The 144,179-nt window shown below is 34.4% G+C and overlaps 1 protein-coding gene across 2 annotated transcripts; it reads left to right on the top strand.

The window, feature by feature from the left end:
* Positions 1 to 36,987: 36,987 nt before the first annotated feature.
* Positions 36,988 to 113,946, top strand: CLIC6 (chloride intracellular channel 6). Of its 2 annotated transcripts, none has more exons than XM_051984904.1 (6): positions 36,988 to 38,649; positions 105,871 to 105,980; positions 106,607 to 106,732; positions 107,444 to 107,550; positions 109,255 to 109,436; positions 111,834 to 113,946. In XM_051984904.1, exons 1-6 carry the CDS (start codon positions 37,228 to 37,230, stop codon positions 111,993 to 111,995), a joined length of 2,109 nt encoding a protein of 702 aa, XP_051840864.1. In that variant the 5' UTR covers positions 36,988 to 37,227; the 3' UTR covers positions 111,996 to 113,946. The 2 variants fall into 2 exon arrangements, with proteins under 2 accessions (XP_051840864.1, XP_051840865.1); XM_051984905.1 differs by lacking the exon at positions 36,988 to 38,649 and adding an exon at positions 39,553 to 39,640.
* The last annotated feature ends 30,233 nt before the right edge of the window (positions 113,947 to 144,179 follow it).

Here is a 144,179-nt window from a genome sequence, read left to right as displayed (position 1 = left end):
GTTACTGTAAATCTGAGAGGTAGATGCTTGATATTTTTCCATTTTATTTTTATTTCCTCATTTTATTAATGAGGAAACTGAGATAGACAAAAGTTAAGTGATTTCCTAGAATCACACAGTAAGTGTCATGTTCTGAATTTTAACTCGGGTCTCCCTGAATCCAAGTCCGATAGTCTATCTGCTGTACCATCATCCCTCCTTCCCTGTTTTTCTAACTTATTTATAATGTGACCTTTTATATTTAAGTCATATATCCATTTAAAGTTTACTATGGCATATACTATGAAATGCTGATCTAAACTTAATTTTTATTTAATTACTTTCAAGTATTCCAAGCAGTTTTAGTCAAATAGTAGGTCATCATTTAAGTCTTTGACTTTATCAAAAATCTAATATTACTGTGTTTATTTTCTTCTGGTTTTGTGTGTGTGTGTATGTGTGCGTGTGTGCGTGTGTGTGTGCCTAATCAGTTTCACTGATCTATTGTTTGTGATGTAGTTTGAAATCTTACTAGGTCTCTTTCCTTCCCATTTTTTTCCTTTTTGATATTCCTGAACTTTTGTCTCTCCAGATAAAGTTTATTATTTTTTCTACCTGTATAATTTATTATTTTTTTAAAGTTAGATCAGTTGCCACTGCATAAATCAATTAAGTAGCATTGTCATTTTTTTGTGTGTTTTCATAACCAAGTGCTGAATCATTAACATTTCTCCAAATTTTCTTGTAGGTCTGAGGCAATTGGGGTTAAGTGACTTGCTCAGGGTCACACAGCTAAGAAGTGTTAAGTGTCTGAGGTCACATTTGAACTCAGGTCCTCCTGACTTCAGGGCTTGTGCTCTATCCACTGCACCATCTAGCTATCCCAGTCTATATTTCTAAAAGGGTAATTTATAGTTATATTTTTGTAGTACTTGTCTGCATGTTTTACTAAGTAGATGACAAAAATATTTTAATATATTTTGCATGGAATTTCTTTAGCTCTTCCTGTTGAGTTTTATTGCTAATATACAGAAAAACTAATGATTTACATGTGTTTATTTTATATCCTGCCATTTTATTGAAATTATTACTTTAATTAATTTTTAGATATAGAAAATTTTACAAAACAAAAGATAGCTATTTCTTCTATCTTCGTCCTAGTTTTTTTCCCTAGTTTTATTGCCATAACATTTTCAGTATTATATTGAATAGTAGTAAAGATAATTAATATCTTTTTTTAAATTAAAGCTTTTTATTTTTCAAAACATATTCATGGATAATTCTTCGACATTAATCCTTGCAAAATCTTGTGTTCCAATTTTCCCCCTTCCCCAACCCTCTCCCTAGATGATAAATAGTCCAATATTTGTTAAACATGATAGAAGTATATGCTAAATCCAATATATGCATACATATTTATCTTGCTGCACAAGAAAAATCAAATCAAACCAGAAAAAAATGAGAAAGAAAATAAGATGCAAGCAAACAACACCACAATGAGTGAAAATGCTGTGTTGTGAACTATACCCAGCTCCAACAATCCTCTCTCTAGGTGTAGATGACTCTCTTTATCACAAGACCATTCTAACTGGCCTGATTCATCTCATTGTTGAAGAGAGCCACGTGCATCAGAATTAGTCATTGTATAATCTTGTTGTTGCTTTGTACAATGATCTCCTGGTTCTGCTCGTTTCACTTAGTATCAGTTTATGTAACTCTCCCCAGACCTCTCTGAAATCATCCTGCTGGTCGTTTCTTACAGAACAACAATATTCTATAACATTCATATATCATAACTGATTCAGCTGTTCTCCAACTGATGGTCATCCACTCAGTTTCCAGTTTCTGGCCACTACAAAAAAGGCTGCCACAAACATTTTTTGCATATGGGGTCCCTTTTCCTCTTTTAAGATCTCTTTGTGAAAACCTTTTTTTTTTTTTTTTTTACTTCTGTATTTCTAGTTTTAGATTATATATATTACTTATCATATTAAGGAAAGATCTATTGATTGGTACACTTTTCAATGTTCCTAATGAAAATGGATATTGAACTTTTTCAGAAACCTTTTTGACATATATTGACATAATTATGTGATTAATATTGGGTTTTAAATAATATGATCTTTTATGTTTCTATTATTCTATTATTTAACTAATACTGAATTAAATTCAACCATAGGGTATATAGTCTTTTAAAAATGGTCCAATAAATCACTTTTATTATGATTATGCTAATATCTATTAGGTATGAGAAGAAACATATTGTAGTAAAAATGTGCCTCTTATACATAAAGTTGTGTGACTCTTGACAAATGACTCTTCTTTTTAGTGTTCTTGATAGTTCTCTAAGAATGCAAATTGCAGAGAAGGTGCCAACTTTCATTGGTAGAATTTCCTCCCTCAGGAGTTTCCTGTATTAATGAAGTCACAGATTTAGATCCTATTTCTAGCTATCAAAGATATCTATAGTTTTATTACAGTTATAGAGTTTGTGGTTTTATTTTTCTCTCTCTCATTGGATCAACTATTGAGATTACATCTGTGTCATAGAAAGATTGTAGTAGGATTTATTTTTCTTTGTAAATAGTTTATGTAATATTAGAATTGTGTTCTTTGACTATTTGATATATAATATGCAAGAATTTACTAGCAAGGGCAACTAGCTGGTACTGAGCACTGACTCCAAAGTCAGGAGGACCTGAATTCAAATTTGACTTCAGATACTCACTAGCTGTATGACCCTGGCCAAGTCATTTGGCTCCACTTGTCTTCCTCCCCCAAAAAAATGGATGGGGAAAGAATTTCCAATTCATCTGGTCCTGGTATTTTTCTTAGGGTTTAATTTCTTTTTAGGAAATTTGATTTTTTAAAATTTCTAGTTCTTATTTACTTGTGTCTTAAAGGTATTCATCTATATCAATCAATCAAGCTATCAATTTTAATTATCCTTTAGTAATCATTCGAGTTTTTCAGTTTTAGCTTTTCTGAAATTCTGTTCAAACCCTTAATTTTTTTCTTGTTTCTTCTCGTCCACCAGTTATTCTTAGATTGCTAATGATGGACTTATGGAAAATTAAACATTCAGAGATATCCTTTGACCACCTTTTATGCAAGCTATCATTTGCTTGACTCTTCCCCAATTAGATACTAATAGAAAAGCTGATGATAAGTCAAATAAGAGCAAGCAGCTTTTGACTGATGGGGTTTAAATAAAAAAAGAGTTAACTCCAGAAAAGAGTACAAAAAGGAATGTTCTTCTGCTCTGGCTTAATGGTTAGACCAAGGCGCTCACTTGCCCAAATGATGCATGAATTCAACTAGAACCTCTTATTTTGTTATATTTGCCAGAAGTTTATAAAATCTTTGTAGGAATGTTAGGTAGTGTCTTTGAAAATGTGAAATGGAAACAGGTAGTTTTCACAGTCTATTATTTCCTTCAGCAAATCACATTTTTAGTCTATATGTTAGTTTTCACTAAGAAAAGTGGACATAAATAGATAGGAGGTTTACATCTGAAAAATTCAAATAATTTATTCAAAATATATGACTAAAAAAGTAGTTGGATCCATCATATGGTGAGAGTGAGGGATAAAAGATGGTTAATGACATTGGTACCAATGAAACATTAAAAGACCTAAGGCAAGGTCTTTAGCAAGTTGGGTAGATTCTTTATGGAGAATTTTAAGAGTTCTTGGGAAAAAATTGTATTCTAACAGAAGGCATGGATCAGTCTCAAGGTTCACCATTGGTGAAAGGATGCACATTGATTTGAGTCCAGATATACTAAAGCATTGTTTTTTCCATTACAACTAATTTATTTTGTCTGGAAATCTTAAATTGGAGACCATGTCACACAAAGATTATGAAAGAAATATTTAGTTTGGAGAAAAAAATGATTTAGGCGTTATGATGGTTATCTTCAAGATTTTGAAGTGCTGCCACATAGAAAAGGGATTAGAAAATCCATCCACGAGGGCAGAATTAGGAGCAAATAGGGGCATTGGCAGATTAAAAACCAGGATATTTTACATAAAGTCACAAACATGTCTGGTACTTCAATCTCACAAGGAGAGAGGATGGAAGGAGGTAGTGAGACTAGTAAAGTTTGCTAGAATGAAATACAAGTCAGGGATTTTGTTACTTTCAGGGAGACATAATAAAGATAGGAATAAAGACCACTGCTCTGACAATTTCACCCAGCTTTTCCTTTCTGCTTTAGGAAGGTTCATGGGGTTGAAGAGAGGAAGTATTTTAGTCTAGACCCTACACAGTACCTGTGACTTTTGTTCCTTGGGATACCTGGATACCATTGTGGGTTGCAGACTGATAATAAGCAATTCAATAAAAGAGGTTAACAGTGCAACCTCTGCTCCCCAGTAGATGGTAGCAGAGAGCAGCTCAAGTGGAAGGGAAGACCCAGAAAGTAGCAGAAAACACTGTGATGATGTTACCAACGGTTATTAGCAGCTCTGTATAATAAGGGGTATGACACGCATGTGTCATGATCCTGTGTTTCCCTATGAATGTTCCTTAGCCACATATTTTCTCTATATGGATTTCTTCTTTGTATGTTCCCTAGTCACATATTTTCTGCATATATGCATTCCCCCACTGGTCATATAGGTAGACCCAGGGAAGGGTCTTCTCCCCATTGGCAAGGGAGAGATCTTTGATCTTTCCATATCATTTAATTTGGTATGTTGTCTTTTTCTAATTTTTTTAAAAAGCTTTTTATTTTAGCAAATACATGCAAAGATAGTTTTCAACATTCACCTTTGTAAAAGCTTGTGTTACAACTTTTTCTCCCTCCTCCCCCCCCCCATTCCAGAGACAGCAAAAAATCCAATATAGATTAAACATGTGCAGTTCTTCTAAACATAATTCCATATTCATCATGCTGTGCAAGAATGATAGGATCAAAAAGTGAAAGAAAAAATGAGAAAAAAGCATCCAAACAACAAAAAATAAAAGAGAAAATCCTATCCTTTGATCCATATTCAGTCTCCATTGCCCTCTCTCTGGCTGTAGATGGCTCTTGCCATCACAAGTCTATTGAAATTCCCTTGAATTACCTCATTGTTGAAAAGAGCCAAGTTCGTCACAGTTGATCACCACATAATCTTGCTGTTACTGTGTACAATGTTCTTTTGATGTTCACTTCACTTAGCATCAGTTTATGAGTTCACTCAGCATCAAGCATTTCCAGACTTTTCTGAAATCAGCTTGCTTCATCATTTCTTATAAGAGCAATAATGTTCCATTACATTCACATACCATAATTTATTCAGCCATTCCCCAACTGATGGACATCCCAAAGAGATCTTAAAAAATGGAAAAAGACCTACATGTGCAAAAATGTTTATAGCAGTCCCTTTAGGAGTGTCAAGGAACTGAAATTAAGTTCTTTTTCTATTTTACTTAGTAACAGTGTCTTACCTCGTTTATTATTTCCTATTTATCCTAAATATAAGTTGTTTTGTATATATTCGCATATTGTCTTCCCCTTTATGCTATAAGCTTCTTGAGATCAGGAACTAATTTTTTTGCTTCTTCTTTGTATTCCCACCTCGTAACCAGTGCCTGATACATAGTAAATACTTTGATTGAAGTAAGCCACGGTAATGAGTTTTGATTTTAAATGGGTGCTGACTTATACCCACAATTCTCTGTCCTTTTAAAAGAAAATTTAATGAGAACAAATTAAATTTATTTACTTATACAATAAACTTTACAATGCTTTACATTTTAAAGGAAATGTTCTTTTTCATGTATTTGATTTATTTAATATTTTTTCCTATTCTAAAAATTCTTTTTACATGTTTTTAAAAAATTTTCGAATTTTAGGTACTCTCTTTTATCACTATTCACAGTTAAGAAACCACATGTGAAGTTATGCAAAACATTTCCATAAAAGTTAAGTTGTAATTTAGTCTTGTAACAAGATATAGATCTCCCATCCTAATAAAAATAAAATTCCTCAAGAAAAATTAGAGCAACAGAGAGAGACAGAGAGAAAGAGAAAGAGAGAGAGAATACTTCAGTCTGTATTCAAACACAATCAGTTCCTTCTCTGGGTGTAGATTGGATTTTTCATAAGTCCTTCAGAGTAGCCATGGATAATTATACTTTTGAGAATAGCAAAGTCATTCACCATTGGTCATCCCAGAACATTGCTATTACTTTGTATACAGTACATTTCACTTTGTTTGAGTTCATGGAGGATTTTCCAGGTTTGTTTTGTTTTGTTTTATTTTTTCCTAAGAACATTTTGCTCATTTCCTATAGAATGATAATATTCTATCATAAACACACACTACAGTTTATTAAGACATTCTTTAATTGATGGGTATCCCCTCAATTTCTATTTTTTTTTGTTTGTTTGTTTTGTTTTGTTTTGTTTTTGTTTTGCCCTGAGAAGAGAGCAGCTATGAATATTTTTTACATAGGTCATTTTCCTTTTTTTTTTTAATCTCTTGATATTCATGCCAAGTAATGGTATTGTTAAGTAAATGGATATGCATGAATTTATAGCCTTTTGGGCACAGATCATATCTTTTGATAATTTATCAGTTGGGGCATGGCTCTTAAAGGAATTTTTAACATGCAACATTTACTCCTTTGCTGCACTCACCTTTTTTAATAGGACTTGACATTGAATTCACAAGATTTGATTATTCTTTAATGATTTGCCATGAAAACCCTACTTTATGATATAGAATTAAGTGTACCCTTGATGAACAGTTCTCCTTTTGAAGTCTAGCCTATAGGTTTTCAATAGGTCCTAGGTCAGGCCATTGAAACATGTTTATATCTCTTGGGTAAATTTCTAAATCTTTTTTGATGTGTAATATAGGACAGGACTATTTTAGTATTCCATTTCCTTTTAGGAATTTCTATAATCCTGAACAATGCAGCATATTAACATGCTGAAAATATATCTATCAAATTTCATTGTTCCTCCAAGAAAAGATGACTTCTAGGTCTGTTGGAAATGAAAAATGCAAAATATATTTTGGATAAATACTTTTCAGGGTGATGAAATTATTCAGTTCTTAAATGCTTATCTGGACTTCATCTGTCAATGGGATAGCCTTGAATGAAAAAAACAAGTTTCACCAGGAAAAATCACCTTTTCCCCTATATTTAATATTCCAGTCTTTATATTTTAATGCACATGACAAGTGATGTGCTTCATAACAATGGTTAAACTGTTTTTTTTTTTTTAAACTCATCTTAAGATTCTTCCATCTTTAAGAATCCTACATTCAATTGCTAAGGAATCAATAACACTTCTAGATTTTCCATTCTGTTGAGTAATAATTGCTTTGTATTTTGAGAATTGTTTAGGCTTTTAAAATAATTTGTTCTTTCTTGGCATTATTTTTCATTACCTTTAGTCTTTGATGTGACTGATCCTGTTTCATTATGCATTTTAAAAATAATTATTTTTAACATCCAAATTCTTTCTTTTACCTCTTCCCCACCTGATGAGAAGACAAAGAATATCTCAATTATACATGTGAAGTCATGCAAAACATATTTCCATATCAGTCATGTTGCAAAGAAAAAGGCAAGCAAAAATTATGTATGTAAAAGTAATTTTGATGATCAGTGATTCACTATAAAGAACCCTAAAATACTCAGATTAAGTAATAAAAAAATCGCAATACTAGAGAGAAATACCTTTTGTCTTCTTAGATATACTGGGTAGAAGAGTATTCTTTCTAAAAATTTAACACTTGGTATATGTTAGGCAAAAAAACCCCAAACATATGAAAATTAGAATTATAAAACGAATTGTTTTGCTTAGATTTTGGTATCCTCTTATTAAGTAATAAATATTACTATACTGTCTTGTGCCAGTGTCTCCCATGCCATACAATAAATTGTAAAGTTGTTAAGAGAACCTTTAAGAATGTCCTCGCTTTGCTTAACCCTGTGTGAGTTCTCCATACAATAGTCCTTTTGGCAAGTATACATTTGGCATTTGAACAATAAATCAGAGAAGGTGCTGTGCTCTATGAGCAAAGCAGAATTGAATTAGCTCAAGAAGAAATGCAAGATGCATAGTTAGAGAATCCAAGCCAAATGTTTATAAGTACTATTTGTGTCTGACCTGTGACAGAGCATTTCAAGCTCCTATTTTAGTAGGAGTTTGATCATAGTTGGATACAATAACTTGACTCTAATACAGGGATGTCATTTTGGTTCTTTTTTGAGAACGTAAGATGACATGCACCTGAATAGCTTGTGAGAGTCAGTTTGACGAAGTTAACTTCACAATTAAAATGTGAAAATAGTCAAAAATAAAATTCTTGTAAATACATGTTTGATCAATAATGAAAAAATCTACATAATCACACACACAAAAGAATGTTGAAATAATTGCATTATAATACTTCAAGACAGAAAAGACAAAGGAAAAATTGTATCCCTGCATGAATTTCACTTTATAGCTAGCTCCTATATGTTATTCTAGCATCCAGATATCTATGTCCTTATTCCTTATCTTCTATATGAGAAAGGGGCAGCATCAGAACGTTTTTCTCTGCCTTCTGAACTACCTGGGACAGAATTTTCTCCTCAAGTTCTTCCTTTCTATTGGTCAGGAGGTTTAGTTCAAGACTGAAGCCACTTCTGGTAATTTCATATTAACTCAGGCTTGTAATAGGAAAGGAAAGGACAAACAGACAAAAAAAAAATCTTTGATTTATTCTGTCTTTGGAAGTTAAACTATGAAACAAATATAGGATCAATAACTCACTGAACTATATTCCCATGGGGTCCTTCTTGACCACCACACCAGGATGTGAGATATTACTTCATATATTCTGTGAAGTAGAATGAGAGCTGAACTCACCCTTACTGTCTTAAGGGCAATTTCAGTGCTACTCAATAAAACTAACGAGAACAAACTGCCCAAAATGTAACCAAAAAACACCTAGTGAAAGATCCATGTAAAAGGAGTAGAAACTTCTAGGAAAATTTTCTATATTTAGGCAGATGTAATTGAAAGAGGAGAAGAGAGAAGACAACTTTAATTACCTGCTTTTACAGTGGAGGGGTAAAAATCCACTACTCTTCCTCTACTCTGGTTGCCAATATCCATTGTGCTATGATGGATTTTTGGCCCTCGGGAGAGACTCTTCTTTGTTCATCTTATGGCACCTTATTATGATTGAAATCCCCCACTAGTATAGTTTTGCTGTTTTATTTCTTCTTGTAACTCTCAACTTCTCCTCTAGGAATTTGGATGCTATACCACTTGGTGCATATATAATATTGATATTACTTCATTATCTATGGTACCCTTTAGCAAAATAAAGTTTCCTTCCTTATCTCTTTTTATTAGATCTATTTTTGCTTTTGCTTTATCTGAGATCATGATCACTACCCCTGCTTTTTTTTTTTTTTTTTACTTCAGCTGAAGAATAATTGATTCTGCAGAACTCAACTTCAAAAGTAATGAAAGGGGTTAGGGAAAAAATGACAGACAAACAAAAAAGAACCTGATCATAGAAGGTTATTATGATAACAGTGAAGATGAAAACACAAACTCAGAAGAGAACAACAATGTGAAAATTCATACATGCAAAGCCTCAAAGAAAAAATGTGAATTGGTCTCAGAGTGAAAAAGAGCTCCTGCAGGAGCCTAAAAGAGATTTTTAAAATCAAATAAGTAAGGTAGAAGAAAAATTAGGGAAAGAAATGAGAGTGATACAAGAAAATCATGGGGGAAAAAAGAGTCAACAGTTTGATAAAGGAAACACAAAAAATGGAAAAAGATATACACAAATTTACTGAAGAATTCAGATATTATTAGAGTTAAAAGATACCTTATATAATATATATATAATAACCTCTTTTTGTCTAAGAATGCAGTAATAAAATGGAAACTCAGGTCCCTTATTCTACTGTTTCACAAAGTACTAAAGGAACTACTTAGTACTGAAATATTACCCTATAGCATAAATGCCATTAGAAAATACCATTGCTTATTCCTCAATTTGGAAAAAAAAAAAAAAGACCTCGTTTCTGTAAGGCAAGTTGACCTGATCTACCGGTTTTCTTCCAAGCTCTCTATTCACATTTACATCTTGAAGAAGGCCTGTAATCCTTTTCTGCCTTATATTATCTTCAAATGTAATAAGACTTAAGACCCAGTCAAAAGAAGTACATATAAAGGGGTTAGATTCCTTCTGAGGACACTCAAAGAAATAGATCAGCAAATCCCACACATTCCATAAACTACAAAGACCAAGAGCTATTCCCATTTTTGAGAGCTAAAAGCCATTGAATCTACCTCTGTGATCAAAAGCTTAGGTTGTCCATTAAAAGATTAAGAACACAGGATTTAGATCTGGAAAGGACTTGAATGATTATCTGGCCCTACCCCTCATTTTAGAAATTAGGGAATCAAGGGCACAAGAGAGAGAAGTAAAGACTTGCCTGATAAGAGAGAAAGTAGCAGAACAGGATTGAATCCAGATACATTGACTACAAATCCAGTATTATTTCCAATGTTTTCATGCTGCTAAAATCTCTTATTGTTGATCATCTGCCAAAAAATCTTTTATAGTGTAATTATTTACAATGGAAGGGTTTACTCACCTCTGATATGTGATACAATTCTCTGTTATATGATAAAACCAAGGATAGTATTAAAGTAAAGTCTTAGTGTAAGAAAACAGGGCCCTTAATTTCTCAGGAACTTATCAATACTGTAAAGAATCAGGTGATTGATTTATTCAGCAACTTTCCTGTAGAATAAGTGACAAAGGAAGCCTACTAAAAACAAGATTATTGGCTTAAAGAAAGTTTAAAGGGAAGGTTAAGTTTTTTATTTTTCATAGAAAAGGGAGGAGGAGAGTCTATAGTACCTGTGTAGGTTTCACAGGGGAGAATTCCAATGAGTATGTTGTTTTGATAAAGACAGATTAATTGATAAGAAACAGTATGAGGAAAATTAGAGTGTATCAATGAATAGAATAGGGTACAAGATGGACTAGAATTTTAAAAGTTTGCAACTAAAATTTAAAAAGAATAGTAAATTAGCTCTGTTATTCTATATGATCTTTATGTGAAGTGGAGGTAAAGTAAAATACAAAGTCAAAACATATCCTAAAGGCCTTACATCTTTTCAGCCATAGACAATAACCTGTGCATATTCACAGGAATGGAAAAGTCTGTTTTATATGAACAAAATTAAGTGACCTCATTCCCAGTTGGAAAACTTCAAATCTGTATTGTTAGGATTATATTTAACTAGGTCTATTTTATCTAATTTCAGTTTTGCCATCAACTTAAAAGTTTGCTTTAGAGAAGAGTAAAAGGAAAAGTGGCTAGACATGTCTATTCTGCCTTCCTTTGAGCCCCACAACAACACCCTCATGCTATATGTAGAGTTTACAGCCTTTGCTGCACAAATGTTCATGATGTGTTATGACATTTTTATATATACTTGAACTTTTGTCTTGAAACTATATTTACAGGGGTAGCTAGATGATGCAATGGATAGAGCACTGACCCTCAACTCAAAAGGACCTGAGTTCAAATGTGACCTCAGACACTTAACACTTACTAGCTTGTGTAACCCTGGGCAAGTCACTTAACCCTATTTACCACTCAAAAAAGAAAAAGAAAGAAAAGAAAAGAAACTATACTTACATTGAAAAGAACCTTCCCTCCCCCATTTAAAGCTTATAGATATAGGGCTGGAAAAACCCCAGAAGTCATCTAGTTATATCCCCTCATCTTATGGCTGAGGATAGTAAGTCCCAGGAAGATTAAATAGCTTGCCAAAGATGACACCGGGAATCATGACAGTGGTGGGATTTGAATCCAAGCCTTCTAACTCCAGAGTCAATGTTTGTTTCACTGTTTAACGTGTTTCACAGATAATATTGCATTTAGAACCTTACCTAACAAATAATCAGCATTTCAACTTTTAATAAACGCTGAATTTCTCATTTTGCATTCTCTAATATTAACTCGAGTCTTCATGATAACTTCAGATATATAGTATAGTTTTAGATTTAACAAATTATCATAAATAATATCTATATTATACTGTAGATACACTGTTAGTATCTACTATTGATTACAAATAACCTGGCAAAAGTGAATAAGAACTTTGTATCTTTTCTTAGTTGCTCCTGTGTGTTTTCTCCTTGTCTCTGTCCTTCGCTTTATACAAACCAGATTTACATTCTCTGACCCTTATCCTCAACCCAGGTAAACATCAAAGGAAAAAGAGATGGAAGATGTAGGAGAAAGAGCTATCACAAAGAGCATTATTTCTTTTTACCACACAACTATAAAATGGGAATGAGAGAGAAGTCATGGAACAACTTTAGAACCCCAAACTTCATAGAATCACCCCATTAAATAAAGTGGGGCGCCTCCTAAGGATAGCTCATCCCTTGCAAATTTCTTCATTGGAAGTAGGTTTTTTCTTCTCCCATTCCTTCTGATTTGTAGAGCCAAGAAAAGGAGATTGCTCAGGAACAAGGTTTTTGGTTTCAGAGCAGTTCTTTGTTTCCATTCCTCAAAAACTATTTATACCAGCATCTTCTCATTCTTATTGATATCATCTGTTGTTTTGCAATTCATTCTCCCAATGCTCATAGTTACTCTAACATATTGTCAAATACTCTTCCTATGTTATTAATGTCATTCTAATACTAGCTTTCTGCTAAAACTGCTTCCTTCAACCATCTCTTAATTGCTGACTCTGATGGCCTTTTAATGTGTAATAGTCATTATGACAAGGCTGGACTGATTGCCTGTAAGGAGGTATAAACTGCTAAGGATACTGGAAATTGTTTTTCTTCCAAGACAGGAAGATATTGTAATGCTGGAGAAACTGAGGCAAGATAGAGATTAGAGAGTTTTTAATATTTTATTTGAAAGAGAGAGATTTACTGGGACCAAATGGATCCATGTTTTGGTCCCAGGGCTGAATGAGACTATCCTCTCCAAGAATCCAGCATTCAGCAGGGAATGTGAGTTTTCCATGACATATTTATACACAATAGTTAAAGAAAAGCAGGGGGTGGGGTGGGGATGGGAGGTGCAGTCCAAACTCTGGTGATCAGGAATCTCCAGGCAGGAACCATCAATATGGTTCTGACAGATTGGGGGGTGGGACCATAAATTCTTACTAATGGGGAGGTAAGAAAGTATCTGGCTAGAGACAGAAAGTCTGGACTCCTCTTTTTTTGAGTTTACATAATTTTATAACCTCTGAGTTATACCGTTTTAATGAACTGGGGGGTGGGGAGGAGTTTGCAATTGAGGGGATTAAGGCAAAACAAGGAAACTGAGGCAGAACAATTAGGGAAATTGAGGCAGAACAATGAAAGAGAACTATGGCACAACAATATGACTCTCAATTGAGGAATTGGATGGATGCTATGGAAGTTTGGAAAAGATCCCTGGGGGGGGGGGAGGAGGAGGAAGAAGAAAAGGAGGAGGAAGAGGAGGAGAAAGAAAAGGAAGGGGAGAAGGAAGAGGAGAGAGATAGAGAGACAGAAAGACAGAAACACAGAAAGACAGACAGAGAAATAGACAGAGGGGGGAGAGATTGAGAGAGAGAGAGGGAGGGAGGAAGAGGAAAAAAAAAGAGAAGGAGAGGAGGGAGAAAGAGAAAGAAAGGAGGACAAGGAAAGGCAGAGTTAGATGGATGATACTTTTCAAGAGCCTTAGAGGTCTCTTATTGGTTGGAGCCTTTTTTTTGCAGCTTAGTTTTGTAATGTCAGAGAAACTGAGCAAGATAGAGATTAGAGAGTATTTAATAGTGTATTAAATGGAGAGATATACCGGAATCAAATGTATCCATGTTTGGTCCCAGGGCTGAATGAGAAAGTCATCTCATTCCATCATTCATCTCATCTCCAAGAATCCAGCATCGAATGTGGGGTATAGAGATTCTTTATAGGGAGTCAGAAACAATAATATAATGGGGAGTGAATGGGGTGACATAATTAGGAGGCACCGGAAATGGGAAGATTATCTGATATTCTGATGGGGAAGGATATCTGATATTCTAATAGATTGGGAGGAGCAACATCTGGTATTCTAAAATAGAAAATCTTTTATCCTTATCAATTATTCTTGATGATCAAGAGGGAGTGTTGGTATGATAGGCAGAATGACTGAGGTAGGGCAGTTCAAGGAGACTGTGGCATTACTGTGGCATTACAGTTTATTTTAAAAAAATCAGCAGAGAAATATCGAATTCAGACTTTTTGGGAAAAAATTACTGGAACAATAGTGAACTTTTGTTTCATTGTTTATTGAGCAACTCCTTCATTAAGGGTTTCTTTGTTATTTTAACATTTTGCCTATTTACCCTCCACTAAAACTCTTAGCACTAATCTCATTTTCCCCCAACCACCCAGCAGATTGGTTAATTTCTGCCTGAGTCCTTTGGTATTTCCCCCCTCTAAACTTCTAGAGGGAGGAGGAAAGTGCAGAAACTTCAGGAGAAGATTGGTTCTGAGTTAGCCATAGTGACTTCTGCTGGGCAAAACTAAGAATTCTCTGCAGCCTTTGAAACCATTGACACCCTTTCTGTTAAGAGCTATTCTCCTTTCCCATACTTTCCTAACACTGCTCTTTTTAGTTTTTCCTCTTAATTTTCTACCAAGTCTGGATAATCCATGTGCCATCCTCAAGACTGTCCTTCTTTATACTCTTACATGGTGATCTTGCCAGCAATTATAGGTTTGATTTTTATTTCTATTTAGAAAACTTATAAATTTTATATTCGACTTTAATCTCTTTCCTAAAATCTAGTCCATCGTGCCTGTACTATTGCACTCCTCTGCTGGTTGGTCTCCCTGTCCCAAATTTCTTCTCATTCCATTCTATCCTCTATACAGCTGCCAAAATAATTTTCCTAAAGAGAAGCATTGATCATGTCACCCTCCTACACTATAAACTCCAACAGTCCCTATTATCTCCGAGATCAAAAATAAAATCTTTTGTTTGGTATTTAAAGGGAACATCTCAAACAACCCGCTCTCGTCTGCCCTTTCAGCCTTTTTACACTTTATTCCCCTCTACGTACTTTACGATCCGGCAAGAATGACTTGTTCCTTGCATACAACACTTCATCTCTTGATTCTTTGCCTGTGTCCTGGCTCTCTACCATGCCTGGAATGCTATTCCTCCTCACCCTTACCTTCTGGCTTCCCTGATTTCCCTCAGGTCTCAGGGCAAATCCCATAGTCTTCAAAAGTTCTTTCTCAGTTCACCTCCTATGTCCGACATATTCCCTTTGAGATCCCCTCCCATTCACAACTTATATATCTTGTATGTAGTTATTTTTATGATATCTTCTTCATTAGAATATGAACATTTTGAAAGCAGGGACTATTTTTGCTTTTATTTGTAAATCTAGCTTTTAGCACAGGGTCTGGCTCATAGTAAACACTTGGTGATTGTGTTTGTTGCCATTTGTGCTGGAAGAGGATCAAAATTATATCATTATATCGGAGTCAAAATACACTGGCTGATCAGACCAATACAATTTCAACCACAGGTTGGGCACAATTAGTCCATATAAACATTTTGATTTTCTTTTTGACAGCTGATAGGCTGTCCAGGTTTCATAAGCATGCAACAATGAGGTCAGACATTCAGTTTGGTAGGAAGCTAATACCTCTGTTCTCCCACACTTTCCTTTAGTGCCTCCCAAACACTAACTTAGCTCTGGTAATGTGGGTATAGACTTTATCATCCATGTGCATATTCCTGGAAAGTATACTGCCAAGGTAAGTGCACTTATCCACAGTATTCAATATTTCTCTATTTGCTGTAACAAGAGGGTTTCATATTTTGATGGTATTGCTGGCTGGTAGAGAATCTCTGGTTTTGAATATTAATTGTCAGGCCAAAATTAGCATAAGTGACAGAATTGATTCACTCTCAGCATTGAGTGCCCAATCACCTGCAAAGAACAATATCATGTTTGATTTGATAATAACTCTCCTTCCAGTTTAGTCTTGGCTTGTAGGCTTTTCAAGTTTAAATAATTTACCACCAATGTGGTAGTTGACCTTGACTCCATTTTTGTCCTCTTTAAAGGGGTCTGAAAATATTGTTGAAAACATCCTGTTAAAAATCAGGAGAGCAAATACACAGTATTATTTCACTCCATTGGTGACTGGGGAAAAGGGTGAGAGCATTGTCCATTATCCAGAACTTGTCTAAGCATGCTGTTGTGGACAGTACAGTATGCTAGTACTTAGGATTCTCTCTGGGCAACTAAACTTTGCCATTATCTTCTACAAATTGTGACTGACTGACATTATCAAAGATCCTGGTTGACAAATGCAGACCTCTTGTCTGCTCCTGGTATTTCTCCTGGAGTTGCTGGAGAGCAAACACTATATTGATTTATCATTGACCTTTTCTGAAGAGAGAGCTCTCACCTTCCTGGTGAAGGATCAGCCTATGAAGGAGAACTCCAGCAATAAACTGGCCAGCAATGACTACAGAGAAGACCCTCCCGCACTCATGATTGTTATAGAAAAAACTATTTCCGTTTGATAAGGCATCCTTGAACCCCACCTTGGGGGATAACCTCCTTTTGCCATGTAACTCAGAAGATTTCAGTCAGCTTTTGTATAAATTGTGAATCACCCTGATTTGTAAATCTCAGACATAATAGAATCAGCACCAGGTTCCTTGCCAAACAAGAGGAGTCTTCTATCATTTAAAATATCCTCTTTCATGGCAAGTTCTACTAGAGAGGGAGTGGCTTCAAACACTTAATAAAAGCTTATTGATTTACTCATAGTCTGGTATACCAATTTCTGGTTAGACATCTCTACTTGCATAGCCAGTGCACACTTCAGACTTACTATATCCCAAACACAACTTGTTATTTTCCTAAATAAATCCAAGGTTCCTTTCAACTTCCTAAAATTCTCTCACTTTTCATTATCCATCTGTGCCTCCCTCTTCCTCACTCCTTTATGATATCAGATTCTCCCAGATATCACATTTTTTCCTTGCCCTAATTTTTCCCCTTGATAGTTTTAACTCTACAATTAATGAATTCAACCCAGTTTATATTCTCTCCTTGAATATTTTCTTATTCATCTGTTTATACCTTGTCACTCTTCGATCCTGGAACATTCTCACCGCTAAATCCCTGGTTTATTCTCCCATTGCTTAGGATTGACTAGTGGGAGGCAGGAGACAATGGAGAGAAATGACAAATTGTAGTCATGTAGTACTGATGATAAAAGTTTCTATTATGTAATATTTTATGATATTACTGTATTTTCTCCAAGACTAATTAAATCTTTTTGCCTGGATTATAGCTGGCTATAAACAAGAAATATTTCCAGTGGTTTGGAAGCTATACCAGAAATGAAATTACCTGAGAATAAAAAGGAGATATGTTACATAGAAAGGAATCCATTACATATAGAAGTCTGTCACACTTTGGATAGGGTAAACCTCAGTCTAAAATGAAATACACTATTATGTCATATAGAGAGAGAGAAAGAGTGAGAAAGAGAGAGAAGTACAATTATGTGATCTCTAACTCAATTGCTTTTTGCTTGACACATAAAATATTTATCTTATTTCAGTAAATTCTGTGCATCCTTGTTATCTACTTGATTTGGGAAAATGCCTACCTTATGATGTTACTACTACTACTATTGACTTCTATTGCTTCTTTATGGTGTCTATGTGATTCTGAGTCATTGAAAACTAAGCTCTGTTCAAAAGGTCCTTATGAATAGAAAGTTTTTGAGCACTAGCCTTAAGATGGATTTTGTATTCTCTTAAGATTAGGATTTGAGAAGTTCTTTATCAAAAGGCAGGTCCACCAAGGGTGATTACTATTTTTTTGTCACAGCAACACATGAAACTCTCAACAAACATATGGGATGTGTGTATGTGGGGAGGTAAGTGGGGTAGGTTGTGATCCATATAGGTGTAGGGAATTTCCTCACTTATGAAAAAAAAAGTTTTTAAAGTATTGAAGTACTATGGCAAAATGGTTATGCCTTCACACTTCCTGAAAGGAATCCACAATATCCTGAAAACAAAGAAACAAGATGAGTGTAACTAGGCCTGAGAAAATGCACCCAGTCAAAAATATCCTGTAGCTTGAAGCATTCTGAGTTTCTACTGAAACCTGAGTCTATTTAATGCTGGGAAAGTTCAACTTCCTTGTTCAAAGCTAGGCTTATAGCATGGCTTACAGGACTAATGGATATCAAATACAGTCGTTCTTACCCAACAAGATTTTTTTAAATGAAATGAATATAATTGAATCAGTGACATATGTGTAACCCTTGAACTCCCAGATTATTATCCAGGCAATGTTGTCATAGAGATATCCGACTCTAGAAATAGTTGACAAAGCCTATCCCACAATTGATCAATTTGATGACATTTTTCAAATTTCAGATTCATGGGAGAAAGAAGCAGGAATAGATTCTATCTTGAAAATCATAAAAACAGGGACTGAATTGGGTATTAGGAGGCATACACTGGCAGAGGTCAAGGAGAAATGCCCTAGGCCACTCTTCAGAGTTCTATGGCCCATTAAATAGAAGCACCCCCTTTTTGGGAATTCTGTTGGGATTCATGTGTAGGAAACAGGAAAAAAGGTAAAATCTTAGAACCATGAAAGGCCTGTGAAAAACTGAGTAGTTATTTCTACCTCTCTTTGTTGCCATAAAGCAAGCTCCCTATCTCCTAACAATGTTAATCTTTGATCCTTTAAGTCTTCCTTGGGAAGGAGTTGTACAACATCACTGGGTGTTCCACTGACAGCAATGGAGAGAGGGTCAATCAGTTTTATATTATAATAAGCAATGAGTAACAATGGGATTTCTTTTTGCTACGGAACATAAAAATGCCCATTCTCCTGTCACCGGAGTGTCACTCCTGTGCTGGAGTAAGCCTGAACATCACTGCCTCTGGCTGGTCCACAACAAGTGATGAGGTCTGGAGCTGCCAGACAGAAAGAATCTCATATCTTCAAGGGACCTAGCTTCAATTCCTTTTCTCAGGCATCATCCTCTCCAATACACAAAAGCCTTCCTGATGCCAGTTGACTCTCACTGAAGGACCCAGAAACTCCTACCATCTCAAATTCCTAAAAATTCCATTAAGATTAGGAATGTCTAGCTAGAGATCCATTTATACCTAGGAAAGACGTCTACCTATAACCCCAGAGAACTTTTCAGAATTGATTATATAGACAATTCTTTTAAAAACATTCCAGTGAATTATTGGGAATAAAAAATTATTAAATTGTCTTTTGTTTTTTTCTTTGTATCAGCATTTAATACAATGTGCTGTAGTCAGTTTGTCAGTTTATTAAGTTTTATTAAGCACTTACTATGTGCTAGTTGTTACACTAAATTTTGGAGATATAAAGTTTAAAAAAACAAGAAAGTTTTCTGGGGAAATATCCATTCTACTAGTGGAAAAACATATAAATAGATGAATTTTTTTTTTGAATAAGGAGAGATCAGTTGCAGAAATATAGGAAAATCTTTCTGTAGGATATAGCAACTAAGCTAATCCTGGAAGAAAGCTAAGGACTCTAGGAGGTAAGGAGTGAATTCCAGCCATGGGGGACAACCTATGTAAAAACATGGAAGTAGGAAATGTAATATTGAGCTTGGGGAAATCAAAGAGGCTACTTTGGCTGGAAAATAATACATATAAAGATAGATAATATGAAATGTCTTGAAAAGGAAGTTAAAACTCAATTGTGAAGGCTTTAAATACCAAGCTGAGTTCATATTTTATCATAGATGCAAAAGGGACCTGTTGAATAGTCAACAACTATTTTTGAATATTTTCTCGTGGATGTCCCATCGCTATTTCAGAGATGTCCAAATAACTTATTGTCTACCTCCAAAAACTCACTCTTCATCTTAATTCCACCATTTCAATCACTTAAATTGACAATCTTGGAGTCATCCTTAATTCCTCTCCTCCTCTCCTGAACCCTTCCCCCATGCTTAATCAGTAGCCAAGTCTTGTTGATTCTACCTCCACAATATCTTTCTTTTCTATTCTTTCCTCTTCATTCAAAGGACTACCACCTTAGCTCAGACCCTCATCCCCTTTCAAGGGGATCTAATTGGTTTTTTGGCTTCCATTGTCTTTTCTCTGCATTTCATTCTTCACATAGCTGCCAAATTGGTTATTCTTAAAAGCAAAGCTCTGACCATGTCACCTCTTTGCTCAAAGAGATCTAGTGGCTATTTCTCTATTGGACCAAACATGAAATTTTCTGTTTGACATTTAAAGCAATTTACATTTTTGGTTCTAGCCTACCTTGACAAATTTGTTGTATCCCACTCCTTTTACCCCTCTATAGCAGGTCAAAGTGGCCGCTTTGCTACTCCTCATGTACAACATCCACTTCCCAAAGGAGTCTCTCCAAAGTTTGTCCCTCCTTGTCTAGAATGTACTTACCTTTGTTATCTCGTTATATCTCAATTCATGTTCTTCTGCATGAATCATTTTCTGATCTCTTGAGCTATTAGTTTCTCCCTCTCCTAGCACACAGACACACATACACATCCTACATATATATATATATATATATGGTTTTCTCCTGTAGAATATATGCATTGCACATAGGAGTTGCTTGATTAATATTGATTGATTAATTGGAGAGTGACATGGTCAAAATTTGTGTTTGAAGATTATTTTGTTACCTACATGTTAGGGGTGGGCCTAATTCAGGCCAGCACTCTGTGAGCTCCAAGTTAGAGGGGATGTGAGGTACTTGAAGGTCATGCAGCAGTTTTTAAAGGAGATATATTTTCTTTAAAAAGGTAATTCAGTTATTGTTCTGTAAGAAATGACCAACAGGGTGAATACAGAGAGGATTGGTGAGACATACATGAACTGATGCTATGTGAAATGAGCAGAACCAGGAGACCATTATATACCTCAACAATGATACTGTTTGAGGATGTATTCTGATGGAAGTGGATCTCTTCGATAAAGAGAGCTAATTCAGTTTCAATTGATCAAGGATGGACAGAAACAGCTACACCTAAAGAAATAACACTGGGAAATGAATATAAACCATTTGCATTTTTGTTTTTCTTCCCGGATTATTTATACCTTCTGAATCCAATTGTCTTTATGCAACAAGATAACTATTCGGTTCTGCACACATATATTGTATCTAGGATATACTGTAACCTATTTAACATGTAAAGGACTGCTTGCCATCTGGGGGAGGAGGTGGAGAAAGGGAGGGAAAAATCGGAACAGAAGTGAGTGCAAGGGATAATGCTGTAAAAAATTACCCTGGCATGGGTTCTGTCAATAAAAGTTAAAAAAAAAAAAAAAAAAAAAAAAGGAAAGTCAACAAACACACTCCAGCACTTGGCTTAGGCAGATATGTCCTCCATATGAAAATATATCTGGTCATCAGGGTGTAGTGATTCTTGAAATCTTGAGATATCTGCCAAATCTGGAGGACTGGACTTCGACTGGATTTGGGAGTTTTTTTTTTTTTTTTTAATATACTTAGAAGACTAGGAATTCACTTTAAAATGGCCAGAGGCTACCAGGAAGCAGTGTCAAGGAAAGAACATTTTGAGACTTAGGACACCTCCCCATCAGACCCTTTTTGCCAATCTATTCCTAAGGATTGCCTTGTTTACTTTTAGGGGAAAAAAAAAACAAAAACAAAAACAAAACCTAGCCTAATTATATTGTGGTGGTGGGGCTGGACAGGGGAAAGGAAATCTAGATATTGGTCCAATTACACTATATAAAAAAGTGGATTAGAGAGGGAGAAATTTAGATCCAGGAAAAAATTTCAATGTGAGAAGTGAGAAGGATCAGAACTAGTATGATGACAATATAAGTATAGAGAAGTGTATTTGTTCAATAAATGTTGTAAAGATAGAACCAACAAAAATTATTGGCAACTGATTGGAAGCATGAAAAAGAGTAAAGATAATTATATCTATTTCCATGGTTGCAAACTGGTAGACTGGCAAGATAGAGATGAAATAAGTAGCATTGAAATAAGTTTAGAAGAGTTTTGGGGGCAAATATAATAAATTTTGTTTTGAACATGTTCAATTTGCAGGGCCAGCAGGACAACAGGGTGGAGTTATCTGGTAGACAACTGATGATATGAAGCTGGAGTTTAGGAGAGAAATTAGAGATAAATGTACAACTGTCAATATTTGGGAGTTTTCTGAAAAGAGATTCTAACCAAACTCAAGGGTGATGATGAGATCTTTATGAGAAAAAATGTGGGGAAGAAAGTAGATGGTTCAGGATAGAACAAGGAAAGGCCACATTTAATGAGCTGGAGATGGCTGATGATATAACAAATGAGATTGAGGAGAAGTCAAATGGGAAAAAAAAACATCAAGATAGAGCAGTGTCACAAAAGCTAAGAGAGGAGAGAATAACTATGAATGAGGAGTCAGGAGGATAAATGTCTCAGAAAGGTCAAGTAGAAAGTAAACTTTTAAAAAGTCCATTGGATTTAGCAATTAAGAAGGTGTTTGGTAAAAAAAAAAAAAATTTCATTGGGGTAGTGGAGGCCAAAGTTAGATCGAAAGGCATTGAAAAATGACCTTGAAATTCTATCACTAGGTTTCTATCACAAGGAGGCCATTGATCATTCTTAAAATAAAATAAATTGAATTAAAAATGCAAAATATACATATTTTTAAAATTTCAAGGACTCTAGAGTAAAAACCCCTATAATATGGGATAAAGATATGAGTTAGACAATAGGAGAAAGCCTTTGTATTTTAGTGGTCAGGTTCCCTCCGTCCTGAACTCTTGTCTGTTCAAGATAGGAGCTGCATTGATATAGTAGGAGATATTTATTGAGAAAGTATAAGTTAGATTATCTTTAGAAATCTTCAGTAAGAGAACAAATACATATATTTAGGGTTTATTGCATATCCTGCATTTCAAGGAACCTTTTAAAAAAAGATCAAACAACTTTCTTGTATAATTTATATGTTTACATACTGGATCTGATGCTATCTTAAGGTAAATTCCAGATAAAGAACCTATTATTCTAGAAATAGCGGAGTACAAATGTCCTTTGGATTAAATCCAATAATGGATTTGATCCATTAAACACAAAGAGAAATAAAGACAGGTTGGTAAGATTTATTTATTTTTAAATTCTCATCTAATTATACTCTGTAGACTTGCTTTGGAAATGACTGATTAAAGAGACTTCATACTTCTTATATTGGGAATAGGTTCTACCATCTAAGATAGTCATGTCAAAACTCAAAGATGGATGAGCAGTTCTGAAAAGGACACATCAAACCTTTATACTTGAGATGTCAGTTCTTCTTGAAAACCTCATAAAATACACAGATATGTAAATATATTTAACACATGTATATGTTACATATATATACCATTCATGTAAATTTAAAGTATTTAGTTATACTCATGTATTTGTAATTTACCATCTAAAATTACAAATCAGCATTTGTAATTTATCAGTGTAATTTACCATTATTTTACCTCACTGACCTAAAATAGGATAGTCCTACAAGTAATGAATAACATCTAATTATCCAGTGTTGTTCCCTCCTTCTTCCTCCTCACTCCCACTTTGTGACCTCTGTTTAATCACCACTAATATTTAAATAGTTAATCTAGTGCTAGATGTAAAGTTACCAAACAATGTATTAATCTCTAAGTGACTTTACAGTGAGTGACCTTGACTTTACTATTTAGTAAAAAGAAAACTTTTTGCATTTCTTTATGTGAACTGAATTGGCCTTGGTCTGCTAGAAAAATGTAAAGCGTTCACCAAGGAAGCCAATGGTTATTTTTATCATTATGCTTCATTATATTTGGGATCCAGAAATTCACTTTAAAATGTGAAATCAACTACGGAAGTTTTAAAAATGAGTTTACTTGAAAGGTGAAAGGTGTTTGCCAACAGGTTCAGAAGAAATGGAAAATTCTACTAAAGTCATGATGTGTGAAGGCTAAAGATTAACTTTTCTTTTTATTCATTTATTTTTGATTTTTTAATTGAAGTTATTTTTATTTTCAAGACATGTGCAAGACTAATTTTTTCAACACTGACTCTTGAAAAACCTTATGTTCTAATTTTCCCCCTCTTCTCCCCATCCCCTCCCCTAGATGGCATGTAATCCAATGTATGTCAAACATGGTAAAAATATATGTTAAATCCAAAATAAGCATACATATTTATACAATTATCTTGCTGCACAAGAAAAATCAGATAAAAAAATGAGAAAAGAAAAGAAAATTCAAACAAATCACAACAAAAAGAGTGAAATGCTATGTTATAATCCACCCTCAGTTCCATACAGTCCTTTCTCTGGGTATAGATGACTCTCATTATCAAAAGATCATAAAATTAACTTTTCAATGTTGATAAATTGATTCAAACTATAAGCCTCAACCATAATAACAGACAACCAAGAATCAAAGTTATCCAATACTTATTAAATATCTCTGGGTAAGGTAATAACTATTTCTGTCATTATGTGAATCCAAATAAAGTTGTTGAACAATTCAAGGAGCCTGGAATCATCTTTTTTTTTTTTCTCCCTCTCATTCAAAAGGAAGTCTTTTCTGAGAGCTTTACCTCCCTATCATAGAACCAAAAGATTGCTGTCAGAAAGCTAAAATTCTATGAAAAGCATTTTATAGAACACTATCTAGTCAAATATATATATATATATATATATATATATATATATATTTTTTTTTTTTTTTTTTGAGTGGTAAGTTTGATTCTTCAGGAAAGCAAATTATTAGAGCAAGTTGGCTTGGAATTAACCAATGATTAAATTACAGAAGTAGTAAATAAAATATTTTCCAAAGATTTGAAGTAGGTAGAAGGCCTTAAAAGTTTAGGAGACAGGATGAAGTTAGCTAGGATTAAGTGCCTACTATGTTCTAGGTATTGTGCTTAGTACAAAGAAGTTTCAAAAACCCCTGCTTTCAAGGAATTCATATTTAATGGGGGAAAGCAAAGGGCAAGAATTATGAGGAAAACTATATATAAATAAAATATCTATCTATTAATATAAGATATATTGGGGATAATCTAATTGTTTTTGTTTAGATGTATCTGATTTTTCTTGATGCTGTGGAGTTTTCTTGGCAAAGATAATGAAGTGGTTTGCCATTTCCTTTGCCTTTTCATTTTATAGATGAGGAAATAGGGCAAACAGGGTTAAGTAATTTGTTCAGGGTCACATAGCTAGTAAGTATCCAAGGCTAAATTTGAACTCAGGTTTTCCTGACTCCAGACCAGGTGTTTTATTCACTGTGCCATCTAGCTAATCTCATAAGAGGCACTAAGATTAAGAGGTCTGGGAAAACTTTTTTGTAAAAGTTGGACTTTAGCTAAGACTTGAAAATGATGTTTAGTTTCCCTAAGCTGTACATTCTTACTCTTAAACTAACCATATCTGAGACCTCTAAAATATGGTACAGAATTGGTACAGGAAGGGATTGGTAGTTATTGGTATAAGTGTGTTCTCCCTTTAAGAAAAAACCTACTATAATGAAAATATAATTGGATGCAGATGCAGAAAATATTCTTTCTATTCCTACCTCTATCACTAACTAGATGTGTGACCTTCAAACTAAATCACTTTATTTCTTTAGGGTTCAATTTCCTCATCTAGGCCAGATTGACTTGCTTTTTATGAGATAATATTTGTTAAGCAAAGTGCCTGGCACTTAGAAGGTACTTAATAAATGCTTATTTCCTTCTCTTCTGATTCCCTTCATTTCAAATACTCTGTGACTTCAGTGATGCTTCTTTCTATCAGACATTCAACTGGAATTTCATTCTTGGGACTCTTAAGAGGGCTTTGAAACCAGGGAAGGTCAAATTGGGAGATAAAGGAGATGAGGGGGGAGTGATAGCTGAAGTATCAGCTATAAGAGGCAAAGAGGAAAGAGGAGGTAGACATTTAGATGGAATTAAGTCTTGCTGCTAACTAGATTTCTCTTGAGTCCCTTTTTACAAAAGATAACCAGGAAAATTTTCTAGAAATTTCAGAGAACTTGGCAGGAATCCACATATTATTATATAAAAGTAGCTGAGTAAGATAGACTTAGTATCTCAAGAAAAGGTAGGGAAGAGTCTGCCATCATAAATATATTTTAAAAATTCTCAAGAGATTGAATCATCAGCTAATGACGGAATAAGCCTAATTGAAAATTTATTATGAGTCAATCATGAGGGCTACCAATACAAATGACAAAGATCTTAGGATTTTGCTTTCAGAAAGAATAAAAGTCAAGAAGTTTGCAGTGACATGCAGAGAATGTACTATGTTTACTTTTCAACCAGTATGTATTCACAAAGTAAATCTTGGTTTTCCTCTTACAGGACACAGTGAAAGGGCTAGACTAATGCCTATCTGCTTTTCAAGTTATCAGGGAGAAGAATAGAAGAACTGTTTGAGGAGAAAATAAAAAAAAACAAAGGCATCTGATAAGACAGAAGGTAATCCTAAATTGTGTAAGGAGTTTGGAGGGTAGAAAAATGTGACAAAGGAGAATAGGAAGAAGTAACACTGAAAATTCTTAACTAAGAATTCTTATTTTGAGGCTTTTCTCTTAGAATATAGAATCATTCATCCAGCCATTCTGGAGAGCAATTTGGAACTATGCTCAAAAAGTTATCAAACTGTGCATACCCTTTGATCCAGCAGTGTTTCTACCGGGCTTATACCCCAAAGAGATACTAAAGAAGGGAAAGGAACCTGTATGTGCCAAAATGTTTGTGGCAGCCCTGTTTGTAGTGGCTAGAAGCTGGAAAATGAATGGATGCCCATCAATTGGAGAATGGTTGAGTAAATTGTGGTCTATGAATGTTATGGAATATTATTGTTCTATAAGGAATGACCAGCAGGATGAATACAGAGAGGCTTGGGAGACGTACATGAACTGATGCTAAGTGAAATGAGCAGAACCAGGAGATCATTATACACCTCAACAACGATATTGTTTGAGGATGTATTCTGACGGAAGTGGATCTCTTCGATAAAGAGATCTAATTCAGTTTCAATTGATCAAGGATGGACAGAAGCAGCTACACCCAAAGAAAGAACACTGGGAAATGAATATAAACTGCTTGCATTTTTGTTTTTCTTCTCGGGTTATTTATACCTTCTGAATCCAATTCTCCCTGTGCAACAAGAGAACTATTTGGTTCTGCACACATACATTGTATCTAGGATATACTGTAACCTATTTGACATGTAAAGGACTGCTTGCCATCTGGGGGAGGGGGTGGAGGGAGGGAGGGGAAAAATCGGAACAGAAGTGAGTGCAAGGGATAATGTTGTAAAAAATTACCCTGGCATGGGTTTTGTCAATAAAAAGTTATTAAAAAAAAAGGATATAGAATCATTTAATAATGGAAGAGATAAATATTGAAGGTTGTTAGCAAATATTTTGTTGCTTTGAAATAAATAATAAAGAGCTCTACTATCTTCCTGGGGCAGGTATCTAGAATAAAATGAAAAATTTACTGAGATATGCCAAACCTGACAATCCCTATCAACTCCTGATGATTTATGTAGGAATAAAGGATAATATCAGAAGGACCCCAGAAATCATTATTCAATAAGAAGTTTTATAAAGTTCAGGGGTACAGGAGGTATTTTCCTCATTGTGTTGATTGAAGAGAGGGATTTCAAGGAAGAAAGGCAAATTTTGAAAGTGAATACAAAATTTAAAAATTGCCCAAAAATTGTATTCAGATTTCTGGTACACAGTTTAAAATATAGCTTTTGGCTAGGGATGAGGTATAAGTGACAATAAAAATAAATACATATGTAACTTCCTACTCAAATTGTGTCATTTTCTCCTTGCCAAATCTAACCAGATAGAAACTTAGACTATAAAAGGTGGCGAAGGAGGGAACAAATTCAGTTTATAGTTAAAAGTCTATATGTCATATACATCAAGCTTCAAAGTTCAGTCATAATAGAAAGTATTGAAGACTGGGCAAGATGAGGGTAGAGAGAAGGTTGTGATGTAAGATAAGGAGTTGAGGTGACACTGTACATGAATTGGTCACCAGCCCAAAGATTCCTTGCTTCTGGACTTGCAACTGATTTCTCTCAATACAACTTTAATAGGAAATCTGTATCCCCTTAATAGGAACAGCCTTAAAGATGAGTCATGAATATATGGGGTGGGAAAAGCTAGATTTATATTCAGAGGACAGTATCTGACTGCAGTTGCATGGTATAGAGCCATTTGAATAAGGACATCATAGCGAGAAATGGCAGTAATATTGCCAATCAAGTGGGTATTATTGATCACCTTTACAGGGAAAAAAAAAAAGGAAACAGACAAGAATGCCATGGATCAGATCATAAATCTGGTACAAAGTCATGATAAGATGGTGATGGAGAAGCTCAATTGATTAGGTGCCAATTAGAATTCTCTTTGTTAAAAGTAGTACAGTTGGCAAATTTTTGATTGAGTTTGATTATAATTTTGTTCTTTTTAAAAAATAATTTTATTCTTTAAAAAATTGAAGGATCAACCATGAAAACAATCATTTTGGATCTGATTCTTTTTTTTTTTTAAATTTTCAATAGTATTTTATTTTCCAAATACATGTAAAGATAGTTTTCAATATTCATTTTTGCAAAACTTCTTCCTTCCTTCTTTCCTTCCCCTCTTCTCAATACAACAAGTAGTCTGATGTAGGTTTTTTTTTTTTATTAAAACTTTTTATTTTTCAAAACATGCGCAGACAATTCTTCACCATTAGCTTTTACAAAATCTTGTGTTCTGATTTCTCCCCCTTCCCCCACACCCTCTCCTACATGGCAAGTAGTCCAATATATGTTAAACATGGTAGAAATATGTTAAAATTAATATATGCATACATATTTATACAATTATCCTGTAGAAGAAAAATCAAATCAAACCAGTAAAAAAAAAGAGTAGCAAAATAAAATGCAAGCAAACAATAACCAAAAGAGTGAAAATGATATGTTGTGATCCACACTCAATTCCCACTCCAGGTGTAGATGGCTCTCTTCATCACTGAACAATTGGAACTGGTTTGAATCATCTCTTGTCGAAGAAAATCATGTCCATCAGGTTATAAAACCTTGTGTTCCAATTTTTCCTCTTTTCTTTCCCCCCTCCCCTAGATGACAAGTAATCCAATATATGTTAAACATGGTAAAATATATGTTAAATCCAATATATACATATATATTTATACAATTATCTTGATGTACAAGAAAAATCAAATCAAAAAGGAAAAAATAAAATTCAAGCAAATAATAACAAAAGAAGTGAAAATAGTATGTTGTGATCCACCTTCAGTTCCCACAGTTTTCTCTCTCTGGGTGTAGATAGCTCTTATCATCATAAGATCATTGGAACTAGTCTGAATCATCTCATTGTTGAGAAGAGCCATATCCATCAGAATTGATCATCATGTTGCCATATACAATGTTCTGTTCACTTCACTTAGCATCAGTTCATGTAAATCTCTCCAGGCCTCTCTGAAATCATGCTCCTGATCATTTCTTATAGAATAATAATATTTTATAACATTCATATACCATAACTTACTCAGCCATTTTCCAACTGATGGCCATTCACTCAGTTTTCTGGTAAATATCTTAAACTTAATATAGCTAAAGTATAACACATTTTTTTTCTCTCCCAAACTATCCCTCTTCCAAATTGCTGATTTTTTTTTAGAAGCTAGCACCATCTTTCCAGCCACATAGGGTCATAATCTCAGCATTATCCTGAGCTCCTCATTCTTCCTGTTCCCACATACTCTGTTAAATCTTATTAACCCTACCTCCCTAATATCTTTTATACTTACCCCCTTTTCTTCTGTGATAGGAATGGTGTTTTGTATCTTGATTACTACATTCACTTAGTTGTTTGCTTCTTTTAATAGCAGTGTTAATATAGGTAGATGAATAAGACACTAGGAAGAAGCTTCCTCCAAATTACTAAATTTGAGTATACTCCTGATGCTGTTGGGGAAGTTGGGAAGGCTTCTTTGTTCTCCTTTCCTTTTCATCACTGTTACTTTGTTCTCTCTTTCCCAGACTCTCTGGAGGCCCTGTCTGTAAGCATGTTCTGAGCTGGTCCCTTATGGGACAGAAAGGCCATTTGGCTGCCTGGCTATTTCCCCCACTATAAATAAATGCATTATTTATTTATTTATAACTTCCATTTAAAAACAAAAAAAGTTGAGTTCTAAATTCTCTCTCTCCCACCTGCCCTTACCTTACCATTTAAGAAGGCAAGCAATGTAATATTGTTGATAAATGTGAAATAATGCAAAATATTTCCAAATGATCCACATTTTTAAAAGAGAGTAAGAAAAATAAAGTGAAAAAATTATGCTTCAAGTGACATTTAGATTTCATCAGTTTTATTTTTGGGAGAGAATAGCATTTTTATCATTTTGGAATTGTCCTGGATCACTATGTTGATCAGAGTACCTAAATCTTTCACAATGGATCACTGTTACAGCAATATTACTGTTACTATATACAGTGTTCTTATGGTTCTGCTCATTTCACTTTAAATCAATTCATATAAATCTTCCCAGGTTTTTCTGAAACTATTTTGCTCATAATTTATTACAGCATAATAGCATTCCATCATAATCATATACTACAACTTTTCGGCCGTTGTCCAATTGATGGGCATCTTCTCAGTTTCCAATTCTTTGCCACTACAAAGAGCTGCTAAATTTTTTTGTATATATAGATCTGTTTCTTTTTACTTTGATCTCTTTCAGATACAGACCTAGTCGTAGTATTGCTGAGTCAAAGAGTAGAAACAATTTTATAGCACTTTGGTCATAGTTCTATATCATTCTCCAGAAGAATTGAACTAGCATACAATTCTACCAAGAGTGCATTAGTATCCCAATTTTTCTACATCCCCTCCAGCATTTGTCATTTTCCTTTTCTATCATCTTAACCAAACTGAAAAGTATGAGGTAACACTTCAGAGTTGTTTTACTTTGTATTTCTTTAATCAATAGTGATTTATTTTCTTGTCCCAACTTTTTTTTTGCTATGTGTCAATAAAAAAAATAAACTATTTTTGCCTTCTAAAAAGGCAAAAAAAAAAACAAAAACAAGTTATAATAATGCAAGAACTATTTACCAAGAGCCAGCAGTCCTATGCCTATCCTGTGGTGTACTCTGATAGAAGAGAACAAGTCCATTTGTGTCTATCTTAGTCCACAGATGCATCCTGATTCTCATACAATGGATTCCCATGTACTCCCACCTGATGCCAAGGCTGAACCCAACGTACCTCCGCAGGACTAGCACTCGAGACAATCTGGGAGGAATAAACTTGAGGACTTGGTTGCTGTGTAATTCTGTCATTTCTCTTGGTTTGATTCTTTGGGGTTTTCTTGGCAAAGATATTGGAGGGGTTTGCCATTTTCTTCTCTAGTTCATTTTACTTATGAGGAAACTAAACCAAACAGGGTTAACAGTTAATAAGTGCCTGAGGTCAGATTTGAACTCATGAAAATGAGACTTCCTGGCTTCAGGACTGTGTCACTTACCTTGCTTTTGGCAAAGTCTTGGGTGAAGGATAGTATGCTATCATGATCTTGGTCCAGGTACTGACAACTTCCAGGAATTATACAATTAAAACCCTGGGGGATAAAACATAATTAAAGGGAAGATATGTTATGTCACTAATGAACAAGACAGTATGTTCTGCTTGGATTACCCTTCCTCCGTCAAGCTTTACTTCACTTTTTAGGGCAATGAAAAACTATATTTTGGCCTCAGTTATAGCTCAAATGGAAACCTACTAAAATATATCCAGAAACTGGATCCTGTGGATTGAGCCCTGTGCCTGATTTTAATTCTGCAGAGATAGTGTTTGCCTTGATATATTTTCATTGGAAGGAGATTATTCACAGGGACTTGAAACCCAAGAACAATAGATTCAAATTACAGACTTTATAGTAAGCAAGCCAGGACTAACTCCTTCGTGGGCACAGCACAATATGTCTTATGGAAACTTTTCATGGAGAAAAGTGCATGTAAGAATTCAAACCTGTAGTGCTCATAAGTGAAGACAAAAAATCCAGGAAGTTTGTCAGGGCAGATTTTGGGATCACGCCTAAGTTGCTATCTAGGAAAGCTTAACCCAAAGGGCTTAGCATCCTGCCTGTAGCTCCCTACATCAACATATGGGCTTTATAGCTTCTAAGAAGGAACCTAAATTGCTAGCCCTGCTTAGAATCACAAATGAGAATTCCAGATCACGTACCAGTGTTTCATTGCTTTTGTCCACCCTAGCTTATTTCCCCACCTGTTTCTGTCTCAATGATCATTGATGCTTAGGAGTTTTTAATGTCTCTGCTGTACCTTGATTTTAATTAATGTCTGTCATTGCTTTCTTTCACAATGTGACTAATATGGAAAAACATTCTGAATGATTGCACATGTATAACCCATATCAAACTGCTTAGTACTTCAGGGAAGGAAGAAAAAGGAGGGGGAAGGAGAGAATCTGGAACTCTTTTAAGTTTAAAAAAAGGTTAAATATTGTCCACATATTATTAAGATTTATTTTCCCCTTGTAAACTATTTCTCATCTAATTTTAGTTTTGTTTGTAGTTTGTTTATGGAAAACTATTTTTATATAACCAAAATTTACCATTTTATCTTCTGTGATTCTATCTCTAGTTTGGCCACAAATGCTTCCCTTATTCTTGTAATTTGTTTATGACAATGACCTTTTCATATCTAGGTTATGTGTCCATTGAGGGGTTATCTTTATATATGGTATGAGGCGTTGGTCTAATCCTAATTTATGCCATAGTATTTTCTATGTAATTTTTGTCCAAAACTGAGTTCTTACTCTGGTTCATATCCCAGTATCTTAGGTTTTTGAACCTCTTAGCTATCTTGATATAGGAAGCAAAAACTTTTGATGCCATCAAAAGTATGATCATTTATATTGTGGATATGGCTTCTATTTCTGGCAGTCATGACATTTATGAACTGTATTGGCTATACTCCTGACTATTTAAAAAAGATTATATTGTTTTATGTTTTTATAATTTTCAGTAAGCTCCTCCTCCAGTTGCTAGGGTGGTTTTAAGATTATTTTAGTAGTGAAAAGTTCCATTGAAAAATTTGGGGATTTTGCCACTAAAAAATGGGATGTAGTAGGAGGTCTATTTGTTTTTCACCATGGTAACTACATTAACTTTGCTGCTGCTTCTTTCAGTAGTCATAATGAGGATGTAAACAGTGGGGAGGACACTGGGGCCATTACTAAAGAATTTCAATCCATAGTTTCTGAATATGCCTATGGTTCTCCTGCTACTATGACTATGACTGAAATGGCCTTCTTCCATTCTTTCTCTATAATCTTTTTTTTTTAATTTATTTATGTTTTTTCTCTCCACTGAGAGAGTGGCTGGTCTGGAGATGGAAAGACCTGGGTTTATATCTGACCCCAGATTCTTACTAGCTTTTGCTTCTGGGAAAATCAGTTAACTGTTTGCCTCAGTTCTCTCATCTCCAAAATGAACTGGAGAAGGAAATGGCAAACTATTCCAATATCTTTGCTGAGAAAATAAGTCTGACACAAATGATCAGGACCACCTCCATCACCACCATCACTACCACCACCATCTTACTCTCCTTTCTCTGGTTTCTCTAGAAGCTTTTCCCAAAAGCATATACTTGTTTGGTCCTGGAAGGAAATGGGGCGGTTATTGACCTACCTTACTGCTTAAATCTTAAAAAGATCCAGTCAAATAGGAATTAACTTCCAAGGATGCACTTGAGCAACTGAAGTTTCTGGGAAATATTTTCATGAGTTTTCCTTGCGGTAGAGGGAAGTAGCATTTTATATTCTTTTAACTTTGAGACTCTTTCCATCCTTAATTGGTAAAGTGATTTTTATTGTATTTTATGGGATACAAATGCTTCATCATATTTTAACACTCTAGCCTAATTTTTGGACTGGCCTGACTTAGATCTAACACAGATTTTTCTCTTCTCTATTCAATTACTCTAGTTCAGATCCATATCATTCCTTTTCCCTAGACTTTCTACAATCTCCTGATTGTCTTTTTGTCTTCACTTTTTCCACTCTAGAACTTGTCCTTCACAGTTCCCAAAGTAGTATTTCTAAAGCATAGCTATGACTAAAGGTTGTAAATGTTTGATAGTTGTCTTTCCAGAAAGAAAAAATATAATTGTGGCCTGCTTGAACTAACTCTGGCATACTTCTGGGTCTTACTATATAACTGTCCTCCTCAAAAAGAAATTTTAAGATGAAAGAATATTTTGATCCTATAATCAATAAACTAGAATTTATTGAATTAGGAGATGCTGTGTCTTGCATTTTAGGAATATCAATTTGACATTTGGGTTGAAAATGAATTGGAGAGGGGAGAAGTTCAGGGTAGGGAGAACAATTTGGATGCTCTTGTAATAGTCCAGATAAGAGGTAATTGCAGTCCAAACTAGAATACTGTCTAGTGAAATGAAACCCATACTGAACTTGGGTGGTTGTGTCATATTCTAAAGAAATAGGATAGCTAAAGGAGGGTAGAAGGAGGAGAATAGCATTGTTCATTAAGAAAGTATATAAGGAAATTTGAAGAAGTAACATAAAAGAGGATATTCAAGTTAAAGTCAAAGAAATCCCATTTTAATGGAGGATTCCAATTATCTAATCTTTTGCTATAGTGTTATTTCTCTCAAAATCAATTTTTAAATTTATCTTAGTGATTATTTCATCCTTCACAAGGTAGTGGAACAAATAAAGAGAAATTCTATTCTGGATCTGATTAGGAAAGATCCAGCATGGATTCTTCAGGAACAGATTATGCCACACAAATGAATGGCTGGTGAAATAATACAAATATCCAGTAAAACAAATGGGAATTACACAAATAAAATAAAAATAATCATACCTTTTGGCAAGAGATTGAGCTGATAAGTATATCCCCAGGAGATGGTTGTCAAAAAGAAAAGCTCAATATAAACTAAAATATTTTTAGCAGCATTTTTGTAGCATCAAATAACTTCCCATTAGTTGGGGAAATGGCTTGACAAATTGGGGTACGTGAATGTAATGGAATATTACTATGCAATAAGAAATAATAACTATGATCGATATGAAGAAGCATTGCAAAAATCATTGATCCAGAGTGAAGAAAAGCCAAGAAAATAATATGTACAATGACTATAACAATATAAATGGAATGAATATCAATCACTAAACAATTAAAACTGAATATTAAAATCATAGATTCTTTACCCTTTTACATAAGTGGGGGGGCAATATGGACCATTGTATATAACATCATATGTTTTGATCTGCTCATTGCTTTTGCTCATCTTCCCCTCTTTCCTGTTTTTTTTTTTTTTTTTTTTTTTTTTTAAGGGATAGCTCTCTGGCACAGGGAAAGATAAGAAAACAGGAAAATATAGACAATATAAAAATGAAAGATCAATAAAATCAATACCTTTAAAGAAAAGGTAAGGCCAGACTAACTTTATTTTCTTTATAAATGAAGGCATAGATACAATTTATTTTGATTTTAAATGAATTTATTGATAAAATATCTTGTGCTGTTTTTCTGGAGAAGATGGAAAGACATGGAATAGACAAAGTAATATAATCAGAAGAATTCAAAACTGGTTGGATGATGGGGCTCAAAAGGTCAATGGTTTAATATGATAATAGCATATTTCCAGATGACTAACCCAGGGATCCGGAATTAGATTGGTTCTTTTTTTTTCTTCTTAAGCATTTTTAGCAATGATTTGGATAAAGGAATAAATGGTTTGCTCATCAAATCTGAGAGGACTTTTAATATTAATGGTAACATGGTCCAAAAGAATTTTGACATGGTTTAATTTAATTTGATGAAATGAAATGGAGCCAGCTGAGTTGCATTTGAGTACAAAAAATGGACATCTCAAGTAAAATATGGAGTAAGTATGGGTAGATAGTTGTTTTGAAAACAGCTTTTGAAAGTGTTTTAGGGCTCTATAAGTTTAATATGAGCAGGCAGGGTGATATAGAAGGCAATAAAGCTTATTCTCTCTTGAGCTACATGAACTTCCAGAACGAGAAGTAATGATCTTGCTATATCCTGCCCTTAGTCTGATTTGTAGTGTGTTCAGTTTTGAGCACCACCATAAAAAAGAACGTTGATAATCTGGATGATGTCTAGAGGAGGTGGTAGGCACAGCTTTGGTAGTGGCACTCTTTAGTTCAGGTTTGGTTTGGGGATGAAACCATACATCCATAATTCACTGCACTGTTGCCCGAAAAGGTATGAGGGTAAATTGAAAGAATTAGTGATGTTTAAGCCTAGAGAAGGCCTCCTGAAGGAAGGGAAGCAGTGGATTGTTTAGTTGATTTCAAGTATTTGTCTGGAGCTTTTGGGTTTTGTGTTTTAGCTTCAGAGGGTAGAACTGGGAGAAATGGTTAGTATTTGCAAAGAGATCAGTTTAGTTTGATTGTCAGGGAGAAAAAAGTCCTAAGAACTAGGGTTCTACAAAAATAGAGCTAGAGGGCAGCTAGAAAGTCTTTCAATTTTCAAAGATTCAGTGAAGCAAAGCTTAAGTGATTGATCAGCATTGTTTGGAAAAATACACACTTTTGGCCTAAGAGGCTTTTGTATGTGGAATCCGTTCTTTAAAACCAACAGGGGGCCCCATGAGGGAATGTGTGGTGTTGGCTCTGGTGCCAAAGGTTAGTTTAGGTGACCGAGCTCCGCCCAAGGACAAAGAGATGAAGTTTGAGTTGTGGGGGAAGGGCAGGCAGGTAAGTTTGCAAGTCATTAGGTAGTGAAAGTCACCCAATCCCCTTTGGTGACCAAACAAATTCTCCAATTTTCAGGCTGGTAAACAGACTGGAATTTGAGTGAAGAGTAAGGCAGGGAAGGAGTCATTAGATTTTTGAGACTGAGATCAAGGTCTTAGAACAGAGAGGATTTAGCTATGAACCTCATGAATGTAGCTGGCAATAAGCACTAATCCATCTGATCCAAGGTCACCATAGGTCCCAGAAGTCCAAGACTTCGGAGGCCAGGAAAGGAGTCTATCCCACGGACTAGAGCTGAGAGGTTTGGAAGACTCGCCCAGTCTACGGAATTTCCACTAGCTTTCCCCCCTCCTTTTCTTTCAACAGAGATCTCAAGAAAGGACAATAATTTCATGAGACATGACAGAGGCTACTGAGCCTGCGGTTAGGGACCTCACTCCCCAGGAGAATGCAGAACCCCCTGCACAGTTGGAAAAGGGAATCGGAGAACTGGGGCCTGTTACTGGGGCTAAAGAGGAGGAACAGGGGACGGAGGTAAAAGACAGTGAGGACAAGCAGTATTCCGAAGATGCTACTGGAGACGGGGCGGGAGCAATTGCCCCAGTCGAGACTCCCAAGGAGGTGAGGGAGGAAGCAGGAGCAACAATTGGCCAAGGAGACCAGAAGGAAGGTGACGGAAGTGGAACCCTGACGCCAAGTGACTTGGAAGAGGATACACAGAAAAAACACGAAGACAAAATAAGTGTACCTCCCGAGAACGTAGAGGATCAAAAAGAACAGCAAAAAGAGGGAAAGGAAGAGAGGAGTGAAGTACAGGACGATGTAGAAGGAAAGACAGTCTGCCAGGAAAGGAGATGGGAGCTGGAGGACTGCGGCAACACTGAGCTCCAAAGGCAAGAGGAGAGCCACGGAGCAGCCAAAGGAGCCCAGGACCCGGGAGACCCGGAGCCAGAGGCAGAGGTAGGGGCGGAGCACAACGCTGGGGGTGAAGCAGCAGCTGTAACTACAGCAGCAGCAGCGGGAGCAGCTTCCCAGGAAACCGTCCAGGGAGGCGTGAAGCTGTTACAACCCGAGGGAAAGCTAGCAGAACCTGGAGCTGGGATGGATGTAGAGGACCCGGAAAGAGGGGAGGCGAAAGAACGAAAAGATAGAAATTCTGAAAATGGAGAGAGCTACGAAGGAGAAGAAAACAGTCCTGTGCACCGAATGGAGCTTGTAGATTCAACGGCATTGGAGCAGCAGGAAGAAGCCGAAGAGCAACGGAACCTTGAGGAAAGGGGCAGTTTGACAGATGATGCGCGGGAAAATGAGGCGCTCCAAGGTACACGTTATGCCGAGAATACAGAAGTTGAATCTGCAGAAGGACTGGCAGAAGAGGAAAGCGGAGGACCGGAAAATGTAAAGGACTCCGCCGCCGAAGGGGATCCTAGAGAAGCCGGGCAGGTGGAATGTGAAAGTCTTGGTGCCAACAGGGATGTCCAGGAAGAAGCCCTGGAAGAGGGGAAAGAAAATTGGGATGAGGAACAACCTAACGTAGAAGTCATGGTCCAAGGGGAGGAAGAAAACCTTGATGGAAGCCCACAGAAGGAGGAAGAAAACGAGACTACTTCAGAGAAAAAGTTAGAGACAGAGCTGAGTAACCACCTGTCGGAGACGAGCTCCGAAGATGCCCCTGCTGAAACCGAGACAAATGCACTAGAGGAAGGGCTGAACGGCCCGGGAGAGGAAGGAGAAATATACGAGGAGGAGGCTTCAGGAGACAGAGCTTCAGCACCCCCACTGGCCCTGGGGAACGAACATGACATTTCCCTTTTTGTCAAGGTAAATCTCACTTCTCTGATCTCTTTCCACTTTACCATTCCCTTAACCCTTCCCCTTTGGGAATGTGGGCTTCTCACATTCATTGGGCAGAGTGGGCTTCCCCCTTCGTACCCTGAGCTCCTGGATTTCCAGAGAAGAGCTGTCAGAATCAGGGGTAATTATGTAAATGCATACAAACTTTCCACTGTCCTTTGTCCTGAAAATAACTTGGTTATTCGAGACGACTATTAAAAAAATCCTCCTCCCATTTCTCTTCCTTCTCTTCCTTCTCTCTCACTTCTTCTCTCCACCTTCTATTTACTTGCAAACTAGCTATTAAACGACTAGTGCTGGGGTCAGAGTAGTGCTAAGTAGTTTCTGCCAATAGGATTAAAGATGTGAAAATGTCACCGAATGGAATAGTCTGAAAGCAGGTGAAGTGTGTAATCATAGCACTTCAAATTTCAATGATTAAAGATGATCTATGTTTTCAGTCTCCCAAAATTCCAGAAAGATGCAATTTCTAGTAGAATAAAGAATATTTGTAATGAAAAATAGGTACTTTTAAAAATATAATGCCACTGGCAGATTAAAGTGCCACATATAAAAAAAATATAAAGTAGTAATACTTTATGGTGATTAAAAATTTCCTTATTTGTATGTTAAAACTTCAATTTCAATTTAAATACTAACACGTTATATTACACTGTTGTTTAGGAAAACTTTTATGTTTATGTTAAGTTTTATGTTTAATTTTGAAGCTGTAGGAGGTATTAAAAAACAAAACAAAACAATAACCAGTCAACCTAACATGGCTTCACATAAAGATCCTTGTTAATAAGTTCTGGATGACCAGGAGAGAAGGCTATAATAAGACTAAGAATGTGCTTTGTATATTGCATCATAATCCTTTAAGAAATTATTGACAGAGTTCTAGAAGCTAGCTTACTCAAATACAAGCAAGATTCCTAAAGTAAAAAAGGAGAATGTGAAACGTCTTTATATAATTAAGGTAAAGTAAATCTCAGATTTATTTAATGGAAAGAGAGATGTGGAAGGAAAGGCACTTCATTCAAGGGAACTATCACTTTCCAAAAAAAAAAAAAAAATAGTGGACTACTCTTTGTAAGATGTTTTAAAAATGAATTTTATGATCTATCTTCAGGATATATTCTTCAATCTGCAGGAGTCTAAAGAGATTAGGAACTACTATCTTGGCTGCTAGATTTAGGAATCTAATTTCCAGTTCCATCAAAATATAGGTAGAACCAATATTTGTTCTCCTTTAGCACTTTGTTGATAGACTTGGATTTTATTTCATTCCCCCCCCCCCCAATCTTCTCTTGGATGATTTAAAAAAAATCTATATTCCTTCCTTCCCCACCCCAAACTGCATATTGGTGATCATGAGAAATCTAACTTTTATTTTTCTGAATCTATATTTGCAATGACTTTTCTATAGCATGACATTATTTCCTCCTCCTTCCTCTTTGAAACTGTTGATATAGTCATTTTCTCATTTCCTATTCTCTGCTCCTAGTATCTGACTATCTTTTCTTTGCTAATAACTCTTTCCACTTCATTTGTTAACATTCCTAAAAGTTCAATCATTACCACTATTTTTCCTCTTCCTACATTCTTTCTCTTCACAAATGGATCCTGTTGTATAGCTTCCATCATTGACTTTATGCTGTCAACTGTTCTTTATTTCTTTATTCCTTGGTCTTTCACTTATAGTCCACTCCAACATTTCTCCACCATTTACAATACATTTTATGTAAATGTCCTGACATGTACTTAAAATAAACTTCTCTAAAACTATTCTCTTTTTCCCCTCCCCAATTTCCTATTCCATTCATGGCACTAATTACTGTCTTAGGGACTCAATTAAAAATCTTAGAATCACTTTTGTCAAAGTTATTTTTCCCTATGTTTCATTCCTTATGAAACCCCTATGAATAGGAAGAGGAGGTGTTGGTTCCATTTGGCAATTGAGTAAATTCAAACAAGAGATTAAAACTTGCTCATGGTCAAACCATGAACAAAATTAAAGCCGGTATTGAGGCCTCTTAATTCCTGTCTCCAACTTTAGACCATTATACCTCTCTGAGTTATGGGACCTGAATTAACCAATTTTTGAGGTGATTGTTGTTCAGTAATTTTACTCTTAACTGACTCTTCATGACCTCTTTGGGGTTTCCTTGGCAAAGATACTGGAGTGATTTGCTATTTCCTTCTCCAGCTCATTTTGCAAATGAGGAACTGAGGCAAAAAAGTTAAATGACTTGCTCAGGTTCACACCAATAGTTTAAGTGTTTGGGCCAGATTTGAACTCAAGAAGATGAATCTTCCTGAATTCAAGCCAGAAGTCTATCCATTGTATCAACTAATTTCACACTCTACTTCCCTGCCCTTTTTTGTTTGGTTTTCAGAAATTCTGATTTGATGACTTCATTTCCTCTAATAGAACAAAATGTGGTAGAAAATATTTCTGACTGATGATTTTTAAAGGAAATTCCAAACCTTTAAAATTCAGACTTAATGCGTTCTTTTGAAACCTGCTACCTTACTTAAGACCTTCAAAATATTATTGTGCATTTTTGTCATGTGGAACTTAAAATATGCAAGGAGAACTTTTTAAACACTTGAGAGAATTTTTAGCTGCTCAGCTACCAATGACTTTATTGGATTTATGGGGATAAAAAAAAAATCCTGCTTTGGAAAAAAAAATCCCCTTAGGTACTTAGGTACTTAATTATCCCCTTTTCTGGGGTGAGAGTTTGAGAAGGAAGAAAACAAATAATTAGTTTCTCGAGTTTTACTGGGAAGTAGTATAGCTGATTTGTTTGTATAGAAAAATGCAACCTGAAGGATTTTAATGAACAAATAATTTATCCAACAAACTCTTGTTTTAAGCTTCACACAGAACTCCTTGCCAGATATAACATGTTTTTCTAGGATTTCTTTTTTAGATTAAATGCTATTTGCAATTAGGTTGTTTTGATTATCAGGATCAAGAAGTTCATAGAAGACACCTCAGATACAGTATATCTTTAGGCAAGTAGAAGTGATGGTGATAATTAACAAATAGTAAACTAGAACAACTTCGATAATATATAATCGATACATTTTTCCCTTTGAAGTTCAGCAGTGAGTTTGTAACTTTTTAAATCTTTTGCTTTCATGTGAGAGTTATTTTTGTCTTTTTTAAGTAGTCATCCTATTTACAAGCTTTTAGCTCATTTTTGAAGTTTATTTTTTAAAATAAAAGATAAATTATTTGGGTAAAAATGATGTATTCATTTACCCAGCCATAAGATTTTAACTGATTTCTGAATTAAGTTAGCCAAATTAATTGAATGTATTAGGAGCAGTTGATGAATTGTGGAGGAAGCAAGTAAAAACCTTCACAGAACTTAGAACACAATAGGAGAGATATGATTTAACCAAACAATTATGACACAGTACAATGTGAAAATGAAGCATGAATTACTGTATAAAAAGCAATGAGAGATCAAAGGAGAAAAGGATCATATCTAGTTTGGGTAAAAAGGGAAGACTTCATGAAAAAGGCCACTTTTGAATTGAGCCTTGAAGGATAAGTAAGAGTTGGACAGAACTTTATGAAAGAGGCATGCCAGGCGAGGAATATTATTAATAAAGGAATATAAGAGAAAAAGCATAAGTAATTCCAAACCAAAAAAACCAACCAAACAAACAAAAGTCTAGTTTGGCAATGATCTAAATGGTAATTTGCTGCCTTGGAACATATGACAATAATTGCCCCAACTTTTTTTTTTTTTTTCTGAGCTATGTGGTAAAAATTTAGTGGTTATAGCTATTTTTAAAAATCCTCTATCTTTGTAGTAATTTACTCTAAGAACTAAAATCTTACTTTGACACCTTATCATACCATGGAAGTAAAACTGCATTATAAAAACTGTCCTAATGGGGAAGTTCATTGCTATAGTTGATGAGTGTGTATGTGTGTGTGTGTGTGTGTGTGTGTGTGTGTGTGTTTGACTTCAACTCCTGAAGATGTGTAGTAATATCACAGTTAACATTATTTGAAAGAATATCTCTAGGGCTTTGAAATTAGGAGAAGCAGATAGCTTATTAATTCTTCTAGGACATATTGCTATGAGAGTTACATTGGGTATGATCTGAGATTTACTTTTATATGTATTTTTCTCAATAATTTTTACTATTTAAAATTTTTTTCCTGTGGCACACTTAAAACAGGTAATTGCTATCTACTTTTCTAAGAAGAATAAAGCCATTTGAGTTGATATTTTTCAGTTACCCTCTCCAATTACCAAGATTTCTACACTACTTTTTTTTTTTTAGTGATTTTGGGCAAGTCATTCAGTCCCAGGTATGGCATCTGTAAAATAGAGATTAAAAACATGTTCTTTAAAAGATGGTTGTAAGAATCTAATGAGATAATATATGTGAAATACTTTTAAAATCTTAAATGCTACATAAATATCATGATGATTGTAGTAAAAATCATACTATGAAAGAAAACATAGATCTCCCACTCTAATGAAAAAAAAAACCTTCAAGAAAAATAGTTTACATGTGCAGAGACAGAGAATGTTTCAATCTGTATTCAGACATAATCTGGAGGTGGATAGGATTTTTCATCAAAAGTCCTTCAATGTAGTTATGGATCATTGTCTTTCTGAGAATAGCAAAATCATTCATAGCTGGTCATCCCAGAACATTGCTATTACTTTGTACACAGTACATTTCACTTTGCTTGAGTTCATGGGGGACTTTTTTTTTTTTTTTTCCTGAGAGCATCCTGCTCATCGAACAATAATATATATTTTTAAAAATTTGTATTTCTATAATTATTAGTGATATGTAATGATGCTCACTTCTTTTGTGAATTACTAACTGCATTCATATTTTTTGACTACTTATGTGTTAGGGAATAGTTTTGGTTCTATCTATCTGGGGCAATTACATAGCATAAGAGATAGAATGCTAGGCCTGAAGTTAGAAAGATTAATCTTTCTGAGTTCATATGTGGCCTTAGAGACTTACAAGATTTTTTGACCAGTCACTTAACCCTGTTTGTCTGTTTTCTATTCTGTAAAATGAACTGGAAACCACTCCAATATCTTTTCCAAGAAAACCCCAAAGAGGGTCATTAAGAGTTGCATGTGACTGAAATATGTTTATCCATATAGTTATATATACACACACATATGTTTACACACATGTACACATATATATGTGTGTATATAAACATATTTGTATATGTGTATGTAGCTATATCTTCATTAGCACAAATGACATACCCTCTGAAATTGTCACGTGATTCAAATTGATACTGCATATTCCCATTGCACTGGAACTAATGAATCATATTTTATATAATTATAATGCATTTCATATAATGAAAATGCAACCATTAAAAAAAAAAAAACTGTTAAAATAGGGGTAGCTAGGTGGCATAGTGGCTAGAGCACCAACCCTGAAATCAGGAGGCTCTCAGTTCAAATCTGATCTCAAACAGTGTAATACCAGAGATGAGGCAAGATAGAGATTAGAGAGTATTTAATAATTTATTTAATAGGGAGAGATTTACTGGGACCAAATGTATCCATGATTTGGTCCCAGGGCTGAATAATTTCAAGAATTCCAAGAATCCAGCAAACTCAATGTGAGTTCTCAATGACATATATACATGTGGCTCAGACAGAGGGAGTAGATTGAGGCAGGGTTGGAGTCAGGGTGCGGAGAGCGGGAAGGGACTCTGATAGGGTGGGGTGAGCTACGGGAGATGGGATGACATAATGTGGGGAGGAACCCCGGAGTTGGGGAAGGGTGTCTTGATAAGACTGTTACTGATATTCTGATAACTTGGGATGGGGAGAGACATTTTGATATTCTAAAACATAAGATAGTTTATCCTTATCAAATATTCTGATTAAGAGGGAGGGATGGCTTCCGCAGGACTGAGGAGAACAATTATAAACTGAGGCAGAACAATTAGGGAAACTGAGTCAGGACAATAAAAGAAAACTGTAGCATAACAACACTTAATACTTCCTAGCTGTGTGATCCTGGGCAAGTCGCTTAACCCAATTGCCCGAGTCAAAAAAACCCAACCTTTTTTTTGCCTAAATTCCTCATCTGTATAATGGGGCCACTCTGAAGAAAGAAAACTCTGAATGGGATTAAAAGTTCAGACACCCCACCTACCACCTCCTGGTTAAGAACCTCAGGACTAAATGATTAAAGATCCTTTTCTTCAGTTACCTTATCAGAGCTTCCAATTCAAAATATGAAGCCATTAAAAACTGGTGCCAGAAGTTCTATATATAGTTTAAATAAAACTAGTTCGATCTCTTCAATGACAACAAGACATTAACACAGAACCCTTTATTCAAACTCTGAAAATGCAACAATTTTAAGTGATTCATTATTTAAACCAATCAGGATCTACCAATGTCTATGTACTATATGCATGTTTATGTATTAATTGTCTGTATCTCAGATATCAAACCCTTATCTGAGAACTTTGAGGCAAAGATCTCTTTTGATTTTCTCTTATTTTGATTCACTAATTTGTTTTTTGTGTAAAGTTTTGTGTTTGTCAAAATTTTATATATATGTTTATATTATATTTCTAATAAGCCTTCTGAATTTCACTTTTTTTCTGTTTTCTAAGTTGTTTGTATTCTTTATTGTCACCACTTTCCAATTATTTTATATTTACTTGGTATATATTTTGTATGGATTTCTCGATGTCCACAGTGGAGAGTAGATACTATTTGGAGTTCCATTTCCTAGTCTCGTACTATCATTAGTTGGTTCAGGAGTTTGGTTGCCCTACATCCTGTGTCTGCACGAAGACACCCAGATCTCTTCGGAGGATCATATTTCCACTTGCTCCTCATCCAGTATCAGTCAACTCTCTGAGTCTACCTCTTGTCATTTTCCATGTCAGTGACTTGAGGTAAAGCTCTGATGGTTCTACCCAAATATGGATCTATATGAAGGGAAAGGTTTCTTAAATGATTACCCTCTCACTTCATTTATTCAATTATATTCCTTTCTCTTCTGACTATCCCCCTTGTAGCAATTATCAATCTAATATAGTTTCCTGTGCTGTTTCCTATGACTTTTTGCAAAAGTGGAATATTTAGTTTAAATATATTTTTGACTTACTACTCCAGAGCAAGTTTAGCTATGTTCTAGTGTCAATTTATTTTCCCCTAATGCTTATTAATTCAAGCTGCCAAATCCAGTGATTTGATTTTTGCACTTTGATTGTTGCACCAGTTTCATTTAACCAATTAACATCTTGCCTTGAGATATTTCCCCTCAAAGATTTACTAAGAATGGAAGTACAAACATTTCACTCAGTACCTGGGGGCACTCTGGGAAGAATGGGTTTAAATTTAAAGCACTTCATACACAATCTTGGTTCCATCAAGTTCATTTCCTAAGGTGATAGTCTCTTGATTAGTCTTTGTCTCAGCTACTAATGAGTTGATTCAATCAGAACTCTGAATACTTTGTTTTGTTTCTCACCAAATTCCAGCAAAGACTCTAGCTTTTGGCTTCTCTGTCTTGACTTTTCAAAACTCACAAGGTCAAAGCACTCTCCAACCTACTGTGAAATAGAAGGGAAGTAAGGAAAGAACAGAAACCAAAAAAATATAGAAGCAACAATAGGATAGCTTGAATATAATATAGTATGAAATTTATTTTTGTGTCTTTGCAATGGATATCCCTGACCTATGAAATCCTTGACTTCCTTTGAGACTAAGCTTAAATGTTACTTTCTAAATAGGCTTGTCTTGGTACTCTCTCCCTCCTCCCCTTCTACCTCCATCTACCAGGGCTTTCCCCTGTATAGTTACTTTGCATCTATATTATCTTATATATGTTGTTATTGTTGAGTCATTTTTCAATCATGTCCAACTTTTCATGACCCCATTTGAGGTTTTCTGGAGTAGTTTGCCTTTTTCTTTTCTAACTCGTTTTATAGATAAATAATTGAGACAAACAGGGTTAAATGACTTGTCAAGGGTCACACAGCTGGGAAGGGTCTGAGGCTAAAGATGAAATCTTTTTGATAGCCCCAGAATTCTATCCATTATTCCACCTAGTTACCTTCGTCTCACTCATACTCATTTACAAAAATATCTATTAGCATATGAGTTCTTAGAGGTTAAGAACTGTTACTGCTTTTCCTTTGTATCACCAGTGCCTAGCATTGGCACATGTTGTTTAGTTGTTTCAATTGTGTCTGATTCTTGGTGACCTTCTTTTTTTGGAGGGGATCATTTATTGGCTAAGATACTGGAGACAAACATGGTTAAATGACATACCAAGGGTCACACAGCTAGGAAGTATTGTTATGCCAAAGTTCCCTTTTAATGTTGTGACCCAGTTTCTCCAATTGAAATAAATAAATAAAAATATTTAGTTATTCTGCCTTAGGTTATAACCTTTCCCTCTTAAAGTTTGAGATAAAGGTTTTATAGACATTCCTTCTTAATGTTTGACAAGATAAAGTTTTATCCATTTTAGATGCCATTAGAATATCTGTAACCTCCCTCCATTAGGTTATGCCCACCTAGGTACCTCCACTGTCATTGTTCTTGTTATTCTATAAAAAGCTTGCTGTCCCGATACTCGGGGCTAGACTCTTTGAGATGATAGTCTCATCTAGCCCTGAGATCAACCATGGATCCATTGGTCCCATATTTCTCTACATTTAATAAACTATTGAATTGGTCTCTTATCTCTGTCTTGCTCAGTTTCTTCGGCATTACAGCATCTGGGGTCAAATTTGAAGTAAGGTCCTCCTGACCCCAAGCCCAGCAATCTGTCCATTCTGGCACCTGTGCCTAACACATAGTAAACATTTAATAAATTCCTTTTGATTAATTAGTTGATATTACTCTGGTTATTCGAGTCTTTATTTCTGAAAGAATGTTTTATAGTTCAATTGCTCTAAGTCCTGAGCTGCTTAAGCTATGGGATCATGTAATTGAATGTGGGGGTTGTGAAAAATTTGAAAACAATAAAGTGTCATATAGTCTGCCAAGATTTAATTATTTATGTAAAAATAAACAAGCCCAACCAACTCATTAGTATGCAAACTTGCTTTCATCTTTAAAAAATGGCAAAATTACATGTATTAAATTTGAAGTTGTTTCTTTATGATTTTTTAAAATCAGTGTTTGATTTGTATACCCGTATTTTATGCCTATATACCAGAATTGTGTGAACTTTTCTCTGGTAAAAAGGAGTCATGAGTGGAAAAAGTTTAAGAAGCCCAGCTTTGGTAAACTGCTAGGTACTGTATATGTATCAAGTACATTTTGGCTCATTTTCTCAGAGCCAAGTTTCTACATCAGCCTCTCAGGTTTCCAAGGTGGGGCTAAGTTTAAAGAGTTGGGGTGCTTCTTGACTTGAGTCTTCACTGAATTCCTCCTAATTTTTTAGTGTTCCATTTAATCTAAAATAAACTTGCTTTTACAAAAGATTATTTACTTCAGAGACAATAGCATATGCATCTTTCTTCCAACTTTACATGCATCTACATTCCCCTAAACTACCTCAGTCTCAGAGTGGAATCAGTTTAAAATTTAGTTCAGTTCTTAAATAGCATTGTTCCTATCAAATTCAGGCCCAAAGATAATATCTATTTCAGCTCACGATGACTACAGCAACATCATCTAATTTTTATATGGTGCTTTCTTTTTGTATTTTTCCACTCAATTCTGATTTATTTCATAATTTCTTAAAATATTATATATATACATATATATATATATTTCAGAGTGCTTAATGAGTCTTATTTTTTCCTCTACTTGTCTTCCAGATCAATTAGTTTTGACAGATACCTCATAAATGTTTCTATTTTTTCACGTATTTGAATTTATTCTAACATTTGTTATCAAATCATTGAGTTTTATGCTTCATTTTATTTTTCAGAGTCATGTTTTCTATCTTACATTCTAAGCTCCATTACACTTTTGATTGTCTATTTGTGTAAGTCTTATTCAGCCTTTGGCACTTTCTAATTATTGAGGTTGAGAAATTGAAAGCAAAAATCAGTGATGAGTTATTCTTTCTGAGCCTCAGTTTTCCCATTTGTAAAATGAGTGGGTGTGATTCAATTGCTTACAAGTTGGAAAACTAGGGTATTGTAAACTTTAATTTTGTTAGCTTTATCAGAAAACTTGATGTTCTGCCTTCATATAGCAGAACCTGTAATACACTCAAGACTGACTATTGTTTAATCTATCTTTGGAGTGAATCCTTTATAGGTATAAGTAGAATCTCTATAACAAAATCATGCTAATGTTTATACTTACCAGTGCCTACAACTATGTGATCACTCTTCTCTGACCCTGGCACTACTTCCTCCTCCTCCTCACCAAATGGCTATTCACAATGAAATGTATGAGCAGATTCATTAAGGTCTTAGGAACAAATATCTCACGAAAATTCAAGCTATTCTTGGGTTATTTCTATTACTCTCCTTCAGTAGCTGTAAAGATAAGAGAGAACCTATTGATTTAGTCTGGGTTGAAGGAATGATGAAGAAAACAGTCAAAGTGACATTTCCAGGCTCTAGGGTTCAATGTCTTCCTTCCTTTTCTGCACTTGGTCCTTGATTTCTGAACCTGTGTGTTGTCTAGATCTGAACAGGGGTGAAAGTAACTTAGGGTACTTATTATTATTATGTTCATCTCTAACCCAGCTTATAGCTACCACCATCATTCTCTCATTGACATTTAACCAGTAGTTCACTATGTATAATTTCTATATAGAATTCTGTAGGCTAAAGTTTTCATATTGGGATAGGAGATAGAGACTGTGATTTTATTGGTATAGGGATTTTTATAGAGGAATAAAATTCCTCTCTAAAAAGAGACCAGCACTTTCTCTGCTACTTGTCATCTTCAAAGGGAGCATAACACACTGAGAAGTTAAATGATGTGCTCAAAATCATATGGCCAACTTGTGTCAAAGGCAATAAATACTTGAATTCAGGTGGCCTTAAGCTAGTTCTATTATATCATGCTGCCTTTCAAATTCAAATCAAAAGTCTGAAATAACCTTATTTTTCCTGCATAGCTAAAGTTCATCTCTCTGCTCTTGCTGTTCTTATGATACTCATGTCTTGGTAGTTCTTTCATTTTAGAACCAAAGAAGGAAATTTGCTTAAAGTCATACAATTATATAGGATCAGACTTATGTCAAGAACCCCACTGCTTTCATTTTAAGTAGAGTAATCTATATGTATTAAGGTGATTGTACTTTCCCTTTTGTATGAGGACACTTAGTTTAGCTATTAGATGGTAGAATTTTTGTGCAATAGCTAAAGGGAACTTAGATCTGAGTGTGCCAGTGTTTCTGGACCACATTAATTTGACATGCTTTAAGTGAGCATGAAGTTAATAGGAGGCGATAGAAGGATTAATGCTTCTTCATTACCACATTGCTTCACACAAACCCTTATTTATTAACTTTTTATATTTAAAATTAGGATTTATTGAAGAAAATCTTCATAGATGACATTTAAAAAATATCGCAAATTAAAAGTTGAATATAACAGACTTGATCTGAAGTATGTAGTTACTATAACAGGACAGCTAGGTGACAAAGTCGATTGCGCCTCAGACCTCAGAAGGATCTAAGTTCAAATCTAATTTCAGACATTTAATACTTGTGTGATCTAGACACTTAATAGTTGTACGACCCTGTGCAAGTCATTTAATCCCTATTTGCCTCAGTTTTTCATTTGTAAAATGGCGACAGACTGTAAATGCAAATGGCGAACCACTCTTGTATCTTTGCCAAGAAAAATTCCATACACAAGTGTCATAACTGAACAACTGAACAATAACAAAGTTACTACAATGTCCTCTGAATTTAAATTCACATTCATTGAACAAACATTTATTTAGTATCTTCTATGTACTGCATTGGTAAAACTACTACTATAATATTGCTAGAGGAAAAGATGGGATACATTAAAGAACTAGAGAAGTAACTTGTGAATTAATTTGAAGTGAAGAGAGCACTAATCTGTCTGTGCATTACAAGGCTTCAAAGAGGCAGAGTTTCCAGTGAGTCTTGAAAGAAGTTAAGGATTCCTACAAAGGATTGTGAACAGAGATTGTTTTCTAAGCACAGGGGATGACTTGGGCACCTGCATATAGCAGTGAATGTCACAGCTATTGTAGCAGGAATGTTTGTTAAGGAGAGTGAGATAGGGCTGCAAAGAAACTCATTTGGAATCATGTAAGACGCTTTCAAAAATGGAAGCTAAAACTGAGAGTTATAAGATTCAACATTTGATATTTTAGAAATTAAAATTTTGAAGTAGATTTAATGTAAATTATAAGTGAGGAGGGTTTTTTTTCTTTGCACTTTTTATTTCTACTGAATGCTTCTTATATTACTTAGAGTCTTGACAAATAATTAGATTGAGCAACTGAAAGACTAATCTTAAACTCTAGCATTTTCATTTTAGAAGACATCAGGTCTGCCAAAGACATAATGGTGAATTAAAATATTTCAAGTTAAAAATGGGAAAAGAACCCAAACTCCCTTAATCTCTTCTAGGAAATATTTGTAGGGATATGTTGAATAGATAAACTATTTTTAAAACACAGAACTTTGCTTTCAAATTCTCAACCCCAGTAATTGCCCCAAAGTGGTATAAGATTTGAACAAACATTGACATTTTGCAGTGCACAATTATTCCAAAAACAATCATGTCTGTGTGCTTATTGCCACACCGGTCTTTCTGAATAAACCAATTGTAGTTGGGTTCCCTGTTGCTTTTCATTGCAACAAGAGAGGGCATGTTGTGGCACATTTCCTGGTGCTGCCTTTTGGTCTCCAGAGGGTTTGAAAAAAAAAAGTAACATTTATTTTTGTAATGTTCTATAAACCATATAATTTAAAGGAAAATAGGCAACAATGTATTTAAGAATTATTCATTTTGCAATTTCTTTTTCTAAATGAAATACAATTCAGCATTTGCTCTCTGGTAGTCTTAAAAACCAACTACACATTGTGATGAAAAATTACTTACAAATTTATTCAGTTTATGTAAAAGTAGAACTTAAAAGGTATTGAGACTCAATTGAAAGAATATTGGATTTGGAATCAAGAGGATGTGAATTTAGATCGAAGATTATTTTTTGCTACCTATATTAACTTGGTTAAACTCTGGGTTTCAATTTTCTGATCTATTAAAAAGATTAGATTAGATGATCTCTAAAGTTTCTTCTAGCTCTAAATCAATGATTTCTATAGATCTATATCTTAAATCATATTTAAGTGTTAGAGCATCAAAGAAATCTTCTTTATACATTTCCTGTTTGCACCTTCTTTTTTCCCCCCAAGGTATTTTAAAATCTCCATCCGGTCTATGTATGATACATGATTTTATTATTGTTGGTCTTAATTGTGTCTTAACTCTTCAGGACCCCATTTGAGGTTTTCTTGGCAGAGATACTGAAGTGGTTTATCATTTCCTTCTCCAGCTCATTTTACAGATGAAGAAACTGAGGCAAAAAGGGTTTAGTTAGTTATCCAGGGTCACACAACTCATAAATGTATGTGTATATATACATACATACACACATATACATACATTCACTGGGGCATGCATGAAAGGGTGGACATGAGAGAGCAGGAGATGCTTAGTACTTCATCATCACAGTATTCCCAGATTTTCTTTATTTCTTTATTACTAATCTCTGCCTTTTCTTCTCCCCATTCCCTGTTCCCATACTGCAACCTGACTCTGTATCACTTTTTACAACTTGTCTTTGTACATTTTTAAAGTGTGACTGCCTCCTAATTCCAGTTGCCAATTGTGATCTTTCTTGGCAAATATCAAAAGAATTGGTAGTGCCTTCCTCTATTTCATCATTTCATAAATTAATGATCAATTCAAGTATAAATTGTTCTACTAGTTCTATATTGTCCACTTTGCATCAATTCATATAAGTCTTTCTATGTTTTTGTGAAAACATTTTTCCTTATTATATCACCATAGTATTCTATTACATACATGTATCACAATTGATTGAGCCATTCCCCAATAAATATGCATACTATTAGTTACTGGGATTTTTTTGCCATCACAAAAATAGCTGCTATAAATATTTTTATACATATAGAACATTTTCTTCTTTCTTTGATCTCTTTTGGGTAAAATCTTAGTAAAATATAGCTGGGTCAAAGGGCATTCATTGTTTAGTAACATTTTGTGAATAATTCCAAATTGTTTTCCAGAATCATTAAGTTGATCCATAGCTTCAACAGTAGTACATCAATGTGCCTGTTTTCCTGTAACCCCTTCAATATCTGAGTTGAAGGTTTTCCCTTTTTTCTTAATCTTTGTCAATATGATTATTATGAGATACAATTTTAGAATTTCTTTAATTTATATTGCTGTAATTACTAGTGCTGAAGAAAGAAATAACAAATCACTCTAATATCTTTGCCAAGAAAACCCCAAAAGGGATCATAAAGAGTCATCCATGACTGAAAATGATTAAACAATTATAAGTGATTTGGAGTATTTTTTCCTTGTGGCTATAGAGAGCATGGGTTTGTGTATCTAAATTCCCAATAGATATTGAGCTTCAGAATTTGGAAATAAGAAATTGAAATTTCTCAAAATTCTTGAAAAATTTTAAAGTTATAAATTTTGTATTTTTCATACATGAGGAGGGTAATCTGGAACTCCCTAGCAAAGATTTCTTGCTCCAGGCAATTGTTTCTGTTTTAATATTTGCTATATTGAATTTATACAAAATATTTTACTTTTTTGGAAACAAAATTATCCATTTTGTCTTCTGTGATTCTTTTAAACCTTTGCTTGACTGTTGATTATTTTCCTATCCATTGGTCTGCTAGGTACTTTTTTCTTGCTTTCCTAATTTGTTCATGATTTGATCTTTTCTATCTAGTTCACAGATCCATTTGAAGTTTACCTTTTGTTTTTATTGTGATCAGTTATGTTGATTAACTAATATTGAGATATTCTTTATGCCTCTGGTATGAATCTAACTTTGTCATAATGAATGATTTCTTAAATAAATTGATGTAGTTTATTTGGCATAATTTTATTTTAATTTTTCAAATTGATATTAATGGCTCATCTTATAGTTCTTTTTGCTTAATAATTTTCTGGTTTATGTGTTAGGACTGTATTTACCTTATAAAACAAACTAGTAGAATACTTTCTCTTTTGACAATAATTTGCATAATATCTGTACTAATTCTCTTAAATATAACATTTTCTTATAAATCTTTCAGAATCAGGTATATTTTTCTTTCTTAGTTACTTTGCAGTTAGTCCAATTTCCTTTTCTAAGATTGAATTACTGAAGAACTTGATATGTTCTTCTGATTGTTATCATTTAGTCATCTCTGATTTCGTGACCCCATTTGGGGTTTTCTTGGCAAAGAAACTGGAATATTTTTGGGTTTTCCTTTTCCAGCTCATTTTACAGATGAGTAAACTGAGACAATCAGAGTTGAGTGACTTATTCAGGGTCACACAGCTAGCAAGTGTCTGGGGCCAAATTTGAACTCAGATCTTTTTTTTTTTTTTTTTTTGAATAATTATAACTTTTTATTGACAGAACCCATGCCTGGGTAATTTTTTACATTATCTCTTGAACTCACTTCTGTTCCAACTTTTCCCCTCTCTCCCTCCATTCCCCTCCCCGAGATGGCAAGCAGGCCTATACATGTTAAATATATCACAGCATATCCTAGGTACAATATATAAGTGCAGAACCGAATATTCTCTTGTTGCACAGGAAGAATTGGATTCAGAAGGTAAAAATAACCTGGGAAGAAAAACAAAAATGCAAACAGTTTACATTAATTTCCCAGTGTTCTTTCTTTGGGTGTAGCTGCTTCTGTCCATCACTGATCAATTGAAACTGGAACTCAGATCTTTCAAACTTCAGGCTTGGTGCTCTATCCACTGCGCTACTTAACTGCTCTATTCTTCTGGTAGTTACAGTATATTATATCTTTGTATTCTTAGTTTTATTAGCATATATTTATGTAGTAGGTTCTGATAATTCTGATTTCTGGTCTTATTATTTCACCTTGTTCATTTGCAGTTTTGTTGATTTGGTTTTTCTTACTTCTTCATTTTAATCATGTTGGCTAAAAAATTATCAGTTTTGTAAGTGTTTTCAAAGAACCAGATTTTGGTTGTGTTTATCATTTCTGTAGGCTTTTGGATTTCTAGTTTACCCATATCTCCTCTAATTTTCTCTTTTTTTCTTCTTATTTTGGGCTTGTTCTTTATTTATTGGTAAATAATGTGAACTTCTTCTCATTTTACTACATCAATTCATATAAGTATTCCCAAGATTTTTACCCCAATACATTCCTTTTTTCATTTTTTTTTACAGCATAGAAAGATTTCATTATATTCATATGTAGCAATTTATTTTAGCCATTACCCAATTGATGGATCCTACCTCAGTTTCAAGTTCTTTGCCACTATAAGAATTTTTGTAAATAATGTATTTTTTTCTTTCTTTCATCTCTTTGGAGTAGAGATCTAGTAGTGGCATCTCTGTGTCAAATAAAACTTTTGGGTGATGGCTCCAAATATGTTTCCAGAATGCCTCAGCTTGGTCACAGCTCCACCAACAATGCATTATTGTGCCTGTTGTATTGTAACCCTCCAATATTTTTCATTTACTTTTTAAGGGGCAATCTTTGACAATCTGATGGGATTCAGAAAGAACTTCAGAGTTCCTTTAGTTTGCATTGCTCTATTCATTGGTGATTGGGAACATTTTTTTTTTTTGGTGTCTGTTGATAGTTTTGATTTCTTCTTTGAAAACAGTTTGTGAATATCTTTTGACCATTTATCTGTGGGGGAATGACTCAATCTTATAAATTTGAATTATTGTTATCTTGGAAATTTCACTTTCATCAGAGAAACTTTCTATAAATATTTTCCCTTTAATTTTAGCTGCATTGGTTTTGTTCCAAACTATTTTAACAAACTATGATAAATATATATATATATTTGAATTATGTAATAATTAATTTTATGTAATCAAAATTGTCTATTTTTTATCTATGATCCTCTGTATTCCTTGTTTTTCTATGAACTTTCTCCCATCCATAGATCCCAAAGAAAATTTATTCTTTTCCTGTCTAGTATGTTTATGATGTGGTTTAAAAAAATATCTAAGTTATGTATTTTGTACTTGAAGAAGCTGAGGCAGAGAATGATTAAGTGTCTTGTCCACATTCATGCAATCAATAAGGATTTGAGGTCATAATTGAACTTGGGTCTTTTTAATGCCAGGCATCTGACACAGTTCCCACAATATTCATCACCAGTTATGGCTTGTATCGACCTCATATCATTCATGGAGTCAGTGATTAGAGCTCTAGTATCTTAGCCAATCAAAATCAGTTCACTTTTACAAAAAAGTCCCTAAAGAGAGTGGGTTCCAACTTAAAGTGATTGCTGTAAAATAAATTCATTCCACCAAATTTACTTCCAAATCCATCACACAATGAATGAATTTGTTCTCTTCCTTGCAGAAACCAGTTTCTCAGTGTAAGTCTATTGCTAGGATGAATCACACAAGTTGCTCAGGGCTTCACTATTAAGTTGACTTGGCTGCCTACAAATTCTGCCATGAACTTCAGTTTCTGTACATTTGACCTTGTGAAGCTGGACTTCATCTAAGTCAGGAAAGCACAGACACACCCAAATAAAAGCAGCAACAGAAAGGAGCAAGTAGGCCACTGGCTTTCTCCTTACCTAGACTTATAAGAGTTATTGATTCCTTGCTACATTGGAGTAGAAAAAAGAATAAAGTTGAGATGCTGAGACATTTTGTATGCATTCTCAGTACTGACTCAGAAGCCAATAGAAAACCTTTTTCTCAACAGGTAAATGGAGTGGAAAGAGTCACTAATTAACTGCACCTTCTTCAAAAGTCCACATGAGAGATTGCATCAGGTTGAATATTTGGTTATAAGAGTGAACTTTTATTGGATAGTATATGTATGTATATACATACATAAATAAAATTACATATTTCATTTTTCAGGCATTTTCAGTTGTATCTAACTTCATGATTCCATTTGAGATTTTCTTGACAAAGATACTGGAGTGATTTGCCATTTCTTTCTCTCACTCATTTTATAGATAAGGAAACTGAGACAGAGTTAAGTGATTTTCCTAGGATCACAGAGATAAGTTTCTGAGTTCAGATTTGAACTCAAGAAGATGAATCTTCCTGACTCTACTCCAAACACTCTATCCACTGTACCATCTAGTTGTACAGAATTACATATGGAATGTATTTAGCTCAAATTTAATGGAATTGCTCTAAACAAAATTCCTTTGCTTTATCAGATCTATTAAGAAAATAGATCTAGAACTGGCAGAGACACCAGGGACATCTTGTTCAAAATTCTTATTTTTCAGATAAGGAAACCGAGGCCCAGAGAGTTTAACTGACTTGAGCAAGAATACACAGAGGCAGGATTTAAACCCAGCTCCTCTAGTCCTTTTAATTTGAATTTCCCCTTGATTTTAAAATAACTCTGTTCCATAACTTGTCTTGGATTTTTCCACTTTGCCCCCATATGAATTTTTCTAAGTCTTTCTAAATAATACATATTAGGCTATAGGCAATATATACATAGTGAATTTTCACATTTTGTTCACAGATACTTTATTTTATCTTGAATACTTTTAAAACATATTTTTGACTGGGTGGCATGCTTATAATTGATGGACGTGGAACTGTTTCAAAATCTTGCCAAGTCTACCTGCTTCTCTAATGTTCATCTTGTCTCCATAAAAAATACCACATTTTTGCTGGATAATTCTACATTCATGGTCCATGTCTTTTAATGTTATAGATCTTGTATTCCAATGTCCCAAACCTCCTTTTGCCTCCTTGAAGAGGCTTCTGTGGTGTTATTATCTGTTTCTTGGTAAGTAATTTCTTCACTTTTGGGAACCTAAAAAAAATCTTTCCTTGTCCTTGTAGCATATAGATGATAGCATATGGATTCTTTTATAGATTCTTTTTCATCCATTGTTGACTTAAACTTTTTTGGTTTAAAATTTTATTTTTAGTTTATGGGAAAAAATAGCATTCCCATAACATATTAAAATAAAAAGATGATTGTGCATGAAATTATGAATCTACTATGTACAACTTGCTATTCCTTTCAATTATACAAAATAATCATGCAAATTAAAATTTTTTTTTCTTTCCTTCTCCTTTAAAAGTCTTAGAGATGGCTACCATTATACACAAGTGGGTGAACTCACTCTATCCATACTTGTAGTTTTAGTTCTTTCTCTGGATGCAGATAGCATCTTTCTTATGTCCTTTATAGTTAATTTGGGTATTTGTAATAGACTAAATAATTTATTCAAAGACATTCTTAAAACAACATTGATGTTACTAATGTGGTTCTCTTATTATACCAACAGATATAGGTATTTTAACCACACTTTAGGCACAATTCCAGATTGCTTTCCAAAACAATTGGATCATAGATTTTTCACCAGTTCTGGAAAACTTATTTGATGATTTGAAATAAGCTATGTAGATTCTTTCCCCCACTTTGTTTTCTGGCATACTGGCAATCCCAAGATTTCTACATCATGATCTGTCTTCCGGAAATTTTATTCAGGATTGCATATTTTTCACTAGTTTGAATAATTCAGTGATTTTTTTGATTCTCTATTTTCAAACTCTTAGCATTGTGTGAAATCTTAGAATTGTGTGGAAGCATTACTCTGGCAACTTATTTGTTCCTTCTATGGATTTTTAAAGGTTTTCTATTGTATTATACACATTAATCACTTTTTGCCTCACTTTCAATTTTTAATGTAATATTTCACTTGATTTTTAAAATCTGCTTTTATTTGAGCTCTCCTTTAACTTGATTAGGTCATGTTCTTAGCATAGTTAATTTTTATTTATTTTCATTGAATATGTAATTTTTCCATTTGAAGATATCTCTGGTGATACATTGTATGGTACTTTCATTTTTTCTGATGTTTATGGTACTCAAGTTTATTTAATTATCTACATTATTTTTTAATTGTGTTGATACTTCTTTGCTTTGCTTATTTCAAGTTTTAGCTTTTACTTTCTTGTATTTTTTTCTCATTTTAATATTGTATTTGTTATTCTTTCTCTGTTTTTGTCTCTCTTCTCTATCTCTGTCCCCTTACTTTTTCTCTCATTCAATCTCTCTCTCTGTCTCTATCTCTCTCTGTGTCTCTTTGGCTCTTTCATGCCAAGATTTTGAATTAATTTTACAGTCACTATTTCTGTCTTTTAAAGAATGATATTTGGATAATGTGAACATTTCAAGTTTCAAAAATCATTTACACTGCTTAATAATGCCTCATTGAATAATTCATCTGCTAAAAAAGGAAAATAATCTATCAAAGCACTAAGCATGTATTCAAATTAAAGCAGGTATAAATTATTATTTTTTCTAATTATAGGAAACTTTAATAATAAAAATGACACAGCATGTTAAAGAATCATATTTGTCATTCCATTCTTCTCCTTCCTCCTTCCCCTGCTTTTGTTTACAATAAGGCAATGGACTATACTATAAGGCAAAAAGACAAAAATCTTAGGATTCTGTTGTTTAGTTATTTGATATTGTATTATTTTGTCCTTTTTTCCCTACTTCCCTTCTTTCCTTTCTCCCTTCTCCCCTTCCTTTCTCCCGTCTCCCCTTTCCTTCCTTCCTTCCTTCCTTCCTTCCTTCCTTCCTTCCTTCCTTCCTTCCTTCCTTCCTTCCTTCCTTCCTTCCTTCCTTCCTTCCTTCCTTCCTTCTCCCATTTCTAAAAAGAAATAATTATACTTATCATGAAGCCTAAATATTATGAGGAATAAAGAGAGTCTGGACATAATTTTCTGTTTTTGCAGTTGGAAAGCAGTTAGCTATGTGTTCTGGAGGAATAGATGAATTTCACTTTACTATGAACACTGGATTTATTTCTCCTTATTTGTTTTCTGGATGTGTAGTTGTGATGAGAAGAAGGAAATCCACTCTAGCTGAAGCTCACTCTCCCTCTTTTCTGGGAATCCACAGGGAACAATAACATGTGGGAGAACCAATATTGCTGCTCTCCTAACAATCCTCTTTCCTGTTCCATGGCCTCCTCCCTAGCCACACCCTTACCTGTCTCTAGTTGGATTTATTGGAACTGCATAGCCCAAAAAAGTGAAGCAAGGAAATCATGTTTCTCTGTGACTTGCTTAAAGGCATGTGAAAGCTCCTGAATCATCCCGATATGCCTTAAGATACCCTCCCATATTGCATGAACCAGATTTAGAAATTAGCAATAATCAATTAGTAGATAATCTGAACACCAAATACTCTATGTCCATATTATTAGATTGAGGCCAGTTTTTTGGTTGTTCAGGGTGACTAACTTAACTTCTTTCTCAAATAAAGTGTATTACTGGAGCCTTAGTTCAAGAGACTCCATGGAAACTTATCAGAGAATGGGAGAGAATTTTTTTTTCCCCTGAGATAATTAGGGTTAAGTGATTTGCCCAGGGTCACATAGCTACGAAGTATTAGGTATAGGAGAAAATTAATGAGGAAACTAACTTTTATCAATTTTCTTGATTTGATTTCAATTCAATTTTGAGACTTATCAACTATATTGTCAAATAGTCAGATTAGAAAAACTGAAAAAAACTTGGCATGTGATTATTTAAATCTCCAGATTGAAAATTTAATGTTTAAGAAAGCATACAATAAAATAGGAAAGAAGATTTTTTAATAGAAATAAAATGTCTTACATTGTGATCAGTTCTGTCAAATATAAAACATACATTTCATAAAATGAAACATATCTTATAATTACTAGGAATTTGGATTCTTAACAGCATGTTAGAAAGGTCAACTTGTTAATTTTCAATTATTGCTAAAACTGACAGTTTAATTCAAAATAGTTCAAGAAATTATAGATAGATCAATTGAATTTTTTTTTTTTCATTTCCTAGATTAACAACATATATGTCTGGTAGAAGTTGCAAATATGACCTAAGGAGCAGAAAGTAAAAAAAAAAATAATAAAGGGATAGTTTTTAGTTCTTAAAATGAAGGAATAATTTTATATAACTAAATTTGCCTACTTAGAATAATAAAAAAGAAAATTCCAAGAACTGCATAACTTACTCACTAGACAACATAAATAAATGTATTTTCAAAGCATTGGTATAAGTAAGCATAGTTAAAATCCTAAATATAAATACATATAAATAGTATGCAAATGTCAACAAATATTATATGTCATAATTTAACTAAGGATCAGTTAATAATCTTTTCCCAGACCAATAATGTTTTCTAGAACAAGTAGTTCTTTTGTTAAAATAATCCTTTGAAAGTCTTTAACAAGGAAACAAGGTTTTATCTCTAAGTAAAAAGTTCAGCTGGTATCCAGCCATGTTATTAAATGTGGATTAGAAATAGCACTAGGTTTTTAAAAGCATAATTCTTACATTAGGATAAATAGCAAATACTATTTGGTTTGGTCTTGTACTACTTTTAACATGATTTCAGCTAATGTAATCTATGACATTGGTAAACTACATATCCTGTGACAATTTAAAATAAAAAGAAATTTACTTCAATTAAGCTATTAGGTTAACTCATTAAATCCATCTAATATAGAAATGATTATGGAATATGTTTGTGAGAGTAGATATGACACAGGATTTGTACATTTGCATTATTATGTGTAGCAAGTAACTCATCAGGGGATCTGAGTTTAATTGAATTCTCCCAATCCACTTGATGAAATGATAGAATGTAAGGGGTAGGTAACAGACTCAATGAGTCTCCCTTCAGACCCATTTGCATCTTGTAAAAACTGGTTCCTTTTTAGACATTGATTAACCTATTTTAGTTGTGAATTTGCAAACAATTAAAGCTCCCCTGGGTGGAGATAGCTTTGGTAAAAGTTTAAAAGCAAATAAATCCAGACAAGATATCAGTTGAGAAAGCTTTGAGCGTTGGAAGATGAGAAGAGAAAATTCAGCTCCCAAGGTCAGTGTTCACCTTTCCTTTTGTTACTCTTTTGGAATGTAACAAGAGAGGAGACTTCTTTCTCAACTCTTGCTCCATTTGTAATACCATCTTTTATGTACCCTGAAAGGAAAATTAAAAAAAATATATTGCTTCTTGAACCTAGGACCTAGAACCTCTATATAGCAGAGGTGTCAAAGTCATGTCTGCAGGCTACTCATCCTGCAGAACTTCTGAGTGCTTCCTGAACTAGAATAAAAGATAACTGTAAATTTTTTAACAAAATGAATAAATACACAAAACAACATAGATAATGTTAATTTATAATTTTGTAAGTTAGGCAATATGTAATTGACCAGGTCCTGTTCTATTTGAATTTGACAGAATTGACTCGAGGATGCATCTGTGAACTTCAGTTTGGTAAATTGATAAGAAAAGTTCTAAGTCTAGCACCTGGAACTAAGATCCTGCTCAGGTCGTGGCAGTTCCCAGAACCAAGATGGTCCTAGAGTGTGGACTCACCCCCTTTTTTTCTTTTCAGAAAGGACATAGCAATCCCAAACTAGGATGTTATCTGAGTCTGAAGCTGGAAGCAATGATGATTATAGGTATTCAAGGAAATAGTATCCAGTAGAGACTGAGAGAACTATATTAGCTGGAGCAATGCTAGAAGAGCAAGTACTTTTTCAACTACAAAAGAAAGTTTCCCCTTATGAAAATCTATTCCCTAAGAGTGTGTGCCCTTCTACTTATGAATTCTGAGCATTCACAGTTCCCACTAATATTTATTTGTGGGAAACTACTCTCAAGAATCATTGAATGATACTATATTGCTACTGTTGTGTTGCTATGCCTTTGCACTGTTGCTATGTCTTTGCTTTCATCTTGTTGTCTTTTGGCCAACTAAAGTAAAGGTAAGTGCATCAATAATGTCTCATGACTTTTAGATTACAGTGCTGATCCACAGAATGCATGATCCTGTTGTAGTCATCATCTGACTGACCCAAAGTGTGAGGCAGAGTTTGGGGGGATAAATCCAGAAGGGTAATATATATGTAGCACCCAAAAATCTTCACCACAGTGAGTCCTAGAAGTTTCTGAGAACATAGCACACAAGTTCCTTGATTGGTTACTTTTATTATCTAACCAGAAGATATATAAGGCAAAAGCATTTAATTAATTATCATATTAATAAAAGTAACAACCAAAATTTCCAAACAACCAAAAGTAAAAACCAAAAATTTCCCTCATCTTCATTTCCATGTGAATAGATGATGTATAAGATGTATAAGAATCACATCTGTACCATACAAGTGTTCCAGGGCACCTTTGTGGAAAAGGAAACACAAAGGAAATAACATAACTAAGGTACATGTAGTGGATCAATTCAAACCTCTATCAATGCAAAGCTGTTGATGATTTAATTAAACTGCATTTTAATTAATTAAACTGATAATTTAATTAAATGCATGCAGCATTTCTCTATTATTTCCCAAGAAGCATCAAGTATGTAGTGCCTTTGTGGGTGTCATTTTCTACTACAACTGGCCACCTTTCAGCTACAATCAGTCATTTAATATCCTGTTCATCATCCATGAAAGATACCATGATTAGTAAACTTCTCCCCTGAAAGCTCTTTTAGCCATCAGCCAACCTGGGTCTCCAAAATTATATTCTCTAACTGAAGTTTTCTTTTCATGGCCACTTAACTATTCTGTCTCTTGTCATCATTCACGTGAGGGTTTAGTGATTAGTAAGTTTCCACCACATTCATTTCTTTTACTCAATGTCCATGAAGTTCTTCAGATAATGCTTTTATCCAATGCTTACAAAGATCTCAGCTAGGCGACTCAAAGAAAGTAATAGATGACCAGTTTACAATTATTCTTCCCTCTGAACTCTTCTATTCTCTACTGCCTTTTCTGACTCCTGCAATTTAACTCTCATCTAATTTTTTAAAATTTTAAAATAAAATTTACTTCGATTGAGAGCCATTTTAGGTTTTAGCTTTGAAATCCTCTTATTTCAGTAAGAATTCTCAGATTAATAGTTCCACAAATGGACAAGAAGCTAATAACTAAGACTGGCAAACTGCTTCCTATGTATCCCTATCATACTTCTCAATACTGTGCAAAAGATAAGGACTGTATTGATTGGAGAAGATTGAAAGGTTGGTATATATCCATAATCCCAATTATCTGAGACTGGCAGTTCTCTTGAGATATCTTGGGAGTTCTGAGTTGCACCGAATTATATCCTCCAGGTGTTTACTCTAAATTTAGAATTAGTATGAATCTCTGAAAGGGTTGGCTAAGGAGGGGCCAATTGGACCATGCCGTAAATGGAGTAGGCTAAAGTTCCTGCATCAGCTTGTAGTGGGATATCCAGCCTGGTGAATAGTCCTTGTATGTATAGCCTAGGTCTTAAAAAAATTTGAAAAAATACTTTGCTCTGTTTTATTCTCAAGCAAAAATTTATAGCAAAGCAAGGTCTAACTCACAAAATGGAAAATAAATACAATATGGAAAGAACTAAAATTGGAGTTGGTTTTGGATTTCACAGCTGTTAATAGGAATAGTCACTTCTCACCATTTTAATAGTATAGGACAATACATTTCTATTTTCTACTGAATTTGATCTTAAAATATCTACTATATGGTAGAGTATCATTATAATATTCACATCTATAATACTTCTTATCATCACTTGTAAATGTTTTGGAACTATTTCAAGAAAAGCACAATGGATAAATGTAGTCATTGAAATATATTTTTAAAAAATGGGGTACCAAAATATTTCTTTCATTTTTGGATAAGTTCAATAAGAATTCTGATGTAATCGCTTCATTCGTCTCTTTTTTCCCTTGGTAATTTATTATATAATCACATGCTTTGTTTCTTATTGCTTTGTCTTCATGTATTTTTGCAACATTTCATTGCATTAAAAGAAGATAGGAAAGAGAAAAAGATATGAAGTTTCATATTCATGTGTTTCAGGTATTAGTGACTGAAACTTGTACATTCACACTCTCTTAGAGAACTATTTGTTTTTCTGGGTAATTTGTATTAATTATGCCTTGCAGACAAGTTAAAAAATATCCAATAGACTGGAAATTAACTCTGCACACGTAACAGTCATAACAATGACACAGCTGGAAGTTATTGACCACTCAAAAAAACTCAATTGTAGATATCATTTCATTTGTTGCTTTTAAATTTCATTTACATCTTTCTAATTTTTTTTCAGCAAACTCCACCTTTTAACCATTTCACTTCCCTTCCTACCTTCCTCTCTTCCTCCCCTTCCCCCCAAAGTGAGAAAGAGGGAAAATAAAAAAAATCCTATTACAAATGTGTGGTCAAGCATAAGAAATTCCCCCATTGTCCATATCCAAAAAAATTTTGTCTCAGTCTGCATTTTGAGTTTTGTCAGCTCTGTCAGAGTGTAAATAGCATGTTTCATCATGAGCTCTCCAGAATCATGATTGATCATTGTGTTGATCAAAATTGCTAAATCTATTAAAATAGTTTGTCCTAAAAATATTGTTGTCATTGCATAAATTGGTCTCCTGGTTCTGCTCATTTCACTTTGCTTCAGTTTATAAAAGTCTTCGAGGTTTCTCTAAAATTTCCATCTTCATCATTTTCATAACATGTCCAGTTTGATGAAAGTGAAGTCAGATGCCAGAATGGTTTAACCAGCATTTCTCTATTAGTGATGTGGAACATTTTTTCATGTAACTATTGATACTTTAAATTTCTTCCCCTAAAAATAACATGTTTATATTCTTTGACCATTTATCAATTAAAGAATGGCTCTTATTCTTATGTATTTGAATCAGTTCTTTATAAAATTTAGAAATGAGACCTTTATCAGAGAAACTTGCTATAACAATTTCCTCCTTTACCTACTTTTCTAATTTTATCTACATCAATCTTATCTGTGCAATAAGTTTTTAATTTTATACAATCAAAATTGTTCATATTATCTCTTATGATCCTCTTTATCATTTGATCATGAGCTCTTTCCTTATTCATAGTTCAGATAGGTAATTTCTTTCTTGCTTTTCTATGATATGTCTAAATCATATAGCCATTTGGAATTTATCTTGTTATACATGTGAGATGTTGGCTTGTATCTGATGTTTGGCTTTCTAGTTTTCCTAATCATTTTTATTATCTATCAAGTTCTTACCTTAACATTACCTCAACATTTCTTCTGTAAATTATGTCTCTAATCTGTTCTACCTACCACCCTTTCTATTTCTTAAACAGTTTTAAATTGTTTTGATAATTACTGCAAAGCAGTATAGTTTGGGCTCCCTGCTGGGTTACCTTTTTTACTACTTTTTTTAGCCTTATGAAATTCTAGGTGTTTTGTTCCTTCATATAAATTCTGTTGTAAATTTTTTTTTGGCTCTATAAAATAATTTTTTGGTAGTTTGATCAGTAGGGTAAATTAATTTAAGGGTAAATGTTATATTGGCTCAGTTTATCCATGACAAATGATTATTTCTTCAATCATTTAAATCTGTTTTTGTTTGTGCAAAAGAGTGTTTTGTGGTTACATTTATGTAGCTTCTGTATGGGTCTTGGCAAGTGGAACTCCAAGTATTTTATACTTCTTGTAACTATTTAAATTTTAATATCTCTTTCTACCTCTTCCTGTTGGATTTGTTCATAATAGACAAAAATATCAAGGATTTATGTGGATTTACATTATGTTTTGCAACTTTGCTGAAGTTGTTAATTGTTTTAGTACTTTTTTTTTTTTTTTAAGGGAGAGGGGTTGACTACAGAATTCTCTAAGTAAACCATCATTATTACTATCTGCAAAGAAACCTGATGATTTAATTTCCTTTTTTTTTCTTATATTATTACTATAAGTATTTCTAGTACTTGTCAACATTTTAAATAGTAACAGTGATAATAGATGTCCTTATTTTGCCCCTAATCTTATTGTGGCCTCTAACTTATTATTGCAAATAATCTTAGCTTTTTATTTTAGAGAGATAATACTTATCAAATTAAGAAAATATCCATTTATTCCTATACTGTCTAGGGTTTTTTTTTAAACATGAAGGGATATTATATATTTTTAAAAGTCTTTTCTATACCTGTTGATATAATTACATTATTTATTTTATGTTGACATAACAAAATTATATTTATAGTTCTCTTAATAGTGGACTGATATAAATTCAATCTAGTCATAATATATAATCTTTGTTATATATTGCTGTGGTCTCCTTGAGTATATTTTATTTAACATTTTTGCATGGATATTAATAAAAATATTGATCTGTAGTTTTATTTCTATGTTCTACCTGTCCCTGATTTAAGTAACTAGGTCATATTTTTGCCATAAAAAGAATTTCATTCACAGGCATGGTCATTCACAATCATATCTCTACCTTGGAATGCAACTCCTAAGTTACAGTTACCTCCTCAGCCCAATATCTGTCATCTGGAACAAGACAATGAGCGATCCAAATGTCAGTTGATAATTGTTTCTGATCTGCACAAGTGTGAAGTCCGGGTTAGCACCCTGGATGCCTTAAAATCAGCTGGAGTCAGGATAAGCAAAAGTCCTTGGTCTTTATTTTTGGTCTTTAGGGGGAGAAGTGAAGGGAATGGACACAAGCTCTCCACAACCTCCCTTCTCTTCGTCCACTGCCAAAATGACTATGTCTTTCTTTACTCTACCCTCTAATCCCTCCTACAATTCTCTGTGTACACCAAAAGATTGAGCCAGCTCAGAATAGTGGGAAGGGCCATTTTCCAAGCATATGCTAATAGAGTATTGTCCAATAAGTAATTAGCTTTAAGTGCTCCGCTTGTCTGATTCCAGTGTACCTACTCAGAGTTTCAGTCCTTTACACACAAGGCCTGGGATCTCGTCTTGTTCTGGTATATAGCCTCCTCTTTCAGGTCATGAGCTGAAATGTTCTGTACTGTGTGCTCCTGGGCACTCTTAGAATATATCCCCAGGTTCCTAAAGATCTCATTCCAACTTGGGCTAGATAAATGATGTACAGTAATTTTTTTCTTGGATTTCCAGATTGGAATTTAGTCTGGTTTTTTTGGGGGGGAGGGTGAGATGGGGTGGAGGAAGCAGGGTTGTGTGCTTCAGTTGTATTCTTTTTGTTATTCTTCCATTTTGATTCCAACATCCCCATTTATATTAACAGTGCCCATATATACCTTTATCCCACACCTTGAATTTTTTTTATTAATATTTATTAACCCTGAAATTACTTTGTATTTATTTTGCTTATATTTTTTAAACTTATGTATTTGTTGTTTTACCCCTATAGACTATAAGATTCTGAGGCTTCTGTATCACAAATGCCTAGCACAGTATCTTGTGCTAGTACAGTAATAAACACTTATATTGAATAGCATTGGACAAAATTTACCAGATAGTCCATAAGCAACTTCTAGCAATAAATCTAATATTTATTTTTGATTTTATTTTATTATTTCTTGGCATCTTATTGAAGTCTTTAGTTTTTCTTGTTCCAATTCTAATTTTTAAGGAGATATTTTCTGCCTTTTTTTTTCCTGAGGCAATTGGGGTTACATGACTTGCCCTGGGTCACACAGCCAGGAAGTGTTAAGTGTTAAGTGTCTGAGGTCAGATTTGAACTCAGATCCTCCTGATTTCAGGGCTGGTGCTCTATCTACTATACCAACTAGCTGCCCTTTGGAATTATTTTCTTCAGTAAATTTCTGGATCTTTTTTCCCCCAAATTGGTTGACTTTCTTTTCACAGTTTTCTTGCATTACTCTTATTTTTTCTTAATTTTCTTCAACCTCTTTTTTGATTTTTAACTTTTTAAAAAAAGTTCTTCCAAGAATCTTTTTAAGTTTGTGACTATTTTACATTTTTCTTTGAAGTTTTAGATATAACTGTTTGACTTCACTGCTATCTTCTGAGTTTGAACCCAGATTTTCTTCATAAATATAGTAGCTATGTATAGCTGGGTTCTTTCTCTTTTGCTTATTCATTTTTTAAACAGCCTATTTCTTGTCTATTAAGTCTACATTTAAGTTGGGTTCTAGTCCCAAACTGTGGGGTATATGATGTCTCAGGCTTCAGGTTTTTCATGCTATCATATTCTGAGCTCTATCTGGGGACCTTGACCTCTTGGTTCTTCCAATGTTCTATAATCCCAGATTGGTATGGTCACTGCTTCAAGGTTACACCTTGATCTATGAGTAACATCAGGCACTTCTCTCTGTCTCTGAGGAAAAACTAGTACTCCTAGCAATGTTGTCATCACAAACACTATCACTCCCTATAGTCCTTTCTGTGATTGCAAGCTTCAGCTTATTAATTTGCTCTGAAACTGAAATCAGGAACCCCACTCTCCTGAGTCACCATAGCAAGCAAAGTCTCTCTTTTCTGCATTCTCACTCATCAGCATATACTTACTCCTCCTTGCCATGGAGGCAAAATGGAAAAATGATTGGTCAGTGTACCTGGGATTTGTGTCCTATGCCAATCAGTGGATAGCCTTGTAATCTTTCCCTGATCCATCCCTGATCCCTTTGGGGCAAAAATTCCTGAAGCTGAGGCTGCCAGTAACACAAGTGCTCTCAGGACTTGTGTTATGTTTACTTAAGGGTATCTGCCCAAAGGTATTTCTACTTCAATTATGCCAGACTACCAAGAAAAGAAATCAGGTTTTTCATACAGTCCTCCACAGTAGTCTTAGGCTGGAAAACTGCTTTGCCTCACTTTTAATTATTTCTGCCACTTTAAAGTTCATTTTGAGACATTATTTAAAATTAGTTGTGGGCAAATTTAGGATAGTTTCCTGCCTTATTCTGACATCTTATCAGAATCTCTCTAATAATTCTCAAATTCTCTCTCCTTGTTCTATTTTCTAGGTCAGTTGTTTCCCCCTATGAGACAATTAACATTTTCTTCTATTTTTGTGGGGGTTTTACTTTGTTTTATTTTTTCTTGATGTGTCATGGCATTATTGATATCTACTTGACTAATTCTAACTTTTAAGCAGTTATTTTCTCCAATATTTCTTTTTGTCTATTCTAATTTAAAGGAGTTATTTTTTTCCATATTTATGTTCCCACCCCAAACTCCTTTTAAACTATTTGGTCAGTTATGATTTTGAAGAAGTAATCTTCAGTATTTTTGTACCTCTTTTGCAAAATTCTTTTCATAATTTTTTTTGCATTGCTCTAATTTCTTTTCCAATATTTCCTCTTATGCTTTTATTTGATTTTTAAATTTTTAAAAATCTTACTTTAGATCTTCCAAGAATTCTTGTTGAAGTTGTATACAATCTGCATTTTTCTTTGAGGCTTTGCATATAAATATTTTCAAGTTATTGTTTTCTAGGTTTATGTCTTGAGCTCCCTTCACTATAATAGATTTTTATAGATGGATTATTTATTGTTGTGGTTTTGTTTTGTTTTGTTTTTTTAGTTTTTAGTTTTTCCCAGTATTTCTTGACTCTGAACTTTTTTTATATTAGAGTTAAGTTCTACTCATTTCTGGGGACAGCAAGATGTCTGGACTGAGTTTCTGTATTTTATAAGTTCATTCAGCTTTTACAATTCAATGAGTACTTGTAATTTTCATTGCTTCCACAGTCTGTGATGTGGTCCTCACATAAGTGTGACTATTCTTTTCTTCTTTTAAACTGTGACCTGGGAATAGGATAATGAATGACAGTGCTGCCTGATCCTGTTCCCTTTACTAGTACAAATGTTCACTGTTATTTTATTCTGAGCAGATATTTAATTCCTTTACCATCTCTGGGAACTTGGTTGCTTTCATTGCTGCTCCACAATCCATATCCAGGGCTACTTCTACTCTTCTCACTGTGCTTCTAGCCAGCCTTCATTGCAATGTTTGCAGACTTCTTCTTCTTTTCTAAGCTGCCCTGGGCTAGAATAAATGACTGAGAATTTTTATTGGCTTTCCTGTTCAGAATTCAGTTTGATCTGTTTTTTAAAATTATTGTAAAAAAGTGTGTTAGAAGAACTTGGCAAGAATGCTCACTTCATCTGCCATCTTGGCTCTTTTCTCTCTCAAAATCCTATTATTTGAAATTAATTTTTGTATTCTACAAATAATAAACTTTTATATTTCCTTGATTAAATCTTTTGTTCCCGTTAATCAATGAAAAATAAGAAGTCTATTTTTACCTAACCCCTATAAAAACTGAAGCTCCAGTTTATAAACACTGATTTTCAATTTAACTATTGGATACTAGAATAAGAAGGGATGAGATTGTTGATTCAGGGAGCGTTATAATTATATTAGTACTTCACATTTTCTCTGCCAACCCTGTCTAGTTACCTAGGACCTCATCTGAAGTAAAATAATGGAGAATTCTAAAATTGATGATGAATTTGGTTTAATCTGTATATCATTTGTGTTTTTTCTGCTCCGTTTCTTCCCTCCTCCCTCCCCCCGGAAAAACTAAGCAAGGCTTGAGGTACTTTGTCAGTCTTCATTCACACAAAATTATCACTTACTCTGACCAGAATACCCATTAATTAAAATGAAACTCTTCATCAAAAAGCATACTGAATAAAGTAATAGAATATAGGCGTCCCAAATAGGGAGGGCATACATTAAAGAACTGAAATTGCCATTTGATATTATATCTTTGTTCTCTGCTTCCTCTCATATTGCTTTTTCTGAGTATCTTCTGCTATCATGAGCTTATAGACTTTAGGTATTCAGGACATTTTGGACTCTCTGCTCCCATTTATTGGGTTATACTGGCTAAGAAACTTTTCCCTGACAAGAGAAGGCTGAAGTTTCTATTGCATATTTATTATTGATGTTATGAACCATTAAATCTCACTCCTTTTCCCATCTGCAGTTCTGCTTGATTCCAACTCCAAGGAATAAAATTCCCTTAAACTAGATATACACTGATATCCTTTCTTCTCATCTACATGTCCCATCCCTACCTCCACCTCCCTTCTTTCCAATTTCCCATTATATGTGGTCTTTCTCCTTTAGATTGTAAACTCCTCGAGGACAAGGACAATCTTTCTTTAAAAAAAATTATTTGTACCTCCAATCACTGTTCCTGGCATGAAGTAGGCACTGAATAAATATTTGTTGAATTGAACTGAAGGAGTAAAGAAAAGCCATTAGGTTGCCCCAGGATAAGATTATCCCTTCTTTTTGATCAAGGTTCTAGGTGTTTTATAACTACCATATTTGGAATTAAGAAATTCACTTGAACTTTCATTTAATCCTTGAATATCAGAGACTGTATCTTCTTAATCCCCCTTTTCAAAATCTGTTCTCTCTTTCTCTCTTCCATCAAATAAACAAAACCACAGAAGCAATGAAAAGAATAAGACGTGAAAATGAATCTAAGAAAGAATAAGAGAGTAGAAGTAGAGAAGTAGACTGGGTTCACATTCTTGCCTTTGTAATCAGAAACAAAAGTATTGATCTTTCTTTATCACATTCTAGCTAGTATAACCCACATTGATATCTTTAAATCTAAGGGAAAAAATAGAAAGTTTAGTGCATTTGTATTTGGAAGGAAAATGTAAAATTGTTTCTTTGAATTTCAAGGAAGATTTTTTGTTGTTATAAAATGTTAAAGTTCTTATCATTTTTGATGTCAAAAATATCTTATGGAATTTAATTATTATACTGAAGATATATTTTAAAATTTAATTACAAATGATTGTTTTTGAAGTATAATAATAGCTTTTTATTTTCAAAATACATGCAATATAGTTTTCAACATTCACCCTTGCAAAACCTTGTGTTCCAAATTTTCCTCCACCTCTTCCTCCCCTAGATAGCAAGTAATCCAACATATGTTAAATATGTGCAATTCTTCTATACATATTTCTACATTTATCATATTGCATAAGAAAAATAATTTCAAAAAGGAAAAAATGAGAAGGAAACAAACAAAAAGCAAGCAAACAACAATGAAAAGGTGTAAATACTCTGTTGTGATCCACACTCAGTTTTGACAATCCTCTTTGTGGATGCAGGTGACTCTCTCCATCACAAGTCTATTGGAATTGGCCTGAATCACCTCACTATTAAAAAAAGCCACATCCATCAGAGTTGATCATCATATAATCTTGTTGCTGTGTACAATGTTCTTTTGGTTCTATTCACTTCATTTAGCATCAGTTCATGTAAGTCTCTCCAGGCCTCTCTGAAATCATCCTGCTGATCATTTCTTATAGAGCAATAACATTCCATTACATTCATATACACAGCTTATTCAGCCATTCTCAAACTGATGGGCATACACTCAATTTCCAGTTCACTACAAAAAGGGCTGCTACAAACAGTTTTGCACATGTGGGTCCTTTTCTGTTGTTTATGATTTCTTTGTGATACAGATCCAGTAGAGACACTGCTGGATCAAAGAGTATACACAGTTTGATAGCCCTTTGGGAGTAGTTCCAAATTGTTAGATTATTAGAATTATTAGATCAGTTTACAACTCCATTAACAGTGTATTAGTGTCCCAATTTTTCCCCATCCTCTCCAACATTTATCATTATTTTTTCCTATGACTTTTTTTTCCTTCCGCAATTGGGGTTAAGTGACTGCCCAGAGTCACTCAGCTAGGAAGTGTCGTGTCTGAGTTCAGATTAGAACTCAGGTTCTCCTGACTTCAGGGCTGGTGCTCTTATCTACTGCACCACCTAGCTGCCCCTTTATGACTTTGTTTTACAAATGAAATTAAAAACTTTATCTTATTGGGGTTATAATTAATGATAAAGCTTAAGAATCTCAGAATGGAAAAAAATCCATTAGTATCTCCACAAGTAGACTAACATATATTTATTAATCACTTGATATGTTTTGGCCATGAGAGGTAATATAGTGTAGTACTTAGAGAGCTGGCATTGAAGCCAGTAAGGTCCTGGTTCAAGTCTCATCTGTGACATTTAACTTCCTAGAGGTGGAGGTAACTCCCTAAGATTATAAATCACAAGATTATGTACATGTACAAAACTATAAATGACCAAATTTAATTGGTAGTAGAAATTTCTTCATCTGATACTTGCCACAGTTCCCAAAATAGTGTCCTCAGGGAGTTGATTTTTGATTTAAATTTGAGTTAAAGTTAATTTTGAATTTTTATTTTAGATTTTAAATATGTTTTGCACTAAATAGTGCCAGAGCTATAAAACCAGGTCTACTCTTTGACCAAGTAATACTACTTTTAGGTCTGTATCCCAAAGAAATATAAAACAAAAAGAAAAAAGGACCTGTATGTAAAAAATATTTATAGCAACTGTTTTAGTAGATAGCTTGGCAAAAAATTGGAAATTGTGAGAATGTCCATTAATTGTGGAATGGCTGAACAGGTTGTTATCTATGATTATGGTGGAATACTATTGTGCTATAAGGAGTGATAATCAGGATGCTCTCAGAAAGCCTGGGATGACATATATAAATGGATGCAAAGTGAATAAACAGAACTAGGAGAACATTGTATATAATAACAGCAACATTGTATGACGATCAAGTGTGAACAGTATAGCTATTCTCAGAAATGCAATGACCTAAGACAATTCCGAATGACGTATGATGAAAAATTGATGAAATTTGAGTTCAGCTTGAAGCCTATTTTTCCTTTACTTTATTTTTCTTTTTTGTATTTTCTTTCATAACATGACTTACAGGGAAATACATTTTGCATGACTGCACACATATAGCCTATATCAAATTGCTTGCCTTCTCAATAGGGGAGAGGGGAGGAGAAGGAAGGAAGGAGAAAGCTTGTAAATTCTCAGGAGGAGTTGCAGATTCTCAAAATATGAAAGAAAAAGAATTGTTTTTATATGTACTGGAGGTAAAATAAAATATTAAATCAATCAAATAACTCCAGATAAGTATGATTAAAAAATGAACACATTTTTTTTTTTTATAATAAATTTTATTTTATTTAATAATAACTTCGCATTGACAGAATCCATGCCAGGATAATTTCTACACGACATTATCCCTTGCAATCACTTATGTTTCGTTTTTTCCCCTCCCTCCCTCCTCCCCCGCCCCCAGGATGGCAAGCAGTCCTATATATGCTAAACATGTTGCAGTATATCCTAGATACAATACATATTTGCAGAACCAAACAGTTCTCTTGTTGCACAGGGAGAATTGGATTCAGAAGGTAAAAATAACTCGGGAAGAAAATCAAAAATGCAAATAGTTTACATTCATTTCCCAGTATTCCTTCTTTGGGTGTAGCTGTTTCTGTCCATCATTTCTCCAATGAAACTCAGTTAAGTCTCTTTGTCAGAGAAATCCACTTCCATCAGAATACATCCTCATACAATATCGTTGTCGAAGTGTATAATGATCTCCTGGTTCTGCTCATCTCACTTAGCATCAATCCATGTAGGTCTCTCCAAGCCTCTCTGTATTCATCCTGCTGGTCATTCCTTACAGAGCAATAATATTCCATAACATTCATATACCACAATTTACCCAGCCATTCTCCAATTGATGGGCATCCATTCATTTTCCAGTTTCTAGCCACTACAAACAGGGCTGCTACAAACATTTTGGCACATACAGGTCCCCTTCCCTTTTTTAGTATCTCTTTGGGGTATAAGCCCAATAGAAACACTGTTGGATCAAAGGGTATGCACAGTTTGATAACTTTTTGGGCATAATTCCAGATCGCTCTCCAGAATGGCTGGATTCGTTCACAACTCCACCAACAATGCATCAGTGTCCCTGTTTTCCCGCATCCCCTCCAACATTCATCATTGTTTTTTCCTGTCATCTTAGCCAATCTGACAGGAGTGTAGTGATATCTCAGAGTTGTCTTAATTTGCATTTCTCTGATCAATAGTGATTTGGAACACTCTTTCATGTGAGTGGTAATAGTTTCAATTTCTTCATCTGAAAATTGTCTGTTCATATCCTTTGACCATTTATCAATTGGAGAATGGCTTGATAAAAAATGAACACATTTTAGATTAGAATTAATGTATAGTTTTTGTAACAATAAATGTTACATCATATAAATAAAATTTATCATCACAATAAAGTCAGTAGATCTTTTCTTAATTCTCATTCTTTTTGACCTCCCTGCAGCCTATAACACTACTGATCACTCTCTCCTTGATACTCTTTTCTCTACATTTTTTGAACACCAATGTCCTCGTTCTTGTCTTCCATATCTGACTGTTCCTTTTCTGTTTTTGCTGAATCTTCTTCCAAGTCATATCTTTTAACTATAAGTGTCCCTCATTCTGTCTTGGGTTCTTTTCTCCTTTTATACTACTTCAATTGGTGATCTCATCACTTTCTAATCATCAGCTTGATCTAATTACCATCTTTATATGGATGATTCTCAAATTTGCCTATAGTGCTCCAACTTCCCTGCTAAGCTTCAGTCTTGTATCTTTAACTGCTTTCCAGACATCTAGAATTGGATAGTCAGTTGGCATCTTAAACTTAATGCATGCAAAATTATCTTTTCCTCTAACTGCTCTGCCAACCCTAGAGAACAGTATATCACAATTCTCCCCATCCCTTAAGCTTACATTGCAACATCTTTTATATAAACCATCTTCTGTCCTGTTACTACCACCACGCTAGCGTAGGGCCTTATCACCTCAACAGCCTTCCTACCTTTGAAGTTCACTCTCTATCTCTTAGGGATGTACCATAATGTACAGGGTAGTTCTTGTGGACATTGGTCTTCTGGTCATGTGGTTTACATGATTTCTTATGTATTATCTCCAAAATATGTTTTTAGATACATCCCAATTCTGGACCAAGGCCGTCTGGGAATTATTTCTGGCTCAGCTAAAATACTTGGCTATTTCTTTCTCATGAGAAGAGTTAGATTACTACTGTGGCTACTTAGTTAAAACTGGCAGGATTTTTAAAGAGTTTTTTCAGAAAAATGGCCACCTTTGTTTTGAAACTTTAGAAAGCCTTTCTTATCTGCTCCCTTCAGGATTTTGGCTAGGTGTCTCTTCAATAACAGGAGATTTTTCAAACCCCAGAGTCTTCCAATTCTTAGGATTAATTTTTCATTAAATTTTCTGGTCTCTGGACTTGGGGTTTTTCCGGGTGACTTGATTCTAGCTCATGTTGACTTTTTTTTAAATAACTTTCTGATTTTCATTACTGAAGGATTGACATTACAAGCTATGTAAAGTGTAGTAGTTCTAAAGTACCAAATGCTTTGGAAGTCAGTCTTTTCCATTTCTCCAGTTCTAAATTTCTTTCACTCTCTCATGCAGACAAGTGAGAAAAAGGCACCAAGACAAAGCTTTGCCTTGGTATATATGAAGTCCTGACAATACTCAACCCTCGCTCACCTCTGTCATTTAGTGTCTGTGTTTACTTCCAAGCTACTGTATGCTTCCATAGTAAGTCTCTCTCCTGAGCTCCAATTCCACATTGCCAAATTCTTGGTGGTTACTCGCATCACTCTGTCTTATAATTATCTCAAATTCAACATGTTTAAAACAGAATCCATTATCTCCCCAAACCTCCCTTCATTGTAAGTTCCTTATTTCTATTGAGGGCACGTTTCAAAAATTATATTTTAAAATAGGACTATCTTGGCTTTAAGAAACAAAAGCATGCTGTTCTCTCCCCCTTGCAGATATTATTTTAAGAATCCCTTTGGCCATATTTTAAATATATTATGCCCTTTCTTTTCTTTTCTTTTTTTTTTTTTAAATTTTGTTTTATTTAATAATAACTTTGTATTGACAGAATCCATGCCAGGGTAATTTTTTTACAACATTATATCTTGCACTCGCTTATATTTCGTTTTTTCCTCTCCCTCCCTCCACCCCCCCCAAGATGGTAAGCAGTCCTATATATGTTAAATATGTTGCAGTATATCCTAGATATAATACATATTTTATGCCCTTTCTTTTCAAACTCAAACTAGAGACAATTTATCACCTTAAAAATATTTGGACATTTACAATAATGCCACTAGATGGCATCAATAGCATGAAAAGAAAGTTGTTTAACTGATTTAAGGAAAGAAAAATGACAATATAAACATAAGGGATTAAATTGGAGGAAATGAATGTTACTTTTCATATGTTGAAGGTATTTTGGCCTGTCTTTTCCATAGACATTTTATAGATATGGAAAATATCAAATGACTTTAACAAGAGCACTTAGATTTAGATAGAGCCAAGTTGGAAGATAAGTTGTTTTATTCTAAATCCATTTGAAATGCAACTAAATTATCTTTGTTATAGCTTTTTCTGGGATTCCCAATGGCAACAGAGGTTGGAATGAAAAATTACCAAGAAATCCTGCCATTTCTCTAGAATGATCCTTCCAGAGCAGATTGTAGAACCAAAATAATGCATAATTCTTTGTTTTCTCTGTTTTTGTAGAAACACTGTAAGGATTTTACTCATCAGAGCCATTATAGAAATCACGATATTTGTCAGAGCCCAGTTTGCATGATCTGGAATCTGGAATAAATGGGAACCTACTTTTGATAGATATGTGTCCAGTAATGTGCCTAGAATAGTGCCTGAATGTGCAATCCTTAACTGAGAGAGAAATGACCAAATATAGGAAAACTTTTTGGTTTCATTTGTCAAAGTGAAATGCCCTCTGTCTAATATCAGTAGAAGCACATATGTTACAAAATGCTATCAGAAAATGAAACCATATACAAATTATTACTTATCCCAAGCAATTTATGCACCATTCTATAAATAATTTACTGGGTTAATCTGTATTGATATGCATAGGTAATCTAGACTAGTGAATATATTATTAGGCTTGTAATTAGGAAGAGATGTATTGAAATTCTCTTCTGGTGTTTATTTGTTAGCTATGTGATCCTGGGCAGGTCCTTTAACTTGTATATATCCTAGGACTTATCAACTAAGAGATCTGTTGGCAAGGAAAATTCTTCTAGGCTAAGGAAATGGTAGAGCTTTTAGAATGTACTAGAGAAAAAGAATTAAAGTCCTGCTTCCAATGAATATATAATATTTTAAAATCTAATTCTTCTGAAGATAGTACTTCTACTTCTAAAGATAGTGCTTCATAGTGAAGATAGAAAAACGTATTAGTAATTCTAAAAGGGGATTTTTAAGTCAAGTATGAATCAAAAGTAGTTTCATTGACTGACAGTGAAAAATATCTTTGGGGTGGGGGAAGAAATACATTGAAGCAAGTGAGTCCTTTTATTGTCTCTAAAATCTTACTGGTAGGCTGTCTACACATAAAGCCGTATTAGTACTAGTGTTTGAAGCATGAAAATATTATAGCAAGAACTCTGCATACATTATTTCTCAGTTGTGAGGGAGTGGGGTGGGATGTAACTAGTCTAACTCTGGTACAGAGCTCATTTTAATAGTAAAATCATTTCTTTCCAGTGTAATGAATATCCTGATTCACTCTTTCAAACCATAAAGGCTATAACAACCCCTTGAAGTTCCAGGGAGCTTCAAGGGAATTGTGATAATTTTTCCTTTGCTTCAATCAGTCTAAGTATTCATTACTAGCACCCTAGTTAAAAGGAATAATTTAACAACTTATCATTGATTTACTTTTTTTTAAAAAATAACTTTTTATTGACAGAACCCATGCCAGGGTAATTTTTTACAGCATTATCCCTTGCACTCACTTCTGTTCCAATTTTTCTCCTCCCTCCCTCCACCTCTGCCCCCAGATGGCAAGCAGTCCTTTACATGTTGAATAAGTTACAGTATATCTTAGATACAATATATGTGTGCAGAACCGAACAGTTTTCTTGTTGCACAGGGAGAATTGGATTCCGAAGGTCATTGATTTACTTTTACAAAAATATATTTACTTTGAAGGCAGAATCAAAACAAACATTCCTTCAGTATCTATATACAGGGCATATTTTCCCCTGTACTACTTCGTCTCTGGGGGAAAGAAAGAGAGAGGAATTAGTTTTCTTCTATTATCTATCTATCCATCTATCTATCATCTCTCTCTCTCTAGCATTGGTCCTACTAAGTTAATTTCCAAAGGCATCCTCTCTAATATATGAGACTTCATCTCAACTTATGCTGGACAGAAAACTTGAAGATGTTCCTGCATATTGCTTTGGGATATCCACATTGAGACAACAACACTAGGCTCTGATTCTCAGTTTTCTTTCCTTGATCTCCTAGCCTTTTGAAACTTCTAAAGTTGGAGACTCAGCTCCCTCCAGCAGATGTTATGAGCAAAGAATCACCAAGATCTCCCCAAAATGATTAAGGCAAAGTGAGAATAGCTGAAACTGATAGGCCTTTTTGAATATAGCTAAATCAAGAAGCCTTTCCTTTAACGTGTGATTTGCCAATCAGAATATGTACCCATGCTCTTCAGTCTGTTTTTAAAAGGTACTTCCCTTATATATCATCACAATTCTAGCAATGACTCCCTACTCAATGTAGAAAGATGCCATCTTCTCCAAGGAATCTTCTATGTGGAGGTGCTAGCTTAAGGTATTGTGTGTCAGACCTTATTATACTGGAAAACAAAGATCAAAGCAAATTTCCTAGTTCCCTTCACAATTAGTAGTTTTCATATAACTCCATGGAAAGAGAAATAGTGGACAGACAATAACCATTTGATTTCATTGATCCAACAGATCACTTAAGATCCCCATATACTAAGCACAATGGAGGAGAAATATAGAAGTCAAATCTCTGACCTCAATGAAATACCATTTGTACTTTATGATTTACAAAGGATTTTCCTCATCTCAAAACTATCAGATAAAATGCTCAAGTATTAATATGCCCTTTGTATAAATGAGGAAATAGGCTCTAAGAGAATAAGTGGCTTTAACCATAGTAACAGAAGTAAATCTTCAAAGGAGACTTGAACCTAGACCTTTTGAAAGCCTGTTATAATGCTCTTGTGCTACTTTGTCTCTTAAAAAGCTGAGAGAGAGAGAAAGATACACAGAGAGAGACATAGATTGAGACAGAGATAGACAGACACACATACATATAGAGAGACAGATAGACAAACAGAGACAGAGTCAGACAATAACAGAAAAAGAGAAACAGAGAAACAGAAAAAGACAGAGAAGACACATGGACACAGAGAGAGACAGAAGCAGATACACAGAAACACATGGAGCTAGAGATAGCCAGAAACTAAGAGATATAGACATTTAGAGATATTATAATGGAAACAATGCAGTGTTAGTTCTGAGTACACTGAGAAAGCAAAGACCTGAAGTATACAAGATTACTTTAATGGAAGAATTAGGACTTAGTTCAGTCTTAAGGATCCATATGATTTGGATAGAAATAAAAGGGGAAGCATTTGCAGCAAGGAGGAAAATCATGGGAAAAGGCATGGAGGTTAAAGTGAGAATGGCCACTGTGTTCATCTATGGAAAAGAAGAAAGGAGAACAAATTAATTTAAGGAAGAGCATATGCAGCTAGATGGTGCAATGCATAGAGTGCTGGGCATGGGAGTCTGGAAGACTCATCTTTTTGTTGTTCAATTGCTTTTGATCACAAATGCCTCTTTTTGACAACATTTGGGATTTTCTTGGCAAAGGTTCTGGAGTGATAATATATAAGGGAAGTACCTTTCAAAAACAGACTGAAGAGTATGGGTACATATTCTGATTGGCAAATCACAGGTTAAAGGAAATATGCCAACAACATCAAGCATTGGGTTCAGAATCAGGAGAGGGATCTTGGAAAAAAGTGATCTCATTCTGTTGTAAATCAGTGGAGAATTTCCTTCTCCAGCTTATTTTGAATGGGAATAAACTAAGACACTTAGGGTTAAGTGACTTGCCTACCATCACACAGCTACTAGGTAGCTATGGCCAGATTTGAACTCAGGAAGATTAGTTTTCCTAACTTAGTTCTGGCACTCTATCCCCTGTTTCATTTAAATACCTGGGTTTAGATTCAGCTTCAGGTAAGGCAGTTACTAACTGTATGATCTTGGGAAAGTCACTTAAACCAAATGTGCATCAATTTTAAAATTATCTGAAGAAGGAAATAGCAAACCACTTCAGTATCTTTGCCAAGAAAATCCCAAGTGAGGTTAAGAAGAGTCAGAAACGATTGAAAAACAACCAAACAACAAAATTTGCAGGTAAATATTGGGAAATAAGGATAAAGTTTGTACTAGATTATAGAATTCTTGTAATCTAAGAATTTACTGAACTAATTAGTAAAGTATTTTACCTGTATAATACTGGGAAAATCACTTAGGCTCTCTGAGTCTCAGTTCCCTTCAGTTTAAAATGAGGAAGTTGGACTGGATGACCTCTAGGGTCTCTTCCTACTTTTTGAGCAGAGGTGACATGATCAAAGTGAAGTCTTTAAGTAAGAGTCATCCAGAAGCATGTGCAGTATGAATTGGAGTAGGAGAGACCAGAGGGAAGGAGCACAAGGAGAAAGTTATTGAAATAATTTAGATCTGAGGTGATGAAAGCCTGATTAGTGAGGTGGCTGTGGGGATAAGAGCAAAAGGAAAATCTGAGACACATTTTGAAGGGTGAAACAAGACTTAGTGAAAGATTGAATATATGGATTGAAGAAGAGGAAAGATCAAAGATGACTTCAAGGTTTCTTGGCTAGGAAAATGAAAGAGTATTGTTGCTACTGATAGAAATGAGAGAGCTGGTAAAGGGAAGTTGATTTGGGAGGGACCCTATTTTTTGGATGTGTTAAATTAAAGACAATCGGGTGGCATAATGTACTCTATAATTCCTCTGTCTTCAAGATTTGCCAATTTTGAAAGAATAGGAAAAAGGAATTTTTGCAAATAAAGGAATGTCAAATTTATTAAAAATAATAATTTCAGTAAATACCACATTGAAAATTGCTCATTTTGGAGGGGAAATGTTGTTAGTGGGTTATTTATTTATACTTTTGGCTCAAAAAAAATAGATGAACTTAATTATACTTCTGCTCTATATTTTATTGTCTTTTTTAAAAATAAATTTTATTGATCATTTTTTTTTTGTGTTACTAGATTTTTCTCTCAGTATCTTTGCAGTAACCTATCTCAGAGAGCTATCCTACTTAACAAATAATATTTTAAGGAGAAAGTAGAGGAAGAAGAGAAAAAACAGTAAAATCTATTAATAATCTGATTAAGTCCGAAACATATGCACCAAACTCATGGAATTCAGGTGTCTACAGAGTAATGAGTAAGGTGTCTTCTCATATTTTTTCTTTGGGATCATCTTTATTTACGATTTGCCAACACTGACTTTTGACTGTTTTTGGTTGTTCTTTTCTTTTACATTGTTGTAGTCATAATGTGTTAATGTCATTCTTCATCTAGATCTATTGCTCCCTCTAATGGAAATTTATCTCAGATAAGAGCTGTTTTTAGTTTCTGAAATTTGCCATCACCAAGGAGATGGCAGACAAAAGAGCTGAGGACAGCTGAAGTTGCCTTGGTTCTACAAGGAAAAGTCAGAACATCTAACTTTTATAAGTAGAGGAACTTTACAAAATAGCTTAGAAAAAAAGGCCATTCCACTATGATTGGCAGTTTGTCATTATCTTAAATTTGTGCCAAGTTCTTCAAATACAACCAGGAAGCCTCTTTATATTTATAGAATTTATGTCCCAATATGCCAACAACATCAAGCATTGGGTTCAGTCAGGAGAGGGATTTTGGGAAAAAGTGATCTCATTCTGTTGTAAATCAGTTTTGTGATCTACAAAAGGTAAATTATGTTTTTGCTTAATGAAAGTATACCTTGTGTTAACTATTGGATGGTCTTTAAAATATCATACAGTTGAAAAACTTGAAGCACCAGACTAATCAAAATCAAGACTGACCTACAACATTATCCATATCTCTCCATCTTGTTTGACTTTTTCCATGTCACACTGAAACATGGGAGTGTTCTCAGTTTCATAAAAAGTTACATTAGTAGAATGCAAGTTCTGGCAGATTTTGCCAGTCTGGAAAGACTTCAAATATGGTTCCCTATGCAGAAGATTCCCTATCAGTTTTCATTAGCAAGTTTATGGAGAATGTATATTTTGGCTCCAGAGGAAATGGTAAGAAAAAGGAGATGATGCACATCATTATCTTAAGTGGATCAGAGTCAAAGAGTTTCAAAATAAAGAGGAGTAGGGCATAGAGAAGATCTTTCCTCCCTCGGTTGTCCTGCCTTTCTCCCTTATTTGATGAATTAATTGGATATGATAAATAACACACACCACACATTCTCTTAGGTCTTTTACATTATTTGTAAAACTTTCACAAAGCAGACCAGGCAAATTCTCATATCACCTCATTTACCAGTAGAAGTAGCATTTCTAAAAGTGCTACTTATTCCAGAGGTCCGGGCCAGACAACTGTACTAGGCACTTGGTTATTACAAATTCATTCATCCATTCAACAAATATTTAAGCAATGTCCAGAAGCAGGTCGACTTCAGAAGGAAGGAAGGAAGGAAAGAAGAAAGGAAGAATAAATGGAAGGAAGGATAGAAGGACTTCAGAAGGAAGGAAGGAAGGAAAGAAGAAAGGAAGAATAAATGGAAGGAAGGATAGAAGGAAGGAAGGAAAAAGGGAAGGAAGAAAGGAAATCGGTAAGGAAAAGAAAAAGGAAAGAAGGAAGGGAAGGATGAAGGAAACATTTATTAAGAATTTAATATAAAGGTGTGGCTAGGTGGCATAGTGGAGAGAGCACCAGCCCTGAAGTCAGGAAGTCTTGCGTTCAAATCTGATCTTAGACACATAACACTTCCTACCTGTGTGACCCTGGGCAAGTCACTTAACCCCAATTGCTTCAGGGGAAAAAAAGAGCTTAATATGTGTCAGGCACTGGTGATACAAATTTAAGCAAAAAAAATAATTAATTCTTGCTCTCAAAGAGCTTAATGGGGGAAGACAGTATAGAAAAGGAATATGAAAAGAGGGGAAGGAAAAGAAAGGTATCCAGGACAAGGGGCTGCTTTTAAAGTCTAGAATATCAGAAAAAAGCCAGAAAGAGAATGAAGTCAGGCCAGCCTGGATCCTGCCATAAAAATTGATGCTTCGGGAGGTACTCCCAAGCAGAAAGAGAGCAGGTTTTGCAGAAGAATATTTCCGTGGAAGAATACTACAAAGGCTACAAAGGTGGTAGATTGTTGCAGGTCAAGGGAGTTCCAGATACCAAGGGAAGTTCCAGAATGAAGCAACAAGTAGGAAAGGCATGGTTTTGAAGTACAGTTAGGAACAGGACCTGAAAAAGAATGAAGCACTGTACTAAGCACTGGGAAAATGCCACTGAGCCCAGCTAATCCCCATTTTTGCATCTCCTCCAGCAGAGAGGAACATGGGGACCCAACAAGACCACAACAGAGCCTGCAACTCTGTAGCATTAGTTCCCCCTTGTGTATACTTCCTCATAGATTTTCTACTTCTATGTGCCTCTTTTGATTTCTGTGTCCACTTGCCTTGTTAATTCTGATTTATTTGTGGGTAGGTATTGCTGCTAATCATACTATTTTAGTAAGTGACTTTGTTTTGGCTTACTGTGTCTTTGATTAGTAAAAAAGAAATTCAACAACGGGGCCCTGCAAGCAATAATTTTAGGATTTGGACCCAGAGAATAACTGAAATCATGGGTATCCATTACCTTAGGAACTCATCTGACTTATCTGAATTTTTTCCCCATTGGCTTTATATCTAATCTTCCCCAAATATTTTATTCAGTCTCAAATGTTGCCACCCAAATAGTATTTTTAGCTGCTATTTTACCATATCATTTTCCTCCATAGAAAACCCTCAATGGTCTTCTCTTGCTGCCCACATCAAATCTATTCTTTTTGTTTTAAAGCCCTCATCCAGACTGCTATTGTTTATATTTGTCCTAGAAGTCCTACTGGAGTAATCATGCTTGTTAGATCCATCACTACTCAATAACCTTTTCTACACATACTTTGATCAAGTCAAATTAACTCTGTATATATCTCATGTTTTGTCCCTTTTCAAACTAAAAATCTTTTCATAGTTTATTGTCTATGCATGGAATAATCTAGAGATCCTCCACCTGCTCCATGGTTTTCTTTTCATCTATTAAAAGAACTACATATAGGTTTCCTTCTAATTAATTAAAAGTAAGATAGAACATATAGAATTACATATCTCATCATACTTGTATAAACACCAGCCTTTTCCTTTATTCTCCCATCAAAAATTAGTTTTCCTTTCAAAAAAAAGGCTTCTTTGAATCATGGGTTTTAGAGCTGACAGGACTTCAAAGAACATCATTGTGGTTTAGTTGAATGTTCCCTGGAATCAGGATATCAGTCTGTAATTCTAACTCTTGCCTTTTAATTTTTTTTTTTTTGTGTGTGTGTGTTTAACACACATTGCTTTATGAATCATGTTGGGAGAGAAAAATCAGAGCAAAAGGGAAAACCATGGGAGAGATTAAAAAAAAAAAACAGAAAAAAGAAGTGAACATAGCATAAGTTGATTTACATTCAATCTCCTTAGTTCTCTCTCTGGTTGCAGATGGCATTTTCTGTCCAGAATCTATTGGGATTACTTTGGATAACTGAGCCACTGAGAAGAACCAAGCTTTTAATAGTTGATCACCACATATTCCTGCTATTATTGTGTACAGCATATTCCCAGTTATGCTTGTTTCATTCTGCATCAGTTTGTGTAAATCTTTTTAGGCCTTTCTAAAATCGGCTTGTTCATCATTTTTATAGAATAATAAAATTCCATTACCTTCATACACCCCAACTTGTTCAGCCGTTCCTCAATTGAGGGGCATTTACTAATTTTCTAATTCTTTGTTAACACAAAGCTGCTACAAATATTTTTGCACATATGGGTCTTTTTTCCTTTATGATTTCCCTGGGATACAGACCCAGTAATGACATTGCTGGGTCAAAGGATATGCACAGTTTTATAGTCCTTTGGGCATAGTTCCTGATTATTCTCCAGAATGGTTGGATCATTTCACACTCCACCGACAATGCATTAGGGCTCATCTAACTCTGTTTTTAGCAACCTGATATAACTTTGGACAGGTCACTCAGTTTCCTCATCTTTTAAACATCTTTTCAATTGATAAACTACAGTCTGGGGGGTCAAATCCTTTCCACAGCCTGCTATCATCCAATGAACTAAGAATGAGGTTTTTTTATGTTTTAAAATTTCTCTCAAAATTAAAATCTATCTTGAAATGTCAAAAATATTCTTAGCTTGACAAAGCACATACAAATAACTGGTAGGTTTATGTCTATGGATATAGTTTCCTGACCCCTGAACTAGAAGTTTTAAAATCTAACTTTCTATAATCTTATTCAACTTCTTAATTATACATGTGAGAAAAATGAGCCCCAAAGGAATTAAGTGACTCAAGATTACAGTATACTAGTTGCAGAGCCAGGAGTAAAATCCCAGCCTCATTCCAATGTTTTTTCTGCTATACCACACTGTGTACGATCAATACCAGCCCTGTTATTTTTATTTTTGGGGACCCCAGTAGTATGCTTTATCAATCTGTTCTGATAAAGTGAGTAGGAGATTTCCTTCCCATCATTGATACTTTTATCAAACAGAACAATCTCCTTCCCTGGAACATGCATGATCTTTCATAATTCCACATCTTTGTTTATATTGTGCCTAGACCTAGAATGAACTCCTGCTGAATTCATGCCAGTCTTTTAAAGCCTAACTCAAATGTCACTTCCTCCATAAAATCTTCATTGCTGGTAATGACCTTCCCACTCTGACCTTACATAATATTTTGTTTTTCCAAGTCTTAAATGCACTTAACAAATATTTTATATGATAGATATGCTGGTAGCAAGGCCCCCATATATATTGAAGGGCTGTCCTCCACATGTAGCATAGTTGTTGTGGGTTTTAAAAAGAGGTAGAATAGATATGACAATCCTCTTCCTTCTCACCCCTTCCATCCCTGTCTAAGAAAGACTTAATTCTTGCCAAGAAGGGGACAGGAAATTGTAGTCACAGGCTACTCTGTTTTTCTCAAAGACAGGCAGTACTAGGCTAGAATTACAACCATCTTCTTCATTAAATATTATTGATTTAAAGGATGATTTTTTTTTAACATCTCCAGTTACCTTTTCTTTGTTTCGGTGTGACAATTTTTTAAATGAACTTAAATGCTCCTTGAAATGTTTGAAGAGCCATTGCTATATCACTTATAATCATTGAAGTTTGTTCTTTAAGAGATATATTTTTTCATGTTTCCATGGATTAATATCTCTTTTTAAACTAACAGAATTCCAAATGCAACAAAAGAAAGCAATAAAATATGTTTGTGGCTTGAAATCCGTTAATGAAGTGACAAAGAAATAGCTAAAAGTGTTGAAAGCAGCCAATCTGGTTTTATCTGGTGAAAGATTTTCTGTGTCAGCTTTAGTGTTAGTCAAAGCACACATATGATTATTGTTGTTATCATATAAAAACAAATCAAAATTATTGTTTGCTCCAACTAAATCACAGTATTGGGGAATAATTCATTTTATTTTATGTATTGTAATATTAATATAATTATATTATACATTATGTTATTGTATATACTTAAATTATATATATATATATATAAAAAACATAATACATATATTTGCATATATATGTCAATTCATCTTGGATCTTGGAATTTTTCAGTCGTGTTAATATTTTTTCTACTCAACACTTTCTCTTATTTTATTTTCATTAATTTTGTGTAAAAGTGTTTAAATCTTATGTAATGAAAATTGTCTTTTTTATCTTTTATGATTTCCTCATCTCTTGTTTGGTTAAGAATTCTCAACCATGTTTTTTGATAGGTATTTATTATCTTTTCCTTTTATTTTCTAATTTTTAATGATGCAGCCTTTGATATTAAAGTCCCACATTTATTTTGAGTTTTTTTGGGGCTTTATGTTATGTAATTTACCCAAGACTAATTTTTACCAAATTGCTTTTCAGTTTTCTCAGATTTTTTTTTTAAGGCATTCTTCTCCTTCCCAATAATTTATATTCCTGGATTTAAAAAATACTAAGCTGCAGTTTTCAATTACTTTCATTTTTCCTTATTTGGTTTGTTTTATTGATTAATTTTTTCTTTCATTTTAATTAGTGCCAACTATTAGAATATATCAAACATTAATTCACTTTTTAACATCTGGCAATGCTTGATTTTTTAATTTTCATTTGTACTTTTTCTCACTTCTTTCTCAAGAATCTTGATTTTTTTCTCTAAATGAAAATAGCAAAAATATTACTGTGATAGTCTTTTTTGGTATAATGCTAAACTTGTAAAATAATTTTGATAGTATTTTTATTTTATTTGCATAATTCAACCATTAGTACTGAATATTTCCATTTATTGGGATAAAATATTAAAGCAATAATTATATTGAATATGTGTATTGTCTTTGCAGATTTGCTATCAGGTATTTTATGCATTTTGAGATCATTATGAATAGGATTTTTCACTTTATCATTTCTTGTGTTTTTCTTAACATTGTTTTAAAAATGTTGATATATTTGTTATATTGTTAGTCAACTCAAGATCTAAATCATAATTAATTTTATTTCCAATTTTGCTTACATTTTCTAAATACATCATCATGCTTTTTACAAATGGGGACAGTTTTGTTTCTCCACTGCTTTTGATCACATTAAAGAAAAAGAAACATCCTTACATAATAATAATAACTATAACTATTATTATTATTATTATTATTTAGCATGAATGATTGTTGGATTGGATTTTGTCATAGCCTCCCTTCTCATCTGCATGGAAATAATCATGCTTTTTATTATGCCAATGGCTTTTTTTTTCTTAATATTAAGCCATCATTGAATCTTAAGCAGGAATTTAGTTTGGATTTCTGTATTATTTTTGTAAGGATATTATTTAAACACTATGTTGTATAGTGGCTAGAAGGCTGATTCTGGAGTCAACAAAACTTGAGTTCAAAAAGAGCCTCAGACACTTAAGTGTGTCCTTGGAAAATCTTTTATTATTTGTCTTATTCTATTTACTCAACTGTAAAATGGAGATTATAATATCTATTTCCCATGGTTCTTGAGAGAATCAAATGAGATAATATTTGTAAAACATTTAACATAATGCTTGACATATAGCAGATGCTTAATAAATGCTCATTTCTTTCTCCTAAATTTCTTGCATCAGTTTTTAAAAAAGAAATTGGTTTATGTTCTCTTTTTTCTACTTTGTGTTTCTCTGATTTTTATATCAGAAACATTTGTTTTGTTGATAAAGTATAGTTTTGTGGACAATTTTTGTGGTATAAATTTTCAGTGTGCTTCTTCCTATGTTCAGTAGAATTAATTTGTAATTGTTTAGTTGTCTTTTTTATTGCTTATGTTTCTGTGGATTTATCCAGATTTCCAAGGACTATTAACATCTTCTAATTTTGCATGACTATCATGTCTATATTTTTTGCTCCCCAAAATATTATGTTTTTTTCTTGTTCTCTTTATTTTATGCTTCATATTTTTTTGTTCCTTTGATTCTTTTGCTCACTGATGCTTCTTCATTTTTTCAAGATTCCTTGGGCAATTTGAGAATCTTTTTAAATAAAGAGAATAAAAACAAACAAAAGAAAGACTGCCCCATATACTCTTGTCTAGACCTAGTTACATGAGAATAAATGTTTTATTTTTAGTCTTTCATTGTTAATATTAAAGCATTTCACTTTATTCTGTTTGAGAGATTTACATGTTGAAAACCTTGATATATTTGGATTCTTTTGAAGAAATAATTAAAAATGTTCCATTTTCCTGAATATTCAGGGATTTTCCCCCTTTGATACTTAAGCTCATCTTTGCAAAATACATTATTTGAGTCAGCAACTGTCATTTACTTTTCCACTGACTGTTTAACAAATAGTAAATAATTCTATGACATTGTAATCAATTATTTTGTAATCTGAAAAGTTTTTTCTTTGCTCCCTGAAAAACCTGTGACTTGATCTTGTAAATTTGGAACTTGACTATGCTATTGTTTGTAGGGTTAAATCTAAGGTTCATTTATATTGGTACCTTGTTATAGTCTTTCAATATTTCGGTGAAGTTTTTCTATGTGATTTGCTGAGTTATAGTATTTAGATTTTATTTTTCAGGAGGTATTTATAGAAAATGTGTGATCCTTAGATTATCTTCAAACAGAATTATTCATTTATCGAGTTTTATATATATTCCTTAAATGTTTTAGTATTTATATTTATTTAATTTTTTCTCTCGCCTCTGCATTTTGCTATTATTTCTATTGTTTGTTTCTTTCAGACAATTGCTGTTTTATTGAGTCTCTGGTTCCCCCTCTTCCCCCCCCCCAATTATTTCTCCTCTCTTATTATATTTATTGATTTCTTCTTTAAGATCTCTACTTTTTGTTTGTTTTCTTTGAATGCCTCTTTGTACCATTCCTGAAGATCTTGGAAATATTCCATTATTATTTCAGAGGCCTTGGATAATTTGTTATATTATCATCACCTTCTTCAGGGGATTTTGACTCATTATTCTTCTAAAGTATTTAGTTAGATGATCTTTTGTTTATTTATTTTTTTTAACACTTCTCCTCCTTGGTCAGTTTTCATGTGTATTTTTCAGTCTTACTCCTGATTGTTTTTCTATGATGTTCTTGTTATAAATATGCTATTGTCAATCCTTTCAAATCCCTTTTGTTGGCCCAGCTATAACCATCCCCTACTGCTTGTTCTCTCTTTTTTCTCAAACTAGGGTATGTAAAATGTCTGTGGCTCTCATTAGGGTGAGTACAATCCATTGAGAAATTTTTTTTTCAGTGAGACTAGGAGAAGCCATTTGTACCTAGATAAATTTTTTACTTTTTACAGTCCTATTCATCTGTGGGCTCTACTCTCCAACTATTGGGATCAACTTTCTTAAATTTTTTGGTCTGACTCCATGAGGTTGGATACAAAAGAAGCTGGAGAAGGGTTCCTCAGAACATTACTGAGAGGAAAAGTCTTGAGAAATATTTACAATTTACAAAAAGAAACAATTGTTTCTTCCTATAATTTCATATTGTTGTTACCAGTGCCATTCTTCTGGGCCTGTTCCTCCTATATAACTTTCTACACAGGTCTCTACACATCTCTATAACCATCCCTTCATCTTTCTCTTGAGTCTCAAGCTTGTCTGATTTACCAACTTCAGCCTCCCCTGGGAGTAGGTTTCCGCTCTACCACTGATAAATGGAGAACTATAAAAGATGAATCCTAAAACTAAAGTCCATACCAAGATTTGGGGAAGGGAAGCAGTTTAGCTGCAGGTTGTGTCCAGTTGTACTGGAGAGTTAGCAATTGGTTGGTGATCTGGTGTTATTTATTTATTTATTTTTTTGAAAATTAAAAAAAAAAAAAAAAACTTTTGTAAATCACTTTAATTTTTTTCTTCCTGTTATTAATTTTTTACCTGACAGCACTTTACTTCTTTATTTGTTATATCAAGGCATTATTAGCGTAGTGGAAAGACTGTCATAGGCCATCCATGATGTTTTTACTAGGTTTGTGTTTTTTGGTAAGTCACTTCTCTTTAAGCTTTATGTTCTTCATCTCTAAGATGAAGGATTTATACTAGATTGTCTCTAAAGTCCCTTCTAACTCTAAATTTATGACCTCTCACTCTACCATTATTGTAGCATTGAGAATATAGGATTTAGACCTGAAAGAGAGATCAAGATCATTTTGATCTCGGGGCAGGATTTCAGATCCTTTAACTCTGGAGCCAATGTACTTTTTACTATATATGCAGGACTTCCCAGTAGTCTAATCTTCTCATTTTACAACTGAGGAAACTGAATTCTAGATCTTTATACCATTTTATGCTGGTTTTATAAAAAAAGGAATTAAGAAAAGTATGGAAAATGTTAATGCAATTTTGAACTGCATTAAGAAAAGTGAGATGGCCCAATTGATAGGGTGGTAGGCCTGAAGTTAAGGAGATTTGAGTTCAAATCTGGTCTCAAAGATTTATTGTGTGATTCTGGACTAATCACTTAACCTTGTCTGCCTCATCTGTAAAATGAGCTGGAGAAAGCAATGACAAATCACGCCAGTATTTTTGCAAAGAAAACCGCAAATGAGATCATAAAGAGTTAGAGAAACTGAAAGAACTGAACAACAACAAGGGACGCAAAGTTTCCAAGAATGAGTCCCACATTTGGTTAGACCATACCTAGATTAGTGGGATCAATTTTGAGTATCATCTTTTAGGAGGGAAGTTTAATAAGCAAAAGAGATTATAGAATACGGAACCAAAATGGTGAGAGAGATGACTTCAATTTATGCCATAATAGGATCAGTTGAAAGTACTGGATATTGGGAAAAAAAGATTCTGGATGCTATGACAAATGTCTTCAAATATTTGAAATGTCATGTGAAAGAGGGATTAAATTTGTTTGGCTGCAGAGAACAGATTTAGGAATAATGAGTCAAAATTTCAAAGGAGGAAATTTACGTTTGGTTAGGTTAAGCTGTGTAGAAATGTCTACACAATTAAAGCTATCTCTCAATGGAATGTGCTGTATTGGGAGGTAGTACATTTTTCCCCCTCATTATTACCTATCTCTTTACACAGAGTTTATATAGCCATTTGCTTAGTATGTTGTAGAAGATATTTTTTTCCTAGGTATAAACGACAGTAGATGGATACTGAGAGCCATTCTAAATCAGAGATTGAATATTTTTCAAAAGAAGGGGAGCTGAGATTTGAATCTACTTTCTTTTATTACAAATGACAGAATCCTTTGAATATTTGTTGTTGATGCTTAATCATTTTAGTTTATCCAACTCTTCATGATCTAATTTGGGGTTTTCTTAGAAAAGATGCTAGAGCAGTTTGCCATTTACTTCTCTGACTCATTTTACAAATGAGGAAACTGAAGCAAACAGGGATTAAATAACTTGTCCAGGGTTACAAAGTTAGTTAAGTCCTGGTCCAGATTTGAGCTCATGAAAATAGGTCTTCCTGACTTCAGGCTCAGAACTCTTATCTACAATACCAGCCGGCTGTTCTTTGAATGGGCTATACTCCTTTATTTGTTGTTTAATAAGCCAGACTGCTCTTTACTGGAATTCTCCAAAATCATTTGAACATTTCCCCTGAATAAAGGAATCCAAATTAATGACCCAGAGGAAAGAAGTACTAACCCCAAATCTCTCCCAATACTTCAAGAACCTCTCTACAATGAGAACTTGACATTAACTTGAGAAAATGACCCTAAGGGTCAATGAAGACATTGAAAACAAAAGCAGCAGAATCAGTTTTTATATAGCCAATAAAAGGAGAGGACAACCATATACATGGCATTACTAAAATTCATAGCATTTTAAAAACATCTTCCCAAAACCAAGAAAGAAATTATCAAAAAAAGTCGAGTATACTTCTGAAAACTAAATAGCATGAATCTAGTACAAGTCTGACAGAGTGTCCTGGTAGAATGGTTCTGGTAGGATGAATAAAAAGAACCAGCAGGCCTTTAGGGGGCTTGGAAGTATCATATGGCTGGTTATGCTGGTTTAGTATCATCTCCCAAACCAGCCTGTTCTTGTTGTTCACAACAGACTGATGGCAGATGCCTTCCAGGCTATACCTCTAAATAAACTCCAGAGCTTCTCTTCTTCCTGGGGCACTACAGGTCACCTCCTGCTATTTCATTACACAGAGAAAAAAAAATGAGGCCCAGTCAAGTCTGAATGACTTGCATTTCCACTATGGGGGTCACAACAAAGTGACCATCTTCTTTCCCTCTCCCTAAGAAAAGACAAAACTTTGCATGCATTTCAAGGACAATTGGACACATAAATAAAGGTCCTTTTGCTTGATATGACCTTGTTCATGAAGAAGAATAAGCTGGAACCAATATAAATGGATTTAGATCATTTGCTCTACTCAGGATTTGTTGATTCAATTCAAGAAATGGGAAGGAAGGAAGAAAGGAAGGAAGGCAGGAAAGAAGAAAGGAAGGAAAGAAGCAAAGCAGAAGGGGAAAGGAAGGATGGAAGGGAGGAAGTGGAAGGAAGGAAGGAGTAAATAAAGGAAGAAAGAAAAAAGAAAGAAGAAAGAAAAGCAATATTGTGCAATGAAAAAGACATAGTTGTCATTGGCTATAGAAAGGCAGCTATAAAATAGTGCTGGACTTGAAAGCAGGAAGACCTGAATTCATATCTTTCCTTTGGAACTTACTAGCTATGTTACTATAGGAAAGTTGCCCATGTTCTATGAGCCTCAAACAATTCTCTAATATTGTCATATATCGGTTGATATCTGACTCAGTAGAAGGACTACCCACACCAGCAAAATTACTCCCAAACTACATGTGGGAGAAACCTACTAAAATGTAGAACTATCCATATTACAGATCTTTTTCTTTTTTAGATAATTGTGTTTAAAAATAGACTTTGAGGGCTGCTACGTGGCGCAGTGGATAGAGCACCAGCCCTGAAGTCAAGAGGACCTGAATTCAGATCTAACTTCAGACACTTAATACTATCTAGCTGTGAAACCTGAGGCAAGTCACTCAACCCCAATTGCCTCAGCAAAAAAAAAAAAAAAAAAAAAAAGACTGGATAGCTTAGAAAGCTGCAAATCCATGCTAAAAAAAAAGCAAATAAACTTTGACCTTTTAACTGTGTACAACAGCTATTTCATAGCTTTAAATCATGAACAATTATTTTGCATAGTATCTTAAGCCTTCATCATTGTATATTGAATTGAATGAAATTCTGTTTGCTTACAGCAAAAGATACTAAAATTAAGTAATTTTCCTTTTTCTGAGTTTCAAATAGATTAAATCAGTGTGAAAGAGACAAACCATATAGATGTCATTTAAAGTAAGGTTAGATCAAAAGAGAGTAAATGCTAAATGATCCATTTTTATGATGCAGGTTGCTGTGTTGTTCATTTCATCCAGTCTTTTTTGAGGGAACAGTCAGCAGAAATTTCAGTGTTCTGAAATGATGTAACATGAATAAATTGTAAAAAGAATTACAGTCTCAAATTCTTAAAAAATTGAATTTTAAAAGTCGAGCATACAATTCTGAGTTGTTCAAAGACCTCAGTTGTCCAAAGTTGTCTTTAACAACTAATGAGGATCAGGGAAAATAGTTTTATGTCTCAATCTGCTTGATCTGTATGTATTAAAAATGTGCGCGCGCGCACACACACACACACACACATACACAAACATTTCTTCAAGACTTAGAACATAGTTGAGAAATCTTAAAATTAGCCTAGAGTTATTAATATTGGCAAATAAAACTTTAAAAAACTTTCCTTCCCAGTTAGACTGTGAGCTTCTTGAGAGCAGAACTAATTTTTTGTCTTTTTTATTCTCCCCAGTACAGTATCTGGCTTACTAAATGCTTGTGGACAGACTTTATTTGATCAGACTTTTCATTTATTGTGATGTTGTCAGTTAGTCATGCTTCACTTATATGTATTTATACCATCATCTTGTCTATTTTATGAATACCATCAAGATGGAATTCTTATTGCTCAATAATGGGCTATGTAGATTATGTATTCTCTTCTTTATTTTTGCTGGCACATCCTAGTACTGAAGCACATTAAAGTAATAAAATTAGGCAGCAAGATGTCCTAGTCACTCCCACCATGTTCCCGTAACCCCCTCATTTACAACTTACTGAGACAGATTTCTTTTAAGAGTAATTTAAGATGAGGCAATACTGCATATGTAAATCCTGTTTTATTGGCATTAGTGGCAGCCAATTAATTCTTCTAAAATGTTGTTCAGCCTTCAGTCAAACAGCTATACTAGGTTTGAACTCTTTAATTTTAAAGTGACCCTGGGGGATAATGTGCAAAGGCAGCTTTCATGACTATTATATAAATCACCAATATTCTGGCCACACAGACGCTCCTGCCACCAACAAACCAGATATCAGATCTCATCTGTAATTCTGCTGCTGAGTCTCTAGAAGCCTGAGACCTAAGCAGAATCTGCTAACAAGGACATATCCCTGTCCCCCATTCATTTAACCCTGCTTCCATAAAATGGGAGCAGTAACTGCCAGAATACAGGAAATGGAGAGGAGTAGGACAATTACCAGGAAAAACATTGACTTGATACAGAGGTTGAGATCATTAAAGAGATGGAGCAAATTAAGAGGCTCACATAACATAATTATTCTTTGGAGTTCAGTGTTGAAAACTACTTTCTGCATTAAAGATGTCCATTTCCAGACACAGAGCTCTTTGTGAAGGTGAGCTTTATCAAGAAATCCAACAATAAAAAATACACAAACAGAGATTTCATTGCATTCAAAATGAGTTAGACTAAGATTCCAAAGGTTAAAGAGACAAGTCAGAAAAATAAATGATTGCACCACTCTGCAGACTTACTTTGGACTTTACTGTACTTAATGTGACTACTATAAAATAGAGTTGTAAAAGACTGCAAGTCCAGACTAGCCAAACTATGTGATTGAATGTCCTTATTCTTTTGTACCCTTCCCCTTTTCTTGCCTTGAGTATGTTAAAACCTGCAGTTACTGAGGATGTGACACAGTTTTAAAGAATAACAAAACAGTAAGCCATGGAAATGTAAAAAAAAATAGAATTCAGGTTTCTTTTCCCTTAGTAAAGAATGGGGAAGAGATGAGGTAGCAGTGGTGGGAATACATTTTGTTGTGCTCTAAAGTGAAGAAAGGAGAATTATTTGGGGTTATTCCTACTAACAGACACAATACTTGTGCCTTTTGCTGCCTCCAATGTGAAAACAAACATTAATTAAAACATTTATTTAAAGCATTGTTCTAACTTCTAGAAATACAATGTTTCTATAAGGGGCTGTTCCTCTATACTCCAAAGAGTGAAGATTAGACAAGAAAGGGGTACCCAGAAGATCCAAGACTTGAGGTCAAAGCCAAGGTGGATCCTCTTTGCATCAGATATTTTCTACACCCGGGATTTTGGGTAGTAGGGAATGGGTTTAATGTGACATACAATTATAATAGCTTGCATATGTGTGCATGCGTATTTATCTCTTGCTTTAAAGTTTGCATAGTGCTTCATAAATAATGTCTCATTTTAGCCTTACAATAACCTTGTGAGATAGGCCCCATTACTAGCCCCATTTTACAATGAGTAAACTGGGGCAGACAACCATTAAGTGATGTGTCCAGGGTCATAAAGCTAATAACTAGTTATTAGACTTGAACTCAGGTCTTTCTAACTCCTGGTTCAGCACTTTAAATACTGTGCCATCTAGTTTTCTTTACACACACAAAATGTGATACCCCATGGCAAATGATAAGGGAAAGGAGAGATCAAGACAAAATATTTTAGGAATTTTTAGAAAGAGGGAAAGTATATTGCCTGAGGGAAATTTTCCATATTCTCCAAAGCAATGATTTTCATTTTTGTCAGTACAAGACAGCTTTCTTCTGCTACCTGCCCAATCTCTCAATCAAATGTGGAAAGCTTCTGGTGCAAAAAGAATACACACCTTGCCTTTGACCCCAGATCTTCCTTCTTCTGGGTGTCCCTTTCTTGTTTAATCTCTCCAAGAAGTCCTCCTATTTTTCTGCTGACCCTGTTCTTCCTTCCGTACATGCCTCCAGCCTGATCTCTAGCCTCCTCTGAGAAGTTGAGTGGTGACCTCCATGTCATTATGAACATTCTCATACCTGGTTATATCCTTCACATTTCAGTAATTCTGAGCTCCTGTAGATTAGCAACCAAACATCATTTCCCTTATTCCAAACTGCCTCAACTTTCTCACCCAAAATTTCAACCAAACACCACTAAGATCTTCCACTGTACTCTTGAGAAAAATCTGTTCCAAAGGCAAAAGCTTTTCATTCTAAAATCTTTTCTTTTTCTTCTTCCATCTATTAGCAATTACTGAAACCCACTCCCCACCCCAATCATATAGTCTCCCTGGTTACTTTTTTCAATATCTGCTGCACCTTCATACATTCCTCTGAACTTACTGGACAAAATTATGCAACCATTTTGACTTAAACCCACTACAAATTGATGTTACACAACCTCATCTGGGCTCTTAGTTTTCTATACCTGTTTTGTCACAAATTATTCCATTCTCTTCAGTGGCTTTTCTAAGGCTTTTCATCTTTCCTCAGATCTTCAATGTCTCCTCCTCTTCCCACCTTCTCAGCGGAGAAACTTGTCTCACATTTTACAGAAAAAAAATTGAGGCAATAAACTCCCTCTTTTTCCTTCTCTTTCATCTTGTATCTTTGAGATGCAGACTATCTCTGCCACTATCTCCTCCTTCACCTATCTCACTTGAGAAGATGGCCTTCTTATCTTACCTTATTCCTTCTCATTTTCTTCTATAGATTGCAATCTTTGTCATCCCCACTCTCTCATGTATTTTCAATCTCTCTTTATCTACTGACTCTTTCCTTACTGAATGAACATGCTCATATCGCCTCCATCCTCAAAAACAAAACAAAAAAACAAACCCTTTATCCTCCTATTCCAATTAACTATTTTCTTATATTTCTTCTGCTTTGTGTCATTAACTACTTGCAAATGCCACTTTCTTTTTAACCTCCTACAACATTGTTTCTAATTTTATCATTCTACAAAAATGGTTCTCTCCAAAGTTACTAATGATTTCTAAATTGTCAAATCCATTGACCTTTTCTCAATCCTCATTCTCCTTGATTTCTTCAGTTATTGACACTGTTGACCCCCTCTCTTCCTTAAAATTTTTTTCTTTTTGGATTTTTATATCCCTTTCCCCTATCAGAATGCCTGGTACAAAGAAGCTATTTAGTAAATGATGATTGATTGAAAGAATATTATTGCCTACTAAGAATCAGGAAAAGCAAATGTGTTGAGCCATGAAGGAAGATTAAAAATTCTTAAAGGTAAAGATGAGGTGATACATTTGATATCTTTGTAATTCAGGGAGGTGAGGAATAGCATGTCAAGTTCTGGGAACAGCATTTTTGGAATATAGGAATATATGAAAAAGATAATGTGAAATGCAACTGGAAAATTAGTTTACACTCACATTGCTGGAGCTCTTAAATGTCACGCTAATGAATATTTTATCCTAGAGACAATAGAGAGCCACCAAAGTTTTTGAATAAAAAAAATGAAATGGTCAAAAAGTCATTTTGGCCATTGTTTAGAAGATGTAGGAGAGAAGAGCCAAAAGAAAAGAGATTAATAAGGAGGGTCTTTTCATAGTCCATATGATGAGGATGACCGTCCCCTTTTCACTAACTCCATAGTAATCTCAAAAATTTCATTTATTTTTAGTGCTCTGGAAACTGATGCAAAGAAGTAGATCAGAGATTGATAAGAAGGGAAGATGCACATAGCATCAAGCCCCAAGGGAAAATAAAATTAGTTTTACAATTACTCATTATCTTCTCTTTTCTAATTGAATTCAATCATATGAAATTTAGGATGCAATCTGTATACCTTTTCCCATTTTTAAGATTAAGCTCAAGCAAATCCTCCCCCCAAAATGTATATATAGACAACCCCTCAAATCCTCTTGTTATGAATTGTAATAGTAGGTTTAAGTAAAACAGTTGTCTCATTTCTGTCTTTGGTTATTTAATTGAGACTCTCTGGTGCTCAGATGTAGCCCTTGTTATATCTCCTTGTAAGTAATTTGAATTTCATGGAGGAATGTGCTGTCTTAGAGCCATATGATCATAGCACCACAGAAGATTAGAGCTTAAAAAGAACCTGAGACCCATGTATTCCAACCACCTGATTTTATAGATCGAGGGACTAGATGAAATAAGCAGTTTGCTTATTGTCACACAGCAAAAAACAGCTGACCAAAGTTAATTGACTTCTCTAATTCTCTTCTTACTGTTCCACATTTTAGTTTTCTTTTCCTCAGTATACAAAGGAAAGGTAACTAAGCTGACCTTTTTTGTTCAGGTTATGCCTACATTACTTTGGTATAGAGAATTAATTTATTAAATGTAATTTTTTCTTGCTATACATTGTGATTTCATTTGAAGTCACCCAAGCATCCTTCATTATTATGTACTTATTTAATAGTTTTTTGGGACAGAGGAAGAATTTCAGCTCATGCTTTGTCAGCTTTGCTAATAAATGTCCATCTCAGAGGAAGTGTTTACCATTGTAGGAGTAGATACCTTCTTTTTCTATACCTCACTGCTTATATACTCCATTGCCAGAAGGACAAATCAATCAATATCAATAAGAATTTATTAAGCATTGACTATATGCCAAACACTGTACCTGAGATATAGAGAGAGACAAAACTCATGAAAACTCTCTCTTCAAGAAGCTTACATGTGAATGAGGGAAACAAATAAATAAAAATCTATTTCTATAAATATTTCTATATATTTATCAATAAATATATCAAGTAAAAAGAAAATAACTTTAAATGGGAAAGTTCAAATGGAAAATAGGAAAAGCCTTCTACAGAAGGTAGTAATGGAGCTGAGCATTAAAGAAAGCGAGGAATGTCAAGAAGTCAAATTGAAGCTAGAGAGCATTATAGGCATAAGCAATAATAGCCTGTGCAAAGGTAGGAAAAGTTGAGAGATGGAATGTCATGAGTAAAAAATAGCAAAGAATAATAAATTATGGCATAAAAATGCAATAGGGTATACAAAAGTACTGATAAATATAATAAAGTGCATTGTGAGAAATGGTGAAAGAGATATAATTTCAGAAAAACTTGGGAAGACTCATATGAATTGATACAGAGTGAAGTGAACAGAACAGAACAACAATTTATAAAATAAAAGAAATAGTAAAGACAAATAACTTTGGAAGAACTCTGATTAGTGTAATGATCAGTCAGAGGATCTATGATAAAACTTGACAAAGGGAATGTAATCAAAATGTGGAATGAGAAATATTTTTTTGGACATGAATAATTTGTTTTGCTTTACTATGCATATTACTATACATATTTGCTACAAGGGTTGCTTTTTTTAGTTGGAGGAGAGTGGGAGGGAGAAAAATAATTGCTTCTTAACTGTCAAAAAAATTAAGATATTAGTAATTAAAAAAACATGAGGAAGACTGGTGTTGCTCAACTGTAGAGTTCATGTAGGGAAATGAGAGATGGAAAAAATCAGAAGAGATTAAATTGTAAAGAGCTTTAAATGCCTTAGAGGAATTTAAATATGATTCTACATGGTCAGATTTATCCTTTTGTCAGTCAGTATGGTAGTTGTGTGGAGAATGAGTTAGACTTGGGAAAGAATGAAGGCAGAGAGCCTATTCCAATACCATTGTAATAGTCCAAGTGAGAGGTAACAAGAATCTGAATCAGAAAGTTGTTTGGAGAGAAGAGGACACATAAGTGAGAATTTGTGAATAAAAGTAAGAGGATTTGGCAATTTATTAGATATGCGGAGAAAGTGAGAGTGAAAAGTCAGGTAGGAATTTGAAGTAACAAACCTGAAATAATGATGTTGTATTCAATTGCAATAGGAATATTTAATAGAGGAGAAGACTTTAGGAGGAAAATAATGAGTTTTTCTTTGGACATGTTGAGTTTGAGATGCCTGTGGATCAGCTCATTCAAAATATCCACTAAACAATTGTAGATACAATAATGGAGCTCAGAAGAGAAATAAGAGATTGATATACAGATCTGGAAATCATTTTCCTAGAGATGATAATTGAACATAGGGAAACTTATGCGATAAGGATATTAATAACATTTATATGATGCTTTAAATATTTTTTAAACTTAACAAATATAGTCTTGTTTTATTCTCATAACAACCCTGGAAAATAGAGCTAGTATTAGCACCATTTACAATTGAGGATCCTGAGGTAGGTGGAGATTAAGGCAAAGATGATATAACCTAGTAATTGTCTGAAGCCAGATTTGAACTCAGTTCTTTCTGAATCCAGATCTATCATTTTATGGGCACAAGATAGGGCCTTGGGAAATGACTATGCCTAGGAGATATAACAAGAATGATAATTCAGTAAAAGGGGACAGAAAAATTGAAGGGAAATAGAGAAAGAACATTGTCACGAAAGTTAACAGAGATTTGAGAGAATCTAGGAGGAAGAAATCAGTAGTGGCAAAAGCTGCAGAGAGTCAAGCAGAAGAATGAAAAAATATCACTCGATTTAATAGTTAATAGATCACTGATAATTTGAGAGAACAATTTCATATCAAAACCATATCAGAAGTTAGACTGCAATGGGTTTAGAAGGGAGCAAGACAAGAAAAAATTCATTATTGAGACTTTTATAATGAATATTACAGAGAAGGGAAAGAGGGATAAAGGATATGATGGAAATATGACCACATAAGGAGATATTGAAGATTAAAGAAAGAATGTCAGAGAGAGGAAACGTGATCAAAGTGAAATGTAGAGAAGTTGGCTTTAGTAATGAGAAGAACACCTGTCATCTGATACTGGAGTGAAGGAACAGATAGTGGAGGATGCTATGAAATGAGGAGAAGTGGAAAAAGTGAAGCTTTTGGCCAATGGCATCAAATTTTCAGAAATATAAGATAAGTTCCTCAGCTGAAAGGGTTGGGTGCTATAGGAAGCTAGAGTTGAGATGAGGTTTGGGAGATTCACTATGGGAAGTAGGATATGGATTCAATTCAACATGAGTAGAATGATTGCCTTGCTATTATGAAGGTCCAGATGTAGTGAAAGGCTTGTTCATTTCTATGAGGATGACTATATTTGAAAAATGAAGGTAGGGGGAATTATTTCACTTCCTCCACATCTTTTATAGAATACATATTTTCTCTCTTTTTAAAAATATTTTATTTTATTTTATTTAATAATAACTTTATATTGACAGAATCCATGCCAGGGTAATTTTTTTACAACATTATCCCTTGCACTCATTTCTGTTCTAATTTTTCCCCTCCCTCCCTCCACCCCCTCCCCTAGATGGCAAGCAGTCCTATATATGTTAGATATGTTACAGTATATCCTAGATATAATATATGTTTGCAGAACTGAACAGTTCTCTTGTTGCACAGGGAGAATTGGATTCAGAAGATAAAAATAACCTGGGAAGAAAAACAAAAATGCAGATAGTTTACATTCGTTTCCCAGTGTTCTTTCTTTGGGTGTAGCTGCTTCTGTCCATCATTTATCAATTGAAACTGAGTTAGGTCTCTTTGTCAAAGAAATCCACTTCCATCAGAATACATCCTCATACAATATCGTTGTCGAAGTGTATAATGATCTCCTGGTTCTGCTCATTTCACTTAGTTCATGTAAGTCTTGCCAGTCCTCTCTGTATAGAATACATATTTTCTATGTATTTTTCTTATCTCTTTCTCTTAAGAATTCCAGAGTTAAAAGTTAGGTTCTTATACCCAAAGGGCTATAAAACTATGCATACTCTTTGATCCAGTAGTGTCCCTATTATGTCTGTATCCCAGATCATAAAAGAGGAAAAAAGACCCACACATGCAAAAATGTTTGTAGCCGCCTTTTTTGTAGTAGCAAGGAACTGGAAATTGAGTGGATGCACATGAGTAGGGGAAGCTAAATAAATTATGGTATACAAATGTAATGGAATAGTATTGTTCTATAAGAAAAGATGAGTAGGCTGATTTCAGAAAAGCTTGGAAAGATTTATATGAACTGATGCTGAGTGAAATGAGCAGAGCCAAGAAACCTTGTACACAATAACAAGATTAGATGATGATCAACTGATGGACTTGACTCTTTTCAACAATGCAGTAATTCAAGGCAATAGATTTGGGATGGAAATATCATCTGCATCCAGAAAAAGAGAACTATAGACATTGAATGTGGATCAAAGAATAGTATTTTCACCTTTTTAATTTTGTTTGTTTTTTTCTCATTTTTTTCCCTTTTGGTCTGATTTTTCTTGTACAACATGTCAAATATGGAAATATGTTGAAGAGAATTGCACATAATTTAATTTTTATCAGATTATTTAGTATTTTAGGGAAGGGAGAGGAAAAATTTGGAACACAAAGTTTTACAAAAATGAATGTTGAAAACTATTTTTACATATATTTGGAAAAATAAAATATTGAAAATTTTAAAAAGGAAAAAATTAAAAATAAAAGTTTAAGTTTAATTTTAATATAATTGGGAAGTAAATATCTCCTTGTTCTCTATCTCATTTGTGTACATCTCTTGTTCTGTCTCTCAGGGGAAAAAATCAATGGGAGATAATTCTACAGGGAGTGGAAAAGAGACTTATAGAATATTAGATATAGATAGGACACTAGGGTTCTTAGGATCATAGATGAGCTGGATATAATTTCAGAGGCAGTTTAGTCCAATTCCCTATTTTACAGTTAAATGAACTGGGATCCAAGGGACTGAATAACTTGTCAAAGGAGACCTAGGTAATATTTTTCATTGCTTTTTACCATCATTCTTGTGAAATCTTTCTGCTTTATTCTTTTGGATGGGGAGGGGAGGGCAGCTCTCATTTTTTCACTTTTTTGTGTTTATATTACGTACATTTGCACGTTATTCCCACTTCTTGAGAGGTCGCAGTAAAACAAAGCTTTAAGTATTAACTAGTAAGCAAAACTAATAAGACAGTGACTTAATCTGGAAATACATGTAATATTTTATATTAATAGAATTTTTTTTCTCTTTTTCACTTTGTAAAAGAGAAAACTGAAATTGGAATGGATATAATTTTTCCAAATCACATGAGAGAAGATGTTTGAGCTGTGACTTGAACCCAAATCTCTGCTTTTTTAAATCATCCCTTGCTTATAGTTTGCAACGGGAGTTTTACATTGTATTGTGGTAGTGGGTAATATTACTGATATTACCCACTGAAAGAGGAGAAAAATAATATTCCATTTGTCTTTGAGAGCACTGGAGGAATTCTTAGTGCTCATTCTTCATTCTTTTCTGCCATTTTTTCTTCCCAAAACCTTAGTTGAAAGCTGCTATCAGGAAGTGTGAGTTGATAAATGACGGAAGAAATGTTCAATAAATCAAAGGAGTCAATATTGGAAGTAGAGTTGGCTGAATTATTTATTGCTGTGTTCCCTTTACTCCCCTAGCCTCCATTTGATCATGTCAGATTCCACCTAGATAAACATGGGAAAAGAGTAAAATGTCCTAGAAAGAAACTTTAGCAATGGCTTATATCAGCCATTGCATTTCTATTGTGGAGTTTATACCTTACTTATATGAAATTACTTTAGCTGAAGACCTTAAAAATTCTGTTTTAAATTTGTAGGCTGGTTATGATGGTGAGAGCATTGGAAATTGCCCATTTTCTCAGCGACTCTTTATGATACTTTGGCTAAAAGGTGTTATATTTAATGTTACAACAGTGGACTTGAAAAGGTAAGAGGACCATAGAGTATTTTAATTTCTAATTTTCCTCTCTCACTCTTTCTTTTGTCCATTCCCCTTTTTTATACTCTCCTGATCCCCCAACTCCTTTTCCTACTCCCTTATACTTTCCTCCCCGCAACCCTACCTCAGATAACTCTCCTGCCTCCTGCTCTATGTGATGAAATCACATACACAGACATATCTATCACAATGTATATGTGTATATATTTTTATCTGTTATCTAAAAGTTGAGTATAAATGTTAACACAAAGGATATGGTCTAGGAGGGCAGAAGAGTATGAAGTAGTGAACAAACTCCTCCAGTTAATGTGGACCTTATTTTGTATTGAGGATCAGTTATATGCATTTAGAGTATGGAGGTGGGTATACTGTAGAGCCGCTCAGCTCCATGGGTCAAGCTGTTCTCCAATGCCTGTGCCTGGGGAATCAAAACCTTCATTTAAAGGAATTCTTTTGTTCTTCTTGCCTTTGAAAATGATCATAAACATGACAATTTGCTTTGAAATAACAAGAATTATTCTGACAAAATTGGAGCAGATTGATACACTAAGTAAAGGAAATGAATATTAATAAGCAGCTGCTTCCTGCTAACTCCATTGTTCATCTCCTCTTAGAAAACCCGCAGACTTGCAGGATCTGGCTCCTGGAACAAACCCACCTTTTATGACTTTTGACGGAGAAGTAAAGACAGATGTGAATAAGATCGAGGAATTCTTAGAAGAAAAATTAGCCCCACCAAGGTACTTCATGGGAAATTAATGAACTAGTTTAGTTAAGATATTTAAAAAAAAAAAAAAAAAGAATGTAAAATTTTGCAAGGAGCACTGAGAAAGGAATTAAATTTACATTCTATTCTCCTGAAACTACCTCTAATTTATCCTGTACACAGTGATTGTGATATCATTGTTTGCATATTGTTAAATGAAGAGCTGTTTAAGAGCAGGAATTGCCTTTTTTATCCCCAGTGCTAAGCATACTGCATGGCACATTATAGGTACTTAAAAAACACTAGTTGACTAGTTGGCTGATTTATGTTTTGATAGCAATGTTCTTGCTTCTTAACATTTGTTGAAAAGGGAGATTGTGAAACTTTTTTCTATTTGCACACTGTAAGGCATTTAGCATAATAGTACAGTTTGGTACTTAGTAAATACTTTTGATGTAATATTTATGCCACTATCCCACTCAAAAATTTGGGTAGAATTGGGACTGAGATACTTTCACTTCTCAGTGCCAGATAACTACAGAGCTATTGTAACTTAGAGCAGCTCTTTCTAGTACACTATTAGGAGGACTCCCTGGAAGGCAGGGGGGCAGTCCTCAAAGGAAAATACTTTAAGTTCTTCATTTGCTTTTTTTCTCTTAGAAAAGATTTCTTCTTTCTTCACAAGCAATAATTCAAAATAACTCTGGAAAAATGTCAGTGACATCTTTCATTTTGATCTCCACAGGTACCCTAAGCTTGGAACCCAACACATGGAATCAAACTCCGCAGGAAATGATGTATTTGCAAAATTTTCTGCATTTATAAAAAATACCAAAAAGGATGCCAATGAGAGTGAGTTCCTTACAATTCCTCTCTCTGTCTCTCTCCTTTTTGCATCTTCTGGGTAATTTAGAATCCTGAGGAAAACATTAACCTAGAATTCCAGAAATTCAGACCACTATCTGTATGATTAGACAAAATAACTCTATCATTCTATTACTTAATTTCTTCACCTCTAAATCAATAAAGTTGGATGAGATGACTTTTAAGGTTCTTCATGGCTCTCAAACAGGATGAGATTTCATCAACTTTTGGTGTGGAACCCACAAATGCAGACTAGTAACTCTGAAATAACTTTTTTTTTAAATCCAGAAATGTGGGACAGGTAGGTGGTGCAATGGATAGAGCACCAGCTTTGAAATCAGGAGGACCTAAATTCAAATCTGCTTTCAGACACTTAATACTACTTAGCTGTGTGACCCTGGGCATGTCACTTAATCCCAATTGCCTCAGCAAAAACAAACATCTAAATAAATAAAATCCAGAAATATGATTTCATTAGTGTAGGTCACTCCAGATGAGACTGGAAAGATATCTAATTATATAAGACTTTAAAAACTAAACAGAAAAGTTTACATTCTAATTTGGAGGTAATAGAGTAATAACTAATAGAGAAGGTTACCAAGTAAGATAATATAGATAGAAGAGAAGAGGGTCCAGGATGGAGACTTGAAATAATGCCTACAGTTAGGAGGCACTACATGGATGATGAGATGTTTAAGGAGATTGAGAAAGTAGGATTAGATCTAGAAGAGAAGAACCAAGAGAGAATAATGTCATAAAGGCCCAGAAAGTGGAAAGAATAGTCAACAGTGCTAAATATGTAGAGATGTAGTGACCATCATATTTCACAATGAATATGTCAACAGTAATTTTGGAGAGAACGGTTTAAGTTGAGTGATGAGATTGGAAGACAGATTACAAAAGATTAAGGAATGAGTATGACAGGTGAGGAAGTGGAAGGAGAAAGATCTGAGAAAATGAATAAAGAATGATAGCTTGAGAGGATTGCGAATACTAGTAAAAGTGAGTTTTTTTTTTTTTGGGGGGGGTTCTTTAGAATGGGAGCACCTTGAGCATGTTTGAAGGAACTGGTAGACAGGTTGAAGATTCTAGAAAGAGGGAGGATGAGGAAGAATACAGTCTACTAGGAGAAATAAGAATCGATGTGGTCTAAATGTAAATAGGTTGGGCTTGGAAAGGAGGAGGGCTTCCTTTTTGTAAAAGGCTAGGGGAAAGGAGAAGAGAATGGGAGATAATATCAAGAGGTTGTGAGATTAAAGAGAATGGATAAGAAGGGGGCTTAGATTGAATGACCTCATTTTTCTGAGTAAAGTCCTCAGTGGAACGAAGAGGGAGAAGGAGGTGTGGGAGGCTTGAGGAAAGAAGAAAAAGTTTGAAACAGCTTTTATTGAAAGTGGGAGAGAAAATTAATTTGGGAAATATATAACGATTGCCTTGCTGTGGTAAGGACCCAAGTAGTGCTGGCTAACAAAAAATTTGTAATGTATCCTGTAAGCACAGTTGTGAGACTTCCTCCAGCAAGATTCATCATTTTATGAGTTGTTACTTTAACTCAGATCTCTCAAATGGTAGTCTTTGTCTGACACAAGGAATGAACTAAACTGACTTCCTGAACCCAAAGAACTTATCTCTTGAACCAGACATTACCTCTAATTGTGCTTCTTTGTAATTTTTCTTCTTTTTTGATTCTAGATTTGGAAAAAAATCTGATAAAAGCTTTGAAGAAACTAGATAATTACTTAAATACCCCTCTGCCTGATGAAATTGATGCCTATAATTCAGAAGACATCACTGTTTCCAACAGGAAGTTCCTCGATGGGAATGAACTCAGTTTAGCAGATTGTAATCTTCTACCTAAGCTCCATATCATTAAGGTTTGGATTTCTCTTCTCACATAGGTTGAAAAAATCACCCATTTTTGGCCAATCACAAAAAACCAAAAAACAAAATAAGGACAAGAACAAGAACAACCCTAGAATCATGAGTTGAATCAAAATCAGTCCAACTTGTAACTATTTCTAATAATAAGTACTTCCCTTTCGGATTCATGAAATCAAGATGGCAGATAGTCTCATGAGGTATCTGGGGTTGCTCCATTCACTTTACCCTCAACACTTGCTCCAGTATGTCCACAGATACACTTTCTCGACAGGGGCCTAAGAACTAAAGGCAATGTTCTAGCAGCTAGGAGGGATAACAAAGTGGCTTTGGACTGCCCTTCTTAGAAGTGCAGCAGCAATCTTTTCTAGGGATCCTTGTAAAATTTAGAAAGAATCTTTGCAAGTCTTTAAAAAAATACCCTTCTAGCTCTAGAGAAGCATACTTCCAAACTGTTGACTTTGAGGAATGCTTTATTGATTTATTTTGTTTTTATATCATAGTCATTTCCATATATACCCAGATTAAGTTCTCCTTTATAATAAAGAAAAAACAAAACCAATCAACCCAGTGACTGTATCACAACATAAGCATTCCACTCTTGCAGTAGTTTATTTTCTGCCAAGAGTGGGGAGGTATGTTTCATTATCTGTTCCTGGGACCAAGATTGATTATTATAATTATTCAGTGTCAGCTTTCTTTTTTTGTATATTTTCATTATGATGTTGTATATTTTTGTGATTTTGCCAATGATTTTGTTTCATCAATTTTCCTCCTCATGTGATTTAGGCCCATTTAGGCCCATTTAGGATTTGGCCCAGCCTCCCTAAAATTACAGAGATAGGAGTAATGCACTTCATATTGTTAGAGCTGGAGTTAATAGTGCTGTTAGCTTTTAAAAAAGGAACCCTTATTCTCTTTAACTGTTGTTATTTCTCAGTCCTACAATCTTTGTTTTCAAACACATTCACACTTTGTTCAGAGAACTAATTATAGCTTTGCTTTCTATTCATGCTTACTTTGTGCCTATGGTATACAAATTTAGGAACCTTTGGGTAGTAGAGGAGCAAAATATGAGTTCAGACTTTTGTCTTCAAATTACTTATGTGCAGTAGAAATTTTGATCCCACTTTTACTTTGACCATCTCTACAGACTGATTTTAACTTTATCATGAAAACCTTTTAAATTTCGGTGAAATAAAGTAACAATTCCAAATTACATTAAGATCATTTATGAAATTGGGACCAATTGAAGAAGTTATTAGAAGATTTAACTATTCCTTGTTTTAGGAATTTTTCCTTTCCTCTTTCTTCTTTCTCTGATTCCTTTGTTTACAATGACAAATATCTTTTATGATTGCTTTTAGGCACACAAACTTCGTTGGTAATATGCTATAGTTCACACATACACCATTCATCTTTCATCATTTAAAGTTAAACCTGTAAAAAGCCAGACCAATGTTACTGAAGTGCATAGATAAGGAAAAGGGGGGTGAACAGAAGAGATGTTCTTAACATTTACCAATAATCAGTTGCTATAAATCCCACCAAATTTATTGTTAAAGCAGTGTGTCCGCAAAAATTCAAACAGAATAATCACCTGCCTATAATTCTTCCAAAAGAAAATCTAAACAACAACTACAACAAGAACAACAATAACTTTTAAGGTTTGCAAAGCACTTTTCATATTTTATGTCATTTGATCTTCACGACTCTGAAGGATACACTTTTATTATGATTTCAAAGAACTCAGGAACTGATTAGAAATATTAAATGGGAAAAAGGGTAGTCCTTCCTGACAGGTATAAGTAATGTGGACAATAACTTTCTGTGAAGTATAGGTTCTCTGACTCCTCAAATAGAATAACTTTTAAAATACTTTTATCTCCCATCATTAATTATTTTAAAATAAATATTACAGAATAAGGTGGTACAAATGATTTTTCACTTTATACAAATACCTACCCATTGATTCTTTAATTGACACCAGTTTGGCGAGGTCATTAAGTTCTTATTAATTTTCTTCAAAACCCAAGTTTTCCAAGAGGTCGCTCTGGAACTTTCTACTTCCCTTGAAGTTCAATGACTCCTATTCACTCTAGGATTTCTCCTGAATCATTATCATTAAGAAGGCCACAGTAACATTGATGTGTTCCATGTTGGTCTCAATAATAAGTTTCAGCAGGACTACAAAAAATAACATTGGTTTTTGATCCCCAAACTGCCCTTTTCCATTTCCTAAATACAGCTCTCTCTGTGGGGATATTTTGGGCTAGTTTGATAAACTCAGGAACTGGGAAAGAAGATAAAGCTAGTTCTTTCAGAATTGCCTAATATGATTGCTTATCTTACTGGGGTTTTCCCTCTTCTGATTATTCTTTCTTTGGTTTCAGATTGTGGCCAAGAAATACAGGAATTTTGAGTTTCCCTCTGAAATGACTGGCCTTTGGAGATATTTAAACAATGCCTACACTAGAGATGAGTTCACAAATACCTGCCCTGCTGACCAGGAGATTGAGTATGCATATTCTGATGTGGCGAAAAGGATGAAGTGACGCCATAATCTCTTCTGGTTTTCTTTAGAGATGGAAATGGATCAAGTGGTGCACCAAAAAAACGTTTTCCTGTTTTGTTTTTAGGTTTTGCCAATGGCCAATCCTTTAAAAAAAAAAACCCAAAACCAAACTTGTAGTGTGATCTGCTCATTGTAAAATAGCATGCATGCATTCTACTTGTCCCTATAGACCCAATATCCATTGATGTGAAATACACACCCTTGTCCAACTCAATATTAATAACGGGCTGTTATAATCTTTGGTTTAGGATAGCATATTTTAGTGGTTTCACTTTCAAAGCAAAGATATGTTATGGTTAAAATTGTTGCTTGATTTTTTTTTTTATTTTTCATTTTTCTCTCTCAGACATTTTTAGCTGTCATTATCTTATATCTTGATTTCTCACAACTGAAATGTCAATTTAAGTGAAAGGAACAGCTGAAGGTTACTTTTGCCAAACCCCTTGACAATTGTCCATGGAAGAACTTAAAAAAAAAATTATTCATGGAATTTGAGAGTTCAAAGGGACCTTAGAGATTTCTTAGTCTGACTCTATCATTTTACAGAGGAGGAAAACTAAGCCCCACAGAGTGTAAATGATTTGTTCAAGGCCAAACAGCTCACTCATGTCATATCAGGAATTAGAAGCCAGGGCTTCCAGCTCTGGTTTCTACTATGTTAGGATGTTCCTCCACTGTATCAAACTGTCTTTTGACTCAAGGTGTTAAAGGGTTGAAGAATAGTTCGAGAAGTGAAAATAAATCTTCTATATACAAACTCATTCCTTACTTTAATGGATTTCTTTCCTAAACCCTCTCATTTCACCTTCCACAAAAGCATTAAGACTCAATCTTGGCTTAAATTTGGGAGAAAATTTCCAGAAGACAAAGGGGCCAGATGTGGAATTTTAATAGCACCTCTTCTCCTCCCACTTTTTATTCTTAGGGACAGACTTCTCAGTTTTTCAAGAGTTGATTGTTCCGTGTATGAATTAGGTATTCTTAAAGTACTTGAGTTACTTCCCTATCTCTTAGTACCTTCCCTAGACTCACACAGTTCAGTTTGGCTACTTTTCAGCAGTTTGGGGAAATGGAAAATGTTGACTAAAAAGAGGGTTTCTAGTTTTATTGACACCATATCTGTACTCAACAATCATAAGCTACTGTATTATTGGCTAGGAATTGGAAAGACTTTTGGAAGTGGAGACAAAGCTTCTAATTAGTTACATGAGAGATTCCTTATATAATGAGAATTGACAGAAAACAAAACCATAAATTATTTGAAGGAACTTTGGTGACTCTCTATTTTGACCCCCTTATGGGGGGAGGAGTGGAGTGGGGGGAATGAATAAAAACTGAGGCCTAGAGAGGGAAGGTGAGTGTTCTAAGGCTATAATAAAATTGTCTCAGCCGAGGTATAAATTGTTGTCTATTGGGATATATCTCTGTCACATCATATAAAGTTTTCTATTTATATATCCTGCACACATGTTATGGAATTCACAGAAGCTTTATTGAAACATACATTACAGATATAAATGTCTAAAGCAAAAACTTGGTTTCAAAGGAACAAAACACTCATGAAGCAGAGACTACTTTCTTTTCTTTATTCATTGGATTATTATAGTTAAGTTGAGAGAAAGGTCATGTATTCCTTAGACATGAACCTCTGGAACTCCAGTGCCTAGTTCATGTTGTAATTGTCAGTGGTGTCAATGAGAACAAAATCTGAATTTCTTACTCTATCTTTTTCTCTTTTTAGGAATTACTTTAACTTAAGTGCTATGATACAATCTTTTAGGTAATAGAGAAATAGTATATGAATGTTGTAGAAGTAATATCAAGAGCTAAAGATTTTTAGTTCTAGACACAGAACATCTATGTACTCTTCATGTGCCTTAAAATTAAATTGATTGTAAAAATTCATAAATTAAACTAATCTTTCTACTGACTTCCTTTGGTGATTTTTTTCCCTCTTTTTTTTATTTTCTGCTTATGTCTAAAGAAAAACAATAAAGAAAATTATATATGTTTTAAGAGAATGGAGACAAATATAGGCTTTCTGCTCTATCCATATGTAGTATTAACCATATAAAACATTTACAACTTTGAACAGATGACTTAAAAATAAATCAGGATTATTAATGACTCTTAGAATAGCGGCCAGGAAAGCCTCTAATTCTGTGGGTGTATGAAAACAATTAACAGTTGCGTCTTCTCCTGTTTTCCAATAGAGTTTTCATGAGATTATTTCTAATTACAATTTGTACTCAAAAGGCCAATATTTTTAAAAAATGAACTTTGCAAGTTTGTTCTGTTAGCTTAAAACATTTATTGCATTATGATCCTGTCTAAAATATCTTTGTTTCTTTTAGATTTCTTATATCTTTCTGTTATATACAGGGAAAATGTGGCCAAATAGATATTTAATCTTCTTTTTGAGGATGATGTATTGAGAAGTCTTCAGATGTTCATGTGTAGGTTCTGTCACCCAAGTTATCCATATATTTTGAATATTAAATATTACTTTTTCTGAACATAATACTTCTAAAAACAGGCTGGAAAAGAACACAAGCAAGTAATGAGATTATGCTTTTAAAATATCTTTTTGTCAGACTGAGAGTGATGTAAAATCACAGAGTTTTAGATTTAGAAATGAACTTAGAAATCTGGTCCTAACAGTTCCCAACATGCTACTTTGTGATTTCAAATCTGACTTTTTCTGTTTCTAAACTGTTAGTAACTTTCATTTCCCTTTGCATTTTGGGGGATTCCCAATTGGGAGGGAAGCATTAATTAGTAAGCCCTACCCTGATTAATAACTTTCATTCTCAGTCACTTTCTTCTGTCAGTATCTCATGACCTTTTATGCCAATAAGACTTAATAAATCAAAAATAGACTATCATGAAGAAAAGGGCTAGGAATAAAATAGAGCACTCCGAGAACCATAAGAGAGCAGAATCACTGTCAGTCTTTATCCACTGACCTCTTGCTGACAGTTTTGATGAGGTTTATCCCCCAGACTTATCAACCCAGGACAATTTACCTTATAAATCTTTTAGTTTTTACACTATTTATCCTCTATACATTGTGACTGAAGCCTCAGTGTTTTTCCTTCCATCTTACTAAGCTTGCTAACCTTTTGAATCCGCTCTGAAACGAACATTTAAAAAAAAGTATTTTGGCTTTGGTAGAGGTGGAACTAGCCTCAGGATGTGAAATTGGGATAATCTATTCATCCTGGAGTTGAATTTCTCTGACACAAGAGATGGCTTTGAGTTCAATTTGTTCCTCACATGGTTGCTTTATCCAAACCTAACATTTGTAGCTTACTGAAATAGTTTCAGCTTGAGAGAAAAAAGAAAAATAACATCACATTTATGGTGCCTAAAAAGTCATTTTCTGGAATATGCTGCCAGATATTTATACTAAAAATAACCTTTGATAATAGAAGGGGAATTTATAAATATATAGAATTTGGAAAAGTTTTCCTGGAGTGGAAAAACAAAAAATATTTTTCACCCTATGGATTCTCTCGACTAAGACTATTGCAATTCAATCACTAAACAGTTCCAGTTTTAACTGGTGAGAAACAATTCAATCAGGAATAGATATTCTACAATTGATTAAACACCCATCTATGTAGATGAGCTACCTCAATTGATATAACTAGAATTTACAGACAGAAAACTTCTTGTCATCTTGTATGTAATTTACTATGGAATTATTTCCCACAAGAAGTATTATTTTTGCAAGGCTAACCAGCTAACTACCAACATAGCCTACTAAATGAGGCTTTCAAACTACCATTATAACCACTAGATGGTGCCCCATGCTATTAATTCATATGAGAGTGCACATAGCCAGGAATGTGAACAATTAAAGGTTATATGTTTTCTTGACTATCAGAGGCTTGTGCAGTTTTAGGCTGATGCAGAAATAATAGGAGGCTATGTATTTAGTCTCAGTGTAAATTCAGCCCTGTCTCTCTTTTGTCAAGGGATGGATCATATGAAATGAATTGAGGATTTTATTATCAGAAATAAGAATTGGAAGAGATTCCAAGAGAACCTCTGCTCTCTTTTGTTACCTTTAATCAAGTCTACATATAAATTTCCATCAAGAATAGTAATTCCACAGGAATACAATCACTAATCCACCATCTGAAAAAAAATTCCCTCCACAAAATACATTATAAACAATCGCTCTGTTTTAATTTTCATTCTTCTAGTCAGGGGAAAATTGCTATTGGCTTAGACAACTCATGACATTTGTGGATGGCTCTAATTAGGAAATTTCTCCTTAGATAAAACCTTCTTTTCTTTTTTTTTGGTGAGGCAATTGAGGTTAAGTGATTTGCCCAAGGTCACATAGCTAGGAAGTCATATTTGAACTCAGGTTCTCCTAACATCAGGACTGCTGCTCTATTGACTACCATTTAGCTACCCTCGAAGTTGATTTCTTCTGAAAAGAACATTGATCTTCCAGTTAGGAAGATGAAGGTTCAAGTCCTTTCTCATATATTTAATGGCTGTGCTAAAATAAGCAAATTACTTAACTACTCTGAGCTTACAAGAGAGTTGTAAAATGAGTATGTTAATATACACACATATGCATATATATATATACACATATATAAAACTTCGCAGAGTTATTCTGAAACTCATTCAGATAATGTATATATAACAATTTGTAAGTCTAGAGAAGATACATAAATATAAAAAAAATTGAGTTGATTTTGGGGAATGTAAGTGTAATACTTTATATTTATTCCTAAAATTTCATCTCATTAGACATGGTTCAATTTTTTATCTAGCCTACCAGTAATATTATTAATAAGTAGCACTTAAATCACATTTTAATGTTTTAAAAGTACTTCACAAATATTCTCTCAAGTGATCTTTATAATAAGCCTAAGAGGTAGGTCATATTATTTGCATTTTGCAGACAAGGATACAAAGACAGTGATAAATAATTTGAATCTAATCACACAGCTAGTAAGGATCTGAAAGTGGATTTGAGTATGGATCTTTAAGTCAAGTTCTCTTCATTAATCAATTTAACCACCTTTCAAGATCCTGAATTTTGTCTCTCTCACGTAATTTTGTGTCATCTTCAATGACATCATTGTGTCATGTTTCTATCAAAATTAGTTGATAAAAATGTTAAAGAGCACAGGGCAGATACATAGAAATTGTGGTTGATACTCTTTAAGTGTGGCCTTTCAACTGATTCCAAACTAATCGATCTTGTATAGGTAGGTAATGAAGTAAATGGAGATGGGGCTTGGAGTCTGGAAGACCTCAGTTCAATCCTAATACACATGTAACTCTGGAAAAATCAACAACTACTGTCTGCCTCAGTATTCTTATCTGCAAGGGAATAATATCTACTAAAATCAGGATTATTTTAAGAATAAAATGAGATATTTTAAAATGTTTTAAAAACTTGAAATCCTATTATTATTATTATCCCCATCTTTTGTTCTACTTTTTAATATCTAAGCTTATCAAAAAATTCCTTATACAGTTCCAATGATTTAGATTCCTCCCTATTTTTCTTCATCAAAATCACTTGTCCTAGATACTAAGTAGTACCTCTTCCCTCAAAAAAAACCTCTCAGAGGCAAAACACTCTTTGAGCTTCCTTAGAAGGTATGAACTGTTTTAACATGGTCCCGAGGGAGGGAGAAAGTGGTACAGTGGCATCTTGAGGAGAATTCACTTCCTTTTCCTACCTACACTCCTGTGGCCTTAGTTGATAACCCTGGACTGCTTAATAATCCTCCCTCTCTGTCACTTGGGATGAATTGGCAATTGAGTGATAAAGAATGATAAAAAATGATAAAGATGATAAAAAATTATATGGAATGCTATAACACTGGACCTGGCATCCTCATGATTGAATTGTTTACTGTTAAGTCAGGCAAATTTATGGGGTAATCAATTCAACTTGGCTATTAGGACCATGTAATAATCAGATAAAGACAATACCCTGAAGACTAGTTTGATCATAAAAGCTAGTTGTTTGGAGCTTCTGGATCACCAAATTACAAAATCTATGGGGCAACCAAATCTCTTGCTTAGCAGGAAAGCTGAAAAAAAATGAATTGGACATATTTTCAGAGGTACCATATAGACATAGACTGCTGATTATATTATTTCACTAAACCAATCTCAACCTTCAAGATAATGCCTTGCAAATGGTAGATGCTTAAGAAACCTTTGTGGAATAGAAGTAAACAGAAGGTAAGACAATTTAGTAGAACCTCACCTCTTTTCCGACTCTCTTTTGGATTCTGTAGTGAAGTCTTTCTGAAAGTCTGCCACCATAATGGGAAAACATCTGGAGTCCTCTTTCCAAACTGGAATGAAGTCTTTTTGGTGGAAATGGGAATTTGAGTTAATATTATCCATATCTCCTGTTCAAAGAACACCCAGAAGAGAATAGTCAGGATTTAGAGAAAGAAGCTTTAAATTTTCTCAAAAGTGATAATTGAAAGCCACCTGGAAGAAAGGAATTTTATAAGAAACACTGTGACTTGTTTTAAGTGCAGTGCCCTTTATTCTCCAGCCCTTCTATCTTATGGAATCCCATTTCCCTGTCAAATTAACTTTGTTGACTTAATAATAGTTCATTGTCTCTGGAGGTGTGGGTCTATATTGGAGCAGGACCAGGAAGGTACAGAGTTACTCTGAAAGTTCTATTCCTGCTTTTGGTTGCTTAGTCCAGATTCCCTCCTGGAGGCAACTGACTATTAACTATGTAGAATGGGGATAGAGGTAGAGAGCTAGGACATTCTCCCCTTTGGTCATGATGAATGTCTTAATTACTTGAGAAGGAAAGCAGTTATCACTTGAGCCTTCTTTCCCAACATCTTGGAAAAAACTAAAAGAAAAACAAACCATCTTTAACAAGTTTTTTTTTTTTTTTGGGGGGGTCCATTTAGGGTCTTTGGTAGAAAATTATGTATGATAAGATTCAGATTTGGCCACTACAGTTGGAAAGATTTTCTCTTCATTGTTGTGAGAATCATAGATAGGAAGGAATAGGGGAGGTTAGAAAGAAGACAAGTGCTTCAAAGGAGTAATAGTTCACATTGTTCAGTCTGAATCAGCTCAACTATTTGAATGTTCAGTTCTGTTTCCCTGACTCACTGCTTTCTAATGGGAAAAGTTTCTTGAGCAGATTTTTCTGTCATGGATTCTTGGCTCTATCTTGGGCTGGGGCCAAATAGAAAAAGACTTTATTAACAGAATATCATATACCAAATATTCTAATAGGATCTGTGGAGGTTCAGAAGTAATAGAAATCATGATCTCTTGCCCTCAAAGAACTTAAGTCTAATTAGAAGGAGAGAATATAGAGATAGGAAAAGATACATCAGTGACAAGAATATGTGCACTATAAGAATAGAAGTTATTTTATCTTCTCATAAGGAGTAACAGTCCTTTGGGCTCAATTCAAAGTTTAGATTTTTTTTTAAAGAAAGTTGTTGCTAAACTGGGAAAACATCTTCACAGTTAAAAGTTCTGATAAAGGCCTCATTTCCAAAATATATAGAGAACTGATTCAAATTTATAAGAAATCAAGCCATTCTCCAATTGATAAATGGTCAAAGGATATGAACAGACAATTTTCAGATGATGAAATTGTAACTATTACCACTCATATGAAAGAGTGTTCCAAATCACTATTGATCAGAGAAATAAATGCAAATTAAGACAACTCTGAGATACCACTACACTCAGATTGGCTAAGATGACAGGAAAAAATAATGATGAATGTTGGAGGGGATGCGGGAAAACTGGGACACTGATGCATTGTTGGTGGAGTTGTGAACGAATCCAACCATTCTGGAGAGCAATTTGGAACTATGCTCAAAAAGTTATCAAACTGTGCATACCCTTTGATCCAGCAGTGCTACTACTGGGCTTATACCCCAAAGAGATACTAAAGAAGGGAAAGGGACCTGTATGTACCAAAATGTTTGTGGCAGCCCTGTTTGTAGTGGCTAGAAACTGGAAAATGAATGGATGCCCATCAATTGGAGAATGGCTGGGTAAATTGTGGTATATGAATGTTATGGAATATTATTGTTCTGTAAGGAATGACCAGCAGAATGAATATAGAGAGGCTTGGAGAGACCTATATGAACTGATGCTAAGTGAAATGAGCAGAACCAGGAGATCATTATATACTTCAATAATGATACTGTATGAGGATGTATTCTGATGGAAGTAGATTTCTTTGACAAAGAGATCTAACTCAGTTTCAAATGATCAAGGATGGACAGAAACAGCTACACCCAAAGAAAGAACCCTGGGAAATGAATGTAAACTGTTTGCATTTTTGTTTTCTTCCCGAGTTATTTCTACCTTCTGTACTAGGATATATTATGACATTTAACATGTATAGGACTGCTTGCCATCTGGGGGAGGGGATAAAAGGAGGGAGGGGAAAAATTGGAACAGAAGTGAGTGCAAGGGATAATGTTGTAAAAAATTACCCTGGCATGGGTTCTGTCAGTAAAAAGTTATTTAAAAAAAAGTTGTTGCTAGGATCTTCAAAAGGAATCAGAATTGCAAACAAATTTGAACTAAAGTGTTCATAGCTGATCCTTCTGTTACTTTCTCCCAAGTACCACTGACATGTTAAAAATAGACAATGATCCTTTCTGAAAGTCCTACGCAATCCTAGATAGCTGCTTTCAGGGCTCATACTATCATTAATCTAGACTTGGAAGAGAACTTAGAAGACATTTTATTTTTATACATAAGGATTTTATACATAAGCAAACTAAGGTCCAGAAAGGCTATCAGGTAGAACACTGGATCTGAAGATAGGATGATGATTTCAAATCCAGCCTTAGATACATACTATCCATGTGATTTTGGGCAAATTATTTAACAGTTGTCTGCCTCAGTTTTCTCATCATGTAACTGGAGATAACACTTGCCTCCCAAAATTGAAGTTAAAATGAGATACTATTTGTCACACTCTATGTAAAATTTAAAGTATTATCTCAATGGTAATTACTATTAATTATTATTTTTAATGACTTGTCTAAGAGCACATAAGTAATCAAGAGAAAGACTAAGGTTTCAGCACGAATGTCTTACTCCAAATCTTGCTTTCTTTTTATTATACCACATGGAAACAACTAATTTCAACAAATATTTATATAAGCCCAACTATATGCAAATGATATAGAAGATGATACAAAGATAACTATGTCAAGGAGTTTGTATGACAAGTGTTCTTCTCAACCTTTCAAAGACCTCTGGGAAGGTGGAATCCACTAACTCTTGAGGTAACTTAATCCACTTTAAAACAGTTCTAATTATTAGAAAGTACTTCTTGACATCAATTCTCAATTTACCCCTTTGCAACTTCAACCCATTTTTCATGGGTAAACAGAACAAGTTTTCCTTCTCCAAAGCCATTCAAGTACTTGAAGTCAGGAATCATGTCTTTCTTGATCCTTTTCTAGACTAAACATTCCCCATTCCTTCAACAGATTTTAAAAGGCAAATAAAGATGAAAAAAGAGTGAATATTGGAAGGGTTGAACAACCTGGATAAAAGTGCAGAGGAAAGAGACAAAATGCCAAGTTTAATGAACAGAAGTCCATAATTTGGACTAGAATACTGTGGGGGAATAATGAAAATATGAATCTGAACTGAAAATCTTATCTTTATGTTCAAATTGCTTGTTGAGAATCAATATTTATTAAGGACTTACTACATGCCAGGACCCATGCTAGGCCCTGAGGATATTAAAAAAAAAAAAGAAAGTCTTTCCCCTCAAGGATTCTACATTCTATATAGAAAAAGCTGATTCATAAGGGAAAGAATCTACAGATAAAATTACAATATATAATAATAAATCAGATTTATAGACTGCTTTAATATTTAGGAATTTCTTTCTTCTTCAAAGTCCTGTGAAATCATACAAAATTGTAGGAGTTAATAATGATATCTCTGAACTTCTGTATGTGTGTACTTTGTTCTCTTCAGTCCAGATGAATCCAAAGTTCCTGTAACCTAAGGTCAGGTAAGGTGACATCTCCCAGTTTTCTAGGTGATGTGTGACCGTGTCAGAATGTCTGCTGCACCCAGTCTTGGCAGGTCTCTTCAAGGTGCTTTTGCTAATAATATTCCAGCTTGGATATTCATGGGGCTAGAAGAGAGGGCGTTGCCATGAAAGGTACTTGATTTAATTCCCATGTTCAACTGACAAAGCAGAAGTTTGTTGACCTTAAAGTACTGGCACTAAACCTAACTATTTACTTAGTCTTTTGCCAAAGGGTGGGAAGGGAGGGTGGAGCAGAAGGAATTCTTTTGCTGTTGGTCAATGAGGTGCTTTGTTATGATTTTACTTCATGTGGTACAGGTGTCCAAGTGTCTCATGTAATAGCTAGATTTTTTTTTTTCTCCTGAAGACTAAAAGCAAATTGTGAAAATCAAGGATGAAAACAATGACCTTACTTTTTTTTTTTTCCTTTTGACTATAGGGAAAGTTTACTTTAGAGAAAATAAAGGACCAGAGAGCAATTACTCAGTACTTATCAAAACAAACCTAAAAAGTAGAACCCAAGAAAAATCTTATAACCTATTCATTTCAAACTTCTTTCCATGTCACCTAGGAATGTGTGTTTTTTTTTTTTATCTTGGCACAATTCTAATTATTATTTTTTTTTGGCTGGAGATATTTCTCTCTCCCCCAGAGAGAATGGTCTTTTGGGTGAGAAAATTTGAAGCTGAAATAAGTTTTCTGATTCTTATCTACGTTAAAAACTCATTTAGGAGACCCATGGTTTATGTATTTTAACCATAAAGAAAGGGAAAACATCTTTTCTCCTTTGGCCATATGAAGGTTCTATCTATATAGGAAAATCTCAATGAAGAATTGATGCAAATATTTGTTTGGATGTCTTTGCTGACTAAAGGAGTTGGAGAGGCTAATGAAGGATAATGGAAAGTACACTGAGCTAAGAATGAGTAAATCTGAGTTCTAATACCAGTTCTGCTGCTATCTAACAATCTTGGACAACCTTACCTTTTTGTATTTTAATTTTCTCATCTCTAAAATGAGAGATTTTGATTAGATGACCTCTAAAGGTCTCTTCTAATTTAAAAAGTAAAAAATCTATATTATGAACTACATACCTTTTTTACTTCACTTTTGTGTGTACTTAGCTAATAAAGTAAGATGTAAGTTTTTTTAAGGGCAAACTGAATGAGTGGATGGATATTAATATCCATTATTATTAATAATAATATAAGATATTAAATTAAAATTGGTTAATCCATTGTCCATTTTTCCCTATGAAAGGATTTCATTTTTATCTAATTAAAAACAAAGCTAGAAAACTTTCCTTGGAATTATGCACTACTGCCTCTATGAGAGGCATGTGAGAAGAGGAAGTGCAATGTTACTAGAAAGTTGCACATTATTTTTTTAAAGGAGAATGCATTGAAAGGAGAAATCATCAAAGATAAAAACATTATCTCATTCAATCCATCCAATATCCCTGTTAAAGAGGCAGTCACAGAAGTATAATCCCTAGAGATTTCCAGGTTCTGAGTGGTTAAAATGCTTTACTCAAGTTACACAGCTATCAAGTTGTTATCAGATTTAAAGGGACCTTGTAAAAGACCTTAAAAATCATATAGTCCAATTCCATCATTTTACAGAAGTAGAAATTGGGGCTTAGAAAAATGGAATAATTTACCCGAGTCACAGGATTTCAGACAGCAGATTAGGATTTGAAATCAGGTCCTCAAACTCCAAATCCCACATTCTTTCTAGTATACCTCATTACTAGAACCAAACTTTTCTTTCTTCACTTCTAACCCTTCTTTCTCTCATTTTATACTGTCACTGAAATTATAGTGACACAATATTTTAGAAGCATAAACATGAAATAGTTTTTATCTCTTTCTGAGGTTTGGACGATTGTAGAGAGGTTCACAGAGCATTTCTCTTGTAGCCTATGGGACAGCCTATACTTTTACAAGATGGAAATGTGGCAAAAGTGGCTCTGGAGACTGGCCTATTATCATGAAGAGTTTCCTCAGTCTTCCTTGTGGAGGATATCCAATCCTGGCCCTACCCAACTCCATGCAACTAATAAAAAACATTTGTCCTGAGAGATCAGATAAGACTAAGGTATGATTATAAATTTTATGATAGCATATAATATTAATAGAATTATTGTTATTTTTAGCTTCCCAACACTTACATATGTGCTATCCTGAGGATCACTGTGATACTCTAAATGTTTTAGACACATAAATATGCAAATTACCCATGTATTTTGGACCTTAACCTTTTCATGAAGATAATAGAGAAGTTGATGGAGAATGAGGAAAGGAGTCATGTTTAAAGTGGGTGGGAACAGCAGAGTTACCTAACAGTTGTACTTTCAATCAATGGACCTTGGAAAAGAACAGGATATCTTTTGTTTGACCAAAAATAAATATTCAGAACAAAAGCCAGTAGAGATTTAATTAATAATGCCCTTCAATAGGAGGCTCTGTATTAAATTTTTTTGGAACTCTTAAAAAATGATTGTTGTGGAGAACCCGACTGGCAGACATTATTTTAAATATACCCAGAGTCTTGGAAGAAAATGAATGGTAACATCCTGTAGCTTAAATATTTCAAACAGTAAACTCATAAAGTTAATTATTTCAAATAAGAGAGTGAACTGACAAAAATAATTTCTCACCATTGACAAAAATAGGTTATTTTGATGAATGCTGATAGAATTTGCTTAGCTTACATCACGTTATAATACCAGATTTTCTTTTAAAAATTATAAAACCACATAGTATTGGATTTGGGGACTATTTGGGAGATATACCTTAAAATGGATAACCTTATTCTCTTGTTTCCTTCTTTCAAAATCCTTATCAACCTAGCCCATTCAAATGTTACTTTCTTCAAGAAGTCTTCCTTGACTCTTCAGAGGTAATATTTCTCCCCTCAGTTTCCACAAAGAATCTTGCATTTACTTTTTCCCTTACTCCAAATCCAAATGATTTACTGCAATGTAGTATTTCTGTTTACTATTCTGTTTAGAATTGTCTTTTTCTTTTCTGTACCCAAAATCTTCCCCATTGATTGTGGGCACCTGGATACTAATCTGAATTCTGATTTTTTGATCTTTGCTTTAATGAGGCTTTTCTTGTCTATAATATGTGAAGACCTACACCTAATCTAGATGGGGTTGTATTGCAGAAAGAATGATGGATTTGAAGTCAAAAGATCTGAATTGAAAACTTGGATCTGTTACTTATTACTCATATGACATCAGAGAATGTCTTATATAACTTTCTTGGATCACAATTTCATTATTTATAATATACACATACACATCAAAGGAGTTAGACTAGAAGATCATCATTATCATCACCATTCAATAGTCTTTGATTTTTCAAAGCTCTTTGCACATTATTTCATTTCAGCCTTACCAAATCTTGTAAAGTAGATTCTAGACAATAAATAGACACTATATATTCTGTAAGTAGTTTTTTAAATAAATAAATTAAAAGCATTAATATTCAAAATATTCAAAAATATAAGCAATCTCTGGAATCTCTTCAAGTACAAAATACTGAATCCAAAGCTTAAAGCTCATGAAATATTGTCTGCTTAAAGTAACGTAAATATTATTGCCTTTATTTTACAGAAAAAGAAATTGAGGATCAGATAATTTAAGTGACTTGTCTAAAGATAATTAACTAGTAAATAGCAGAACCAGAACCCCAGTTTTTTACCTGAAGCCCAGTTCTTCCATGATACAATTCTACTACCCTTTCTAAATAAAATATTTGTAGCAGTAAAAAAACAACATCCAAAAATGTTCAGTTATTTAGGTCATGTCCCATGACTCTTTGTGACTTCAGTTGGAGTTTTCTTGCCAAAGATAGTGAAATGATTTGCCACTTACTTCTCCACTTCATTTTTCAGATGAGGAAACTGAAACAATTAGGGTAAGTGGCCTGCCCAGGATCACATAGTTAGTAAATGTGTGACGCTAGATTTGAATTCAGGAATATGATTCTTCCTGATTTCAGGCCTGGCATTCTATCCACTGAGCTGTCTTCCTGCCCTAAACACCACCACTTCTATCACCACACATGCAGCACAATTTTGGTATGGCTAATACAGGAATTTGTTTTGCTTGAATTTGAATATTTGTGATAGGGATTTTTTTCTTTTTAAAAATTTTTTTGCATGTGGGGAGAGTTAGAGTTAGTGGAAATAAATACCTGTAAAAATAATAAAATAACCACTATCAGGGGGATATCAGATGGGTGATAATAAGGATTTATTCAAGAGTGAAAGCAATGGAAATAGAGAAGATAGAATTGAGTTACAATTCAGAGGGATAATTCATAAAATTTAGAATTGTTTGAATATGAACCGTCATAGGAAAAGAATAGAGAAAAGTTAAAAGGCAATATCAAAGTTTTGAATATAGGAGCTTTAGTGACATTGATAGAAATAGTTGTCAGAAAGAGAAAAAAGGACTTCCAGTTAAGATGGCGGAGAGGAGGCACACAGCTGCATAAGCTCCACGCTTTCTCTCACTATCCACTTCATTACAAGCCTCTGAATTAATGCTTGACTGAAAAAAACCCCACAAATAGTTACCAAGAGAAGCCATCCTTGAGATTCGCCAAGAAAGGTCTGTCTTTACTGGAGGGCTGGGACGGTTTTAGATCGGGTGCAGGCGGCGGGCAGCGGCAGTGAGAGCACAGGAGCAGACTGGAGAGGGGGTGGGGAGTGATCGCAGCCGTCTCTGCGGGGAGAGCTTCGCTACAGGTTTGGATACTTTGCTCCGGCAGCAAGTCAGCAGCCCAGCAGAGAAGCTAAAAACACCGGGGGTGAAGAATACAACCCCAAACAGCTGGAGTCTCTCGGGACCTGGTCGCCCCCCCCCTCTCTCCCCCCCTCTCCCCCCCCCCCCCTTCCCCACAGTGACTCAGCACGCTCTGGGATCTCAGAGCGCAGGTGCAGCACAGTCGGGCTAGTGCCTCACTGCTGCCCCCCGCAGTCTGGAGAGGAAGCTCGGTAACACACCCAGCCCCCCCCCCCCAAAGAAAGACTCCAGTTTTTTCTGTTTTTCTTTGCTAGTTTGTCTCTGATTATTAGACAGAATGAGCAAGAAGCTGAAGAGGACTTTAACCCTTGACAGCTTATACACAGATAGAGAGCAGACTCTAAATCCTGAGGAGACTAAAAACAGACAGTCCCCAAGTGAATCCCCAAAGGAGGAGATCATCTGTTCCTCAGCACAGATGAACCTCATAGAAGTGATTAAAAAGGCTCTCACAAGGGAGCTAGAAGAAAAATGGGAGGCTTGGCAAAAGAGCCTGGAGAAGTCAGTTAAAGAGAGAGTGGATAAAGAAATAAAATCCTTGAAAAATAGGATTAGTGAACTGGAAACAGAAAATAACTCTCTAAAAAACAAAATTGGCTAAATGGAAAAAAATTCCACAGAACAAAAGAACTCAATGGGACAAGTAGAAAAAGATTTTTAAAAAGTGAGTGAAGAAAATACTTCACTGAAAATCAGAATTGAACAAGTGGAATTGAATGACTCGAGGAGACAAGAAGAATCAGTCAAGCAAATCCAAAAAAACCAAACAATGGAAAAGAATGTAAAATACCTTCTGGGGAAGACAACAGACCTGGAAAACAGATCCAGGAGAGACAATCTGAGAATCATTGGACTCCCAGAAAAACATGATGAAAAAAAGAGCTTGGACACTATTTTCCAGGAAATTATCAAAGAGAACTGCCCAGAAGTCATAGGAACAGAGGAAAAAATAAACATTGAAAGGATTCATCGATCACCCACTGAAAGGGATCCTAAAATCAAAACACCAAGGAATATAGTGGCCAAATGCCAGAACCCTCAGATGAAGGAAAAAATATTGCAAGCAGCTAGAAAAACCCAATTCAAGTATCAAGGAGCCACAATAAGGATCACCCAGGATCTGGCAACATCCACATTAAAGGATCGAAGGGCCTGGAATATGCTATTCCGAAAGGCTAAGGAACTTGGTATGCAACCAAAAATAACTTACCCAGCGAGAATGAGCATCTTTTTCCAGGGAAGAAGATGGACATTCAACGAAGTAAGCAAATTTCATCTATTTCTGATGAAAAAGCCAGAACTTAACAAAAAGTTTGATCTACAAATATAGAACTCAAGAGAAATCTAAAAAGGTAAAGATTAATCTTGGGAACTATATTTCGGCTATATAGATGTACAAAGAATACATGTATACCTTGTTCTAGAAATTGATGTGGAAAGGACATTGTACCAGAAAAAGGGTAGAGTGGGGGTAGTACATCTCATGAAGAGGCAAAGGAAACCTATTATATCTGAGAGAAAGAATGGAGGGGGATGAATATAGTGGGTATCTTACTGCCTTCAGAATTGGCTTTAAGTGAAAAATCTTAAGACATATTCAATCTATGGTGAAACTTCTCCCACCTCATTGAAAAGTGAGAAAGGAAAAGTGAAAAGGGAAGGAATAAGCTAAGCGGAAGGGAATACGGAAACTGGGAGGGAAAGGGGTAAGATAGGGGGAGGAACTCTAAGGCAGGCGGAGGGATACTAAAAAGGGAGGGCTGTGAGAAGCAAGTGGTGCTCACAAGCTTAATACTGGGAAGGGGGGAAAGGGGAAAGAAGGGAGAAAAGCTAAACCGGGGTTAACAAGATGGCAAGTAATACAGAATTGGTCATTCTAACCATAAATGTGAATGGGGTAAACTCCCCCATAAAGAGGAAGCGGTTAGCAGAATGGATTAAAAGCCAGAATCCTACAATATGTTGTTTACAGGAAACACACCTGAAGCGGGGAGATACATGCAGGTTAAAGGTAAAAGGTTGGAGCAAAATCTACTATGCTTCAGGTGAAGTCAAAAAAGCAGGGGTAGCCATCCTGATCTCAGATCAAGCTAAAGCAAAAATTGATCTAATTAAAAGAGATAAGGAAGGGCACTATATCTTGCTAAAGGGTAGCATGGATAATGAAGCACTATCTATATTAAACATATATGTACCAAGTGGGGTAGCATCTAAATTCTTAAAAGAGAAATTAAGAGAGCTGCAAGAAGAAATAGACAGTAAAACTATAATAGTGGGAGATCTTAACCTTGCACTCTCAGAATTAGATAAATCAAACCACAAAATAAATAAGAAAGAAGTCAAAGAGGTAAATAGAATACTAGAAAAGTTAGATATGATAGATCTCTGGAGAAAATGTAATGGAGACAGAAAGGAATACACTTTCTTTTCAGCAGTTCATGGAACCTATACAAAAATTGACCATATATTAGGACATAAAAACCTCAAACTCAAATGCAGTAAGGCAGAAATAGTAAATGCATCCTTTTCAGACCACGATGCAATGAAAATTACATTCAACAAAAAGCCAGGGGGAAGTAGACCAAAAAATAATTGGAAACTAAATAATCTCACACTAAAGAATGATTGGGTGAAACAGCAAATCATAGACATAATTAATAACTTCACTCAAGAAAACGATAATAATGAGACATCATACCAAAATGTATGGGATGCAGCCAAAGCGGTAATAAGGGGAAATTTCATATCTCTAGAGACCTATTTGTATAAAATAGAGAAAGAGAAGGTCAATGAATTGGGCTTGCAACTAAAAATGCTAGAAAAGGAACAAATTAAAAACCCCCAGTCAAACACTAAACTTCAAATTCTAAAAATAAAAGAAGAGATCAATAAAATTGAAAGTAAAAAAACTATTGAATTAATTAATAAAACTAAGAGTTGGTTCTATGAAAAAACCAACAAAATAGACAAACCCTTAGTAAATCTCATTAAAAAAAGGAAAGAGGAAAATCAAATTGTTAGTCTTAAAAATGAAAAGGGAGAACTCGCCACTCACGAAGAGGAAATTAGAGCAATAATTAGGAGTTACTTTGCCCAACTTTATGCCAATAAATTCCACAACTTAAATGAAATAGAAAAATACCTCCAAAAATATAGCTTGCCCAAACTAACAGAGGAAGAAGTAAATATCCTAAGCAGTCCCATTTCAGAAAAAGAAATAGAACAAACTATCAATCAACTCCCTAAGAAAAAATCCCCAGGACCAGATGGATTTACATGTGAATTCTACCAAACATTTAAAGAACAATTAACTCCAATGCTAAATAAACTATTTGAAAAAGTAGGGATTGAAGGAGTCCTACCAAACTCCTTTTATGACACAGACATGGTACTGATACCTAAACCAGGTAGGCTGAAAACAGAGAAAGAAAATTATAGACCAATCTCCCTAATGAATATTGATGCTAAAATCTTAAATAAAATATTAGCAAAAAGATTACAGAAAATCATCCCCAGGATAATACATTATGACCAAGTAGGATTTATACCAGGAATGCAGGGATGGTTCAATATTAGGAAAACTTTTAGCATAATTGACTATATCAATAACCAAACAAACAAAAACCATATGATCATCTCAATAGATGCAGAAAAAGCATTTGATAAAATCCAACATCCATTCCTAATAAAAACACTTGAGAGCATAGGAATAAATGGACTTTTCCTTAAAATAGTCAGGAGCATATATTTAAAACCATCAGTAAGCATCATATGCAATGGGGAAAAACTGGAACCTTTCCCAGTAAGATCTGGAGTGAAGCAAGGTTGCCCACTATCACCATTATTATTTAATACCGTATTAGAAACACTAGCCTCGGCAATAAGAGTCGAGAAAGATATTAAAGGAATTAGAGTAGGCAATGAGGAAACCAAACTATCACTCTTTGCAGATGATATGATGGTATACCTAGAGAACCCCAGAGATTCTACTAAAAAGCTATTAGAAATAATTCATAATTTTAGCAAAGTAGCTGGATACAAAATAAATCCCCACAAATCCTCAGCATTTTTATACACCACCAACATAACCCAACAGCAAGAGATACAAAGAGAAATTCCATTCAGAATAACTGTTGATACCATAAAATATTTGGGAATCTATCTACCAAAGGAAAGTCAGGAATTATATGAGCAAAATTATAAAAAAGTCTCCACACAAATAAAGTCAGACTTAAATAATTGGAAAAATATTAAGTGCTCTTGGATCGGCCGAGCGAACATAATAAAGATGACAATACTCCCTAAACTAATCTATTTATTTAGTGCTATACCAATCAGACTTCCAAGAAAATATTTTAGTGATCTAGAAAAAATAACAACAAAATTCATATGGAACAATAAAAAGTCGAGAATCTCAAGGGAATTAATGAAAAAAAAATCAAATGAAGGTGGCCTAGCTGTACCTGATCTAAAATTATATTATAAAGCAGCAGTCACCAAAACCATTTGGTATTGGCTAAGAAATAGATTAGTGGATCAGTGGAAAAAGTTAGGTTCACAAGACAGAATAGTCAACTATAGCAATCTAGTATTTGACAAACCCAAAGACCCTAACTTCTGGGATAAGAATTCATTATTTGATAAAAACTGCTGGGATAATTGGAAATTAGTATGGCAGAAATTAGGCATGGACCCACACTTAACACCATATACCAAGATAAGATCAAAATGGGTCCATGACCTAGGCATAAAGAACGAGATTATAAATAAATTAGAGGAACACAGGATAGTTTATCTCTCAGACTTGTGGAGGAGAAAGAAATTTGTGACCAAAGATGAACTAGAGACCATTACTGATCACAAAATAGAAAATTTTGATTACTTCAAATTAAAAAGCCTTTGTACAAACAAAACTAATGCAAACAAGATTAGAAGGGAAGCAACAAACTGGGAAAACATCTTCACAGTTAAAGGTTCTGATAAAGGCCTCATTTCCAAAATATATAGAGAACTGACTCAAATTTATAAGAAATCAAGCCATTCTCCAATTGATAAATGGTCAAAGGATATGAACAGACAATTTTCAGAGGATGAAATTGAAACTATTACCACTCATATGAAAGAGTGTTCCAAATCATTATTGATCAGAGAAATGCAAATTAAGACAACTCTGAGATACCACTACACACCTGTCAGATTGGCTAAGATGACAGGAAAAAATAATGATGAATGTTGGAGGGGATGCGGGAAAACAGGGACACTGATACATTGTTGGTGGAGTTGTGAATGAATCCACCCATTTTGGAGAGCAATCTGGAATTATGCCCAAAAAGTTATCAAATTGTGCATACCCTTTGACCCAGCAGTGTTTCTATTGGGCTTATATCCCAAAGAAATACTAAAGAAGGGAAAGGGACCTGTATGTGCCAAAATGTTTGTAGCAGCCCTGTTTGTAGTGGCTAGAAACTGGAAAATGAATGGATGCCCATCAATTGGAGAATGGCTGGGTAAATTGTGGTATATGAATGTTATGGAATATTATTGTTCTGTAAGAAATGACCAGCAGGATGAATACAGAGAGGACTGGCGAGACTTACATGAACTGATGCTAAGTGAAATGAGCAGAACTAGGAGATTATTATACACTTCAACAACGATATTGTATGAGGACATATTTTGATGGAAGTGGATTTCTTTGACAAAGAGACCTGAGTTTCAATTGATAAATGATGGACAGAAGCAGCTACATCCAAAGAAAGAACACTGGGAAACGAATGTGAACTATCTGCATTTTTGTTTTTCTTCCCGGGTTATTTATACATTCTGAATCCAATTCTCCCTGTGCAACAAGAGAACTGTTCAGTTCTGAAAACATATATTGTATCTAGGATATACTGCAACATATCCAACATATATAGGACTGCTTGCCATCTAGGGGAGCGGGGGGAGGGAGGGAGGGGAAAAATCGGAACAGAAATGAGTGCAAGGGATAATGTAAAAAAAATTACCCTGGCATGGATTCTGTCAATATAAAGTAATTATTAAATAAAAATTAAATAAAAAAATAAAAAAAGGAAAAAAAAAAGAATGAAGGTCAAACAAGCAATAAAAAAAAAAAAGAAAGAGAAAAAAGTATGTTGGGAAAAGATAATAAGCTTGATTTGAAACTTCCTTAAAAATGGGAATAATGCTTGGCTCATTGGGGATAAAAACAAATTAGAGCAAGAGGACTATGTTTAAAGAAAACTGCTATATGTATACCCATAGCACTCTTCCCCTGTCCATAGACATGACAGGCAATTTTTGTTTTTCTAATATGTTTAGAAGATTGTAGCACAGTGAATAGAAGCTGGAGTTAGGAAGACATCAGTTAAAATCTGACCTCAGATATGTAATACATGTTTGATTCTGGACAAGTCATTTATATATACTGTCTTAGTTTCTCTAGTTGTAAAAACAGGGATGATAATGGAACCTATTTCATAGTGCTGTTGTAAGGATCACAATTGGTACAATATCAATTATTGTTATATGACTTTTCATATGTAAGTCAAGTATCCCTTTGGAATTTATTTTGGTAGAAGCAGTGGGATGCTGGACTAAATCAAGAATAGAGAGAATTGCAGATCAAGTAGATATTTCTGGTTATATAAAGTTTAAAAGTTTTTATGCCAACAAATCTAATACAATTAAGATTAAAAGGGATAGAATTAACTAAGAAAAAATCTTTGAAGCAAGTTTTTCTGATAAAAGTCAATTTTCAGTATGTATAAGAAACTGATTAAAAAATTTAACAAGAGCCATTCCCAAATTGGTTAATGATATAAGGATGTTAATAGTTTTCACAGGGAGAAACCACAGGTCTATATAACCACACTAAAAAATGTAAAATCACTAATAATTATAGAAATTAATGTAATTTTGATATTCAATATGATTCAATCAACTTATCAGATTGACAAAGATAACAGTTATAAAAAAATGACAAATATTGGAAAGAAATGAGAAAACAGGCACATTCATATACTCTTTGTGGAGCTATGAATGTGTCCAACTACTCTGGAAAGCAATTTGGAATTATACACAGTTACTAAATTGTTCATGCTCTTTGACCTAGCTATACAATTTCTAGTTCTATACCCAAAGGAAATTTTAAAAAATGATAAAGGTCTTATATATGCATGAATAGTTAAAAAGCAAGATTTTTTTTGTGCTAGCAAAAAACAAAAACAAACAAAAAAGCCCTGGAAAGCATGGGGTTAACCATCAAATGGGAAATGGATGAATACATTTTAGTATTGGAATATAATGGAATATTCTTGTGCTGTAAGAAAAGAGGAAAAAGACAATTCTAAGGAGACATGGCAAAATGTGTATGAATTAATGCAGAATGAAATGAGCAGAATAGGACCAATTTATAATATAGCAATCAAATTATAAAAGCAAACAATTTTGAAAGACAAAAACTTTAATCACCTAAATGATCAAACGCAGTTTCAGAGGACTGGGGGAAAAAGAATGATGCCTATCTCATGAAAGAAAGATATTGAATAAGAAATTCATTTTTGGATACAACTAACATGGGAATATGCTTTGCTTAATGTAAAGGATCTTTTTTCTTTCTTTCTGTTCTTTTTTCTCATTCTTTTTCTGTCTCTGTCTCTGGCTAGATCTCTGTCTGTCTGTCTCTCCCTCCCTCCCTTTCTCTGTCTCTGTCTCCCTCCCTCCTTTTCTCTTTTCTTCCTTCCCTCTTTCTCCCTCCCTTCCTCCTTCTTTTTATACCTTCCTCCCTCTTTCCCTTCTTCCTTTTCTCCCTCTTTCCTTCCCTCCTTCCCTTCCTCCCTTTCTCTCTCTTCTCTCTCTCTCTCTCTCTCTCTCTCTCTCTCTCTCTCTCTCTCTCTCTCTCTCTGTTTCTCTCTGTCTCTGTCTATCTCTGAATCTCTCCTTCCCTCTCCCCTCTTTCTCTTTCACTTCCTATCTTTTTTCATGAATTGGAGATAGGATGGAAAAAATAAATGCTTAATAATTAAAAAGAAATAAAATATTAAGTTTAGAAAATTATATAGGTTTCATCCTACTTCATCTCAGTTGGCCTGGAATCTGGAATCCTTCTAAAGATCACTACTGAAACTGAGTAACTGGGACGTCCCTTCTACTTCAAATATCATATCTGAAGTCGGGAACAGACACGCAATGCACTGAATCATTTCCTCCAGAATGTACCCTTCTTTCTATTCACTTCCTCAGCTAGTTTGTGAACAACTGTCAAGATTGGGAAGGAAAAAAGGGAACAGAAATCTTTAGAAATACAAGAAATTACTCAAGATTTGGCTAGCCTCTAACTTTCTAAATTAATTTAACTTAGATACTTTGAAAAGTTTGAAGGAAGAGAGAGTAAACAAAATGCCTCATGAAATGCATTTTACTTTGGAAGATGACAAAAATACCTTTTAATTTGATTCAATTTAACTCAGAAGACTTATTGAATGTACATAGTATATAGCACACATCCTAGTGCTGGGCTTAAAAAGTGGAAAAAATAGGATTTGTACACAAATAAGTATCCCACAAAGTAGTAGAATATGTTGAGACAAAGGAGACATCCAAACAAATTATCTTCAATCGCTTTCTCAGCTGCATAATTCAACGACTCCTGCTATTCACACTTCAAAGGTATGTTTCTTATTGATTTTATGCTTATCACTCTAGGCTAAAAATAACAAATAATAATAGCTCATATTTACATGGAACTTGATGGATGCAAAGTACTCTATCTCATTTTACAATATCCCTTAAGGTAGGTAGAGTATTACTAATCCTATTTTACAAATGAGGAAATAGACTCAAAAAAGTTAATTTATTTAGAATCTTAGAATCATTAATTTAAAGCCAAGAGGAAACTTAAAGTCAGCTGGTCCTGATTCTTCAATAAGGTAGAGAAAGGGGAAATTACTGCCTCAAAGTCACACAGTCAGTAAGTACTAAAACCTAGCCTTAAATTGAAATCTTCAAATTTTAGTTATATGGATTTGATTCTATACTATTGCTAATGCTTTCATTTCACTGTCTTTTACAGTTGAACCTGATGCAGTCTTATCATATGAAGTCCCAGTTCCCTAAAGCCCCCATTAACTTAGAATCAATGTCATATTTCTCACGATGGACAGATGGTAATCAGTTACCATCTGGCATCCATGGTGGGTAGGATTAGTCTTTTTTTCTTTTTTTTTTCTTTTTTGTATTTTCAAAGTTGACTTCTGCAGACATTCCTTCGCTCATAGGTAGGCCCACCTAATCAGAGACAGAGCGATGTCTATTCTGTCAAGAAATCTATTAGTGGGAATTTCGCTCTATCGGTAAAAAACTTAATTTATGTCCAAAGAACATGGAAGGGTACCAATGCTTCTCAGTTCATATCTCCCTTTCCTAGGTACATCTCCTGGCACATGTCCTCCTCTGACTGTGTCTCCCCATGTGAAGAAGCTGGAGGAGCCTGCTTTGTGAAGAAACATGATGACATGTAATAGAAGTGCTTGAGAGGAACTTGAAAATATTTATATAATCTGTACTGTTTTCAGTCTGCTAACCATATGTTTAAGAGAAAGCTTTTTCTATTGATTGAAATTAGTGTAGATTGAACTGAGGGTGCCTTCAAAAAAGCATCAGTGACCAAAGGCTTGGCCATTCTATGTGGCTGTACTCTTTGAAGATTTCATTGATTCTTTTGTAGATAGTGTCTGATCAGTCAGTCCGTTAATAAACATTTATTAAGCACCTGAGGCACTATGCTGAGTACTGAAATGAGACATAATGGTATAAAGGAAGAAGTCTTGGCTCCCTTCCAACTTTATATAGTCCCATGAAAATAAGCCTCATTTCTTTGGTTCCCTTAACATTTTTTGATGAAAGAGATTAATCTGGAAGTTCTGGCCTTCTGAATTTTGAAAGATCAAGAGACTAAGCCTCTAAGAATTGTGTTACCTGAAGAGTTTTGCAGCCAAACTAGTATCAGTGAGCAAGGAATGATCTTCAGAATCCAGACCAGTCCTGAGAAGAGGACTCATTTATTGTTCTTACCTCCTTTGAATGTGAAATTGATAAAAAAAAACAATGCCATGTAGAAAATATATAGCTTTGAGTTCACTCTTCTTAGAGACTAATGTAGGATAGGGAAGAGCATGGCCTGAAGTGCTGAGAAAATTTACCTTTGTTCTTAGTTATCTTCTAAGTAAATATCCTTTTGTAAATTGGTGTTAAGTGGTTTAGTAGAATTGAAGTACTACTTACTGTCACCAAACGTTAGAGACAGTTGGGGTTCACTAGATGGCAATATAGACACCTGCCAAACCCTCAGGGTAATCCTAGAACCCCGAGGGATGATGTAAATTCTTCACCTTAGGAGAGGAAAGTGAGAAGATACAAATTCATAGGAGACATCCTCAGGATAATGTGACTATCTGAAATTAGTAGGGATGGTTATAGGGAATCACAGAGATGTTCAATCTAGTAATTCTCATTTCTGCTACATTTCTGCTGCTGTTCTTCAGACAGGCTACAGCAATTTGAGTTTATGTGTCAACAGGCATGAGGATGATGTAAAAGAGAGTATTAGGCTAAGAATCAGAAGACTTGAGTTCTAGTCCCAGTTCTGTCACCCATGAATGACATGACCTTGGGTAAGTTTTTTTTTTTTTTTTTTTAACTTCGTTGGCCCTCAATTTCATTGGGAAAATTAATTGATGATTTCCTTTTAGTTGCTCCAATATTTCTTGATTCACCTGAGGAAGGTAACCTCCTGGGAATGTGTTTTAATTTAAAAAAAAATCTTAGAGAACTAGTTAATGCACTAAATAGTCATATTCATTCCTGAAGATCAGTTATAGTGTTCACATGCATGCCAAGGGAAGAAAATAGATGGTTCTTTTGGGAGTCAGCTTAATTTTTTTTTAAAGTTTAGACTAAGGAACAACAGAATACAATGATTAATTTACCAATTGGATCAAATTTTTTAGCCAATATTTATTGAAAAAATTTTAATGTCTCAGCATTATGCTACATCAGTGGGATAATATTTTTAAAGCATTTAGCACAGTGTCTGGCACATAGTATATGCTTTATTAATACTTGTTCCCTTCCCCAGGTAATGTATGGGATAAAAAGAAGTATAAAATATAATTTTTGCCTTCAAGTAATCTGCAATCCAGGATCTCTCTGAACATGAGTGCCTTAGTCTGCTATTGCTCTTTCAAATAGTTTTAGAGAATTCCTTTTAAGACTCTAGGATATAATCATCTCTATAAAATATCCAGCAAATGGTTACTCAGTTTTTATTGAAGACATTCAATGACTGGCAGAAGTAATTAATAAACCCAAACAGTTCATTTCACTTTGAATAGCTCTGATTGTTTTTCCTTGCCTAAATTCATCTTTTTGTAAATAAGTAGGGATGGGTGGGAGGATATCTCATTGAGAATGACAGAAGAGTAAAGCAAGTATGGAAATAAAATATCTCAACCCCTTTGAAGAAAAGATGAAGGAGTTTGAGGAACATCTCCTCATTGTTCAGGCTTACAGCGGTGGGTATGGGGCAAAGTATTACTTTTAAAATAGAATAAGGGATTCCATGTGAAAATAGCAAAAAGAATCTGAAGAGATAGAATGGCATTCTAACCTGTGTAAGGAGTCTGGAGGTTAGAAGAATGTGGCACAAAGGGAAAAGGAATGCAGTAGAACCACTGGGAGGAGGGGTAGGGTGGGTGGGGAGATGAAGTTCTTCTTGAAATGGAGAAAGTTGTACTTTCTGAAATGTGAGCAAATGTTTCTCCTCCAAATGATGGTGATGTAGATTTAAAAGTGTTGTCAGGTGAGAAGTCACTCCATAAAGTAGTTGGTCATTTCCTGCTTAGCAGTACTGAGATAATCATTTGTCCAAAGCTACCAACAACAGAGAGGTCTGCTCTTTTTTTGGAGCATGTGTCTGGGATGTGTCAACAAAACTTTGAATATTTGGTAAAGTGGATAACTATCATTTGGAGTGATTTGGGGTTGGTACCAAAGAGAAAACATTGATTTTGGGTCAGAGGACCTTGATTCACATCCCATTTATGACATTATTACCCCATGTAATCTTGGGAATGTCATTCAATCTCTCTGGGCTTGAGTTTTATTATCTATAAAATGAAGGGGTTGGAGAAATCATGCTTCCCAGGTCTTGGCAAAGAAATAATGGGCTAAGAGGTAGAACCAAAAGGGTAGAATAAAGGCAGGAACTTGCTCAACCTTTCCTCCCAAACTGCCCCAAATTCTTTTAAATAATGACTCTAAACAAATTTTAGAGCATCAGAACACTCAGAAAGGAGTACAACATTTTCCAATCAAAGACAACTTAGAAAATCAGCAGAAAAAGTCCGTGGAGCCAAGATGGGAATCAAGTGTGGAATCCCAGTGCAGAGCGAACCAGCACAGGCCTAGTCCCATGACAGTAAAGAGTTAACGTTCTAGGCATGCGGAAAAGGAAAAAAAAAAAAAACAAAAAACAAAAAAAACAAAACATTTCCAGGCACAAACAACAAATGGTTTTATTTTTCCTGGTGATATTTACAGAAGAAGGAAGAGGGAGAATTTATGAAACATATTTTTTAAAAGAAAGAAAAGAATAAAAACCAATTATTTAAAAATAAACAGAAAGAAATTCAGAATAGGACACAAATTAGTAACAAAATCTTGAAATTATGTCAAATTTGAAATATTTTTTAAAAAGTAGAAATTCCATTTCACATGAAAGTGCTCTTTTTCTGATTTTATTTGTATAAATGCTTATGTTTATTGATGCTTGATGACTGGATAACAATAAAAGGTTTTTCTTAAAATAAGAGTTGAACTAGATGATCTCTGGGGTAGCTTATGGCTCTAGAGCTATGATCCTCTGACATGATGCTGTCATGAATGTCACTACTTAAGATCATGAAGTTTTGGATAAGAAATGAAAAAGCACAAAGGGCATGTAAATAGTATTGACATCACTGTTTTTCAGTCATGTCCATCTCTTCATGACCCCATTTGAGGTTTCTTGGTAAAGATGTACATTTCCTTCTCTGATTCATTTTTATAGATGAGGAAACTGAGGCAAACAATTAAATGACTTGCCTAGGACCACATAGTCTTCCTGACTCTATTACCTGTGTCACCTAGCCACTCCATCAGCATCATTGCTGCTAATCAAAAGCAAGTTCTCTAGAAGAGTGAGAAGCCAATTCAGGGAATAAAGAGCTGCTTAAGAATATGACATACTAGAGTAAGATTTGGATTTCTAGAATTTGGCTAAAGGTAAAGGAATAATAAATTTTTGGCCAAGAGTGTAATATATTTAACAATGGCTAGGAAGACTAAATTTTCCAGGAGTTTTACAGATATAATCTAAAGAACTAGAGAAAACTACATAAACATATCACACACACACACACACACACACACACACACACACACACCTAGGTTCTGTGAAGTGTAACAAAAGAGTAGAAAGAATAAATAGTTCAGGAATTCATAAGTAACAAAATACAAAGAAAGAGCTATTAATAAAAACCATGGCCATATACACATATAAATGTGTAATATAAATCTGTTTAGTTAATTCAAATTCTTCTGAATCTTCTGAAATGATCTCATTATTCTGAATCACACTATTTCCATTGAGCTTTAATCAATCATCATATTTTATCTATTTATACCTTTCCATGGTACAAATCTAAATATGTGGATCACTTGTATCAATTGAGACCTAGGTGTGTCCATGTGAGCTCTGGGGAATTTTTATGTCAAGGCCCAGCTCTGTTGATGAGCTGGGTTTTCAAAGCTTTCTTAGGTACATCTTCCCCTATGGAGAACTCCGAGAACTCAGGGGTCATTAAAAAATATTATTGAGTGAATCTCCTATCAATATGTTTTCCCTACAAGATAAAAGTAATCATTTAGTCAGCCAGACTTCTCACTCTTTAGAAGTGATGTTTTCTAAGGTGGTACAGTAAACATAAATGATGCAAAACATCTTGTCCAAAGCCTATGACATACTCTTCCACAAATACTTATAGAGTCCAGGGAAAAGTGAATTCAAACTTATAGATCACATGCAGCATATAAGTTACTCATAGGCCTTATTGCTGAAAATATTTTTATCACATTTGTGGAGTACTCAAAACATTTTCTTTAAGTATGATAAAAACTATACTCAATTTATCCTTGGCTCTTAATGCAGAGACTGCTGCCAGTTGATCTGGAGATGCTATTTAGAATACCAAAAACATTCTCTGACTTTTAAATCTGGAAGATCTTTTTCCAGTAAAAAACAAAAACTCTGTGTGTGTGTGTGTGTGTGTGTGTGTGTGTGTGTGTGTGTGTGTGTAACTTGACAGAGACAAAATGAGAGCTTTTATATATGCCTTTTTATTGATGCTTGATGTTGGCGATATTCCTGGTAAAACCACATTAGTTTCTATAGGCAATTCTCCACTTTACTCATCAATGAAACTATTTCTTTTTGAATCTTCAGAATTTCACTCAAGAGTTTTCTATCACTTCTGTACTGGCTCCCTCTGTAGGATTTAGACCATTAGAGTCTAGATCTTCTTTCTTTGAACACTTACATTTTTTCCTCCAAATTTAAAATTTATACTAGTATTTGCCCTTCAATATTGTTGCCCTAAGAATAATTGCTATTTTGAGAGGGGGAAGAATCAGATTTATAAAAGTAGTTCCCCATATTTGTTTCTCCATCTTTTGAAAGGTGGAATGATAATTAAAACAAGTCAAGACATTGCTCATTGCTCTGCTTGGGGCAGAGAAAGAGAAAACTACAACAGATAATTGAAATGCTTCATTATTACTCTTAAATCTTGCCTCTGTGCTAGACTTGTGATTTGTTTCCCAAATACCTTATCCATTTTCACTCTTCCATGTTCCTCACCTTATACTCCATTAATTCCTGTCATTCTGCCTCAGAAATAATGCATTTACTTGGCTTCTTTGCCCTGTCTCCAGTACAACCATACTAGCTTGGACCCTTGTTATTATCTTGTTTCTACTATTTCTAGTCTCAACAGGTCTTCCAAGCTTGGTTCTCATTGCCCTCCAAATAGTAAAAGTTGTTCTATTGCCAGAATAATTTTTCTCACATATCCACTTGGCCATGTCATTCCTCTGCTCTCAAAACTCTTCTCTCAAAAATTTATTAAGTAAAGATCTGTCTCATTTGTCTTATATTCAAGACCTTCTAAAATCTTGCGCCATTTTCTCTTTCCAGTTTTGTTTTGCTTAACATTTGCAATCTCTATGCTTTGAATGGCCAAAGTCTGTTTCCTGAATTTCCTCTGAATTTTCCTGTCATCAATGCCTTTGTTTAAGCTATTCTTTTCATGCTCTTCCTTTAGCTATTGAATTCTATCACATCCTTTAGAACCCTACTCAAAGGCTAACTCTTCCAATAAGCCTTCCCAAATACCATGGTTAATAACGACTTTCCAACTAAGACCTCTCTTTCTTTTGCAACTCTAATATACTCGCTATGTAATGCTGCATACTATATCTATGCTAGTTTTTTATCTTTTGACCAGACTACAAGCTCCATGTGAATAGGAACTAAGTCTTATAGAAATTTTTGTCACTCCTCAAGTTTCTAGTACAGCATTCTTCATCATATTTAAAAATATTTCCTGAATGATGAATACAGAGAGGACTGGCGAGACTTACATGAACTGATGCTAAGTGAAATGAGCAGAACCAGAACATCATTATATACCTCAACAACGGTACTGTTTGAGGATGTATTCTGATGGAAGTGGATCTCTTCGATAAAGAGAGATAATTCAGTTTCAATTGATCAAGGATGGACAGAAGCAGCTACACTCAAAGAAAGAACACTGGGAAATGAATATAAACTGCTTGTATTTTTGTTTTTCTTCCCGGGTTATTTATACCTTGTGAATCCAATTCTCCCTGTGCAACAAGAGAACTGTTCAGTTCTGCACACATATATTGTATCTAGGATATCCTGTAACCTATTTAACATGTAAAGGACTGCTTGCCATCTGGGGGAGGGGGTGGAAGGAGGGAGGGGAAAAATCGGAACAGAAGTGAGTGCAAGGGAAAATGCTGTAAAAAATTACCCTGGCATGGGTTCTGTCAATAAAAAAATTATTAAAAAAATTTTTTTCCTGAATGGAAAAATTGGTGGAAATATATTATGGCATGTGAGTAATCTTTGAATCAATGAGTAATTTAGACAGAAAATGTCAAAAAGGTGAGAGAAATGACTGTGGATTAGGAAAGTTTGTGTAAAGATAGCAGTTGATATAATAGCAAAAAATGCATGTGCCATTTTCATAGATGTGACTACTAGTAATAACAATAAATCAATTAGCTAGGTAGAATCATCCTCCTAATGTCAAGTCATTTATGTGGTAATGATGTAGACTTTGAACCTCCTTTCTTCCCTTATCAGGAAGAATCCCATCTGTTTATTATCAGCCATAACCGAGTCCCAAACTTTTGTTTCTATAGAGTAATTTGTAAGGATGGAACTCTTTATCAGCCTCCATTGTTTATCCCTCAAATCTCTGGGCATTTTTAACAACCCTTGAGATATTAATTGACATATCTTTAGACAAGTCTGGGACCTGATCTACTAGGTTTATTCCTTCTAAATTTGCTCCTCCTTGACCCTTCCTTCTGAGCTCCCCCGAATATCCCCTACTCTTCTGAGAAACTCCCAAGGTTATAGTTTCCCTATAAAGAATGTGCCCATGGTGAAAATCTTTGCTAAGACTTTTCCAGGACTCAGTCCACTATGAAGTACTCTCTCTCCCTCTTAGTGCCTTCCCTTTAAAGGCATCTTTCTCCTTATTAGCTAGCTCTGATTAGGCTGCTAAACTCCTCTATGGATTTAGCCTGTTAGTCAATCGCATATTCATGGCATATTTCTTTAATGGATTCTTCTAAACTCCTTTTCTTTGTAATCCTATTGTTTTCCCAAATCTATTTCATATTTGCCACCTGTGGCAAATTTTTATTTTACCTCTTCATGTAATCTCTTCTTTTAAATAAAGCTATCTTTGGCAAAGGAAATGACTATTGTGAATTTGTCACACATTTATTTCAAACTAATTAGTACCTTGACCACATCAATAATAAAATTGTCTTTAATGGTATGAGTATATGCAACCAAGAAATTAGCTGATTTCATTTTAAAAAATAGTAAGACCAGTTGTTCAACCATATCAACAAAATTAAGACTCAAC

The sequence above is a fragment of the Antechinus flavipes genome, chromosome 3, assembly GCF_016432865.1.
Source record: "Antechinus flavipes isolate AdamAnt ecotype Samford, QLD, Australia chromosome 3, AdamAnt_v2, whole genome shotgun sequence".
Taxonomy (NCBI): domain Eukaryota; kingdom Metazoa; phylum Chordata; class Mammalia; order Dasyuromorphia; family Dasyuridae; genus Antechinus; species Antechinus flavipes.
Note: the sequence above shows the minus strand (reverse complement) of the source record. Positions and strands in the feature narration are given on the sequence as shown.

Coding starts and splice junctions, on each gene's coding strand:
- CLIC6 (XM_051984904.1), top strand. CDS start 37,228: ATGACAGAGGCTACTGAGCCTGCGGTTAGGGACCTCACTCCCCAGGAG. Junction 38,650..105,870: donor ACATTTCCCTTTTTGTCAAG/GTAAATCTCACT, acceptor TTAAATTTGTAG/GCTGGTTATGATGGTGAGAG. Junction 107,551..109,254: donor CAAAAAGGATGCCAATGAGA/GTGAGTTCCTTA, acceptor TTTTGATTCTAG/ATTTGGAAAAAAATCTGATA.